The 144179-nt window shown below is 36.8% G+C and overlaps 10 protein-coding genes, 2 long non-coding RNA genes and 4 other non-coding genes across 18 annotated transcripts; 12 read left to right on the top strand and 4 right to left on the bottom strand.

The window, feature by feature from the left end:
- Positions 1-2632: 2632 nt before the first annotated feature.
- LOC112017831 (uncharacterized) lies at positions 2633-4536 on the top strand. Its single transcript, XR_010628189.1, has 5 exons — positions 2633-2708; positions 2818-2960; positions 3840-3936; positions 4143-4180; positions 4375-4536. It is a non-coding gene; the product is annotated as an uncharacterized LOC112017831 (long non-coding RNA).
- A 694-nt stretch (positions 4537-5230) lies between these two features.
- On the top strand, positions 5231-5899 carry LOC136066693 (uncharacterized). The gene is made up of 3 exons (XR_010628188.1): positions 5231-5298; positions 5506-5543; positions 5738-5899. It is a non-coding gene; the product is annotated as an uncharacterized LOC136066693 (long non-coding RNA).
- A 10038-nt stretch (positions 5900-15937) lies between these two features.
- LOC136065460 (uncharacterized) lies at positions 15938-17821 on the top strand. The gene has a single exon (XM_065768671.1). It carries the CDS (start codon positions 15938-15940, stop codon positions 17819-17821), a length of 1884 nt encoding a protein of 627 aa, XP_065624743.1.
- Positions 17822-27873: 10052 nt separating this feature from the next.
- Positions 27874-34030, top strand: LOC112017867 (imidazoleglycerol-phosphate dehydratase 1, chloroplastic). The gene is made up of 6 exons (XM_065770498.1): positions 27874-28241; positions 28349-28473; positions 32794-32898; positions 33286-33378; positions 33647-33721; positions 33899-34030. The coding sequence occupies exons 1-6, from the start codon at positions 27998-28000 to the stop codon at positions 33983-33985; spliced, it is 729 nt and encodes a 242-aa protein (XP_065626570.1). The 5' UTR covers positions 27874-27997; the 3' UTR covers positions 33986-34030.
- On the bottom strand, positions 29017-30783 carry LOC112017872 (uncharacterized). The gene is made up of 3 exons (XR_010627800.1): positions 30499-30783; positions 29606-29772; positions 29017-29050 (listed from the first exon to the last, which is right to left on the bottom strand). It is a non-coding gene; the product is annotated as an uncharacterized LOC112017872 (transcript).
- Positions 34031-34240: 210 nt separating the features above from the next.
- Positions 34241-36557, top strand: LOC112017835 (small ribosomal subunit protein uS13z/uS13y/uS13x). Its single transcript, XM_024050293.2, has 4 exons — positions 34241-34360; positions 34494-34654; positions 35469-35657; positions 36219-36557. Exons 1-4 carry the CDS (start codon positions 34358-34360, stop codon positions 36322-36324), a joined length of 459 nt encoding a protein of 152 aa, XP_023906061.1. The 5' UTR covers positions 34241-34357; the 3' UTR covers positions 36325-36557.
- A 16950-nt stretch (positions 36558-53507) lies between these two features.
- Positions 53508-69029, top strand: LOC112017829 (uncharacterized). Its single transcript, XM_024050283.2, has 3 exons — positions 53508-54671; positions 61852-62159; positions 68525-69029. Exons 1-3 carry the CDS (start codon positions 53680-53682, stop codon positions 68875-68877), a joined length of 1653 nt encoding a protein of 550 aa, XP_023906051.1. The 5' UTR covers positions 53508-53679; the 3' UTR covers positions 68878-69029.
- A 7803-nt stretch (positions 69030-76832) lies between these two features.
- On the top strand, positions 76833-81191 carry LOC112017830 (FRIGIDA-like protein 4a). Its single transcript, XM_024050285.2, has 3 exons — positions 76833-77866; positions 79461-79636; positions 80384-81191. Exons 1-3 carry the CDS (start codon positions 76960-76962, stop codon positions 80894-80896), a joined length of 1596 nt encoding a protein of 531 aa, XP_023906053.1. The 5' UTR covers positions 76833-76959; the 3' UTR covers positions 80897-81191.
- Positions 81192-86457: 5266 nt separating this feature from the next.
- LOC112017880 (uncharacterized) lies at positions 86458-88210 on the top strand. The gene has a single exon (XM_024050341.2). The coding sequence runs from the start codon at positions 86804-86806 to the stop codon at positions 87836-87838; it is 1035 nt and encodes a 344-aa protein (XP_023906109.1). The 5' UTR covers positions 86458-86803; the 3' UTR covers positions 87839-88210.
- A 644-nt stretch (positions 88211-88854) lies between these two features.
- On the bottom strand, positions 88855-89560 carry LOC112017876 (ferredoxin C 1, chloroplastic). Its single transcript, XM_024050336.2, has one exon. It carries the CDS (start codon positions 89497-89499, stop codon positions 89059-89061), a length of 441 nt encoding a protein of 146 aa, XP_023906104.1. The 5' UTR covers positions 89500-89560; the 3' UTR covers positions 88855-89058.
- Positions 89561-95658: 6098 nt separating this feature from the next.
- On the top strand, positions 95659-95854 carry LOC112017887 (U2 spliceosomal RNA). Its single transcript, XR_002883535.1, has one exon. It is a non-coding gene; the product is annotated as a U2 spliceosomal RNA (small nuclear RNA).
- Positions 95855-97123: 1269 nt separating this feature from the next.
- LOC112017851 (uncharacterized) lies at positions 97124-98695 on the bottom strand. The gene has a single exon (XM_024050305.1). It carries the CDS (start codon positions 98693-98695, stop codon positions 97124-97126), a length of 1572 nt encoding a protein of 523 aa, XP_023906073.1.
- Positions 98696-103175: 4480 nt separating this feature from the next.
- On the top strand, positions 103176-103371 carry LOC112017884 (U2 spliceosomal RNA). The gene has a single exon (XR_002883533.1). It is a non-coding gene; the product is annotated as a U2 spliceosomal RNA (small nuclear RNA).
- A 1920-nt stretch (positions 103372-105291) lies between these two features.
- LOC112017882 (uncharacterized) lies at positions 105292-106065 on the bottom strand. Its single transcript, XM_024050343.2, is given in 3 exon segments — positions 105292-105952; positions 105954-106052; positions 106054-106065. Coding segments are annotated over 3 exon segments (537 nt in total). The 3' UTR covers positions 105292-105526.
- A 3048-nt stretch (positions 106066-109113) lies between these two features.
- LOC112017885 (U2 spliceosomal RNA) lies at positions 109114-109309 on the top strand. Its single transcript, XR_002883534.1, has one exon. It is a non-coding gene; the product is annotated as a U2 spliceosomal RNA (small nuclear RNA).
- Positions 109310-129925: 20616 nt separating this feature from the next.
- Positions 129926-138386, top strand: LOC112017827 (cysteine synthase). Of its 3 annotated transcripts, none has more exons than XM_024050281.2 (11): positions 129926-130000; positions 130709-130762; positions 130879-130988; positions 131186-131243; positions 131557-131820; positions 131897-132034; positions 132359-132410; positions 133913-133992; positions 135124-135183; positions 135677-135757; positions 137995-138386. In XM_024050281.2, the coding sequence occupies exons 2-11, from the start codon at positions 130721-130723 to the stop codon at positions 138085-138087; spliced, it is 978 nt and encodes a 325-aa protein (XP_023906049.1). In that variant the 5' UTR covers positions 129926-130000; positions 130709-130720; the 3' UTR covers positions 138088-138386. The 3 variants fall into 3 exon arrangements, with proteins under 3 accessions (XP_023906049.1, XP_023906050.1, XP_023906047.1); XM_024050282.2 differs by lacking the exon at positions 129926-130000 and adding an exon at positions 130037-130096; XM_024050279.2 differs by lacking the exon at positions 129926-130000 and adding an exon at positions 130427-130507.
- The last annotated feature ends 5793 nt before the right edge of the window (positions 138387-144179 follow it).

The following is a 144179-nucleotide window of genomic DNA, read 5'->3' as shown; positions in this document are numbered from 1 at the left end:
AAAAGCAGCTGTTGATTCTCAAGAGATTAAAAAAATATATATAACATAGAAAAGAAAACTTGGTCATGGGATCCACTACCAAGCTCAAGAGACGTGCAAGCATGTTTTGTCCAATAGCCTTATATTTCTATATTTTATGCTTGATGAAAATGGGTTGAGTCAATCCTTGCAGCTTCTGGAACGAAGATAAAAGCAGGTCTATGTTATGGTCTTATGGATGCAACTTGGTCACTTCTCTGAGATGCAGAGAGAGGCAATGGGGATGTACACAGGTGTTATCCCTTACCTTTGGGGCGTGGTACATCACGTAAAGCGTAGGTGGGGATTTCAAAGGCTTCAGGTGGTGGGAAACCCAGATGTTCCTACAGGTTGTGAATTGGGGACATTGCTGTGACTACTTCTAGGAGGTGGAGGAATGTCTTGCTCCGGCGTAGAGAGATTAAGATGTAACGTAAATTATTTGCGACTTTGGTGTATACTTGTGTGTTTGTCAAATTCCCAGTTGTTGTTTTTATAGATGTAGCCCTTGATAGAAATTCATTTGGCTGTGTTCTTTCCTACAAGAATTCTTCTTATTTCTTCTCTCTCTTTTCCCTATAGCTAAAATAATGAGTGATCATTTTTCATCACAGCTCAATTATCATCTATATCCTAAGTTTTGCATGCAAGTGAATAAAATCTTTAGGAGGTTGTTTTTTCAATCATCCTGAAAATAACCCAAAAGGCATATTTTTCAATCATCCTGAATTGATTGATGCTATATGATCTATATTCTATAGCACATTGAGATAAAGAGAGGAAACTGAACACGCCTTCCACCCAAATATCTTTGGTAAATTAAGCAAAAAAGCAAGTAGCACATAGTTGACCACGAGCCTCTTGGCCTAAGTGTATTCCCAACTCTTCAAATATGGGGGAAGAGCTCGGGTTCCAACTCTTCAAATATCCCTTACACTTCACTGTAGCATAATAAAACACTATGAAAATAAATATTATTTGTACCTACAATCAGTTGGTTACTATCTTCTTCCCATATTATATGAGAGTTTATAAATCATAATGGGTTTGAGGTCACAAAGGAGTAATGGCAATGCAAATATCCAATTTAACTCATTCACAACCACAAAATTCCCAACCCAACCGAAGGACTCAGATTTATTCATTCATGAATTGAAATAACAAGTGTTATTTGGTAGTTTATGTATCTGCTACATGCATTATCTCTCTCATATTATGTGTATATTGTAAGTGAATGGAATCCATACAATGTGAAAAAGACTCTACATGTAACAAATACATAAGATACTTTTTCCACCCATCTTAATTTGAACTCGCCCGCACATAACTACGAGATATCATGCAAGTTGGTATTTACATATATCGAATACTTGATAAGGCAAAAAAATCACACCATAAAGATCATTAGCTTCAGGTGTGTTAAATGCTAAACACCAAAATTCTTGCCCCACAAGATCTGCCAAATCTTTAATTTTTTTACAAGGTGCTACAGATATATATATATACATATATATTTTTTTTTTACTCCACCAGTTCCATCCCATTTTTCCCTCACACTCACTATCTTCCCTCTCCTCTCTACTGCTTTGCCTCTTTCTCTTCCCTATCCTCTCGCCTCTCTCTACTGCTCCGCCACACCGCCGATCTCAGCCACTGTTTGAGCCGGTCTGAAGCCACACCGCCAATCTGAAGCTACACTGCCGATCTGAAGCACTACTGTTGAAAAAACGCCTCCACCACCGATTTCTGCCTCTCTTACCAGCCTGTTTTGATTTTAATCCAGTTGTAGCTTGTTCTTTTTCGGATTTTTTTTTTTGGGGGGTTTGGGTTGATCTTATACTAGTGGGTTGCGGTGGTTGTGGGCTGCAGAGGGCTGAGTTTGGTGGTTGTGGTTGTGGTGCTCGGTGGTGGTTATTTTGAGGTTGTTTTTTTTTTTTACGAAAAGGGTAGGGAGTGACCAACGAGTAATCCTGACTGGTGTGCCCATAGGAACACCCCTACCGCTTTGATGCAAGGGGACCACGGTGAGATATACCCCATGGAATACTAGTAAATCTTGAGCTGAGGTTTACTAAAAGCTGTTTGACTAGAGATTTATAGTTGTTTAAATATTATGAAAATAGGTGTAGATTAAAAAGTATTGTAGGAATACGTGTTACACCAAAACGGTTAGTTTAACACTGATACCAAACATTCCTTAGTATCTCATCAACGGCAGACCATTTATACTCAATCCTTAAAAAAAAAAACAAAAAACAAGAAAAGGCACACGACATTTGAGTCCACCTTGTGCGACATCTATATATATATATATATATATATAATAGATGAAGTATAGAGAAACTTAAATTGAATTCTTAATATATATAATAATAATAGGTGAAGCAGAGAGAAACTCAAACTGAATTCCTAATTAGAGTTCTAATTTTGTGCCATGTGTCTAGATTTATCTTTCTAATTGTTTAATTCAAATATAAAATTGGAGTCCAATTTCACCTCTCCTTCTAGAAATTTGCATTTTACATTTAAATATTGTGCTTTTTTTTTTTTTGGCTAAATAAAACCTTTTTCTCTTCTTTAAATATCAGACACGCTTGTTTACAGGTTCACCTCCCCTTCTGCCAAAGCCAACAACGACAACAACACCGATCTCTTCACCTCCTTGATCTCAGACATCAAATCCTACTCTGGTAACGACCCTCTTCTCCCATGCTTCCGGTATGCCTCTCTCTCTCTTTGTGGGTAGCACTTTTAATGGTTTTAAAAAGTAAGATTGTTTGGCATTTTGTCTATATAAAGGGATCAGAAAGATGAAGGATTTGCTGCCTTCACAAGTTCTGAATGAGAAGCTACCACGATTTTTGTAGAAGTGCGCGCAGACCTTCGATTCCAATCGCCGTTACAAAAACGACTTACTGTACCTCCGCGTTTGGTTACAGTTGGTATTTTACTAATCCATCGCTTTTTTTTTTTCTTTTTTTTTTTTCTTCTTGATGATTTCGATTCTGGGTGGTTGGGTTTCTTAGAAGTTGTCTGGTTCCTGTGGAAATGAAGGGGAAAGATATGAAAATCAAATTTGGATGCGCTTTAGATTTTTTTGGTTATCTAAATGTTGAGAATTTATTTATTTATTTTAGTGTGTAGATGGGTTTTTGTGGATGGTTTGAGAGCTCTTTTTTTTTTTTTTTTTTACATTTTCTTATTGTTGATTTTGATGCTGGGTTATTCGGTTTTTGTTCAATTTCATAGCCTTTGTTTGGTTCCTGAGAGAAAATGAAGGAAAAGTTATGACCATCAAATTTGGAGTTTTAGTAAATAGAAGGGTTGTTTTGGGCTAAGTTCACTAGCTTTTTATTGTTATTATGATTCTCTTTTGATTTATGACATATCATCTTCATAGAAGCGAGGGAGTTGATAGGATTTAATCATTATTTTGAAAAATGCCAATTTCATTGTCTGCATCATAATTCATAAGTAATTATTTATTTATTTATTTTGTGAGTAGATGGAGTTTGCGGATGATCCAAGAGTGATTTTCATTATCTTATGGATGATTTTGATAATGGATCATTCATTTTTTTTTTCAATTTCATAGCCCATTCCCTCTTTTTTAATGAATGCTATGAAATTTGAAAGGCATCTCTCAAGATCAATGATGAATACTTTTCAGCTATGACTGTTCTTATTTAATATTTTCTAGTTATTCGTATTTTTTGATTTCAAGTATTTTGGATTTGCATCTGTCAATTCCTTTCTCTACAGAGATGAGGTGGGTTCTTTCTAAAATCCTTGACAGCTCTTTCTCTCTCTGTCAATGGCAGACAAGAAATTAGGGTTCTTCACTATAAAAGAAGAGGATTATGGACGCATAAAGAGAGGGGAGGCACGTACTACTACAGAAAGAAGGAGCACCAAAGGGTAAGACCTTTCTTTTATTCTGCACTTTTATTTAGTTGCTTTTCTGAAATTTAATAATTTGTTAAGATAGAGAGAGGTTGGAACACTACTGGTGAGTTTTTATCTTCGATTTAAGTTTGTTTATTAATTGTGATTAGGTTTTGATATTTTGTTTGGATTGGTTTCGATTTTGGTATTCAAATTAAGTTTTTCTCTTCGCTTTTCAGTTTGACATTTTGATCAACACGCCCTCAAGTTCAGCCAGGTACCAATTTCGAATCGATTAGATTCCAAATCGCTTAGATCTACTTTGATTCTTTTGTTTTTGTTTTTGTCAGATTGAGGGTTTATCATCTGCTTTTTGGATGAATATATTGCTTTTATTTATTCGTGGTGTTAGTACTCTACTTGGAATGTTTCAATTTCAATGTATTTCTCCCTCAATTGTTCACATTCTAGATTTCGGAATCAGAATGATTGTATTACTCGCTAATGGTGAAATAAGCCACATCACTTCCCAATGAAAACTTCAAAGTCACTGTAACTGAGATCTGCTCTTCCGCCCTATTCTGTTTCTTCTCTGCAACTCCATACACACAAGGTCAGAATAGCGTAGTTAATTTTCCTCTTTTGGATACTCTCTTTGATGATTTGGCCCACTTTTTTACTATTTGCATGTTCCGTTCCAAATCACAGAGGAAAAAAGAAATCCAAAAGGAAGCTCAAAAAAAAAAAAAAAAAAAAAAACCGCGAAAACTGAAAAATTTGTTCATTCTCTACCCTGTCAACAAACTATTCAGAAGTTATCCCATTCCTTCGCTGCAACAACAGACAATTTCTATTTTCCTTTTTTTTTTTTTTTTTCTTTNAGCGAGGGAGTTGATAGGATTTAATCATTATTTTGAAAAATGCCAATTTCATTGTCTGCATCATAATTCATAAGTATTATTTATTTATTTATTTTGTGAGTAGATGGAGTTTGCGGATGATCCAAGAGTGATTTTCATTATCTTATGGATGATTTTGATAATGGATCATTCATTTTTTTTTTCATCATAGCCCATTCCCTCTTTTTTAATGAATGCTATGAAATTTGAAAGGCATCTCTCAAGATCAATGATGAATACTTTTCAGCTATGACTGTTCTTATTTAATATTTTCTAGTTATTCGTATTTTTTGATTTCAAGTATTTTGGATTTGCATCTGTCAATTCCTTTCTCTACAGAGATGAGGTGGGTTCTTTCTAAAATCCTTGACAGCTCTTTCTCTCTCTGTCAATGGCAGACAAGAAATTAGGGTTCTTCACTATAAAAGAAGAGGATTATGGACGCATAAAGAGAGGGGGAGGCACGTACTACTACAGAAAGAAGGAGCACCAAAGGGTAAGACCTTTCTTTTATTCTGCACTTTTATTTAGTTGCTTTTCTGAAATTTAATAATTTGTTAAGATAGAGAGAGGTTGGAACCACTACTGGTGAGTTTTTATCTTCGATTTAAGTTTGTTTATTAATTGTGATTAGGTTTTGATATTTTGTTTGGATTGGTTTCGATTTTGGTATTCAAATTAAGTTTTTCTCTTCGCTTTTCAGTTTGACATTTTGATCAACACGCCCTCAAGTTCAGCCAGGTACCAATTTCGAATCGATTAGATTCCAAATCGCTTAGATCTACTTTGATTCTTTTGTTTTTGTTTTTGTCAGATCGAGGGTTTATCATCTGCTTTTTGGATGAATATATTGCTTTTATTTATTCGTGGTGTTAGTACTCTACTTGGAATGTTTCAATTTCAATGTATTTCTCCCTCAATTGTTCACATTCTAGATTTCGGAATCAGAATGATTGTATTACTCGCTAATGGTGAAATAAGCCACATCACTTCCCAATGAAAACTTCAAAGTCACTGTAACTGAGATCTGCTCTTCCGCCCTATTCTGTTTCTTCTCTGCAACTCCATACACACAAGGTCAGAATAGCGTAGTTAATTTTCCTCTTTTGGATACTCTCTTTGATGATTTGGCCCACTTTTTTACTATTTGCATGTTCCGTTCCAAATCACAGAGGAAAAAAGAAATCCAAAAGGAAGCTCAAAAAAAAAAAAAAAAAAAAAAAAACCGCGAAAACTGAAAAATTTGTTCATTCTCTACCCTGTCAACAAACTATTCAGAAGTTATCCATTCCTTCGCTGCAACAACAGACAATTCAAAAGGTAAGCATGCTCTTTTTTTTTTTTTTTTTCTATTCAACTACCGTTTCAAATTGTATAATCTACCCACACATCCTTTTTCCTCTAATGAATGTAATTTTATAGGGTTCTTTTTTTTTATTTTGGCTACCGGTTACCTTAATTTCCCATTTATTTTATTTTTTTCAATTTATTGAGTGAATTTTTCTTCAATTGTTGTATTGGTTAGATTTTAATTTTGTTTGGCAGATTTTTGTTAGGTTTGCACTTTTTTTTTTTTGCCTTTATGTTTTGTCGATTATTGTTGAGTGTCGATTTATTAATGATTTCTCTCAAAGTGAAATTATGGTTTTACTGCAATTATTTACTGCATTTTTTTTAAGGCGAAAAACCCATTTTAGTCCCTACATTCTCACGAGATTCCCACTTTGGTCCCTAACTTTTTTTTTTCACCGATTTTAGTCCTTATCTTGGAAAACGCATCTCGTTTTAGTCCCAGACGTTACATCAGAGATGGAAATTGTACAACTGGCAAACAGAAAAAATTAAAAATATTAAAATAACACCCACTGTGTCCACGTGGCTTTCCAAATCAGCCTCTAAATTAAAAAAAATTAATTTATTAATTTTAACAAAATTAAAAACAAAAATAAAAACCAAATCCAACAAGAAACCAAGCAAATTTAAAACCCAGCAAGAACAAGATGAACAAAACACAAACCCAACAAATTTAAAACCCAAAAAATTAAATTCAAACCCATATTTCAAACCCCCACACCACCAAAAAAAAATCTGTGCTCGTTCATCATGTGCTCGTGGTCATTGTCGGGGGGCTGGTACTTGAACAACACTTCACAATCAGCTCCACCGGTGTAGAGAACGGAGAGCTTGGAAATGAAGGAGTTGAACTTGACGGTATGATCGACTGCTAGAATCTTAGTCTCATCGCCGATGTAAGACAGCTGATTGTCGTAAGGATGAGGGTGGATCTTGCCGCCATAGCTACACATGAACTTTGCTTTGTAGTTCTGGTGAGGCTGATCGTCCCACGGCGGCGGATTCTCAAAATTGATTTCGTGTGAGCGCGACGAGGATTCGCCAGAGTCAGGGTATGAAGTGAAGAAGTAGTTTTCCATGGGTTGATTGTAGAGAGAGAGGGAGAGAAACAAAAAAGAGTGGAAGATTTTTTAAAATTGTGGGAATCGGGTAAAAATGTAGGGACTAAAATAGGTTTTTCACCTTTTTTTAACAGAAACAAACAGATACATAACAAAGATTTTGTTAAATACTGTTTTGCCGCATGGTTTAAGGTTTGGCTACCTTTTTCCCTAATCTCCCATTTATTTTTCAATTTCTTGAGTTATGTTTTGTTCGATTGTTGTATTGATTAAATTTTTGTTTTTGTTTGGCAGATTTTTGTTAGGTTGCTTTTTTTGGTCAACCCCTAAAATTTGAATTGATTTATGCTTTTGTGCAGATCTATGTTTTGTTGAATCATTCTCAAAAGAGAGAGAAAAAAAAGTTGATTACTGAGAGTATAGTTATTTATAATTTTTTTAAGTAAAATTATTGGATTTTTTATGTTAATTACCGAGTTTTTGCAGATTGAACCGCATTTTCTTTGATCGCCTTTGTTGTTTTCCTTCTTGATATTTAATTTTATTATTATTTCTCTATTGATATATGTCTCTATTGATATATATATATATATATATTTTATATATAAAAGTAGCATTTGCACCTTTTGGCTTAATTTATGTGGTATCATTCTATTTTTATAGATTAGTCCTTAAAATTGTTGGAAATTTGGAATTGCCTTAATTTTTTTTTTTACCCTTTTTCCAGCAGCCTTATATGGATGTTGGAATTCTCCTCAAATTTTTGTTCACTATGCTTTGTAATCAATTTGACTTATTTGTGTTTGTGAGGTTTTACTCAATTTCAAGCCAGTTTTGTATATTTAGTTTGTGGTCTCTAGCATAGTGTTTCATGTACTGTAACTGTTGATTTTTATAATTCACATAATTTTTCATATGTGCGAGCACCCACCCTTTGGTGTTAGTTCTTGAGTTTTTATTGAGAATTTTGCTTCGCAACCCAATGAAGAGATAAAAAGAATGCAATGGGTTGATTTTCTATAGATGAGTAATGGAATTCTCAGGGATGTGCTTTAGCAATACAACATTTTGAATCGAAAGAAGGGGTCACATATTAGGTTTTACTTGCTCATTTATTATATTTATCATTTGCTCTGTTAAGTCTGACTAATTAATTCTTGCAATATTTAAAATACCTTGAACTACTTAAATGTATTTTTTGATTGAGATCCATGGAGGAGTGTACCAACTGTAGGTTTCACAATAGTAACTTTTTGTGATACAATTTCTAGAATTTTGAAGGCCACTATTTTATGAGCTTATGATTTACAAATACTATAATGAAATGCAAGAATAACCTACCAGGGAAAGCTTACAACAAACCAATACATTATCGACATAAACTTGCTAGAATTATAATCTTAACTTCAATGTTTGTGACTAGACTAGCACATGAGATACCTAATACATCAATTAAATAATTCTGTGCATTGAGCAGGTTAAAGACTATTAGTATAATAGCAGTATTGTTAATAGAATCAAATTTTGTTGCTCCAAATTGATTTTCTTGCCAATTATAGTTTGCACAGTCCACCAATATTACGGAAGAAAGTGGCCTCCGTGATGCCTAGAAGGTAGAAACACTGTATTATTGTTCTAAATTCCTAATATAGACATTGGTTAAATCCAATATTCAGTAATTACCCAAGTTCCATTTGACTTGGTTTCTGTTAATTTTTGTATTGCTTAGGCTTTTAGGCTTAGTTTATTGGCAGTTTTTTTTTTTTTTTTAATGTTGTTGTTGTTGTTAGCTTTGCTTATTTTGCTTATTCATTTATTTTTATTGTGTATGTCTTAGTGTCTTGGATTTGAGTACTTATAGATGATTTACTTTTATTTATTTATATTATGAATAGATGATTACATAATAATGGGTGGAAAGTTTCATGAATTCCATAACTTGGGTGTGCGTATAATCTAATATATCTCTTTCTGTAGTTTTGAAGTAAAGCCTAATAAATTTGAGGAACCTTTGTGTAATTAATCTTGATTCTTGCTGTCGAAATTAGAAACTATTATAAACTTCCTTTTAATGACTATTTTTGACTTTTTCCTGTAGTCTCTCTTTACACTATTCCCCTATTTTTACTATCCCTTATTGAGTACTTATATACGAAATAGGACATAGAATTATTTTAGTGTTATTAAACTTCAATTTGGTTTTATTAGACATTTAGATTTCTTGCTGTTTACTTCAAATAAACCTGCCATGTTTTGTGTTTTCAATGATATTTTTATTCTCATGTGCTATTGTAGATTTATCACTGCTTTGTTTAGGATATTTGTGTCACATTTGGTTTGCTTTTGTTTAGAGTATTTGGGTTAATTGGTTTTGGGTATTTGCCAATGATGTTTTTAAAATAGAGAAAAAGAAACACAATCATGCCTTTCTTTTCCTTTTTCTTAAGAGATGAATGGTGACAGTCTTAAGTTTGGAAGACACTATATATTTTTTTCCACAGTGTTACCAATTGAGATAACCTTAATAGAAGCTTAAATTAGAGATATGCACATGTTTTGATCCTAGCCACTTTGAGATGTAAATATATATATATATATATATTCTTGTTTACCTTCTTGATTCGTAGCTGATATTTCTGCTATAACTGTTAAAATTAAGCTTTAATCTTGATTCGGTGTACTTTACTTTCTATTGCATTCATCTCCACAGTGTTACCAATTGAGATAACCTTAATAGAAGCTTAAATTAGAGATATGCACATGTTTTGATCCTAGCCACTTTGAGATGTACATTTATATATTCTTGATTAGCTTCTTGATTAGTAGCTGATATTTATGCTATAACTGTTAAAATTAAGCTTTAATCTTGATTTGGTGTACTTTACTTTTTATGCTAAGTTTGTTAATGAAATTTTCTAGTTAATAATATGAATTTAGACTTAATTGAGCCTTTTAAACATGAATAAACTTATGATTAATAATATATCCGTTCCTGTGCGGTAGCACAGGCTACATACTAAAATATATAAGGGATAATTATAGTAAACCCACCTGAGGTTTGGCCCATTTGCGCTTTGCCTACCTGTGGTTTAAAACTTTACACTTTGTCCACCTAAACTTCAATCCGTTACCCACCTCACCTTCAGACGTTAGAAAAACACCCTTTTATTAAAAATAGAACATAACACGGATCAAACACGAACCATTAAATCTTTTCCTCACAAACACAAGAACACAACATTTGTAAATATAGTTCAAAATTTTCAATTACACACATCCAAAACCAATTAAATCCTCTAAATCCATAACAAAATCCCTCTCATTTTTCAAACCCAAACTGTAATAAAAAAAGTTTTAGAACCCAATCATAGATTAAACAGAAAATAGAAACAAACCAAAGAGAGAATAACAACACCATTGTTCATCCTGCCAATGGTGGTGGTCAAGTGCTTCAACCTAAAGTTTAATGGTGGCTTGGCTGTCGTGGCGATGGCTCATAGTGGTGCTATCGGCGACCATGGAGGTCAACCACCATTAGCAAGCCAAAATAAAATAAAACCCACAACCAAAAAGCCAAAAAAAAAAAAAAAAAAATTGAAACCCACGAACCGTTGCCACCCACTCCACCACCACCACTATTAGAACCCACAACGCATCACCACCACCACGCCCACAATCCACAACCCATAACCCCACCATAATCAAATCATTATCAAACCCACAACCCAAAAGCAAAAAAAGAAAAGAAAAAATGAAAACCACCGCTAGCCGAGACGGAGGCCGAGATCGAGCTCCATTCTCTCTAAACCACCACTGGCTCTCTTCCTGGATCTGCTCTAAACTGTCGAGATGGAGGCTGAGACCGAGACGGATGCAAGAACGAAGGAAATCAGATGAATCCACAACCAAAACCACAAAAAAATGAAACCCATGAAGCAAGAATGAAGGAAAATGAAACCCATCGCTGTGCTTTGGTCAAGGAAGCTTTTCTGGGAATGAAGGGCTATGTGGGTCGAGTCCTTTGCCTGCTTGTTCATTCACCAATACATCTCCAGCGATTACATTGGATCAGACGGTGCCATCGAACCCGAGCTCATTACCAGAAACGCCTGTGATGAGTCAAGTAAAAGGAAAATTGCCTTCGAAGAAAGGGTTAAGTATTGGTGTGATTGTGACTGTTGTGATAGTTGGCCTGTTGTGAAATTGTTGACATTGTTATAGATTAAAAATAATTTCATTGAGTCATTTGATTGGTGTGATGTTCCTCCACTTTGTTCTCGTTGAAGTTCATGAGCATGAAAAACCCTAACTTTTGATTCTTGCTATATTTGCTTTAGCCTAAAAATGTGTTTTTCTAACGGCAAATAGAGAGGCGGGTTACGGAAGGCTAACAGAACTAATCTCAGGTGGGCAAAGTGTAAAGTTTTAAACTACGGGTAAGCAAAATGCAAACAGGCCAAATCTCAGGTGGGTTTACTATAATCATCCCTATATATAATTTAATTGGTACAACAGAACGAGGATTTGAACCTTAATATATATAATTTAATTGGTCTCTTATGTCTAATTTGATTTTATTACCAAACCTAGATTAAGAAAAAAATCGTTTTTCCTAATCTAAAAGAAAGATAAAAAAAATTATTGATTCATGGATTTGAAAGTTTGTTTATGCTTGAGGAAGGTGTTAGACACCCCATGACATTTGTCACTAGACAGTCATTTGTTTTGATAAATTCTTAAGTTTTTGCTTATTGGCAAATAAAATCAAGCTACTGGTTGTAGCTTTTGAGGCTTAAATATTTTTGGCTTTGAAGATTGGTTTGAAAAGGCGTTTGACCTTCATTAATGTTTTGCTAGCACATTTAGAATTCATACTAGATTTCCATGATGAAAATTCAGCAACATTTTGCCTTATTTGCATGACAGAAATTCGATAGCATTTCAGACTAGGTGCGTCGTGGCACACAAAATGATCCTCACCAAGCTTTTGCAGCAAAAATATAGCAAATTATTGCCTTATTTTCATAGTGAAAATTTGGCAGAGTTTTGCATTAGGTGCATCATGGCGCCAGCAGGGTTTCACGTCAGTGTGTACCCGCATGCACCATTATGTGTGGTCTGTGGCACATTGAAATGCACCAAAATACCATACATGTGAGTGCGTATCGTACATATAGTAATACCACATGTCACTAGCTGACACAGATGGGGGCAATCACACACATTGGTTCACCATGCACCAACATCGATATGTGCCTACAACATAAGTCTTGAAAACATACGCACATTCCAAGGTCAAGAGCATATATGGTTAAGGAGGGGTTACAAATTAACCACAAATGTCCATCATTCTAAGTGCATGATTTACCTTAGCGTTACAAATATATACTCCCTCTATACTAATTTGTTTGTCCTTTATTCCATTTTGGGATATCCTAAAATATTCTCTTGTTTCTAAAATTAAAAACCATTAATTTACTAATGCTTAAGAGATAAATCCTTTGTAGTCTTTTCTCATTCCCTCTTCTATTATCATACATTGAGAGGGGATTTTACTCAAACACACCCCACACACTTCTACGTGTTTAGGGTGTTTTGGAGCTTAGCCAAATTTAGTCGGTAATGCTTGGTGGTGTAATCGGGTGGTATTGTGGGATCAAAAAAGCTATTAAAGACAAGACTCTGAGATAGCTGGAGCTTAAAGGGTACTTTAGGTAAATTAGGCTTGGAGGTCTCTTGGATTGTCTTTGTACTTCAACTTATTTACTAGTGGATCATTTCGTCTTGGAGGGTCGTGGAGATGTTTTTACACTAAGTTCTTCAGTTTTTCTCTTAGATAATGCATTATGTGTTATCTTTGGTTTGATATTCTTTTCCCTACTACCCTTTACATTATAGAATTGCACATCTATGTTCATCCATGCAATTGTTGAATGCTTCGGTTAATTAATTGGTTAATTATGTATATTCCGCTTTAATTGTGTATAGCCTAAAATTAATCTAGCCGTAATTAAAATTTGGGGGTTTTAATTAGCTTTAGTAATTATACTAGTGAGCTTTCAATAACAATGAAAAAAAAAAAAAAACATTTGATTGAAGGTGGACTTGCTAAAGAAGGAGAATGTCAACTTAGTCATGATCTAATTTGGTTCAAATGTAAACTTCTATTAAGCAAAGAAATTTTGATGATACCATATTTCTTATGAAATATATGTAAAGAGAAAACACTATAATTGTCTAAAGACTAATATTTACACATTTACAAATATTAATAAAAAAATCAGTGTAGAGCATGGTTCAACCACCGTTTATAACTTAATATCATGAGTCATATAATTATGTGACATAAGCTATATCTTTTATTATGAAAACTGGGATTCAAATCCTTCGCCAAAAGGAGAATTTTTTTTTTTACAACTTTACATCTTCATAGCTTATTATGATCAAATTTGTGGGGCAAAATGGGTAAATACCCTTAATTTTAAAACTATGTAGCAAAATACCAATTTTTCCAAACTATTTAGCAAAATGTCCATGTTTTTGGAACTTGATTTTAACAAAATCGAGTTACATGTGGAACTCGACATTAGCTATGTGTATTTTGTCATTTAAATTTTTTTGAAAATTTAAGTGGAACTCGACATTGTTAATATCGAGTTCTACTTAAAAATATACATAGAACTCGATTTTGAGGATATCAAGTTCTGTAAAACTCGATATTCTTAAAATCGAGTTAAAAAACAGAGACATTTTGCTAAATAGTTTGGAAAGAGGGGTATTTTGGTACGTAATTTTAAAATCAAGGTAGTTACTCATTTTGCTCCAAATTTGTGTTCTCAAAGGGTTCAGGGTCAATTTACTTAAGAATTTACACTGTGTTTGGAAAGGAGATAAGAGAAAGGAGGAGCCCACATTTTGCAATCCACCCAATTTTGGTGGATTTGGAGAGAAACAAAGGAATAAAGTCTCTGATAGTTGTATAAGAAATACAGTGTTCAATTCTCGTCTACACAAAAAATTGATTGGTATTTTGATTTGATGACAGAGAGTTATTATCAGGAGCGGACGTCATAGGTTGAAACTCTCTTAAAAAAAAAAAAAAAAAGAATAAACCCCCCATAGTTCATTTCTTTTGAACCAATTTTACATTTTTGCCCACAATTTTCATCCATCTTTTATATTCATGTGGGCATAAAAGTAAAATTTCATATTTCTTTTCTCTTTCCCTCTTTATTTCCAAACACATGGAAAAGAATTGTTTTCTTTCCTATTCTCTCTCATTTCATTTCCTTTACGTATTTATTTTCTCTTCTCTTCTCTTCTCTCGTTTGCAACTAAGGCTGTGTTTGTTTCGTGTAAAACGTTTTCCGGAAAATACATATTTTCCGGAAATGCTATTTTCCGGAAAAGGAAAATATTTTTAAGTGTTTGGTTGAATTATGAAAATTGTTGTGGAAAATATTTTCATGTGTTTGGTTCTATTAGGAAAATGCTATTTTCCTAAATTTTTTCACAATTTCCGGCAACAAATTCTGGCAACAACAACAACAACAAAAAAAAATTCCGGCAACAACAACAATAAATTCCGGCAACAACAACAACAACAAATTCCGGCAAATTCCGGTAACAACAACAACAAATTCCGGCAACAACAACAATAAATTCCGGCAACAACAACAACAACAAAAAATTCCGGCAAAAACAACAACAACAACACTGAGTCGTCGACGAGATCGAGGAAGAGAGAGAGATGGGTCGTCGTTTGGGTCTGGGTCGAAGGTCTGGGTCGAAGTCGAAGGTCGAACGCGATGGGTCGTCGGTCGAAGGTCTGGGTCGACGGTCTCGGTCTGGGTCTGGGTCGATGGTCAAAGGTCTGGGTCTGGGTCGAAGATCGGTGGGTCGTGGGTCGACGTCGAGTGGCGGTGGGTCGTGGGTCTTCGTGGGTCGACGGCGAGTGGCGGTGGGTCGCCGGAGTTGGGCTCTGGGTTCGTGGCTTTCTCTGCTTCCTCGCTCTCTCTCTCTCTCTCTCTCATTTTCCGGAAGTAAATTGAAGGTAAAATGAGAACGGAAATGATTTTCCGTAAACAGAGGGTATTTTTGAAGGTCAACGGAAATGATTTTTCGTTTGACCGAATTTTCCTTTACACCCAAACAGCCTATTTTACAAAAAATCCTTTCCTGAAATTGTTTTCACCCAAAACAAACGGACCCTAAACAAAGGGTTAAAGCTGTACAAAACTTAGAAAGGAAGCGAAGTAACAGCAATCAATCATCAAAAAAGGCATGGTACTGAAAAACGTTCTTTACCACTTTAAAAAGATGGAATCTCAATTTTAGTGACTTTGTTTGGACAAACTTAGTGCTAGAATCTAAAATGTATACCCACGATCCAAAGCACAGTAGCCTAATATAAAAAAATGTACAATTTTTTTAACGTTTTGCTCTTTATCTTTTGTTCATGACCTTTGCTTTTCTATTTGTAGTACTTTTTGTGATGTTAAAATTTATTTAAAAAACGCTTTGATTTCTCTGATTTTGAGTGACGTGACTTCAAAATTTATTTGAAGTCGTACTAGTAATTAATAAGAATTACCGTTTATTATTAACGTGATAATCAGTAATGTCCCGTGTGGCACATCACTCAAACAAGAAAAATTATTACATATTTTTGGAGTATCATAAATATATAGAATTTAGAGGACCTACCATTGTAACATTGAAATGGAGAGAGAAACTCTGAAGCGCTCAGATGAGGAAGAGGACACCTTAGCACGCAGCACCAAGAAATTCAAAGATGGCCATCGTGTACATGAGACCAAGGAGAGTGGAATGGGAGTCAAAATGGGGAGTTATAAGGATAAGTTGGTGGGTGCAATACCTGGAGCTTTTGCACAAGCGTTTGGTTTTGATGTTTCTATGCAAGAGGATGTTGAATCAGACTGTGAAGAAGAGAACGAGCAAGATGGCAGTAGCAGTATTAGAATTGGTTTCACCAAAGAAGAAAAGATCCATATGAGATCTCCTTGGCAAAAAGCGCTCATCATCAAAACATTTGGAAGGAGAATGGCTTTCTCTTTTCTTGTTGAGAGGGTGCGAAAAATGTGGAATCCGTGTGGTGGAATGGATTGCATAGATTTGGGCTATGATTACTTCCTTGTGAAATTTGAGCTTGCTGAAGACATGGACTCTATCCTTATGGGTGGTCCTTGGTTCATTGGTCAGCATTTCCTTGCTATCAGACAGTGGGAACCAGGATTTAAAGCTTCCACAGCAACCCTCTCTTCAGTTGCTGTTTGGATAAGGCTCCCTGAGCTGCCCCTAGAATTCTATGAACCGAGCGCAATATTGAAGATTGGGAGAGCTATTGGCCCGGTTCTCAGGATAGACTCCCACACAGCTAATGGGGAAAGGGGCAGATTTGCCAGATTATGTGTGCAAGTTAATTTGGACAAACCTTTGGTAAGGAAACTTTTCCTGGGAAAGATTGAACAATGCGTGCTCTATGAAGGCATTAATTCTCTATGCTTTTCATGTGGAAGGATTGGCCACAAAGTTGATTCGTGTCCTTACACCAACAGAGAACAACCCAAGGAGCAGAGAACGAATGGTAGTGATGAGCAATCCGAGATGCAAAATACCAAAAGGGCAGAGGAGAAGAATGATAAGGAAAAAGCTCAGCATGAATACGGTGAGTGGATGGTGGTTAATAAGAGGAAAAATTCTAGTAGAACACGGCCAATGCAGAGTGCGCAGGGGAGGAGTTACTCGGCGGAGGCTCAGTTGACGCAAACGTCACTTGCTGCCAATACGGAGCCTAGTGCAGAGGGTCAGAGCAGGAGAGAAGGCAAGCGAAAAGTTCTGCACACGCAACCCATCGTGTCGCAGAAGGAAAACAGTGTGATAGCAACGTCAAATCTCAACCAATCTAAAGGTGGTAAGGGTGTGAAAAATAAGGGAATTCGTGCCAAAACTCATCAGAAAGCAATGGGTTTAGTTGGAGTACAACCCTTTGGGGTGGGCCCGAGCAATAAGAGTGGGTGTTTTGTGTTTGGGTCCGAAGTTGTGAGAGGCCCACTTGGTCTTTCTGGTACATCCAGCCCAATAGGTAACACCAAGGAAGCTCTTATTACACCGGGTAAGGAGTCCAATGCCTCTGTGCACTCCATTAGCTGTGATGGAAGGCAAGGAGAAACGGGGGAGTTCATACAAGGGAACAATGATTCCGGTGAGCAACAAGCAAGATTCAACAGAGGGGTGGGGCTGGTTCGAAACCGAGCTGATGGTGGCGTTGAAGGACGAGGCGTGGATAACAAGGCCGAACCCATGGTGGAAATCCTTGAAGGATCGTCCTCCAGTTCTGGTGCTTCCGAGGATAAACTCCGGAACATCAGCAACAGAATCCGACATGCTGAGCTCGGAAAAATATCTGTCAGAAGCGGAAGGGAAGATGACAGGGATCGTGATCTCATTGAGGAAGTTTCTGAGCAACACTCTGGTGGAATGTTCTTGGAAGGGCAATGTCCAAGGGTTGAAAATGATCCTAGTCCAGGGGATTTGGGAGTCGAAGAAAGGGATGATGGATGTATGGAGGTTGAGAGACAATGAAGAGGCTTCCTCAGAGTCCTTGGTAGTTACGGTCTTTACAATTTTTATAATGATGAATATTGTGGTTTGGAACTGCAGGGGAGCTATGAAACCCCAATTCAAAAAGACAGTAAGAGACTTGGTGGATTGGCATTCACCAATTCTCATGGTGATCACAGAAACCAGGATGAGTGGTGCAAGGGCTGAAGAGATTATTGAGGCACTTCCCTTCGATGGGCATGCAATGTCTGATACGATTGGATTTACAGGAGGTATCTAGATGCTTTGGAGATCAGATTTAGTTCATGTGGAGGTTCTTGCAGCGACAGAACAGGAAATCCATGCTTTGATTCGGGTAAGAGCTCATACCCTTAGCTGGTTAATTAGTGCTATTTATGCCAGTCCTCGTTTTGAGGAAAGGTGCATTTTGTGGAATAATCTTAGGATGTTAGCTAATATGCATGATCTACCCTGGGCTCTAATGGGGGATTTTAATGAAGTTTTGTCTGATGATGAGAAGCTTGGGGGGAATCCAGTATGTCAAAGAAGAGTTAGAGCTATTAAAGAGTGTATGGATGATTGCTGTATGATGGATCTTGGGTTTTCAGGGCCTAGATATACTTGGACAAATAAGAGAGAATTGGGTAACTTAATCCAATGCAGGCTTGATAGGTGTTGGGTTAACCCGAGCTGGAAAGAGGTTTACCCGGAAGCTAATGTCACTCACCTAGCCAGGGTAAACTCTGACCATTGCCCTCTTTTACTTAACTTAAAGCCTGATTTGGGATCCAATACGGACAGGCCTTTTAGATTTCAGCCCATGTGGCTGAACCATAATGACTTCCCAGCAGTTGTGAGGGATGCGTGGGCTAACAGGGAGGGGAACCTTGCTGAGGCAATTACAAATTTCACAACCAGTGCTCAAAGATGGAACAGAGATGTTTTTGGGAATATTTTCGTTAGGAAAAAGAAGATTTTGGCTAGGCTTGTAGGTGTTCAAAGAGCCTTAGCTATATGCCCTAATAGATTTCTGATTAATCTTCAAGAGCAGTTGACTGAAGAGTACAATTCAATTCTCCAAGCAGAAGAGGATCTGTGGGCTATGAAGTCCAGAACAAATTGGATTATTTTGGGGGAGAGGAACACTTCCTATTTTCACATTTCTGCCCTCAAAAGAAGAAGTAAGAACAAAATTACATGTATCCAAAATAATGAGGGTGAGTGGTGCCACAATATTGAGGAAGTTAAGGAAGTTTTCAATACAAGCTTCAAGAAATTGTATGAATCAGAGCAAATTTTTTGTCCTATTGCTCCTCAATGGGAATCAGATTGGTGTGCCAAGGTTAGTCAGGAGGAAGCGAATAACATGACTAGCATACCTTCGGATGGGGAAATTTGGAATGCTCTCAAGTCAATGAAACCTTATAAGGCTCCAGGTGTTAATGGGCTCCATGCTGGTTTTTTCCAGAGATTTTGGCTTGTGGTTGGTGATTCAGTCAAAAGGGAGGTCAAGGAGGCTTTTAGGAAGCAGAAAGTTCCTGAATTTCTCAATTAAACTTTAATTACTCTAATCCCTAAGCTTCCTGGACCTGAAACTGTTAATTAGTATAGACCCATAAGCCTATGCAACACGATTTACAAGGTAATTTCGAAGATTATTGTTCTGAGACTTAGACCTCTCCTGCCTTCGTTAATTTCTCCAATGCAGACAGCTTTTATTGAAGGAAGAAGGGGAACGGATAACGTTATTATTGCTCAGGAATTAATTTATTCACTCAAGAAGAGGAAAGGACGGACAGGATTTATGGTTGTTAAAATAGACCTTGAAAAGGCTTATGATCGGCTTGAGTGGTCTTTTATCAAAATGGTGCTTGAGCATTTTGGATTTCCGGAGAACATGGTTAGATTGATTATGAGCTGTGTGACTTCCTCTACCACTGCTCTGTTATTCAATGGAAGTAAACTTGATCCTTTTCATCCTTCAAGAGGAATTAGGCAGGGTGATCCGATTTCCCCTTATCTATTCCTGTTGTGTATGGAATTTCTTGGAGCCCAAATTAATAGCATGTGTGAGGATAGAAGGTGGGATAAGGTGAGGGCTTCGAGGAATGGTCCAAGTTTCTCTCATGTATTTTTTGCCGACGACTTGATGCTGTTTGCTAAGGCTGACTATAGAAATTGTGATGCTATCATTGAAGTTCTTGATAATTTCTGCAATCTTGCTGGGCAGAAAGTAAGCACTAGTAAGTCTAAGATCTTTTTCTCTCCTAATGTTAATAGAAGTAGGATGAGAGGCATTTGCAGAAAGATGGGTATTGAAGCTACCAATAACTTAGGCAAGTACCTTGGTTTCCCTATCCTTCACCAAGGAAGAGGGGGGAATGCTTTTAATTTTGTGGTGAAAAAAATGCAAAGAAAGCTGGCGGGTTGGAGATCTAAGTTGTTATCGAAAGCGGGTAAGTTAGTTCTTGTTAAATCTTCTGCGACTCCTGTGGCAGATTACTATATGCAGTGTCAATTATTGCCTATTAATGTTTGTGATCAAATTGATAAATTAATTAGAGACTTTTTATGGGGTTCGACTGAAGAAAAAAGAAGGATGCACCTGGTGAGGTGGGAGACTGTGACGCTGCCCAGAGAACTTGGGGGTTTGGGGCTGCATAGTATGAGGGATAGGAATCTAGCCTTGCTTGCTAAGCTTTGCTGGAGGTTGGCGTGTGAGCAAGAGGCGCCTTGGGTTAAAATGTTAGTGGCTAAATATTTTACTCACAGCAGATTGTCAGGTGAAGGAAAGAGTCTCCCTTGCTCTAATATTTGGGCGGCTTGTAAAAAGGGGGGTCCGGTGTATGTCAAAGGCCTCAAGTGGACAGTGAGAAATGGAGAGAAAGTGAAGATATGGAATGACTTTTGGCTTCCTATGGGTAATTTGAGAAGTCTCATTGAAGGGCCATTGAACCGTGAGGAAGAGTTCATCACTGTGAAACAATGCTTCAATCAAAACCATGAATGGAACACTCAGTGTCTTTCGTTTGAACTTCCTGATCATATTCTAAGTGCCATTAAAACAACTCCTTTGTCTTATAGGCAAGATGCAGAGGATTCACTCCTTTGGGCTTTCTCCAAGAATGGCTACTTCTCTTTAAAATCTGCTTACTTGCTGGCAAGAGGTTTAAATCCTTTGAACCTGGAAACTGTCTCGACGGATTGGGTTTGGAAAGCTGAAACTTACCCCAAGATACAATTCTTTCTATGGCTTTGCCTGCACAACAGTGTGCCAACCGGAGCAGTATTGGGTTCAAGGGGTTTAAATATCAACCCCATATGCAATCTATGTCAACACAGCATGGAAACAATTGATCATCTTCTTAGGGGCTGTGAGTTTGCTCGAGAATTTTGGTATCAAATGCAGTTCCCGATGTGTTTGAGGGATACTTTTAATTTGCCAATTGGAAAGTGGCTGGAAGTCAATTGCAAGGCTGATTCCAAGATTAATAGAAGGGGCATTCCTTGGAAGATCTTGTTTCCCATGGGAGTGTGGCACTTATGGCTACATAGAAACAACTTTATTTTCAAAACTGGTAAGGTGAATAGGCTATGTTTTAAGAGATGTTTTAAGGAAAGTGTTGAGTTCTTTTCTGTGGGGCTGAATGCAAAACTAATTAGAGCAAAATCTGTGGTGGCCGTGGGATGGGAGAAACCTCCTGCAGGCTGGGCGAAACTCAACACAGATGGGTCTGCTATGAGTAGTACTGGGCGTGCAGGTGGAGGAGGAGTGATAAGAGACCAGGATGGGAATTGGCTGAAAGGTTTTGCCCGGCCTCTTGGGAGCACCAGCAGCTGTATGGCTGAAATGTGGGCTCTAAGAGATGGTCTATTACTAGCAAAGGAAATGGGGATTAGTAATCTCATCATTGAGCTAGATGCTTTGAGTGTTGTTCTACTCATGGAAAATAATTCTACCAACTTAATGTTAGAACCTTTGCTTAATGACTGCAGGAACCTTGTGAAGGAGATTCCAAATATGCAGATAAAGCACATATTTAGGGAAGCCAATAGATGTGCCGATGCTTTGGCCAAGCTAGGTGCTAGTAATGTAATGTCTTTTGTTATATTTTTGCATCCTCCGAATGTGGTGGAAAGAATTCTAGCTGATGATAAAGCTAGTCTGCGATGTAATAGACTTATAAATTCTTAATCTTATGCTATTCCGTTGATGACCAAAAAAAAATATATATATAGAATTTCATTTCACATGAATTATAGGTCTCGTTATAAATTTAATTAGTAAGATCTATCATTCATGTGAAAGGAGAGAGTATACATTTATAATACTTTAAGAGTACACAATAATTTTCTTTCAAACACATGTTTTCAGTTTTTAAACAACATTACATGTATTTTTACACACTTTTTTACTTACACGTATTTTTACATATATTTTCAGTCTTTAACTACATATATTAAACATCTCCTAAGTGTTTGTGAAGTATAAAAAGTAATAGTTAAAATTCAAATTTCAAGGAAGGAGGTTTACACGTTTATAGTAGAATTTAGACAGAAATACCATTTTCGTCCCTACATTTTCACGCGATTCCCACTTTGATCCCTAACTTTTTTTTTTCACTGATTTTAGTCCCTATTCTGAAAAACGCGTCTCGTTTTTGTCCCTACCGTCAGTGCCCTAACGGTAAAGTCCTAGGTGGCAGACGAAAGCTGACATGACGCTGATAGGGGTGGCAAAATCAACCAAAACCCATTTGCCTACCCAAACCCACCCACTTAAAATAAACCCAAACCCACCCAATTATTAGTTGGGTTAAATGGGTATTAACCCAATTAACACTAATGTTTATTGGGTTTTAATTGGGTACCCAATTACCCAACCCCAAAACTACTAAAATTACCAAAATACCCCCTCAACCTAAAAAATGACCAAAATAACACCTAAACCCAAAAAATGACCAAAATACCCCGAAAACCAAAAAAAGACCAAAATACCCCCAAACTCAAAAAAAGACCAAAATACCCCCGAAACCTAAAAATGACCAAAATACTCCTAAAAACCCAAAAAATGACCAAAATACCCCTAAAACCCAAAAAATGACCAAAATACCCCCGAACCCTAAAAATGACCAAAATACCCCTAAAACCCAAAAAATTACCAAAATACTGTCGAAACCTAAAAATGACCAAAATACCCCTTAAATCCAAAAAATGACCAAAATACCCTAGAAACCTAAAAATTACCAAAATACCTCCGAAACCTAAAAAATGGCCAAAATAACCCTGAAGTCTAGGTTTTGGGTATTTTGGTCATTTTCTAGGTTTCAGGGGTATTTTGGTCATTTTTTAGGTTTTGGAGGGTATTTTGGTAATTTTAAGGTTTTGGGGATATTTTGGTCATTTTTTAGGTTCTAGGAGGTATTTTGGTAATTTTTGGCTTTTAGGGTTATTTTGGTTATTTTTTGGGTATTTTGGTCATTTTCTGGATTTTGGAGGTATTTTGGTCTTTTTTTTGGGTTTTGGGGGTGTTTTGGGGGTATTTTGGTAATTTTTAGGTTTTGGGGGCATTTTGGTCATTTTTAAAGATTTTAGAGTACTTTGGTCATTTTCACTTTAATGGCATTTTGGTAATTTTGATAATTGGGTAATTGGGTGGGTTGGGGTTTACCCATAATAATTGGGTTGGGTTGGATTTGGGTTATAAGGAATTAGTTAAATGAGTTTTAAATGGGTAAATGAGTTTTATATACCCAACCCAATTATGCCCACCCCAAACCCACCCATTTGCCACCCCTAGGCGCTGATGTGGCAATTAAAATATTATTAAAAAATAATATTTGGCTTTTTTTAATGCCACGTCAGTATTTTAATTTTTTTTAAAAGCCATGTCAAAAAAATTTAAAAAAATAAATTAAATTTAAAAAAAAACCTTAAATTTAATTTAATTAAAAATTTTAATTAAAAAAAATTTCTTAATGTTTTTAGTGTTCAAAAAAAAACCTTAAATTTAATTTAATTAAAAATTTTAATTAAAAAAAATTTCTTAATGTTTTTAGTGTTCTTCATTTTACAACTTGTTATTCATATTCTTCCCAAATCAAACCCAGCAGCCCAAGAACTCAAACCCAAATCACTAGGACATAAATAAAAACAAGAAGAAAAAATTAAATCAAATGCTAACAGGAAGAATGAAGAAACCAAGAACTCAAATCTCCAGCAAATCAAGAACTCAAACCCAGCAAATCAAGAACTCCCAAATCAAACCCAACAACCCAAGAACTCAAACCTAAATCTTCTGCAAATCAAACCCAGTAAACAAACCAATCTCCAACAAACCCATAAACCTATAATCAAACCCAGATCCCAAAACCACTGCCACCACCACTGACCAACAGATCCATTTTCAAAACCCCAGAAAATTCAAAACCCTAAAAAATTCAAAGCCCAGAAGGAGAAGGAGAACAAGAACAAATCTAGAAAATTCATACCACTATCACTACCAAACCTCCATACCCAAACCACTAAGATCCATACCCTTCAATTTTGAGAAACCCACGCAAGACCCAAGATCCATACCCTTTAGTTCTGCCGAGCCATAAGCCCACCAGCTAAACCAACCCAACAACCACCAAAGCCAACCCAGCCACCATCGAATCCAACCCAGCCAACCCATCAAATCCAACCAACCCACAGCGAGCCAAGACCACCCATGGCGAGCCACGACAACCTCACTCACGGCGAGCCACGACTACCCATGAGCAGACACCGGACCACGGCGATCTGAATCCCACCCACCAAAGCCTCCATGTTGATCTGTGCCATGTTGATCTAAGGCCTAAAAGCCAATATTGAAAGAGAGAAGCTTTCAAGGTGAGAGGAAGAGAGGAGAGAGCGTGGGAGAAAGAGAGAAACTTTGAAAGTGAGAGGAAGAGAGAGAGAGAGTGAGATTAAAAAATAATTTTCTGGGTTTGTTATTGTTTTGTTAAGGTTTTGAATTTTTTGGGTTTTTGAATTTTCTTAGTTTTTATTTTTATTTCAGTTTTTTCTTTTTTCTTTTTTCATTTAGTTAAAATTTACAAATTAATTTTTTTTTTTAAAAATGACGTGGCATTTATGGGTATTATTTTAATATTTTTAATTTATTCTGTTTGCCAGCTGTGCAATTTTCGTCTCTGATGTAATGTCAGCGACAAAAACAAGACACGTTTTCCAGAATAGGGACTAAAATTGGTGAAAAAAAAGTTAATGACTAAAGTGAGAATCACGTGAAAATGTAGAGACGAAAATAGTATTTTTGCCTAGAATTTATATATTGTATATATATATATATATATATAAAATATGATTGGGTGTGGACAGCGTGAGACCAAAGCAAAGTGAAAAAGTCCAGTACATCACCCCCAAACCACGACAAGTATGTCACTCCGATAATAATTATCGACAGACGACTGTCTCTCTCTCTCTCAAGTATATGTCTCTTCAACTCCGTTGATTAAAAAACAGAACACAGTAACCATCTACACTCGCCCTCACCGTACTATAAAAAATTGAAATCGTAGTCGCGCGAACTCTCTAGCAGTAGCGCTTTGAAGTTTGAAAGTGATGGCGGAAGGTTGGGTGCTGCCGCAGGCGGTGGAGCAACTGATACAGCAAATATGCAGGGAGCAGAACCAGACGCCGCCGGGGACGGAGGTGAGACAAGAGCTGGCGTTGCTTGGTGAGGAAGAGGCTGTAAATTTGCTCCGTAAAATAGCGGTCTCGACCATAAAGAAAACCTTGAGTGCCTTTATTATGTACATGATCCGAAAAGCCAAACAACCTCACACACACACACACACTCACTCTGATAATAATGATACTCCCTCGCCTCAGAAAGTACCACGCGTCTCTCCGCTTCACAGTCCCTCCTCTCCCTCTCCCTCTGCCCCTGCTTCAAAATCACAATCACAATCACAATCCCAATCCCGCCTCGTCTACTCTCCAACACAAGGTATCGACTTCACATTACACACACTCTCTCTCTCTCTCTCTCTCTCTCTCTCTCTGCGCTGTTCATGATTTGATTGTTACCTATTTCAAATTTGGTTTCTGTTTTCTCTAATAAGTAAAAGAGCCAGCCAAGTTTTCAGCTTATTGCGGAATTTTATATTATGAGGTAGAGGAAATACTTAGATTTTTTCTTTTCCAGGAAATGAAAATGTTTCTTGATCAAAGCTTATCAACGGTTTTTGTTTTTTTTTTTTTTTCAAATAATATTTATTATATTGTATATTTTCGGAATTTGTATTTTTAGATTAGCTTTTTTTTTTTTTTTTGGTTGTATTTTCTAGATTGTATTTTTCCATTTCCACATGTGATTTTGTAATAAGTTAGAATTAGTTAGTTTGTTAGGCAAGGTTTTGAAACCCGGATTGTTCATTGAACCGTAAAATGGAGAGGTTGAAAGTTTTTAAGGTCGAACTGAGGTTGAATTGAGGTCGAACCGCGATGATGTCATAATTAATTTAATAATTATTTTAAATATATATAAAAATATTAAATTAATAAAAAATATTAAATTAACTAAAATAGTCTAATTCACCAAGGATTTAACTAACAAGCTCCAAGATGAGTGTTTTATCAAGCAAATCCTTTAATATCATCTGGCTCTCGATCTATTCCAAGATTTGAAAGTAATCCACCATTAGTAAGTTTCGCAGTAACAATGGCTTTCACAGAACTGATCACTTCACAGTAACAATGTGTAATCCATTACACATTGTTTCTTACAAAAATACATAAAACCAAAGTTATGAATACCGTTTTGGTTTGTTTATTAGAATGAAATGTTTCGGTATTGGTTCAATACCGGCTCATTTCAGTGTACCATTTTGGAATTACTGCAAATATATATATATATATAATTTCATATCTTATTACTTACAAAAAAAATTTATAAAAGTATATATTTTTAATACATTTATAAAACTTGTTATCTTAGAACTAATATGATCATTTACTTAAACTACTATTATTTTATTAAAGTATACTAATTAATTCTTTTAATGCCAAAAAAAAAAAAAAAAGAACGAAATGAAAGTATGAAACTAGCTCGCACTCTGCCCAACCAATTATATTTTCAATATTTTATATTACTCTTTTTTCCCTCACCAGTTGGTCACTCCCTTTTCATTTTTTAGTCACACACGTCTAGTCACATTCTTCTCAGTTTTAAATTTCCTCTCATCTTTGTCATTACATGTTGTCTTCCTCTTTCTTCTACTTTTTTTCCTTGTGTACATCTTCTTCAACTTACCAATGCTTCATCTCATCCGACTTTTCTTCACTTCTCACTCAAGTTTCTCACCGTGGCTTTTTTGTTTTGCTTTATTTTTTTTGTAAGGTACATTTGTTTATTTCATTTCTTTCTTCTTCTAATTTTTTTTTTTTTTGGTTGAGATTTTAGTTTTACAGTCCAAACTCCATGCCGGCCGAATCTTGAATTTCGGCCGATATTTATCGAGGGTTTCTTGATTGAAAGAGTGAGGTGAGGGTTTTTTGCTTTAGAGAATGATCAAATTCTAAAGTCCAAACGACGCGGTATAGGAAAAAAAAAAGAGGGAAGAGAGTCCAAAACGGTGCCGTTTAAGGCTTGAAACAAAGGACCTGTGTGAATCGCCTGAACTAGGCGGTCTGATCGCGGTCCGTACGATTCATTGCTTTTTTTGCATGGAACGGTTCTTTATGTTTAACAGACCGTAAAAATGGCCGGTTCGAGGTTTTTCCGATCGGATAGTACAGTCCGAGTTTCAAAACCTTCTTATTAGGTATATTTTCTTAGGCTATCTCTTGTATTGGTTAGTGTATAGTGATCTAATTCGCATACAATCAATAATACAAGAAATTTATTTATCACTCTCTCCCTATATTTTGACATGTATCAGCAATGGTAAAATAAAAAAAAAAGTTGTAAAAATTTTGATGTGACAAAAGTTGTAAAAAAGTTGTATATTTTTGTGGGCGCAGGTCGTCGAGTTACTCAATCCACAATTCCGGAGAGATGGTCCCAGGCCTCTTTGACCTCACGGAATGGTATTTCATTGAGCCTCCACATGTCTATTTCTTGGACGTTCTAATTTTTGTTTTTATTTGTTGGGGGTGAACTAGTTTTATTTAATTGACAAAAACACAGAATACCAAGTGGCCACTCTGAACATGGAGCTGGCCGCAACTCATCGTCTTATTCTTCAAAACCCACTGCTCAAACCTAGGGTTAGGGTTTCTCCCAGACCTCTCTCTCTCACTCTCACTCCAAACTCAATCTCACCAGTTCATCACCGCCAGCAACTGAGAATGAACATGTCGAAACCCATTTCATGCGCTGCTTCAGCTGAAGACAACGGCTCCACCACGACCACAACCACAACCACAACCGCAACCGCTTCTCCAATCGGCGCTGGTAAGGGAAAAAAAAATCTGATCAGATTATATATATATTTGTATTGGTTTTTGATTCCGAGGCTTAAATTGAGAAATTCATATTTAGTGATGGTTTTTCTCTCTCAGTGGCTCGGATTGGAGAGGTGAAGAGGGTGACGAAAGAGACGAATGTGTCAGTGAAAATAAACTTGGATGGTACAGGTGTTGCTGAAAATAATACTGGGATTCCCTTCCTTGATCACATGTTGGATGTTAGTCTTTTCAGCTCTTGTTATTCATTTCTTGATTTTTAGCTTTGTTTCTCAACTTGGGGTTTTAGCTGTTTTTTTTTATTTATTTATTAGGGTTGTATATTCCAAGTTCAGATTTTTGAAAACCTTAGTGATAACATAATTCCCTCAATTTTTTTTTAGCTTGATGTGAGACATGGGTCATTTATTTGATTATTTGTGGTTTACATTGGTTTTTTTAAGACCGTCGATTTTTTAAATGCCGCCAAACATGTCTTCCATACAGGATTTGAATGGGAGGAGATCATTTCCGATGTTAGGTATAGTTCCTTATGTGTTACTGTTGTAACTTAGCTTCCTAATTAAATTCAACAATGCGGTTGCATTGGCCAGTAAGTCACGAGCTTGAATTTAATTGTTGTTGGGAAAGATGACACTATATTGCATTGCTAAGTTACAGTTCCTAAGTTTTGCCCATATGGAAATGAAGCAGATAACTTTATGATTTTGTAGCTGGACTTCGTTTGTGGCAATTAATGGATTCTTTTTTTTTTTGGGGGGGGGGGGGGGGCAACATGACACCTTGGTTGCAGTTTATCTGTTTTGTTTCAGAAAACAGCAAAGACAGAAAAGCAACATAATGAGGAACAAACGACTAAATTAGGACAGAATCTTATGAAATTCTTGTTCTAAATATGACATGTAGTATAATAGGTTGGGACCATGCCTATTGAAGCAAAGGCCACTAGTTTGAATCTTCCCTTCCCAATTGGGGGCAACACTCACTTATCCAAAAAAATTGACAGAGTGGCGAATATGTAATGCAGGAATATATGGTTTGTAAGTGAAGAAAAGGTGCAAACGACAATGTAAGAGATGGAATCTGAAACGCTTTCTTCTACAACATTCATACTCATACCTTTAACAAAGAAGGAGCTGATATGGGTTTTTCTGTCACAAAAACGTTGGGAAGAATAAAATCTAAAGTTGGAAAATGCAGGATCCAATAACAATTACAAATTTTCTTCTCAAACTTTCACCTTAAATACTTTCAACTTAGGACAAATGCCTGAGCCCACTTCATCCCGGACCCTATCCATGCTACTAACCAAAGGAAATTAAAGAGAAAAGACATAGATATCATGTCACTTACACTCATTGTCAGGTTCCAATATGTTCTTAATTCTTTTGGACAGTACAGAGGGGCAAGTCTTTGGTGCAAGAAAAACTTCCATCCTTGTTTAATAATAAAAACTCGCATTCTACAGAACAGCAGCAATGGCTTGAATCATGCTCTACCCCATGTTTACACCAATTCACCTTCACAACATCTAAGTAAGTCACAAACAATGTTTCTCATAAACTAAAATTTCAAAAAACAATAACCAACCCTTTCTTTCTTAGTGCCCTGCAGCTTACTTTTCAGCTAATTGAACATGTTTTCACTTGAAAAAGTTGTACCTAAGAAAAAAAGGAGGACTAAATATTCATTTGAATGATTTTATTTTCATCCGCTTTTTTTTTTTTTGTTTGTGTAAAAATACAATTGTACAGAGGGGGAAAAAATGAGGCTTTAAAAAGTTGGGCGAGGCTTGCATCCAATGTATTGGAGCATTGGCCGCAACATGGATGCGACACATATCAAAATTGGCATATGTTGGTCCCATATCCCATTCAGTACTCTCTGGATAGACCAGAGCAGTAGAGGGAAGCCTAACCTTAAAAAGCTGTACCTAGGAAATAAACAAATAAGCAGATGGATATATAAAGTCATCTAAACGAGCTCAAAGCAAAATTTTGAAAAGGTGCAGTTTCAAGTACACTTATATGTGTGCATATATCAAAGAGAGAAAAATGCTGAGTGCTGTTTATATTGATGCTTTTACAGAGTTAAAACTCATCCAAATAACAACTAACTTTTTAAGTTCCTTAACAACATAGTCCCCAAAACCAAAAGATTTCAACAATGGCCCTCTGCATATATCTAAATAGAAATATTAAGAGGTAAAATTAAGTGGGTATTTGAGAAAATACACTATTGCTCACCTGGTGTGTGCTGCTTACCACACGAAGGCTTTATCTTTGCAATCTCTGCCTTTTGGCTTTCTTTCTGAGTTTCTGGCGCTGAAAAGCTTTTATCCAGAGGGATACAGGAAGTACTTTTGGAAAAAGATTAAGAGCCCAATAGTCATTCTCTGCCACACTAAATTACAGGAATACCTCTCAAAATTTTGTATACATGGACCGGGTTGCATTGGATTTGAGTTCAACCCAACCCAACCTCTTTACTCTTTAGATGAAATTTCTAACCCAATCCAGTTTATTGGGTATAGATCATTTTGTCAAGTCTACCAAATAATTTGGGCTTTTTTTTTTTTAGCCAATAAATTGGTGTTTTCAATCAATTATTTACGTTCATTTTACAATTGTGTATTGTGTTTAATATTTTAAATTTTACCAAAACTAATAAATCTTAAAATACAAAAGAGGGAGAGCAAGAGAGGTTTGGGTTGGTGGGTGAGGGAGAGTGATTTGCAAAGGAATGAACTAGAGAAAGGAAGAGAAAGAAAAAACAAGGAGAGAAAGATGACTGTACACTGTAGCTGAGAAGCTATAATTTTTTACTTTGACTCCACCAATGGAGGCTCAATTTTGTAGTTGGTGGTGCTAGAAATAGTAATATAGGTTTTTAGTACCACCAATAATAATGTTCTAAGATTAAGAAATCTCCCTAGTCCAATCTAGGTTAGTGGGTAGAGATGTATTGTCATATCTACTAAATAAATTGGGTTTTTTTTTTTAATTAAAAAAACTAATAAACCAATTTTCAATCAATTATTTAAGTCATTTTACAATTTAATAATTTATACAGTTGTGTTTAATATTTTAATCTTACCAAAACTAAGTCTCAAAATACAAAATAAATCAAATTAACAAATTCTCATAATCCAAGACAAATAAACCTAAAATTATAAAATAGATATATTTTTAATATTGTTTTTTAGAAACATAAATTTTTAATATTTAATATAGTGACTTTAGTCAGGATTTTTTTATTAAAATTTTTCCCAATTAGAATATGACCTAAATTGCCAAGAGTTTGGTATTTATATTAGTACTTCTAAATTTTTCTATTAGAAAGTTCAATGTTTAAATTTCTTTTTGTATTTGTAAAATTATCACACACACAAAAAAAAAAAAAAAAAAAAAAAAAAAAACAAAACAAAACAAAAAAAAAGTTTAACATAACTTAAATTTCAAAATAAATTACAATCCAACCCAATTTATTAGGTTGAGTTCATCAGATTGGTGGATAGAATACACACCATATTTTATCTCTGTAAAGAAAAAAAAAAGTATTGTGGGCCCGTGGGCCTGATAGCCTCGGCCCATCATGTAGCAGGACCAAGGCCCATGCCGAGGAGCACAAGCTATTTTGAACCAAAGTGGGGGAAAGCCTATTTCCCAATCCACGCCGAGGACCACCTTATCTTCGGCATGACAAATGTGATTTTGGGGAGAGGCTAACCCCAAAGTAAACTGTCACTCTCGCATTTAATGCACTCAACTAACCCCCCTGACCGCATTAATGGGGAGGTAACCCCTTGGCAGGATAACGTTGATCAAAGTGAACCACTTGAGTATCGATAAGGCCTCTGATGGACGGCCGGCCAGAAGAAAGCAAATAGATGATCAACAGATGGAAGAAGGAGATAGGAAGATGAAAACTATAAAAGAAAAGCTAGTAAAGTAAACGAGGGGGGGGGGAGAAAAAAAGAGAAAGAACAATAAGGCCTCCTCGGCCACAGGCCGAGGAGCATCCCCCTATTTGTAAAGAAACTCTTAGCATTTTTTATAAGAAAAGTTCATACATGGTGATCGACGGCCAGCACCTAAACCTTTCAACCCACTCTCTATAAATTTATTGTTTGGCTTATTGGGCTGAAAACCCATCACTCAGGGTCAATTCAAATTGAGTCCTACAAGTATGTTTTGAACCATATAATTAAAAAAAATTATAAATAAATAAATAAACCTTATATATTTTAAAAAACAACAAATCAAATCATATAATTTCAAAAATAATAGATCAAACCCTCATACTTACAAAGTAACAAAATAAACCGGAGCTTATTGAGAATTTTAGATTCATTAATATATATGTTGAAGTTTCAATTTTTTTTTTTTTAATTCGAGGTTTTAATGGGTTTAAAATGGAGTTTAAAAAAAAAAANGTTGTTTTTAAAGATTTATTCGTTTGGTGTTGTGGTTTTATTGTGTGAAGATTTTGAGTCTGATGTGCTACTGATTGTTAATTGTATTTATTTGTTTCTATGTTAGCAACTTGCTTCGCATGGGCTGTTTGATGTGCATGTTAAGGCCACTGGTGATATTCACATTGATGATCATCACACAAATGAAGATGTTGCTCTTGCCATTGGAACGGTACTTGAAAAACATTACTTCCTATGTTTTTGTTATTCCTATGGCTTTTCTAGTGTGATGCTGAAATCCTAGCAGTCCTTCCCCTTTGTATTTTTTTTTTTGGTGGCATTTAAACAAAACTATTTATGTATTTGGTGGGATTCAAATGAGTTTACTTGTTTCACTAATTTGAGTCATTTAGCCAGTTTTACATCTAGCCTGATATCTCTTTGAGTTAGTTTTGATTATATATTCTTATGCTTACTTGAGAATGTAACATATAACATGGTGGCTTAATTTAATTTAGGATACGTCCAAAGGCTATTGCTTCAACTGCTTCATATTTGGATCCACCTGTTGATATCTCTGTGTATGTGTTATAATAAGTTAGTTTTGCTTGGCCTGCAGGCTTGTTTGCAGGCACTTGGTGATAGGAAAGGAATAAATCGGTTTGGTGACTTCTCAGCTCCTCTTGATGAAGCACTAATACATGTTGCACTGGTATGTTCAACTTTTGATTGTTTCATATGAAGTAAACATGTAATATGTTTTAGGGGTCAAAAAATTGACTGACGTTATGATTGATCTTTATGCTTGTCCTTGGGGGTTGAGCTTATAGTGCTGATTTCCATGTAATGATTAAATTTTACACCAGATTATAGTATCAACTCTATCTCTAGTTTCCAGTGTCCTCTCTAACCATGCTTATTTATTTATATTCTCTGGGAATCTAAAATAATGGCATATTTTGAGGACATTGTTTTTTCAGGATTTATCTGGCCGACCGTATTTAGGTTATGATTTGCAAATACCTACTCAGAGAGTTGGAACATATGACACTCAGGTAGGACTCCTATTTGTTTACTCCTACAATTAAGAAATTTGATGTCACCAATTGTTATTCATCTCTGGCACAGTGGTGGAACTTCCTACTGAGATATTGACATAATGTGACATGTTTGCACCTTTGGAAATTCTGCAATCTTACATAGTTTAGCTATTGCATGAATTTTATTTGTAGTTGGTGGAGCACTTTTTCCAATCGCTGGTGAATAATTCTGGCATGACACTTCACATCCGGCAGGTAAAAATATTGGGAGCTTCTTAACCTTGTCACGGTTGATATAAATCTACTGGTTTATTTTTTCCAACATAGTTTACCGAAATAATGCCATCTTCGTGCTCTTTGTATTGGGGTCAACTGTGTATACTTCCAATTATTTTTTATGCAATTGAATATGAAAATAGTTTTTTTTTTTTTTTATTTAAAATGGAGTTTAAAAAAAAAAAATATATATATATATATATATATAGAAAAAGAACACTTATAATAGCCCTCTCTCATCTAGGGTTTTGTCTCCGAAGACCTTTAAATACCATCTTTACAAACCCTTCTCTTCTCTCTTGCTCCTCCGCTCTCTCATTTTCCAAACCCTCTGAAACAGAGAGAGCTCAGAGAACAAAAACCCTAACCCTAACCATGGTAAGTCAAACTCAAATCAACTCGCTCCGATTCACAAGCCTCTCTTCTTCTTCTTCTTCTTCTTCTTCAATTTCCATTACCTGTTATGCTATTTTTTGTTCTTAATTTTATTTTATTTTTTTGAAATGCGCAGTCTCTTGTAGCGAACGAGGATTTCCAACACATATTGCGTGTTCTGAACACCAACGTTGATGGAAAACAAAAGATCATGTTCGCTCTCACTTCCATCAAAGGTATTGGTCGCCGTTTCGCCAATCTCGTTTGCAAGAAAGCTGACGTCGACATGAACAAACGGTACCGTTTCTTTCTTCTTCTTCTTCTTCTTCTTCTTTTTTATACTATTTATTTCCTTCTTGTTGATGTGTATGAATATTATTTAAGTTTTGAATGATTAGGAATTTGATTTTTTATTTATTTATTAAATTTAGGGTATTTGGTTGTTGGGTTATGTATTAAAGGAGTGTGTTTCTGTGAAATTTAGCATGGAAAAGTCATTGTAGAATTTGAACTATTGGGATGAGGGATTTTGGGTTTTTATTAGATCTTAGAGAGAGCTAAGGATTTGTCAATTAAATAGAAGAAATGAGAAATTGCATAACATTATTCACTTCCCATAAAGCCTATTTCCGACAGCAATGCAAAACGGGCACTTGCTTGAATGAATTTTTTATTATCATACACCATACTCCAAATCCTAGTTCCCCCTCGTGCATTATTTTGTAAGTGAGACAATTGTATTTTGGAACTCGCTCTAGTCAATGAATAGGCTGGGCCTTGTTGTGATGGCAATTCCCTTCCAATGAAAGAGATGTGTCGCAGGAAATCATGTATAGAACCAATGGGTAAGGATGCCTATGAATCACCTCTGTGCACTCTGTGCGCTGGGTACGGCCTTTTTTAGCCAATGAGCTTTGGGTTGAATTGCACTTGACCCCCATTAGAGAATGAGTGGGGGTGAGATTGTGGGTTTAAGAAATGTAGCCATTTAAAAAGGGTATTTTGGAACTTAACTGTTATGTAGTTTATGTGCTTGTTGGTTGTGGAGTGTTGTATTTTGTGTTTGGAACCCTCGTTTGCTTGTTAAATTTGGTTTTATGGTTTGCAACAGAGCTGGTGAGTTGACAGCTGCTGAGCTGGATAACCTGATGGTGATTGTGGCAAACCCTCGCCAGTTCAAGATACCCGATTGGTTTCTGAACAGGAAGAAGGATTACAAGGATGGTAAATATTCTCAGGTTGTCTCCAATGCTTTGGACATGAAACTCAGGGATGATCTTGAGCGTTTGAAGAAGATCAGGTATGCTCTTATTTCTTTTCTTTCTTTTCCAACTTTACGTTATCTGTTACCCATCATGTTGTTGTGAGCTTTGTCTTCCTTAAGATTGAAACTTTGTCTCAATTTTTTTATGTTGAATTAGCCAATGAGTTCTAGATCATCTGGTATCCCATCCCCTTATAAATTCTATGTGGATGGTGAGGTCATTGGTTCAAGACCCACAGCATTTGTAATGTTCCAACAGAGATATATATATATATATATATAATGTTCTCTGCACGAGTCAAATCTCCCTGGCCAGTTATTATTGAATACCAGTACTCAAATTAGTTAATGATGACTCTGCCTGTTCAGCTACCCTTCTCCTTGTTTTCTCTCTTCTTCTTCTTTTGGCATTAGCTTTAGTAATCAGTTCCCATAACAACTGCAAATTAATTTTTACACTAGAAACTGCTGCAGTAATTGATGAAATTTACCATCAGATTTGTGTTTTGGCACGCCTTGTACATTGTACGGCCATGTATTTTCATCTCTTCACAAATATTTCTTTTCTGACTGGTAAACAATAACTTTTGTTCTTAGGAACCACCGTGGTCTGCGACACTACTGGGGTCTCCGAGTGCGTGGACAGCACACTAAGACAACTGGTCGCCGTGGAAAGACTGTTGGTGTCTCAAAGAAGCGCTAAGTTTGTTTCTCCCTTTTTGGGATGTTTGCGAATTTTGTTTGGCCTTTTAGAATATCTTGGGTTTAGTATTGTACTTCTCTTTTTGGCGGACTCATGCAGTGTCATTTAGCTGTCTTTATGTGTTCTCTAGACTGATTGATCTTGTTTGAGAGATTTTGGCATGTGTGATGGTATTAATTATTCATAATTTCATATAATAGTTAAAGTTGACAATGCATTTTGCATTTTACTTATTCATTTTTCTTGATTAATGGTTTGGTGACTAGTGTACAAGCCCCAATGCTGGTACTTTTGCCTTTAGGCACTGTGGCCAGTAGTTTGAATGTGCATATTTACAGCAGCAGATGAGGTGTGGCTTGTGTATACTGATGCCTGGGATTTATTCATCCTTGGTGATAAAAATGGCAGCTATTTTTTATTGGGGAGGGAGGAATAAAGAACATAGTGTGAAGGTGGTCACTGATATCCCCCAAGAATAAATTGACTACTCATTTTTAGTAGACTTTTCTGTTCTCTCTCCCATATGTTTGGAACTAATCTTGTACTAAGGGTGTGTTTGGATATCGTTTATTTTTTGAAACTGAAAATTTTTTGCTGAAAATACTGTAGAGAAGTAGATAAATGAAAAAGTTAGTTGAAATAGTACAATAGGTTTATGAATAATGCTAAAAAGTGCAGTGGGCTTATAAATAGTAGCAAAAATAAGCTGAATAGTAAAATAATTTTAATTTTTAATTCTAATCCAAACGCACACTAAGGATTCATTTGGATAGAATTATTTTGTTAAAATTGAAAATTGAAAATACTGTAGCAAAATAATTTTTAAATGTGTGAATAGTGTCGTTGGACTAATTTTTAATGAAAAAGTTGTTGTTTTTAGGACTTGTGAACGGTGCACAGGTGCATTATTCACGAAAAATAGTCAGCTTGAAAAAAAAAAAAAAAAAAAAAAACAAGTGGAAGCAAAACTCAGGCGGGAATCCAAACAGATACTAACTTATAAATCTCGGATGAAGAACCAAAATAACAATTATGAATGGTAAAAAATATTGGAAATGCAACAATCTATCCTCAAAAACTTTTATGTGAACTGGTTAGCTGATGAATCGTAGTGATTAGTGACCCGAGTCTGATGACAATTTGAAATTTCAGCATATCCTCAAATTCAGGATAAGTTTCTAAGAGCATTAGCATCAAAGAATTCCAATTCTACTTTATTTTATCATTTCAAAAAGTCATTTTATCATTATACTATCTTATTTTACAATATTTTCAACATCTCAAACTTTTATTTTCAATTCTATTCATTAAAATAATATATCTACGTAATAAAATAATATATCCCAATTACATCATTTATTCTTTCTTTCTTGTTCTTTCTGTTCAATAACTGCAAATTTTACAGAAAACATCACCACCATCAGCCACCCATAATCTACCATCAACACAAAAAAAAAAAAAAAAAACTGATCACCCAAACACCGATCCCTCACCTGCAAAAATCCACAGCCAACACCAATCACCCACGCCGATCCGAACCCCCGCAACCCACAGCAAACCCACAACCCAACGCTGATCTCCACACCACACCCAAACCTATCACCACACACACAGAGACACAAATACAAACCACCAAACCATTAACAGAGCCATACACACACAAACACAAACGATCAAACCATCAACTGAGCCACACACACACCCACCATCAAACCAATCGGAGCCAGCAACAGCCACCACACCCATCAAACCACAGCACCACCCCGATCCATCACCAACCACGGCACCACCCAATCTTCATATCAAACCATGATCTCCACCAAACCATGAGACCCACGGAGGCTTGATTCAAGGGAAGAGAAAGAAAAAAAGAAGGGAAAAGAGATCAAAGAGAGACAAAGAAGGAAGAGAGCCATGTCGTCGCGACCATCTGCCACGTCGCGGCACCACGCCTTATGATCTAGAGATGGGCACGGATCCACACAGAGAGGGATGAGAGAGAAGGAGGGATTGAATGAGAGAAAGAATCAAAGAAAATGGTACCGATGAGAAAGAGAGATGAGTTGAAAGAGAAAAGTCAGAGGGAATAAAATATAATTATTTTGGTTTACAATACTGTTATAGTACTGTTCTACCTTTAGAATAGTACTGTAGCAGTATTGCAAAAAAATTTGCAATACTAGGGTATAGCATTCCCTGATGCAAAGCATTTTGAGGCTCAAAATGCTAAATTCTCCCTAAATATGGCATTAGCATTCTCCAATGCTAATGCTCTAAGAGATTAGCTTGTGCTGCTTAAATTATCCTCCAAGCTGTGCCATTATTATTCTCACGTTTTGATTTAGCATTGTTTAAATTAACCCAAATTAAGCCAAATTAGCTGATAATCAATAATTGGTTTCTTGGTAATTAACCAACTAACTCAATAGATTCCGGTTAATGACGTCATTTAAAGTCATCAAATAAATAAATAAAAAAGGAGAAATAATAGAGATTTAGGAGTGAAAATGGGTTAATTAAAATAATACTCGTAGGTCTTTACTTAGAATTATGTTATCATTCACTGTACATTGGCAAACATTTTCCATATGATTTAGACCATTTAAGTTTGATATTATCTACCGAGGTAATCCAAGTAGTGAATGTTGCTACTTTGTCTTCACATTCCCTCCCAGAGGTTCAGCCAAGTCATTCCACAGATCTCTAAAATCCCTGAGATCCAAATAAATATGTTACATGGAAAAAAGAGGAAAATGGGTGAGAATATATAAGCACTATTTACACAATATAAGCTCAATCCCTCATGTTGGCAAATTGCTACATTAATTGTGTCTCTTTAAGAATCAAACAAAATCTCATGGGTTATAATACTAAACCATTTTTTTTCTTAAATCAAATCTACTCAAATTGGAAAGGTGGAATCGTACTCATATGATGCCCATTAGAACACAAGATCTGTTTAAAGTTTAAACCAAACATTACTTCCAAGCCCAGCCAAAAATCAAAGCAAAACAAAGTATCAATTTCTTTTTTTGATAAGTAATTTTGTTTGATTCTTAAATACATGCTTTGGGTTAAATCTACTCATCTTTTTATCAGAATATCACTTTTGCTTTTTTATATAACACAGAAATTTGAAATATTAAGAGAAAAATATTCCATTTGCTTTGTCTTAGGTTCAAATCATCACGTTAGATTCAAATANAAGAATCAAAGAAAATGGTACCGATGATAAAGAGAGATGAGTTGAAAGAGAAAAGTCAGAGGGAATAAAATATAATTATTTTGGTTTACAATACTGTTATAGTACTGTTCTACCTTTAGAATAGTACTGTAGCAGTATTGCAAAAAAATTTGCAATACTAGGGTATAGCATTCCCTGATGCAAAGCATTTTGAGGCTCAAAATGCTAAATTCTCCCTAAATATGGCATTAGCATTCTCCAATGCTAATGCTCTAAGAGATTAGCTTGTGCTGCTTAAATTATCCTCCAAGCTGTGCCATTATTATTCTCACGTTTTGATTTAGCATTGTTTAAATTAACCCAAATTAAGCCAAATTAGCTGATAATCAATAATTGGTTTCTTGGTAATTAACCAACTAACTCAATAGATTCCGGTTAATGACGTCATTTAAAGTCATCAAATAAATAAATAAAAAAGGAGAAATAATAGAGATTTAGGAGTGAAAATGGGTTAATTAAAATAATACTCGTAGGTCTTTACTTAGAATTATGTTATCATTCACTGTACATTGGCAAACATTTTCCATATGATTTAGACCATTTAAGTTTGATATTATCTACCGAGGTAATCCAAGTAGTGAATGTTGCTACTTTGTCTTCACATTCCCTCCCAGAGGTTCAGCCAAGTCATTCCACAGATCTCTAAAATCCCTGAGATCCAAATAAATATGTTACATGGAAAAAAGAGGAAAATGGGTGAGAATATATAAGCACTATTTACACAATATAAGCTCAATCCCTCATGTTGGCAAATTGCTACATTAATTGTGTCTCTTTAAGAATCAAACAAAATCTCATGGGTTATAATACTAAACCATTTTTTTTCTTAAATCAAATCTACTCAAATTGGAAAGGTGGAATCGTACTCATATGATGCCCATTAGAACACAAGATCTGTTTAAAGTTTAAACCAAACATTACTTCCAAGCCCAGCCAAAAATCAAAGCAAAACAAAGTATCAATTTCTTTTTTTGATAAGTAATTTTGTTTGATTCTTAAATACATGCTTTGGGTTAAATCTACTCATCTTTTTATCAGAATATCACTTTTGCTTTTTTATATAACACAGAAATTTGAAATATTAAGAGAAAAATATTCCATTTGCTTTGTCTTAGGTTCAAATCATCACGTTAGATTTACTAAAATGATGTAATTGAGTTTTGAAAACAAAGTATCAATTTCTGCAAGAATTTTTTCCCACAGCAGAGAGGATATAGTGTAGCAACTTTTATCAAGGACAGAGAAGCATATGAGTGGTCTACTATGAGAATTTTTAAAAATAAATACATAAACTACAACAAAAGAAGACATACCTAAATTCCTTAGCCATCTCCCCAATTGTCATAGAATTAGATGAGTCTGCTCTAATGCGAATTATGTGTTCAATTCTACGTAGCCTGTTCCAAAAATGTTGACATTAGCATGTAATAATAAGGACATTTTATTGATTTTTCACATTTACCAAGGTAACAGAAATTAGCACCATGTGGAAGCAAAGTTTTGATAATAACAGTTAGAAACATGAAGATCAATGACCTAAGAAACAAAAGCATATAAATTCCTTAGCCATCTCCCCAATTGTCATAGAATTAGATGAGTCTGCTCTAATGCGAATTATGTGTTCAATTCTACGTAGCCTGTTCCAAAAATGTTGACATTAGCATGTAATAATAAGGACCTTTTATTGATTTTTCACATTTACCAAGGTAACAGAAATTAGCACCATGTGGAAGCAAAGTTTGATAATAACAGTTAGAAACATGAAGATCAATGACCTAAGAAACAAAAGCATATGCTAATTCCATATATGATGCTAGGAATGGCAACAGACCATGTTCGGGGCGGGTTTCTTTATGGCGAACCTGCCTTACAAGCCCGTACCGTTACCCAAACTTAGCCCATTTAATAAATAGGTTTTTTATGCCCGCCCAAACCCACCCTGTTGGATTTGGGCCCAATCTGTGGCCCAAATCATGGCCCAATAAAAAAAATTGAATTGAAGCCTATACCGTGGCCCAAACAGGAAAAAAAATCATTTTTGCCCAAATTCAAGCCTTATAACATCCAGATTCAAGCTCATATAAAGTGCCCAAATGCCAAATCAATCCAAATCATAGGACCATTACAAACCTATTAATCATAAACCACTAAATCACTTGTTAATTATAAATCTATAAATCAATAAATCATAGCTAAGATCACCTACTAAACATAAAAATAAAATAAATCTAACAAGTCTAAGAAGTTAATCCAACAAGTCCAAGAAATTAAAAAGTTACAAAATAAATCCAACAAGTTTAGGATAATTACAAACCAACAAGTTAATCCAACAAGTTCAAGAAATTAAAAAGCTACTAAATTAATACAACCAGTCTAATTCTCCACAACTGTGACACAATTCTCATCCTCTTCATTAGGCTCATCATCATCAAGAATTGATTGAAGTGTACAATATCCTGGCATAGTTGAAGAACCTACAACAACAATGAATTAAAAAATGGAATAAACTTCATCAAATTATAACTAGCAAATATAAAAATACAATTTTGATCTCATTTTATAAATACAAATTATACAATTGCTAACCTTTGATTTGACTCCATAACTAATTTTGAGCACACATCATTACCTCTATAGTATTGGGATGAAGCCGACTACGGTGTGGACTTAATAGTCTCCCACTGGTGCTAAAGGCAGATTTTGAAGTAACAGTTGTGACAGAAATGACTAAAATATCCCTTGCAATCCTTTGTAAAGTAGGACACTTAAGATCATTACTTTTCCACCATGCCAAAATATCAAAGTCCTCATTCCTTTTCAACACTCCCTTATCAATTAAATGATCAAATTCCATTCTAACACTCCCATGTTTCTTTGAAGTATTTAAACTATTGTTGACAAACAAATCAAAAGATAACATTGTCCCACTCAACCTACGTTTAATTTGTGCCACATCATTTGAAGTACTTGTAGGCATATGAGAACTTCCTTCATTATTTACAGGGGACTCATCTAACATTTTCTCTTTTTAAAGACCAAAAAAAAAAAAATCTACAAATTCAAATTAAAAATATATATATACAAGCCCAAAAAGGTTAGCCCAACAACAAAAATTACCAACAATGAAGTTTAAAAAAAAATAAGTCTAATTAACCAATTTTACCCAAAATAAACAACTTGAACTTTTAAAAAATTTCGAACAAAATAATTGTCCTTACCTAACAACATGCATCAAAGTCACCAAAAAAAAAAAAACACCGTAGTATAGCTAAACAGTCGCACACAACCAGTAGCAAAATCACCCCCCTAACTACAAGTCTTGGCTCCGTTCCTGAAGAGAGTAGAGTTAAGGCTGTAAATGAGAAGAGCCAAGTCAAGTTATATAAAGTTCAGACTTGTTCATTTAATTTTATTTTGAACACGATGTGTTTGAGTGCATCACAAACAAGATTAAATTTTCAAGCATTTGTTCATTTTCTTCATCACTCAAGTTTGAGCTTATTTGTGAGGTACTTGATTAATTAATTAATTTATTTTTTCCTACATATAATAAAACCACGATTACAATATTTTATCCATTTACAAATTGTTAAAACGAATGGAATATAATTAATAAACTACAAATAATAATTAAATATTATATGAACCTTGATGATGGTGAAGAATCAGTAGGCTAAAATTTCCGGACGTAATGATCCACAAGCCAAATCCTGAAGAAAAGAAACAAGACAGAGGGGACCGGTGGAGGCCGGCCAAAAATCCTCCGATAGTAAAGTTAGTGAATTCTCAATTCTCAGGAAGGGAAAGAATTTTCTGAGTGTCCAATTTTTCTGAGTTACCCCTTGCGTTTGAGAAGAAGAGCCCTTATATAGTGTCTTTTGAGGCAGTTATCTCTTCAAGCGTTGCATAGTTCGGAAGATTCTGAGGTAACTCCCACAACTGCTTTGGAGGTTACTTCCCGTTTTCAAAGGAGAAACAGTTGCATTCTAGTAAACAAGTGAAGTGCAGAGAAGATTTTCAGGACCCTCGTCCATCTTGCTGGTTTGATGGACGAGCCAATCCTAAGACGAGCTCGTCCATCTGGACAGACGGATGGACGAGCTTACAACAAACGGGCTGTTTTCCTGTGGACGAGCTATATGGACGAGTTTAGCAGTTGGCTTTTTTGGTGACACCATCAGTTGCCCCCAGTCCATAGGTCGTCTAAGGAAACATTGGTTTATAACTCATCGTCTAAGGAAACATTGATTTATAACTCATTTTCTCGTTCCCTCTCTTTTTTTTCTTTTTTCTTTTTTCTTTTTTTGAGATGGAATGTGCCACGTGTTGCAGTTCTATTGGTTCTTAGCTGCATCGTTTTATTCTTTTGAGGCACAAGCCACGTGGTCTCTTTTGATTGGCCCGTGTCGCTTCAAGTACCCCATTTGGTTATCTATAAATAGTGGAACCTCTTCTGTGCCCTTCACATTCACAGAGATTTTCCTCTCGAAATTCCTCGTCTAGAACCTCGTCTAGAAGTCTCTCCGCGTTTAGAGCCAGGTACTCTCTTCCTTCCTTCCTTTAGGCTTTCCTTTTTCCTCAAAATGTCTACCATTATTTCCTCGTCTAGCAATAGTACAAATAGGGCTATAGACGAGTATCAAGATTCCTCTAGTTGTAGTGATTCTAGCAGTAGTGACAGTAGCAAATGAGGTTCTACGGACGAAGAGTACATCTCTGGCGTCCCTGGGTTTCCTGTAGAAGCTCTTCAGGAGCAACTTAGGAAAGCTTCAGGTTCCCAAGCTGGTACCTCGTCTAATGTTCCTTCGTCCAACTCTACAGGCGAAGAGGAAATCGTCTATAGTTGTGCAGTAGGTGTCCATTCTAAAACATCTGAGCAAAGGTTCTCAAACCTTAAGGCGTGGTATCAGATTCCGGACGAATTTAACCCAAGGTTAGCCGTCTGTGGAGAATGGTGCTGCAACCCCCGTTTTGGAATAGGCGTCTATGAAGCCTACTTCTTGGGAGGCCTTAGATTTCCTTTAAATTCCTTTGCTAGAGAATTACTAGTTAGGTTGGGTTTAGGTGTTTGCCAGTTTAATCCAAATGCATGGAGATTGATTATCTCAATGCAAATTTTGTGGAATGAAGTGTTTGGGAAGGACCGTCCTCTTACTGTGGATGAATTTCTTTTTTGCTATAAACCTTCTGAGATAAGCCAATCTCTTGGCTTTCATCAATTTACAGCAAGGGGCAGGGACTGTAGATTAATCAAGTCCCTAGCCTCGCTTGACAGGAATTGGAAGACGGAATTTATTTTCGTCTCTGGTTTTTGGTCTGGCAATCCTGTAGAGGTTGGAAGGGACTCCTTTGCTCCTTACTCTGGAGATTTAGGGAACTTGCGTCCTGAAAGTATGTCCTTCCCCTTTTACTTTTCTTTCCCTCTTTTTTATACAACTTTATCCAAACATCTAATTCGTGATTTGTTTCACAGGTGTTAAACGTCCGTCCTTGAGCAAGTTTCATCATGATCGCGTCCATAGGGCTCGCCTTCATGCCAACAGAAATTTTCATTCTTTAGTTAATCTACGCAATCTTTTTAAGTGGGGGTTTGGTCCTAATCCCTCGGACGAGGCAATTGCCCACGAAGTTACAGTGCGAAAAAGTAAACATTTTTCATGATATTTGTCTAACTTTTATTCAGCTTCCTATAATTTGTCACTTATTATTTTTTTAATTTGCTTCAGGAATGGCAACATTAAAGGAAAACAGGGGAAAAGATACTCTGGTGGAAGAGGGCCGTCTTGAAACTCAGGCTCAAACTCGTCCATCAGCTGGGGAGAAGAGGAAAACTATATCCAAGAATTTGGATTTAGGAAGCCTCCCCAGCTGTTGAGGCAAAAAGGGAAAGCATGATCCGTCTCAAGTTGTTAAGCCTAAGCCCCCTTCGTCCCAGCAACCCACTCAAGTATTTGACGTGGACTCGTCCACCCCATTTGATGTGACTCCGTCCAAGACTCCTCTGCCCAAGACGATCGTATCTACCTCGTCCCAACCTTCCTAAAGGGCATCTTCAAACATCATTGAGAATGAAGATCTTGCCTGGGAGCGCTTCCAGAATGCTGTTACGGACGAGGACATAAACACTTGCTATGGCATGTCTTTGAAGGATTTTGAACACTCTGGTGTTCATGATCTTTTTAAGGTATGTAAATATATCTTTACCTCATCTTTGTTATTTCAAGATTCTTCGTCTTTCTATTTGTTAATTATTGTAATCGTTTTTGCAGGCCATGTCCAAATTCATAGCGGCGTCTAGGCAAGCTACTGGGTTGGATAGGACGAGAATCATGCTGGAGATGAGAATCAAAGAAGTGAAGGACGAGTCGAAAAAATGGGCTGAAGTAGCTACTAAAGCTAAGGAAGAGATGAAGGAGGCACAGAACCTGGTTAAGGAGCTGAGAGCTGATGCGGTGGAGAAAGATACTTGTCTTGATCATATGCAGAAGAAGAATGACGAGCTGAGTATCCTTCTCACCAAGGCGAAAGAAGATGCAGTGACCGAGTTTAAGGCGTCCAAGTAATACACTGATCTTCTAGACACCAATTATGCAGCTAGCTTTGAAGACTTTAGGATGGATGATATGGAAAACTTCCCTGAAATGGACTTCAGCTCCATTAAACTTAACCTCAATCCTGCTACCAGCTCTCTCCTTCAAACAGGTTCTGAAGACGCCAATATTGAAGACGATGCTACAACCCTTCCTCCTCAAGACGCCTCGAATGACAATGCTCCCCAGACTTAAGAAGAAATGTTTCAATGTTTTGTACTTCTCTTTTTTTTTTTTTTTTTTTTCTTTTTTTTCTTTTTTTTATTTAATTTTGGTCCATTGTTTTAGGAATGAATGATGTTACCTTTCTTTAATATATGCATGGACGAGTCTTTATTTTCACATGCTAGACCTGATGCTTAGCTCGTCCATTTTACATATATTTTTACCATTTTTGTTGGAATTTCACTAAGTGTGATTTATCCATATGAAGTAGTAATTCGACATTATTCATCTTTTGATTTTGCCAATCTTTGTCCTGAGACTCTGCATTTTTACTCGTCCATGGACCGAAATGTTTTTGGTTCCAAAGATACTCGTCTATGCATTTCCTCGTTCATACTTGGGACATGCACAATATTTCACTTCGTCCATTGTATGGACGAGTAAATGTTAATCTCTTGACGGCGTAAGTTTTACCTCGTCCTTTTACCTGGATGGGTTCGCCTGGATATCAAGTTTACCTTGTCCTTTAATTTGGACGAGTTTACTTGGATGGCATAAATTTCACTTTGTCTTTTTATTTGGACGAATTTGCCTTAGAAAAATTTGGCGATACATCTCCGCGTCCAAAGAATTTTCTCGTCTTGAGCTTTTCAGCTCTTAGCTATATGAAAATCAATACTTCACACAACATTATATACATAACATAAAGTATTGTTTTAAGACGAGGCATACACTTCAGAGTTTTTATGTCTTCTAGAAATATAAGTACAAACCAAACCACAACTTTGTATGACTTAAATATAATAACAAAGCAAATATTAAATAAATAAGTCTTTATGTAGTCCCCAGCTCAAGCTCGTCCAGAATTACTCGTCCGGATTGGCCTTTCATTGGTAGTATCTCCTCAGATGCTCAACATTCCAAGGATGCTCCAACTTCCTCCCATCCAGGGCTTCCAAGTAATAGGATCCTTGTCTTTTACAGTTGATAACTCTGTAAGGGCCTTCCCAATTAGGTCCCAACTTCCCATGGGCTGGGTTCTTTGTTGCTAAGGAAACCCTTTTCAGGACGAGGTCGCCTATGTCAAACCGCCTTGGCTTCACCATTGCATCATACTGCCTAGCCATAAGGTTTTTATACCTTGCCATCCTTTGTTCAGCGTCCATCCTTACCTCGTCTATTAGATCAAGGTTCAAACGGAGTTGCTCCTCATTATCTTTGTCTTGATACGCTGCCACTCTATGATTGACCATATGCACTTCTGCAAGTATGACTGCTTCTGTTCCATAGGCTAGCTTGAAAGGAGTTTCTCCTGTAGGAGTTCTCGCTATTGTCCTATATGCCCACAGAACACCTGGTACTTCATCTGGCCATACTCCCTTTGCTCCCTCAAGGCGAGTCTTGATTATTTTTAACAAGGATCGGTTTGCAACTTCAACCTAACCATTTGCTTGTGGATGGGTGGGTAAGGCGTAGTGATTTTGAATCTCGAAGTGCATGCAAAAATTTTTAAAGAGTGCGTTGTCAAATTGTCATCCGTTATTAGATACCAACACCCTGGGCACGCCAAACCTACACACAATGTTCTTCCATACAAAGTTCTTGACATTTTATTGTGTGATATTAGCTAAAGGTTTTGCTTCTACCCACTTGGTGAAATAATTGATAGCAACTACAAGAAATTTCATTTGTCTTACGCCTATTGGGAAAGGACCCAAGATGTCTAGTCCCCATTGTGCAAAGGGCCATGGGGCCTTCATTGGGGTTAGGTACTCTGATGGTTGTCTGGGGAGGTTACTGAACCGTTGACATTGATCGCAGACCTTGACATAGGCCTTAGCATCAGCTTGCATATTTGGCCAGTAATATCTTGCATGGACGACTTTGTGGACGAGTGATCTGGCTCCTGAATGGTTACCACACGCTCCCTAATGAATTTCTCTGAGTACATAGTTTGCTTCGTCCAGAGTCAGACACCAAAGATAAGGCTGGGAAAAGCCTCTTTTGTACAGAATCTCATCCATAAGAACGTACCTGGCTGACCTTATCCTCAGCTTTCTTGCTTCACCTTTCTCTTCTGTAAGTCATCCATCTTTTGAGTATGCTACAATTGGAGCCATCCAATTTTCCCTGCTTTGCACCTGTTGCACTTCTGGGATATCTATACTCGACATATACTGAATCTCATCAAATTCGTTGACGACTTCATTCGCCGAAGCTTCTTTCGCTAAAGTATCTGCTTCCACATTCTCCTCCCTTGGGATTTGAACAAAGTTAATTTCCTCGATTTTTTTCATAAGTCGCATTACCCTGTTAAGATATTTTCTCATTCGTTCTTCTTTAGCCTCGTACATCCCATTCACCTGGCCCATGACTAGCTGAGAATCTCCCAAGACGAGTATCGATTTTGCTTCCACGGACTTGGCCAATTTCAGCCCTTTGAGAAGAGCTTCATACTTAACTTCATTATTGGTTGCTTGGTACTGCAAGCGAACTTTGTGTTGCAGTTTATCCCCTTCCGGAGATTGTAAGAGCACACCTATTCCTCCGGCATGCTGTGTAAACGATCCATCGACATGGATGATCCATTTCTGATTGCCTTCCGTCTTACTTACATCGTAATAACTTGGGGTGAACTTTGCAATGAAATCTGCCAGAACCTGAGCTTTTATGGCATGTCTAGGTTGGTACTTTATGTCGAATTCACTGAGCTCGACAGCCCATTGAATCAAATGTCCTGCGGCCTCCAATTTGTTCATTGCTTTCTTGAGTGGGTGATCCGTCATGACGTTGATGACATGAGCCTGGAAGTAATGCCTCAATTTTTTGGAGGCTATTACTAGTGCGAAAGCCAACTTCTCCATTAAGGGATATCGTCCTTCCGCTCCCCTAAGTGCCCTACTTGTATAGTATACTGGCTTTTGTATTTTCCTCTCCTCTCTTATCAATGCTGAGCTCACGGAATGTGGGGTTACCGCCAGGTATAAAAACAGCTTCTCTCCTGCCACGGACGGACTCAGCAAAGGGGCAGTAATGAGGTACGTTTTCAAGTCTTGGAAGGCTCTTTGGCACTCGTCCGTCCACTCAAATGCTTTCTTTAGAACCTTGAAAAATAGTAAACACTTATCAGTAGCTTTAGAAACAAACCTGTTAAGGGCAGCAACTTGTCCAGTAAGAGATTGGACTTCTTTGATACTCCGTGGAGGCTTCATGTCTAGAATTACTCTAATCTTTTCCGGGTTTGCCTCAATCCCTCTGTGTGAAACCATAAAACCAAGGAATTTTCCTGAAAATACTCTAAAAGCACATTTGCCAGGGTTCAACTTTATATGATACTATCTTAGTATGTTAAATGTCTCCTGCAGGTTGTCTAGATGCCTTCCCTCGTCCTGAGTTTTCACCAGCATGTCATCCACGTAGACTTCTACATTTCGCCCAATCTGTGGACGGAACATATGGTTAACCAGCCTTTGATATGTTGCTCCAGCTTTTTTCAAACCGAAGGGTATTACTTCATAACAGAATAATCCCTAGCTAGTGACGAAGGATGTCTTCTCTTGATCGACCTTGTTCATCCTTATTTGGTTGTATCCTGAAAAAGCATTCATGAAGCTGAGTAATTTGTGGCCTGCAGTAGAATCCACCAATTGGTCAATGCGCGGCAATGGGTAACTATCCTTGGGGCAGGCCTTGTTGAGATCGGTAAAATCTACGCACATCCTCCATTTGTCATTTGCCTTTTTGACCATCACTACATTGGCCAACCAATCTAGATAATATACTTCTCGTATGAATTTTGCCGCCATCAGCTTCTAAACCTCGTCTCTGATAGCCTCATCTCTCTCGGGGGCGAACACCCTTCTCTTTTGTCGAATTGGTTTTGAAGTAGGACATACATTTAGACGATGTGTAATGACATTGGGGTCTATACCTGACATGTCCTCATGAGTCCAAGCGAATACATCAGTGTTTTTTCTCAAAAACCGAACAAGGTCCTCCTTGATTTTTCCTTCTAGATCTGCCCCGATCCTGGTACATCTCTCAAGATTTGTCTTGTCTAAAGAAACATCTTCTAACACTTCAGCAGGTTCTGCCACGACTCTCTTTTCTTCAATGTTTATGGCTTGGATTTGTTCGTCCATAGCCAACATCGCCAAGTAACACTCTCTTGCTGCTAGTTGATCTCCATGCACTTGTCCTACTCCTTTCTCTGTTGGAAACTTAACCGACAGGTGATAAGTGGATGTTACAGCCTTCCAACTGTTTAAAGTCGGCCTTTCGATTATCGCATTGTAGGAGGATGAACAATCTACCACAAGGAAGTTCACCTCCTTGGTAACTTACTGCGGGTATATCCCCACTGTCACTAGTAATGAAATACTGCCCACAGGTTGCACCTTCATTCTACTAAAACCTACTAGGGGGGAGCTCGCTGGCCGAAGCAAGTCTCGTCCTAACCTCATCTGCTGAAAGGCTAGATAATATAAAATATTAGCAGAACTCCCATTATCTATCAACACCCTTCTAGTTTTGTAGTCAGCAATAAGGAAGGTGATGACAATAGCATCATCATAAGGGTGATGGATTCTCTCTGCATCCTCGTCCGTGGAGGTGATCATTTGCTCGTCCGTAGTCCTTGCACTCGGTGATCGTTCAGAGAGCTGAACGTTCTGCACTGCTTTCAAGTATACTTTCTTTGACTTGGATGACTGTCCTGCAGAACTTCCCCCTAGAATGATTCTTATTTCTCCGAGCGGTGGTCGTGATGATTCTTCTACCTTCCCTTTCAATTTCTCGTCCTTGTGGTCTCGTCCAAGGAAATTTCTCAGCTTCCTTTGTCTGATGAGATTCTCAATCTGCTGCTTCAAATCGAAGCATTCGTCTATGTCGTGCTCATGATCTCTATAGAAGCGACAATACTTATTCCTATTGCGCTTGTTGGGATCTCCCTTCATCTTCTCTGGCCACTTTAAGGAAGGGTCGTCTTTGATTTGCATAAGAACTTGCTCGAGCGGCACGTTTAAAGGAGTGTATTGTTGGTTCCTCGCTGATAGACCTGCCTTCTTCTCTCGGTCTTTCTTATCCTCTGTTCGTCCCTACTTCGGACGAGGACCCTGTTCAGAATGACGAACAGGGTTTATTTCCATTCTCTCAGCCCTCTTCTTCTTCTTAGCTATAATCGCATCCTCTGCATTCATGAAATTTTGGGCAGAATGGACGAGTTCGGCCATGGACTGAGGTTCCTTCTCATAAAGTTTATGTATAAACAAGTCAAAATTGACCCCATTATGGAAAGCTACCAGCAATAACTTGTCATCCACCTCATCCACGGTCAAAGCCTCCCTGTTAAAGCGCGTGATAAAGGATCGTAGGCTTTCATTCTCCCCTTGCTCTATAGTCAATAAACTAGACGAGGAACGCTTGTGTCTTTGTCCTCCAATGAAGTTATTAACAAACAATTTGCTTAACTCCTCAAAAGAACTTATTGAGTTTGGGGGTAGTTTGCTGAATCAGACTCGCGTAGGTCCCTTAAGGGTGGTAGGGAAAGCTCTACACATTATCTCATCTGGAACCCCTTGAAGGTGCATGGTAGTTTTGAAAGTAGCGATATGGTCAAATGGGTCATGCGTCCCATCATATGAATCCAAGGAAGGCATCTTGAATTTCGGAGGTAAAGGATGACCATTGACAGGGGCTGTGAAGGGGGAGTCTGTTCGGTGAACTAGATTCTCTACAGGATTTGCTCTTCTCATGTTTTCCCTCATCTCAGCCATAACTTTCCTCATTTGATCCATCTCCCTTTCTAATTGTGGCACTCTTCTTGGTGCATTACCCCTCGATTGGCTTTCTTACTCCACATTTCTTCCATCTGCTTGGTTCTGACCATGCTCTTCTCCATAGACCTCCTGACGTTACCCTCTAAGGTTAATTTCCCTTCTCAATTCTTGGTTCTGGCGGGTTAATTCCGCCATGGCTGCAGCCATAGACTGCATGTGTTGGACTGATGAAGGTTGCATTGCAGGTGCCGATTGACGGTCATGATGAGGGTTGCTGGAGGCATCTCTACTTTGTTGAGGGCCTGGACTGGTAGCCCTCGATCTTGTTCGGACCATTTCAGCCCTTTGTCAGAGAAAGAGATTATAGAATTCAACGATGAAACTCAACGTAAAAAATTCTATCTCCTTTCCCATAGACGGCGCCAACTGATGATGGTGAAGAATCAGTAGGCTACAATTTTCGGACGTAATGATCCACAAGCCAAATCCTAAAGAAAAGAAACAAGTCAGAGGGAACCGGTGGAGGCCGGCCAAAAATCCTCCGATGCTAAAGTTAGTGAATTCTCAATTCTCAGGAAGGGAAAGAATTTTCTGATTGTCTAATTTTTCTGAGTTACCCCTTGCGTTTGAGAAGAAGAGCCCTTATATAGTGTCTTTTGAGGTAGTTATCTCTTCAAGCGTTGCATAGTTCAGAAGATTCTGAGGTAACTCCCATAACTGCTTTGGATGTTACTTCCTGTTTTCAAATGAGAAACAGTTGCATTCTAGTAAACAAGTGGAGTGCAGAGAAGATTTTCAGGACCCTCGTCCATCTTGCTGGTTTGATGGACGAGCCAATCCTAAGACGAGCTCGTCCATCCGGACAAACGGATGGACGAGGTTATAGCAAACGGGCTGCTTTCCTGTGGACGAGCTATATGGACGAGTTTAGAAGTTGGCTTTTTTGGTGACACCATCAAACCTATTTATAATTGAATCTAGTTTTCATGTTCATAAATACATATGGTCATGTTTGAGTTTAAAGAAGTGTTACGTCTATAACATTTTTACAACAAATCATAGGTATAAAGTTGTTATTGGTTCTAATTTGAATTCAAAACTTAAATTAATTTTTTAATTATCCGTAACAACTAATAACAACCAACTATTTAAAATTTGTTGTGAAAATATTGTGAATATAGTATTTCTCTTGAGTTTAACTAGTCTAATAATCGTGCATAAATGTAAGTTTGATCTCGAGTTGTTTGGTAATGAATGAACGGTTGAGATGAACTTCAATCCGCACTCCAAGATCTAATCTACACCTTCGTTTGTTCCAAACTAGCTATAAAAAAATAGATTTGGCCCCACAATTCAAAACTCACCCGCACTCCCTATAGGCTATAGCATCTACAAAGTACAAACTACACGACAAAAGCATCTCATTCTCTCCACTTCAAACAACAGAGAAAGACGACCTTGTTGTTTCTCAACAAAAGAAAGACGACCTTGTTATTCTTCTTCTCTCTCTCTCTCTCTCTTCACTCGGAAACCCATCACAATTCTCCCGACCCGACCTGACCCGACCTGGTCCGTGTAAATGGCCGGAGTTAACCTTAACAAAAACGCTCCGCATAAGCCCTCTTCGTCGTCCTCCGCCGCTGCAGCTGCCGCCGTCTCCTCCTCTTCCTCTCACCGCAAATCCCGCTGGGAAAACAACCCCTCCACCACCACCGCCACCACTACACCCTCAAAACCAAACCCTTCACCAAAACTCGGAGACTCAAAACCTAACCCGTCTCCCAAACCCGCCCCGACTCCAAGCCCGGCGAATCAGCGCCACCACCAATACCACCACCAAGCTCACCCTACTCCTCCCCACTCCGGCCCAGGCCCAATCCAATTCCCGGACCTCTCCGCCTTAGGCCCACCGCCTCCGCCGGCTTATGGGTTCCACATGCTTGAGCGGCGAACCTTCGTTCTAGCCGACGGTACTGTCCGATCCTACTTCGCTCTACCTCCCGATTACCAAGACTTCAATCCGATGCCCCCGCCGATGCCGATGCCGATGCCGATGCTGCCACCGCATCGGCTTCCGGGGAGTCCCGGAGGAGGGTTTAATAGGCACCAGCAGGATTACTGGAACTCGCTAGGGCTCGATGGACGTGGGCCTGGGCCTGGTGGGCCCAGCATGGAAGGCCCATCATCAATGAAGAGGAAGTATATGAGCGAAGAAGAAGAGAAACACAGGCAACAGTTTGGCATTGGTAATGGGTTTCCAATTGGGAATGAGTTTTTGGCGGGAAACAGTGGTCCATTTGGGCGTAGTGGTGGTGGCGGCGGCGGCGGCAGTGGTGGTGATGAATATAGTAACAATAGAGCTTCAAAGTATATTAGACTTGGCGGTGGTGGTGGTGGTGTTGGTGTTGGTAATGAAAATAGTGTGCTTCATAAGCATCTACAAGTTGATCAGAGCGCCTTGAACAAGGCGTTTCTTCAATTTGCTAAGTTGCTTAATGAGCTTTCCAATCAGAAAAAGACTTACTTGGAGGATGGCAAACTTGGACGCCTTCCATGTCTTGCTTGCGGCAGGTTGATGATCATGCTTCTTTGCTTTCTTTGTTTTATTTTTTGGGTGCTTGTCTTGATAATCCATGTTGCTATTGTTTTCTTAGGTTATTTGGGCACATATCTATTTTAACATAGCTCGTCATGCTCATTGTTGGAAGGTTAGGATTCAAAATAGTGTGTGTTTTAGCATATCTCGGCATATTGTTTTAACAATTTTTGATAATGTGTTTCTACACATTGTTGGAAAGTTGGGATTCCTCCCTTTAATTACCTAGTAGATGAGGGCTGGGGGAATAGATCATTAGGTACACACATGGGGGAATAGTCAGATTTTCGAAGAGCCCTGGACTCTCAGTTGGCAAAAAAGAAAGAAAAAAGAGAGTTTAAATTCATTCAGCATAGGTCTATGTATTGGGGATTGCAGAGAGATATATAGAGCTAATGAGGTGTTCATTATGTCTGATATAGGCTTGATTTGATTGTTGTTGTATTTGTTGGCACTAGTTATTTTACTTCTAGTATTTCTTACTATGGAGGTGAATTGTCAAGACAAGGTTTTTATTTTTTGGATATGAGATTATCAAAGGGAGGTGATTTGGGACTTACGTGGGAGATGTGGTATAGTGATAATTTTGTGTTTTAGTTATCTGCGACTATTTAGAAACGTTGAGTGTTTAGTTTATTTTAGGGATTAGTACCTGTTACTGAGCTGTTTGATCATAGTCAGTCCAGTTACAATGTGAATTTTTGCCAATGAGGGCACAAGAGAATGGGGTTTGGGGTGAGGTGGTGTAGGTGGATCCGCACATGCATATCTACAATCCAATTCTCTGTCTTGTTTAATGCGTCTCCTGCTGATTTTTTTGGGAGTTTGAGGGGGTTGAGACAAGGGGACCTGCTATCTCCCATGTTGTTTTTGGTTATGATGGAGGTCTTCAGTAAGATGATGAAAAGAGCTGAAGGGGCTGGTTTACTTTGAGGGTTTAGGGCTGCTGGTAGACAAGGTGGAGGAGTAGGGGTCTCGCATCTTTTGTTTGCGGATGATACGATTTTGTTTTGCGACACAGATGAAGAGCAGATTCTATATGTTCGGATGCTTCTTCTTTGTTTCTAGGCAGTGACAGGTTTAAAGGTTAATGCGTTGAAGAGTTAGATGGTTCCCATCGGAGAGGTCCCTAATGTCTATGTCTTGGTAGAGATTTTGGGATGCCGGATTGGGTCTTTGCCTATGACCTATCTTGGTATGCCATTGGGGGCGTCTCATAAGTCCCCCACTGTTTGGAATCCTATCTTGGAGAAATTTGAGTGTAAGTTGGCCAGTTGGAAGAAGATGTATTTGTCTAAAGGTGGAAGACTAATGTTGCTTAAAAGCACATTATCTAGTTTTCCCACTTATTATTTATCTCTTTTTACCATCCCTACGCATGTGGCCAATAAAATTGAGAGGTTGCAAAGGGATTTCTTGTGGGGGGACTCCAAGACTCATTTGGTGGGTTGGGACAAGGTGTGTGCACCTGTGAAAAATGGTGGGTTAGGAGTAAGGAAATTAATTACTTTTAATAAAGCCTTACTAGGGAAGTGGCTGTGGTGGTTTGGGATTGAGGAGACAAGGCTTTGGAGAAGGGTTGTAGCTCTAAAGTTTGGGGAAGAATGGGGGGGATGGTCATTCAAGCTAGGTAAAGGGTTACATAGGTGTGGCTTGTGGAGAAGTATCCGCATGGGTTGGGAGGAATTTAGCAAAAAATTTCGCTTTGAGGTCGGGGTGGGAGATAGAGTTAAGCTTTGGACAGATCATTGGTGTGGGGATTCTCCACTTCAATTGACTTTTCTGAGTGTGTATGGGATTGCATCCAATAAAGAGGCATCGGTGGCCTCTTCTCTTGAACGGTTGGGGATAGAGGAACGGAGAAGCTGGTTTGTTCATTTTATTCAGAGACCTAATGATTGGGAAATGGGTGGGGTGGATGAATTTCTCCGTACCTTGGACTCAAATCTACCTCCCTCTGAGAATGGAGATTGTATGCGATGAAAGTTGACAAAGAATGGGGATTTTGATATCCGATCATTTTAGAATAAGTTGAGAAGTCCATTGCCCATTATTTTTCCTTGGAAAGGCGTTTGGAAGGTCCTCAGCGTGTTTCCTTCTTTGTGTGGACTGTTGTATGGGATAGGATCCTTATAGGTGACAATTTGAGGGGTAGAAGGATGGATTTTGTTGACTGGTGTATCATGTGCCGATGTAATGGGGAGATGGTGGATCATTTGTTACTTCACTGTGGTAAGGCTAATCGGTTGTGGAGCTTGGTGTTTAGATCTTTTGGGATCTCTTGGGTCTTGCCAAGATCGGTTGCGGGTACTCTTTGGTTGGTGGAATTGGCCTGGAAAGCATTCGTCTAGCAGTTGGAATTTAGCTCCATTGTACTTAATGTGGTGTCTTTGGAGAGAGTGAAACAGGAGGACATTTGAGGACTGGGATAGTTCGGATGACCAGCTATTGGCTTCCTTTAGTGGCTCTCTGTTTGACTGGTCTAGGGCTTGGGAACTCACATTTAGTGATTCTCTCCCTAGTTTTCTTAGCTCTCTCTTGTGTCATTAGTATCTTTTCTTTTCATCCTTTTTTCTTCGCTTTCTTTTCCCTTTGTATTTTTCTTTCTGCCTTATGTTTTTTTTACATAAGGTAGTGTTCTTGAATACATATCATTATTACTTATCAAAAAAAAAAAAAAAGTTCAAGACAGATGGCGGAAAAAAAAAAAAAAAAAGTTCAAGACAGATGGCGGGTATTGGTTTCAAGATCCATTGAGTGTGTATATTACTTACCAATCTAGTCACAACGTGAAATTGTGTAGTGGCAAGCTTGTTAATTATTAGTACCCTTGTAATGTTATGTCAAAGAGAGGGCTTTGGAGGAACTGCTCCTGACATTACTAGGATTTTGTAAAGTACTTTGACAACCAAACTTTACGTTAGATGGTTAAAATTGATCATTGCCTACAGCCTAATATGGATGTGTGTCCATGGCATGCCTTGTGCACTTGGAATTTAATGGTATATCTTACCTTAATGCTTTGTCGTGATGGAAGGATACAGAGGTACTTTTCATCCAATGCTTAACATGGATATGCATGCATGTGTGTGGTGCACTTAGAATTCAATGGTGTATTTCATTTTTTTTTCCTTTTGTCTTGAAGACCAGTCTTGCTTAGTTGCTCTGTAATGAAGGAATGATCTATTATTGCTAAGAGGTGCTTTTCATGCAATTATTAAGTGCTGTATGTGTTTGCGTGCACTTATAATTCAATAGTTTATATCACTTTTTTGCTTTTCATGTAGATTGGTCTTGTTTAGTAGCTTTGTTCATGAAGGAACTATCTCTCTCTAATTGCTGAGATGCATTTCATCCAATGTTTAAGATGTTTTTGTGTGTGTGTGTGTACTTGCCCACTTAGAATTCAATGTTGTATCTCACTCTTTTGCTTTGATATGAAGACTGGTGTTGCTTTGTCGTGAAGGAATTATCTCTAATTACTGAGAGATGCTTTTCATCCAATGCTTAAAATGTGTGTGGGCACTTAGAATTCAATGGTTTATCTCACTTGTTGCCTTTTCATGAAGACCATTCTCTCTTTCTCTTGGTTGTTTTGTCATAAAGGAAGGGATTTATTTGTATTTCTCAAAGATTAGCTTGTTAAGGTAGCCTTTATTTTCTTATCTCATATTTATCCAAGATCAACTTTGTTGAGGAATTCTTTTATTTCTTATTGGTTGCATCCTGGATATAACTATTAGGTACATTTGAAACTATTGTTTGGCCAGTATGAGAGTTGAATATTATTTATCAAAAAAAAAAAGAAAATGTGAGAGTTGAATATAGGTGTTACCTATCTTCAACAAGCAGAGCACCATACACCTATATGAGAGTTGAATATAGGTGTATGGTGTTCTGCTTGTTGCTTCAGTGTGTGGACAGCATTTTGATTTTGTGTGTCAGCTAGTTATAGTGCTTCTGCAAGAAAGTTTCTCATCTCTTGTATCTTGACATGGCCTATGTATATGCTATTGAAATATCTGGTTATAGTACCTATTTAATATGTATTATTTCTTTTTTGCGTTGAATTTTTATATTGCTAGTGGTCACCTTCAGTTGTTTGACTAAAAGTTAGGTATTTATTTTTAGGTTTTAATGTAGTTATGGACTAAGTTATCTGGGAGGCTTGGGGAAATCTGCTTCAATTATGTTATCTTTACTTATTTTAGATACCTCACATTCAATGTCAAATAGTTCAGGATGTAATATAAACAGAGAGGAAAACAATAAATTTTGGATTTTATCTAATTTTAAGAAAGTATTGTTGGATTGAAGGAGCAAGAAGCATTATCATATTTCTGTAATGCTAAGATTGATGTAAATATGCTATTGCTTCTTTCATGCGTTCCTATAGTTGTAGGCTGCAAAAGTTTGATATAACTTGTTCAATTTATGTTGTATGTGCTTTTTGCCAGTTGCTGCACCTTGGAGCGCAGATCTTGCTATTCTAATCTACTTATAGATGGTTAAAATTGTGATGCAGCTGTAACTACTTACTTGTCCAGACATATAGCACTGGCTTAGAGAGTTAGAGTCTAGTTTGGATGATGTATTGGCTAGTTACTTCATTGCATGTGCATTACAGTTTCCATGTGTATATGGTATGCACTTTTGTTTTCTTTAGTAATTATTAATTAAGTCATGTCTTTACTCTCTCTATGGGATTTGTTAGGTGTGGTTTTTCTATGCCTTGCCAGAATAGTTCTCTAATGACTAGGACTTAGTTTTTAGGGCCTAGATTTGATAGAATGAATGAATGTGTATATATTAGTGAATGAGGTTTTGTGTTATATTTCAAGTTTGTAATCAGTATAGTGCTAGCCAACTCTTTTTTTTTTTCAACAAAAGTGATGGTCTCTGTTTTTATGCTGCTGTTGTCTTTGGCATCATTTCTTTCACTGCATTTTACTTTTTGAAATGTAAGCTTGCCTTTCATTTTTTTGTGAACCTGTGATGTGGGTTAGCATTAAAAGAACCTTGAGTGCCAAAGTTTGTTGCTTTAGTAAAAGGCAGATTGGGAGAGCTAATATCTTGAAAGTCACTTAAGTCACTCTAGAAGGTTAGTTTATTATATTTTATGCTTGGCTGTGCAGGATGAGTCTGTATGCAAATATTATAAATCTACAGGTTTTAATCACTGATTGTATCCAATCATCCTTTTTTTTTTTCTTTTTCTGATGCATTGTAGTCATGCTGTCTGGATGGCATTATCTTTTACTTCCATTTTAAGATTCTTTGCCGTACTGCATAACTTAGTACATGGGATGGAACTGTGGCTTATCAGTCTTTAATTGCATACATTTATGTCCTTTCTGATTATTAATTAGTTCCCAAACTACATAGTTGCTACTTTTCTTCTTTGATTTGTAATTATAACTTTGCATTTATTTGTGGTCTATCTTTTTCCTAACTTTAACAAATTAGATGCATATTTAAGGGCTACCAACTTTATATTCTATTACTAAACATCTCCAATTCATAGCCAGTTGTCTTATTGGTGGAGATTTGTGAAGCAATCCATTTGAATGGTTGGTCTTCATGCTTTTTTTGGTAGTAGCATTATGTGTGTGTGAGTGGATGGCTGCCTTAAGTGGCCACTCTTTCCTCCTTGGAGTAATTTCTTATGTACTTCTCATTAAATTTGTGGACCCCTGGTACACCACCTGTGTACAAGGGGATCCTGTTTCATTTGATTACTCAATAAAACATTTTATTTACCGATCAATATATGTGTGTGTGTCTTATATTATGCATTGCTGTTAATGCAGTGTAATTTGGGTGCATGCTGGACGGGCGTAATCAATAAGTTAACTCTTATTGCAATTAGCTTTGGCTCCATATGTTATGCACTACTCAGTTTCATGTTTCTGGAGTTAAATCATAAATGTGCAAGGTTTCTGTTTCTGTGTGTGTGTTTCTGTGCTTGGATTTTTATTTCCTGGCATTGAAATTGCTTTATGTTAGTCATTTTATGGCATGCTTGTGCTTAAAAGATGAGTGTAATGAGGATGTTAAGATGAACAGGTGGCAACCAAAGTGTATAGAATGAGAAAGAAACATTTAGGGGAAGCTAGAGGTTGTAATAGTAGATCATAAGATGTGGAATATCATATAAAGATGGTATCAATCCATTAAATGGTCAAATCTGTTTTAATTAAGAAAAAAAGACGGCTTTCAAAATTTTCTTCTTTTAAAGTTTGACTCGTGGGGCTTCTGATTGCTGTCTTGGCTAACATAGTTTCAATCACCCTGGTTGTCTTATTCTTCTTTTAATTTGCCTGCCATTATGCACTGCTGTTTTAAAGCTGATTGCACTTGTTTTTAAATTGACAGAAAGAAAGGCCTATTTCAGATGAAAAACAGGCCTTAAATTGATTCAATTTTTGAAAAATTATCAACTGTTCCGAATCATTTTCAATTTATTCCTATGATCCGGAACATTTCCATAGAGAACCATGATGCTAATTTCATACATGGTGCTGAGGTACTGATACTCTGTTTTAGTATCAAGGCTAATGTTGCCATGCTTTTAGGTTGAGAGGTCAGTGAAACTTGATTGTTCGTTTTAATTGGAGTGCATTTGGAGGACTCTAGTTTGTAAAAAATTTCATCTTTTTTTTTTTTTTTTTTTTTTTTAATAATTGAAAAAAAATTCATCTTATATTATTATTATTATTATAATTATAATTTGGAGGTACAATCCCATCATATCAGGTGAGATTCATTCCAGAAAATTTTGTATTGATATCAAAATGATGCTGTTTTATGAAACTTTGGAAATGGATCTTTCCATGTGAGAGAACTAAACTCATTTGAAATGTTCTAGTGGTTAAATAATCTTGTACACAATGGAACCACTTCATTGTTTATATGGTGTTGTAACTTGTAACTGTTGTTCCTGTGATGCAACTGATATATTTCATTCTTGTTACTCAGCTCTATTATATGATATTGTTTAGTCTTAGTATCTTATTATAATGCCTTGAATTTACCCTTAAACTTGCGAATGCATTGCCTTCATTCCCCTTTTAGTTCAAACTTGTAGGCACATACTGATAACTGGAAGGAAAACCTGAATTATATTCTTCAATGCCCTTGATATCCAAATTTCAGGTCTACTAAAGAGTTTCCGGATGTGCATAGTCTCATAATGCACACTTACCACTCAGATCATGGTGACTTGCATGTGGATCACTTGGGCTTACACAAAGCTCTTTGCATTTTAATGGGGTGGAACTACTCGAAGCCTCCTGATAACTCAAAGACGTATCAGTTTCTATCGGCTGATGAAGCGGCAATGAACCAGTACGATCTGATTATGTGGCCACCTATGGTGATCATTCATAATACAATTACAGGAAAGGGTAAAGAGGGGCGCATGGAGGGTTTGGGAAACAAAGCAATGGATAGTAAGATTAGAGGTATAATGCGCCCTTTCATTTATTTGTCTTCTTTGTGATATTTGTATGGAAATTCTCTTAGAAAAGGTTGGCCACTGATCATCTAGATCAGATCATGCAGAATGCATATGAGATTTTCGTTGATGAGTTTTATTAGATTATTAGGTATGTCAAATTCTATTACACCGAACCATCCCTTTTGGGTATGTTCTATCCTTTTTTGACGTATACCTTGCTATATTGTCTCAATTAAGGAGCATCATGTTGAAAAATTCATTATAAACCCTTCAGACTGTGCCACCCTTCATAGCCCCTATCCTAATGGTACCAATCCTACCCATCTCCTCTAAGAAAGGTTTCCATCCTTTCTAAGGATAATTGGAATGTAAAAGGGAGAGTTCTAGGGCACAGTTGCATGCATACCCCCTTCAGTTTAGTTTTCACACCACCCTTCTAATGATACATTGATTTGATTTGAGGGTTTCTTTCATTTTAGAATGACCTTATGTAGAGCTGAATGACAAAATAGAATGTGTATTTGACTGTAGGTAGTTAGGATCAAGGCCTTGCCTAATGCCGAGTGTATATATACTTATTTTCCCTTTCAAATTCACTTCTTATTTCCTTGTGCTACGACCACCTCCATCTTAACTTGTTTGTTAGTCTATGATACTTTTTTTTGCCATCTAATCGATACTCAGTTCTTTCACGTTTATAGTCTATTTGTTTCTCTAAAAGTTTCTTGCCTTATAGTTGTTATTTCCTTTAGACTTATTTACTTGCAATAGAGTCCATTTTCTGGCTGAATGGTTTGACTTCTTGCAATAGAGTCCATTTTCTGGCTAAATGGTTTGACTTCTATTGTTTTTTTTTTTGGTGGGGTGGGGGAGGAGTGGGGTAGCATTCTTCCATTTATGATTCTGTTTGTGACATAAAAATGTTTCTTTTATTGGTACTTATTCCTCTCAGTCTTTGATTTTATAATAGGGTAATTATAAAAGCTCAGTTGAGTTGGTAAATTGCAACATTGTTTATTTTGAGCTAAGAGTAAACACCTAGCTTTATTGCAGATTTGCTTGTTTGTGGAACCATTAACCAGGTTTCCTCTCAGATATAATTGTGAATTTAAGTCTTCAGGCAATATTTACAAGGCAGGGTTGAAAAAGAGGGTGATTTGGGGGTTGAGGGGATGTAGTATAAAGTACTTGAAACTTATATTCAAATTTTCTGCTAAAGGACATTGTTAAGATGCAGAAACTCTGCACTAAATCATGGTTTGCTGTTGCATCACATTTTGGTTGAGTTCAATTTAACTCTGATAGTAATTTTTTTTTTTTTTTTTAATGGGTGTTTACATTCTTGTTCTATGGTTTTACAAATTAAATGACTCATTATTTTAGTCATCTGCTTTTGTCTTTTAGTTTTTCTTCCGCTGCTCTAATTTGGACTGTCATTGAAGGTCTTGGCTGGTATTTAGGCTTGATTTTTTTGTTAAAAATATGGTTCTCATGATGAATAGCCGTGTGGTGTTTTTTTTGGCTAGGGGAAGTGAAGCTCACTCCCATAGGGGGAGCCAGTATGTTGAACTGGAGCTCACCCCTTTTTGGGTGAGTAGAAGGCACCACTAGGTCAAGAGGCCTTTGGCCCCTCTTGGTGGTGGTGCATTTTGTGATTGTCATGATCCATTAACATCATTGTAGTCTTTGTTTATTGAAATTTAACCTTCTCATCCAACCATCTCAATTTCTTTTCTTTTGGTATGCAACTTTTATTACTTTCACATCCTGGTTTACATGTTGGTTGTGGCCTCCTTTTGGCTTTGGCCTTGATAAGGATTTACATACCCTTTCAGAATCTGAATCTTTATTATGCTCACATTATAAACTATACTTGTTTCACACGACTGAGATATTTTTTAAGTGAGGGCTTCTACTTATTTAGGTTGGTTAGTTGGAGGCAATCTGAAGTTTAATTTTAGGGGTTTATTATTCCCACGGTACGAAGTACACTTATTTTACATGACTATGATCTCTTTTAAGCGAGGGCTTCAACTTGTTCAGGTTGGTTGGTTAAAAGCAATCCTGTAACCACTACCAACCATATTTTGGCTTTGAGTTATTACAAAAGTTGGTAATGCAATATTAAGCAATGTCTGACTCTCCATTTAAAGTTTCAGTGTTTGGGAACAAGAATCTCTCTCTCTTTTCTTTTCTTTTTCTTTTTTTTTTTTTTTTTTTTTTTTTTTTTTTTTTTTTTGGTTAAGAATCTCATTTTTAAAATTAGCAAAGATGTCACAAGGATTCCTTTCTTTGGAAAAGCATCCTGAGGAGCATGCCCAATCTTTATTGGGTGCTTTGGAAACCATATTAATCTTTTGGAAGGTTCATAGGTTGAGATCCAAGCTAAAAGAAGAGTGATATCAGGATTTCATTCCAATAGATGATTTCACTTGGTGCCACAGTCCAAACACTTTCACTGGTGGAGGGTGGTGTTGGGTGTACAATTCTTTGTAGGAATGTCTAGCAGTGTGATTTAGAAGAAGTGGGTTGGGGCATCATGGTTGGTCACTGAACTAAACAGTTGTTAAGCTAAGGTTGGAGGTGATTATGGGTTAGATTTTGTTAACTTCACGTTATGTGAGGCCCCATATTAAAACAGATGGCATAGGCGGACAAGGATTTACTGTTGTACAAGAAAGGCCCATTCTTTATTAATGATTTAAGCCTAATAATTGTCAGGGTTAAGATTGTTATTGATAATGTACTTGCGAGTGTTTCCTCTCTATCGTTTCTCTTTCTTATGTGTTCTTGAAGCACTTGGTTACCACCCTACCTATAGTTGGACTATTGTTTTATTTCCATATTTTCCTGACCCACTTATATCTAAATATGGATGAAAGAGTTAACTGAGTTTTGCATCTATCCTAGAAAGTTGCCAGTTTTAACTGCTTGTTGGAATCTAGTGTTCTTAGTCTTTCCCACAGCCCATGTAACTGCTCCTATGCAATATTTTTTATTGGTGAGTTTAAATGCACCCAGCGTGTTTTGAAACCATGGTGCTATTTTCCACTCTTTCTTATGGGGTAGAGGAGGTGTTGGTTTAGTTAGTGCTCATCAGCTTCTCTTGCTTTGCAATTGAGAGTCTCAAACTAAAAACTGGGATCTAAGCATCTAGATCATGATTCATGAGTTCATCTCATATAATAGAGGATATTAGAGCAAACAATTGCAGCTCCTTTTATGGTTGCTAGTATGTTGATTCCTAGTAAGATCAGATGATCTTCCTTACAGGTTCCCCTTGCACCCCTTTACCTCATTTTCTTTTTATTCCTCAAATTGTATGTAGGAAAATTTAAGCCCAAAAGAAAAGAAAAAAAAGGGGGGGGGGGGTTTCTGTTAGTCCATTGTCTTTTATTTTTATATGTCATGTTTTATCTATTATTATGTCTTGAGTATTTTAACAGGCTGTGTGACTAACATGTGATTTTTGGATGGCTATAATTTAATTACGAGGATTCTAGGTTTACTAAAGGCTATTATAGTTTGCCCCTTTTCAGTCTTTGCAGGTAGTCTTCAATTTTATGAAATATCATATTTGAATTTTTTTAAGATCTTTGTGCCTAGAAATTGATATTTGATTGTTCTAGCTTCAATCCTATTATCTTTTTCTTTACTTCAATCTTGTTTGTTATTATTTTTTTATATTTTATTTTTAGCTGAACTCTTCTTTGCTGCTATAATTTCTTCTTAAATCCTTCTTCTACATTAGACCTGAGTTCTCCTTACTGCATCATAACAATTGTTGCTATATTTTCTTCTTAATTTTTTTTCTACGATATACCTGAGTTCCCTTACTGCATCATAATGATTGTTTATGAATCTTTGTAAAATATTATAGATTATTAAGAGCAAACAATTACAGGCCTCTTTCAAACATGTTTTATATGAATGCACCATTCAAACATGTTCTTATCCTCTTGTTCAGTAAATGTAGTGGATTCACTTTGCAAACCCCCTAACATGGGGACCAAAATCACTTGTCTTAAGTGGGTTTGGACCAGCATACCTATATTTTTTTAGCATGTATATCCCATGTGATCTGTCATCAGGGATGGAACACTTACTTAGACCAAGGCCCTGAATTATTTATTTCTCTATATATATTTGAGAGTCTGTATCTAAAAATTTATATTTGGCCTCCAAAATTCAAAACTAGTCCTCTTAAAATGAATGTTGGTCCAAATAAAATGTTCACATGACTCGTGTTTGGCATGACAATTTACTTGATTGATGCTAGGGACACAAAATTACAAGTTTGAATCTTTTGGTTTTGAGTAATGTTGTGTTGTCTAGCTCCACCTGAAGGATTGTTTGAGTGCTTTTTATTTATTTATCTATTTTCTTAATTTAATTTTTTACTTGGCTAACACTAATTGGTTTTTTTAGTAAGAATAAATTGCAAATATAATGATATTAAGTATGACTTTCCAGTTTTGTGGTTCACACTATTTCCTTTGTAGAATGTTAGTGCTTGTGCAGTTGTGCTTACTCTTCCAATTTTACTGCAATTAGAAAGCAAACATTTTTAGTCATGAATTTCATAGCAAAATCACACTATTTCCTTTGTAGAATGGCAGTGCTTGTACTTACTCTTCCAATTTTTACTGCAATTAGAAAGCAAATATTTTTAGTCATGAATTTCATAGCAAAATTAAAGATGATTTTCTAATGAATTCTTGGTTTTATACATTTTAAGGGAAATTGTTTCTTAATGTAGTACATAATCAATTACAGACAATTTTTCTGATTTAAAAGACACCAATTTCCATTTTGATGGATAAAAATTGTTTGAGTAGAATTGTATTAAGAAACAATCTTTATATGTATATATATATATATATATATAATTTTAGTTTTGAACTTATAGTATATTTTTTATTCTTTGATGGTCAAAAAAATATTTATTCTTCAAAGGCCCCTCAACTAAAAAATCCCGGTTCCGTTTCAGTCCATCAGTTGTACTTCTATTCTTTAATAGGAATGGTATTAAAATCAGGCTTTGACGAAGCCATTTGTCTGCCAAGTTGCATAGTTGCTGAATATGGTGGGTCCACCAACTCCAGTCTCTCCAGATGTTGCTTAGCATCTACTTGACTTCGTGCTTGGTTTTGATCATTAAATTTTTAGAATGATGCATATTTTAAAATTAGCATTTTGCGGCAGATAAGTTGGTTTCACATATACCTTCTTTTTTATTTTTTGGGTGTGGAGATTAAACCCCCAAGTGAAAGGGATTAGTATGATTTCACTAGAATTAAAAAATCCATCACTTGTTCCAATGTTTAGAATTAGTATTCATTTTCGAAATATTTAATTTCTTTCTGAGTAAAAAAAAAAGTTGAGAGGTGCGTTTCTTTCAGTGTGTATTTCAAAATTTCAAATTCTTTTTTTTAGAATGAATTTCCTCTGTATCAGTTTAATCACATTTTTAAATGAGTACAGCTTAAGCTTTATTTAGTATTGAAAGGAATTTAAATATGGTGTATAGGTTATTGGGTGTAAGTTTTAGGTGGTGAATAAATGGTGTTAAGGGAATGATGCATTCTATTAGGGCAGGACATTCACATTGGAAGAGTTATTGTGCTAGGCCACATATCTAGAGGAGTTACATGGGATTTTAGGTATCTACATTTGCATGTGTTTGTATTTGTGATTGTGATTGCATGAGGATGTGTAGAGTCGTTGGGGTTTTATAGGTAATTAATGTCATTCTATAAGTGCTGCTTATGCTTTTTGACAACTGTGATTCCATGTGTTGATATAGGCAGGGATGTATCGGATCACGTACTGGTTCTTATATATTGTTGATATTTATGTGAAATATGACTTTTTTTTTTCTTCTCCTTGAAGAAATATGATTTGGATAGAATAGAATGATGCAAAAAAATACATGTGGTCAACATTGACGACTATGGTGGGGATTCATAGACGACCCCCAAAAACGTTGGGACCAAGGTTTAGTGGTGGTTGTTGGAGATAGGATTTGAAGAAGACAGGTGCTTTTAAGGTTTTTCGCTTGTAAATGTTGTGTTTTTGTTACTCATCTTGAAATATCATCTGGTGGTAGCAATGTTTGAACCTGTATTTTTGTTTGTTTTTTTTGTTTTCTTGTTTTTTTTTTGTTTGCCATTTACCATTTACCATCAATTATGGATTTTAATTATTTTGGACCCATTATCATTAAATTTAAAGTTGGAAAATTGAAGTTAATTTAACTCTTTCTGCAAATTATCCGTGAGGCATTGTTGCACACTCAACTTATGAGACTGTAAAGTCCTTTTGACAAGTTATTTTATTTATCTTTTCTCCTTGATGTTCATGTTTCAGAACTTGGATTTGGAGGTGGCAAGTCACGGTCTTTGTATGGGAGAGAGGGTCATTTGGGTACGACACTGGTTAAGTTTTCTGGTGATCAATCAGGCCTTAAGGAAGCCCTGCAGATGGCCGAATTCTTTGAGAAAGAAAATCATGGACGCAAGGCTTGGGCGCGAGTACAGCCCTCACATTTTGGCAGGGATGACGAGAAGAACCCAAACCTTGTAAAGGTGGATGAAAATACAGGAGAGAAAAAGAGGATCTTTTATGGTTATCTTGGAACTGCTTCTGATATGGAGAAATTTGATTTTGACACAAAGAAGAAGGTTACGATTGAGAGCCTAAGAGAATACCTTTCCAAGTAGATTCTTGGTGTCCATGCATGGTATTGTTGTGTATTCTTATTTATGCTCGGTTATTACTGTAAGAATATCTGAGCCTTAGGTCTCATTTGATGACCTAGGTCTCATTTGATGATGAAAGATTTAATGTGATATGCCAACAATTTCTGATGTTATATTTCGTGCAGCCTCTTTGAATATACAGGTGCTTATTCTAGTTGATGATATGATATTTATTGGGTATTAGAGAACTCCTATTAATGCTTGTATAATAGAAAAATGATCACATTTTAGTCAACCAAACCCAAAATTTACCCACATCAATCTACATAAAGTTGTGTAAAAATACATAGTTACTACAGGAAATAAGATAATATTATTGCTGGTTATGAGTGTTCAGAATTCAGCTATTAACTTGCTTTAAGCCTTTCCACCTGTGAGGGCCGTTTTGTACCGAAAATGAGAAGTTAGCTCGAAAAGGTGAGGACAGATATTGATTAGTATGAAGTATTAGTTCAGAAAAGGTTTCAAACTCGTTAATGGCAATATGTTGGCTGAGAGGCTGAGAGGTTCTCAACTATGAGGATTTTGTTAGTTTGGGAATTAGCTTATTTAGCTTTTTGCTGTAAACTAATGGCTTGTTTGGAAGTTTAGAGAGGGAGGAGAGTAGAGGGGAGTAGAGGGAAGGGGAGTAGTGGGGAGGAGAGTAGAGGAGAATGATTCACCTCCACCTTATTTGGATGTTTTTAAAATTAGTAAGGGGGAAGGGAGTAATTAGCCCTTCCCCTTGTGTAATTTTGTTAATATAATAAGGGTAAATTAGGTAATTTACTTGTCAATAGTTTATGTACTCTACTCCCCCTCTAAATCTCTCCAATTTTGGGGAATTAAAATTGGGGGCTAGAGGGAGTCCAAACCCCTCCAAACTCCTCCAAACCCCTCCCCCTCATTCTTTAAAAAACTTCCAAACAAGGTAATTGCATTACTCTCCCTCCCTCTACTCTATTCTCCCTCCTTTTTTAAACATCCAAACATGCCATAAAGTACAATATACTTGTACTTTTTAAGAATTTGAAAAAATGAAAAAAAAAATGAAGTTTTAAAAAGCTGTACATGAAAATTAAAAGCTAAAAGCTGAAACTCCCTGTTTGGAATGTGATGTAAGTTTCAGTTTATTTGAGTTTTTGGTTTCTTTTTGGTACTATTCATAGGTCTCATTGTACTGTTTAGCTAGCTTTAAGGGTTTTTTTTTTTTTTTTAATAATTTTTTATAGTATTTTCAGTAACAAATTTTCAATTTCAGCTAATTAAGTTGTTCCTAAACGGTAGTGTTTGTTTGGTATCAGCTTATAAGCTCAGCTTTTAGTTTTAAATTTTTTTTTGTAGCTTTTTAAAATTTCACTTTTTCCCATTTTTTTTCTTACTTTTTTCAAGGTACAAGTATATTTTAGTATACTTTTACTAAAAAGTTTTTTTTTTTAGAGAGTTTTAATCTATAGCATTCGCTCCTGATGATAACTGTAGGGCTAAGAGCCCAAGTTATATGTTGAGCCTTGGGCCTTGGCCAAGAACATGAGTAGTCTAAGGACGAACGAATGGTAGTGAGTGACTCAGACTCAGGATTTAATGAGCAAGATGCCAGTTGGAAGGTGGTTTGAGGAGGAATATCTCCTCGGATAAGCTGTACACAAATCAGATATAGATCCTATAGTTCGAAGTGACGTCCCAAGAAGCCCTAGTGATGGGGAACCCAAAAATATCTAAGAAAAAACTGCTACCACCCCATTGAATGCACTGTAACTACTTTTTTTACCGCATTTATGTGGAGAAGATCTCTGAATAGTACTGCCTTAACTACCACAACTCACAAAAGGCTAGAGAGGGTGTCTAATGGGACAGACACTCAAATAGAGGCTCAAATGATCAACAAGTGTAGGATCAAGATAGTTCAAGGGGGACTATATAACGAAAGAGACTCTCCATGGACTAGGGAATTGGAAAAATAGAGAAAGAATACTGTAGCAATTAAAATTGGACTTATACCGAACTGTTATTGATTTATATAACAAAAAATACCTCCTCGGACAGTGAATTCATTCAGCTCTATTTTCCTTGTTCTTTCTTGATCATTTTTTAAATCCATACTAACCGTTATCAAATTTATTAGGGCTTAATTCTCCAACCTACTTTCTACAAATTTATTGTACTGGGCTCACTGAGCCAAGATCTCATACACCTTGGGCTTGGGTTGCAAAATGTGTCTCTACAATAGCTCTTTATCATCAGACCAAGACACCAATCAGTTTTTGGTGTATGTAGAGATTGAATCCCAGATCTCTTATAGTGTCCACTTGGGAAAAATTATTTTTGCTAACTTATTTTACTATTCATCTGATTTTTGCTACTATTTATAAGTCTTACTACATTTTTTGGTATTATTCATGAGTTCTACTGTACTATTTCAGCTAACTTTTACTTTTATTTACAGTACTTTCAGAAAAAAATTTCAGTTTTAACAAAATAAACGGATATCAAACAAACTCTTAACCTTAATAACTAAGATTAAAGAAAGGACTAGGAATTCATGTAGGCCTCTGAAATATTATAGAATTGAGTCCATGCAGCTCATGTTTCCACTATTTGTATTGGGGGATGTAAGTTAGTATAACCCACACAGCCGAAAGAGCCTGTTTCTAACTTTCTACTAATTTCTTTTGTAGAGCTTATTGATGAATCGATTATATTACTTCAAACTTCAAAAAAGTGGTGCTTATTATTTTCTAGATGTCTTTTTTTTTGCTGAAATTTTCTAGATGTCTTGACTTGACAGTAAGAACTCAAATCTCATGGTTCGAAAAAACTAATAGTAAGATCAATGTCAATCCTATTCAGCAAAAAAAAGATCAGTGTCAATCCTTTTTTTCCGCCCCAAAGTTGATGCATATAGTACTTTGCCTTTTGTCAGATATTTATTACATTCACTTCCCACTTAAATATAGCCAGAGACGTGGACCAAATTATCACCTATAGTTGGAGTTAGTACTAATTAATAAACAAATCTTGGACTTTGCTCATTTTTCCTTCATATTAAAATATTAATCTAGTATATTTTTTTAAAAGCAGACATTGAAACATGCATGAAATCATTGTCATTATATCTCTTTAATTGGGGTCCGAGCTTCCGATGTCTTATGTTTTAAATTTCAAGTGGGGTAAGTTTAAAATTTAGCCTCCCCATGTTTCACGGATTATTTTGTTTGGTAGGCCGGCTTTCTTTAACTAATAAACTTTTTTTTTTTTTTTATAGAATTTTAATCTATAGTTTCCGCTCCTGATCTTTAACTAATAAACTTTTTTTTTTTTTTTATAGAATTTTAACCTATAGTTTCCGCTCCTGATTATAAGGAGTTATCATCAAACTAAGACATCAATTAGTTTTTAGTATAAGCGATGATTAAATCAAAGATCTCTTATACAACTATCAGAGACTTTACCAGTTGAACTAACTAATAAACATCTTGATTCAAAAGAGAATTATCTACCAAGAGCATGTAACTATCTTCTTGCACTTACTATAGTAATTGATTTATTAAGAAAAGAGTATATTATATAATATATATTTTACTCGTTAACAAAAGATATTATTTTATTTAATATGTGTGGTGGTGTCTTACCAACAACCCCTTGGGCTTGTTGGGCCTGAACTTCCAATAAATTTGTATTATGTTTTGGGTTTAGCACACAATGAGTGATCCCAAAAGAAGTTTAGTTGAAGATTGATGGTTTAAAACGGTTGTGCGCTGATTATTTACTAGAAATGCGATTGTTCGAGGAGAATATTAGACGTCAAGGTGCTCTTTGGGTGTCCCGAATTGGATCACCTTTCCTAAGTATTGGTTTCTTATTTTTCTCTTGTGTTTCTCTCCCCAAAACAATGTTCCATCTCCTTGGACTGTCCCCCTTCTACTCTTTTTATACCCTTTTGATAGTGGATTTGCTAAGACGAGAGAAGATTTTGCATGTGTGTGGATTCCTCCACTAGTATTGCCTGGGTGGCCTTCTGGGTCTAGGTCATTGTTCTAGCATGTCCAATCATGTATCAAAATTAAGGGGCACGGCTCTGTTGTTGAAATGATTTTATGGTAACTTGTGCCTAACGCTGAATCTTGTGCTCAATCAACGGGTTTCCCCAAGGCACTACCTTCCCTCCTCAGGGATAATGGAGTTTGTTCAAATATAGTCGTCAATGGTACATAGGTTTGTGTATTTAGTTCGGTGTTTATTACGTCTGGGTTGGACCTTAAGCTAACAATTCTCGGCTTGGGCCTAGAATGAGTAGAACTTTCACCTTCTTACAATATACATTTATATTTTCAACTTATCGAATAAAAAAAACATTTTTGTCAAATAATTACAAACATACCAAGAATCTTGTATGTCAATTGATTGACATTTTTTTGTTTTTAACATAAACATTTATAGCTTCACTCTCTCTCTCTCTCTCTCTTCGAATTATAAAAAAATATAAATAAAATATTACAAACAATCACATACACAGATCTCTTTCCCTAATGTGGCTTGTACCCGACAATCCATGGGCCACGTGTTCACGTGGCAAGCAAGATAGATAACCCAAATAACCGGTCTGGTATAAGTATAACTGTATAGTGTGTATAATTGGGAATGTTCCTTTCTACCAAATATATATATAATAATAATATATATGTGTGTGGGAATGTAAGCAGTAAAAGATTCTTTTGGGGTAGACAACAAAGACAAAAAAAACCAGAAGAGGTAAAGATGATTGATAATTGTACAAATTATATCCCAAACGTTGTGTCATGGATTAGTGATGCCGATGCATGCGCATGCCTCGTTGTTCTTCTTCTAACACACACACATACTGCTCTTATTAACACAACGCAGGAGGAGCAGTGTCTACTGTCTACTCTTTACTTTATCTGACTACACCCATGTGGTGGTCAGTGCGTCTGGCCCACCTCACTACCACCCTCCCCCAACTTTCCCAGCTTTTCCTCTCTCACACTATTTGCTTTTTTTTTTTTTTTTTTTTTTCTCCCTTGATCTGGCTTCGGTTTCCGCAAAAGTACTCTTCCCTCCCCTCTTCTCCTTCACACCACCCAAACACCCCCTTATCCTACCTCATTTTTCTTACTTTACCAATCTTGTCCTCCTTGCACAGTTGCTCCCACACACCTCAAAAGCCAAACTGCTCGGACTTGGTTTAATTGACTTGAAGAAGGAAGATACAATCATACAAATACAATATTTTATTTATGAGAAATGTTAACCGGCATCAAGAATGATTTATTGTGGAGTTTACTTAATAAAAAATTTGTATAAATTGATAAGATAATTAAAAATAGTACTAAATTGATAATTGAAACCCAAAAAGTCAATTTTATTAGCTCTACGTCCTATAAAGTTGGTAAAAAAAATATGATATAAGACAAAATAAACTAATATAAAAGTTTTTCTTAACAGAGTTTTTATTGTGCCTATTAACCCTACCCTTTATCTATTTAGCAAACCATTCCTTCAACTCTAAGTTTTTAGGCTAACGTATATATAGATAGAAAGAGAGGGAAGTGTTATGTCACAACATTTTTATGACACTTTCACAAAAAATCTTAGATAACACGTTGTTACTGGTTTTAAATATTTACATACTAGTAACAACAAGTAACAATTTACCACATAAAATTTATTGTAAAAATGTTATGGAGATAGCATTTCTCATATAAATATATGCGTGTGCGGTTGTGTGCACATGCGTGTATTTATATATTTATATAGATATTGAATTTTCTATATAAAAAGATATTAAATTGTGCAAATTTATATATAAAAAAAGTTAGTAAGATACAAATTACTATTTGTAATTTATCAATAATATAAATAGTCTAAAAACCTTGCAAGATTGGCCATTCAAAATTTTCTTTTAAGTTTATTAAATGAACCATTTTATATAATTAGATTGAAAAATATAATTTCAACGATAATTTATTTTTTAGTTCTTAGCATAAATTTGTGAAAGTAGTAATTTTTTTTATCTTAATTGTGGGGGGCAGAAACTCAACTTATATATTGAGCCCAAAGCCCTGTGTGAAGGTTACTGTATGTCCGAAGAAACTAAAATTGTTGAGGAGTACTCCGCATGAAAGAAAGATACTTGGGAGTGAAGAAGATCCATCCGAAGAGAGCACTAGCGTTCCGAAGAGATCATTCTCCTCGGATGTAAAGATTCTTAGTCAAATAAATATCTGGGGAGTTCGAATGAGCTTACTAATGACTTTAGCAATCTGGATAAGCTGTGGACATGCCGGGAGATAAGAAGAATGGAGAAATATCTATAAAAAAAAAACTGCCACCACCACATTAAATACACTGCATCTGTTTTTCTAGCCACATTAATGTGGAGAAGACCCCTGAACAATGCCAATCCAGCTACCACCACTTACGGAAAGTTAAAGAAGAAATCTGATGTGACACATACTCAAGTGGACACTTAGATGAAGAACAGGTGGACGATAAAGATGATGAGGGAGGATGTTATATAAAGAAAGAGCTTCTAGAGAAAAGGGAGGGACTTTTGGAGAGTTGTAGAGTTGTATGAATTTTTCATTGAATGATATTCCTCTTCGGACATCAAATTGAAAGACTGTGAAGTGTGTTTTTCATCAGTTCCTTCCTAATACCATAGTTAACTATTGCTTAGTCCACAATCGATCTAGTTATTTCTCTCATTCTCTACAAATTCATTGTTCTGGATTCATTGGGCTCATAATCCAAACATTTTGGGCTTAGGCCACAAAAAATATACCCTACATTAATTGTGTTTACTATATATATATATATATATATATGAAAAGAATAAGTTAATTAAGTACTTGTGAACAAGCTCAAGTTCATTCAATAGGAAAATTAATTAAATTTAAATATATAATTAAATTTATTTATGAACTCAAGTGTTGTAATTTAAAATAAAAATGAAGGTTCTTGAAATCATTCCACTTAGCTTTGGTTTTAAATTTCAATAACTCTAGGAACACAAAAATTTTTACAAATTATTTCACAATTGTTGAGGTAACAAGTTGTTAATAGTTGATAATAAAGTGATCTTATTAGTGAGAATAATCATTAATAAAAATTTTTTAATTCAATTATTGTGAAAGGAAAAAGTTAAGTGGGTTTTAGTTAACTCAATTGGTAAAGTCTCTAATAGTTGAATAAAATATTTATGGTTCAATTCCTACCTCCACTATAAATCGATTGGTGTATTGGTTCTGATGATATAAAATTATCATCAGAAGTAGACGCTATAGGTTGAAACATTTTTAAAAAAGAAAAGAAAAAAAAAAGCTAACAAGTGCTCTAAAAATATTTGTTAATAGACAATTTATAAAAAAAGAAAAAAAAAACTAAAATAGTTTTATTTATTTATTTATTATAAAAGTAAATTAAAACTTTTTTAAAATAATTTATTAATAAATATCTTAAAACACTTAATTGGATCTATTGTGAAAAATGTTTAAAAAGTTATTGAGTTGGTAGCGTGGCATTAATTTTAAGAGTTGGTAGGGTAAGGATGATAAATGACGAGTTTGAAAAAAAAAAAAAATAAATAGTGGATTGGCATCTTCACCCTCCACACTTGCGCATAGTTGAGGCAAAAATGGCATAAAACGTTTTACTTGGTGTAACTGTAACTTTACTCATCCTACGTCATAATCCTCACTTTACCAATCCCCATATCCTGCGCACCCCAACACTTACCCCGCTCACTTTAGCACCTTTCTCGCGCCACCATGTGCGTTCCCCTAAAATCCTACGCACCCCAAGCGCATTCTAGCACCGCCCCTCGGCCCAACTTTTTCAGACGCCAAAACACGTGTCTCTCCATAAACCGTCCACGTCAGCTCACCGTTTGCTCACTCTACACTTAACTTTATCTTCTACCTTCTCTCTCTCCCTCTCTGATTCTTCGTTTTTTCATTATCTAGGGTTTCGATTTTCTTCTTCTTCTTCTTCTAGTGAATTCTGAGTTGTATTACTGAGTTGAAGTGAAAGAGAACAAAGCAAACCATGGGGTCGATCCCCGATCCAGGCGAGTTGACCGAGTTGACTCCGCCGAGTTTCGACGAGTTCCAGAGGCAAACCTCACTGATGACGAGCTGCACACTTCTCTGGAAGGAGCTCTCCGACCACTTCACTTCCTTGGAGCAGAACCTCCTGAAGAAATCTGAAGCTCTCAGGAACAAAATCCAGAGCCTGGACCAAGAAACCAAGGTTTCGCTCAGCGAGCTCGAGCAGCGCGAGGTCTCTATCGAAAGCAGCGTCGAGATCGCCCTCGGAAAGCTCGGGGAGAACAAGGACGCCGCTCTCATCGCTCTCCGGAAAGTCTCCGGCGAGGACGAGAACGAGAACGGCGAGGTCGACGATGGCGAGGGGCTGTTGCTTGTGCTGAAGTCTTTTTGCGTGAAAATGGACGCGCTAGGGTTTTGGAGGTTTGTGACTAGGAAGAAGAAGGAGTTGGAGTCGTTGAGAGCTCAGATGCCTTTGGCTTTAGCTGAGTGCCTCGATCCGGCGAGGTTCGTGCTCGAATCGATATCGGAGGTGTTTCCGGTGGACAAGAGGGTGGAGAAGAGTGAGAGAGGGAACGATTTGGGCTGGGCCTGTGTTCTGGTGCTGGAATCGCTGATACCTGTGGTGGTAGACCCGGTGATCGGAAAGTCGAGGCTGCTGGTGACGCCGACCGTGAAGGCGCGCGCGAAGAGGATCGCGGAGACGTGGAAGGCGAGCTTGGAGGAGCGCGGTGGAATTGAGAACGTGAAGACTCCGGACGTGCACACCTTCTTGCAGCACTTGGTGACCTTCGGGATTGTGAAGAAGGAGGATGTGAATTTGTATCGGAAGCTCGTCGTCGGTTCGGCCTGGCGGAAGCAGATGCCTAAGCTCGCCGTCTCGCTCGGCCTCGGCGATAAAATGCCCGGTAAATATGTTTCTTTTGTTATGTGTGTTTTGAATTTTCTATTTTTAGAATGAATTAATGAATTTTTCTCTGTATCAGATTAATTACATTTTTGGAAGCGTGTAGGTTTAGCTTTATTTAGTATTGAAAGAAATTTTGGGGATGATGCATGAATTTCACTTTGGAAGAGTTATGGGGTTAGGCACATATCTAGATTCTAGAGGAGTCACATGGGCTTTTTGGGTATCTAGATCTGTGTGTTTGTACTTGTGATTGCATTAGTATGAGGATGTGCCTATAGAGTATAAGCATGGACTTTTTTTTCTTATATTTGGTTGGTATTTATATGAATTATGATTTTTTTTTGGGGGGAGCTTTAAGAAATATGATTTTGAATAGAATAGAATGCATGTGGCCGACTCTGACTTGTTTTTTGTTCAGGATTTGTAGCTGACCCCAAAATGTTAGGAATAAGGGCTGGTTGTTGTTGTTGTATATATGATTTCATTGTAAGACATCATTTCGAATGAATGTATTCTTAGAGTTCTAAGTCCATTATGGAATCAGTCAATTTGATTACTTGGCTTTGGAATCACCACCAAACACAAGCTCAACTTTCACCAATGAAAGATTATTAATCAAAATAGTTTGAATACAAATAAACTATCTAGAGCTTTTATAAAGCCTCCATGAGATAAGGAGATGTAGATCAACTAATCCTAGTTGAATTCAAAATACTAATCCCTATCTAAATAAATAAAAACTTAAAATATGAAATAATCCATTGAAAATCCAGATAATTTCTGGTTGTGCTCCCACATCAATGTTCCTTGTCCTCTGTTAGCTTTTGTCTATAGGTTTTTTGTTTGTTTTCCTTGCATCTAAAGGTCTCTCGGCATATGATATGCACATTAGCATATGGCCTGTATCTGTTAAATTATATATTACTACATGAATGTAATATTGCTTTTAAACACGTGGTAAAGATACTTAGGTTAATTTCATTAGTTTGAATGAGTTATATGTTGTTGGTGTCATGGTGCTTTATTGTTTAGAATAAGTATTTGGAGGAGTTAATGGCTGGTCTTTATTTTAATCTCAGCAGTATCGCCATTGATATGTTCAGATTTTTATAAATATTTAAATGTTTGAAACATTAACAAGTATTTGTGAGAAACATAATTTTTTTTGTGAAGATACATTTTGCAATCCTGCTAGTTGTCTCAAGTTGTGGCTCTTTCTACCGAGTAGATTCAGTTATCATTTTTTTCCCCGATTAAACAGTTATCAGTAATTGTTACTTTTGTGGAATTGAAATATTTCAAATTAGTGAAGATTAGCAATGATGTAAGCTACTTGTTAATTATATACTACTAGTCTATAAAAGTCTATAACATTTTCTGTATGTAATTTGAATTATAATATGTGGGTGGTAGAACCTGGTTGAGGTATGCTTCATGCATGTAGAACATGGAATATTTAGAGGTTCAACACAAGTTTACTTTAGTCCCATAGTTTTATGATATTTTGTCAACATCTCATGCTTGTTCTAGTGCCTGTCACGAATGTCTCGACTAGTTGAGTTGTTAATAGTTTACTGTATTGTTATGTGCAGATATGATTGAGGAATTAATCAGCAGGGGACAGCAGCTTGATGCTGTGCATTTTACTTATGAAGTTGGTCTTGTGAACAAGTTCCCCCCTGTTCCTCTTCTGAAAGCTTTTTTGAAGGATGCAAGGAAGGCTGCAGCTTCTATTATGGATGATCCCAATAATCCCGGCCGAGCTGCGGTATTTCTTTTGTTATTACATCCTAAATCTTATATCCTAATAATTCGTATGGGCTGTTGTAGTCTAGAAAAATCAAATTATCTCTCTTCCCTTCTTGGTGATTAATCTGATGTCTTTTTACAGTCCTGGGTTTTCTCATTCCTAGCACTCTTTTCTGGCCTTTGACATTATCCTATGTTTGGAAGCAAGCTTTTGTGCCAAAAAAGGTTCTGGGTACTAAAGCCTCCTTTTATTGGGGGAAATACAATTTCTACTATGCATATGCATTTAGCTAGGATTTCAGGGAATAACATGTGAAATAGGTTCAGGATATTAAAGGCCATCTATGTTGGGTGAAGCATGATTTCACTCTATGCAAGCATAACCTTTTTGAGTTTTTGTTTCCTTTTTTTTTTTTTTTTTTTTTTTTTATGTTTGGTTGGGGGGGGGGGGGGAGGTTGGGAGAAAGTTGTTATGTTTTCTACAAACACAGTAGATAATGCAGTAAAGGATAGGCATCCAAGCTTTTTGAATTGCATGTGTAGTTGGTGTGTGTGTGTTTAGCTTGAAACGGTACAATATCTACAAATATGTTACGATGAGATTAACATGATTGCAGTCCCCTAATTTAATGGCTCTCTTTGATAATTGGAAGATGATGGCCGTAGAAAGTGGGTAATATATATTTTCCCCATATTAGAGGCAACTTAGGGTGGGAGATCTACACCTTACTTCTATTTAACGAGTAATTCTTTGTTGCCTTTGCAGCAACTAGCTGGACGTAAGGAGCAGTCAGCACTTCGGGGTGTCATCAAGTGTATTGAAGAGTACAAACTAGAGGATCAGTTCCCTCCAGAAAATCTTAAGAAGCGCCTTGAACAGCTAGAGAAGGCCAAGACAGAGAAGAGAAAACCAGCAGCAGTCCCTGCCAACAAAAGAACAGCAGCAGTCCCTGCCAACAAAAGAACAAGAGCTAACAGCGGTGGCCCCATGCCTCCGGCCAAGGCTGGACGTTTGACAAATGCTTATGTATCTTCCTTCCCTGCACCACCTACAATTGTTAGGTCTCCCTCTCATGCTCAGTACCCTGCTGGCATCCCCGCATACCATTCCCCACCCCCCATGTATGGCAGCAGAAGCCCACCAACAAATCCTTATGCTTACTCACCAGAAGCAGCCCCACCTCTTGGATCATACCCAGTAGCTCCCATGAACTATCCTGCATATGGAGGCTATGGCAATGGAATTGCACCAGCTTATCAGCAGGCTTACTACCGATAGACATGACTACTCTTTGAAGATGGTAACCACTGATATGATGACCCCAAAATCTCATTTGCTTTCTAAATGGTTTGTCTGTAATCACTAACCGTTTAATGGTAGCGATGTATGTGTGTTAATCGTAACATTTGTCCTACTTCTTGCTCTGCCATGGTGAGAAGTTGTATTTCTAATGTTGATCAAACTTTAGATCTAGGTGACTGTGGAAAGTAATTAGGATGGCAAGAAACAGCATCAAGGACTTGAGGAACTACCAATGCCGTTTGTTTAGTTATAGAAACTGCTCTTACTATTTTGTCTTGGTCTTCTTCCCATTCTTGAAAATGTGGCTTCAAATTTAAACAAATGCCATCTGTGTTTTTAATTTGTTAAGTTGATTTTTCTTTTAAAAAATGGATGGTATTTGATTCCATCTGGGCCTCTACTCTTTTCTTCCTTGATTCGGAGAATGATGGGTGCGAGAAAATTTGCTTCATCACAGAGCATGTGCTTCGCCACTTGTTTCTGTGGTGGTGATGATGCCCCATCCCTTGTGTTAGATGGGACAGTGATAGCAAGTTTGGTGGTTCAGATGCGACAAAGTAAAAAAGTAAAACAAATCATCTTTTTATCCCATCCGGAGCTATGTCTTAGCTTTAATTAGACAAGAGGAATCACTGAACCAGTGAGTTGATCTTGAGCTTTTGTCCTGGAAGTTGCCGAGAAATTGCCCCCTTTTTTCCATAATGGATCAATGCATGCTTATTAACTATGTACTGTATGCCCATTATGAATTTGTGCCCTCTGTATGCGTATGTTGTGTAAATCTGAATAGGTGCCCATTTTGGCAAGGACTTAGGAAAGGCTTGAGGAAATTTGCTATTTAACATTATTTTTGTAACAATTTTGTTAGTTGTCAAGTTTCCAATTCGAAGCTTAACAATGGTGTTTCCAATTTGAAGCTTAACAATGGTGTTTCCAATTCAAAACTTAACTTAACAATGGTGTTTCCAATTCAAAACTCAACAACGGTGTTCTTTGTCTTCGACCTGCCGCATGGGTGTGGTGGCTTCTTCTTCAGATCTGCCATGTGGGTTTCTTTTTGTGTGTTCTTCTTCTGATCTCGTGGGTTTTTCTTTTTCTGATCTGCTAGGTTGTTCTTCTTCTTGCCGTGTTCTCTCATAGAACTCGGACTATAAGACTTGAGTTCTTTCACTGAACTCAATTCTCTCGGGCTCGAGATGTTTGTTAATATGTTTCAAAAACATGTCAACTAACAGGATAGTTGCTAAAACCATGTTAAATGACAAATTTCTTTGGAAAAACTTATTTATAAGTTTCCCCAACTGTTGAGTTTGAATATTTGGATTAGTGAATGATAAAATTTATGTCAATGGAATTGTGTGAAATTGATATTATAGTAATCACAGATATTTATTTTAATAAGTTGTGAAAGAGAGTTTGAGGATTTTTTTTTTCTTTTTAAAAGGAAAAAAAGTTGTGAACGTTTTTGTCTCCAACCTTAGCTGCCTCACTAGATAATGGTACAAAGAAGAAAAAGCTTTTTGCTGAATCAATCTTCAAACAATGGGATGTAATGCTTCCCTTCCGTAACTTCTGTCATCATTTTGCAACAAAGTTACAACTATGAGATGAAAAGAAGGGGAAAAAAAAGTTGGTAGAGAGTTATGACTTATGAGTGTAACTCTTTTTTTTACTCTTTCTTGGAGTCATTCATATTCCTCTAACTATTGTTGTGATGTATTATATTTTCTTGATTTTTTTGAGCATAACTAAAGTTTTTAATCTTCAAATTTCTTATTCTCTTAAGTGGATTATCATGACAATAAAAGCTTATCACATAATTATAATTGATACTAGCATCTGATCACGCGTTCATGATGCGCGTGCTTAAAAGGTTCTTTTATTATTTTTTTTTTTTCAACTAAAGTAATCACATATATACAAAGTAAATACACAAATGATTGCGTGGGAAGTTGTGAGTTATTGTATCTATTGAAGTAAGTGATTAGGATATATATATATATATATCTCTCTCTCTCTCTCTCTTTTAAGAAACTGGTGAGATATATCTAATTTAGAGATAATATATGTTAATTTTTAAGGAAAGAAAACCTGTTATCAAGTAAAGAAAAATGATCTCATTAAAATTTTTTGATAAGTAATAAAAATTGAATGCCAAGGTGATGAAATAGATAACCATTTAGGGGGAAAAAAAAACTTGCTGCCAATTTTTAAAAAAAAAATGTAAAAATTTCTTTATACTTTCTTGTTTAAAAAAACAATTTTAAACAATATGAGTATAAAGAAATAAAGTTCTTGTTTAATACTCACTTACTCAGTTTGAAAACCAACAAACAATGTTTTAGAAATTTTTTTTACCATGTTATTCTTAAGTTTTGTTTCTACTTAAACTTAGGGTGTAGAGATATATTTGCCACAAGATCAGTCCAAATAAGAGAATCCTGTTATAAATAATATAGATTTCTCAAATAATTGATAAATACGTTCAAATATATAACTATGTAGATTGTGTTTTGACATGAGCTCAAATTCTCACTTTCAAATTAAGGATTAACTCAAATAAAAACCAAAGGTTATAACTTGTAAGTGGCAGAGAAAGAGAATTTGTGATGAGATGGGGAACTTTAAAAACATAACACCAAACACAACCCAAAGTAAAGATATTAAAAAAAAAAAAAAATCATCAACCTAAAGCGGAGAGAGAGAGAGAGAGAGAGAGAGAGAGAGAATCATGGACTGAATAGACCAGAGTGAACTGAAATGGAGCAAACTGAACCGAATAGACCAAGGTAGACTGAAATGGACTAAAATAAACCGAAATGTTACGCTGATATGGCTCAATAGAATTGTAGTAACAATAAATAATATACTTCAACTTTTAGATTTTATATAGAATATAGATGGTTTGTATAAATGAAACTTTGCTTTCAAGATTTTTATAAATGCAATAGATAAGCTAAAGTCACTAACGTAATAGATAAGTTTATAATATTGCCAGATATGCTAAAGGTATCTATATGATTAGTGTGGATGGAAAGGGTTCCATAGCAATTCTAAGATATACTACTACGAACTGATTTGGCCTTTTCATCCTAATAAAATTTATTGAGTTTTCTTTTAAATAAAAAAAAAAAAATCAAAGTTGAAAATAGATTTCTATGTCACACTCTGAATAGGAGTATCATTTATAAATTATACAAATGCTTGGAGAAAAATGTTATTTCGATATGCACCTACTAACCTGTCTCTCAAGAGCTTCAAAATCGACATATCATTGGCAGAGTTACTTTTTATCATCAATATCATTCTTAAGTATGTCTAGCTCACATTCCAAACTTTACTATTTAACTTGTAACTAACCATGCTCAGCTTTCCAAAATCCAAAAATACAACTCCCCCACAGATAAAATGTATATGTAAACAAGGTACTTACAAAAATGGCATTTCATCAGTAACTCTAAAATATAAAAAAATCAATACTTTACAGCCCAAAAGATTATAAAGGAGGGTTTTTTTTTTTTTTTTCCACATATATAGGCGCAGATGAAAATGAGGGTTACCGTGAGAGAGAGGCAGAGAGTGAAACCCAAGTGAAGTAGGTTGCCTAGCTAGAAAGAGTTTGGAGTCACAAATGTACACAGGCCACTTGATTTCTTGTATAGAAGAAATCACGGCAAAACAAATAGGCAGAGTGTGAGAGAGAGAGAAACGGTGGTGAAATACTCACCTTCCTTGCCGTACAAGAATGTTGCTCGTGAAAGAGAGAGACGGTGAGGACTGAGGACTGTGACGAGAGTAAATATAAATAGAGTTATGCTAGGACCACCAAAAATTGCATAATTTTGTGCCATAAATTGTCACGTGGCTAGTTGTGACTAGTGAAGGAGTGTTTGTGGGCCATGTGGGAACACGTTTTCACTAATCATAGCTCATCACGTGGTGAGTTGTGACACAAAATTGTGTCATTTTATGTGATCCCAACATTACCCATATAAATAAGAAATAGCTAGCTCACAAGAATATTATGTCAGCTTGGGCGGGGCTACTAATTTCAAAAGATTTACAACAATATAAGAAGAGCATTCAAAATTTTCTTTAAAAAAAAAATTGGTAATCAGCATTCAAAACTTTTTCTGTATTTTAGGTGCTCATTTTTCAAATCAGCAGACCATCTATTTTTCAATTTTTTTATTAAATTTTATTTATTGTTTTTCTTTTTTAGACACAATAACAACTATTTATTACTTTCAAGATTAGCAAAGAAAGAATAAAAATTAAAGTGTTCGTTACACTTTTAGCAACAATAAATATTTACACAATTTTAACAGTGTATGTGGGTAATTTTTTTAATAAAATATGTAAATGTGACACATTTTTTCTAATATACACCTTGATACTATATATACTATATTATTAGGATAAAGTTTGGCTACAAACTTAATTGTAGCGTATTCCCTAAAAAAAAAATTACTTGGACTATTATTATCACTAAAAAAATTAACATGATTGTAGAGATTGGATCTGAGCGCTTCTCCTGCTGGACGAGCGGACTCAAATCCAATTAGCCCAATAAAATGAATTTGTTGAGAATGAGTTTAAAAACTAGACCTTAGTGAGGATTACAACAGTTAATATGATGGTCTTAACAATCATACATAGATGAACTGGGGTTATCTAAGAAAGTCTGTTCTCGGCACAGTTCGAGGAGCCTTGTGGCCCTTCTTGAATGAGCATCCCCCTCTCCTCCCTTTGATCTGTTTCTCCCTCTTATATATAGTCCTCTCCCCACGATCTCTTTCTTCCACTTGTTGATCATCCATACCTCTCTCTGATTACCCGTCCCATCAGCCACCTTACCAAACCTCTTGTGAGTTGCAGCAACTAAGGCAGCACTGTTTAGAGATCATTTCTCCATTAATGCGGCCAGAGCGTTAGTTGTGGGTATTTAATGTGGAGGTGACAGTTTACTCTGGAATTGTTTCTGTGGTAGACACTTTGTACTTGGGCTTGGTATAAAGTGGGTCGGGGTTGCCAGATTCTTTAGGCCCCACAATGATTATATATATATATATATATTTTAAATTTAAGCATTGAATTGTATGTTATTTATATTTCTTAACACATATATCAAATTTCATATCAATTAGATGTAATTTATTATTCGATCTATAAAATAACTTTTTATGCATAATTTTAAATCACAAAAATTTGTAATTTAAATATTTAATTGATGATATAGTTATTAATTTTTGTTTTTCAGAAAATTTTGCAAGCATGAAAGATAAAAGAAAAAAATGTAATCAAATGACGGATGTGTCAAAATTCACATGTAATAAAAAGGTATTTAGTGGATTTGTAGCCTTACACTACAGCAAAGTTTGTTCCTAAACATTTTCATTATTATTATTATTATCCTAGAAAACTATTTTTAGAGTTCTTTATTGATACCTAAATACACGTTTTAAATACTGTAAATTAAAAAAAAAAACATTTCATTATATAATAAAAAAAAATTTCGTCCTTTTTTAAGTTCATCCAAATATCCAATTAATAAAGGGGCCGCCACTTCCCTTCTATTCATTTTCACTCTTAGCACTAAAAAATAAAATTATTTAATTATTTCATCACCATCATCACCACCATGCTCGTTGCTGTTATTGTCCAGAAATGAACCTTTTTTATTTTTTATCATGGGGTTTATTAATTAATGCGCTCCCTCTAGTTCGAAGCTTTCAGTTTTCACACGGGGCAACTAGAAGGGTAAAATCAGTTCTCGCCCACCACCTGTTTGGTGATTTGCTTCTCTGAACTCACACACCTTTTTTGTTTTTGTTTTTGTAAACTTGGTACGCATCCTTAGTCCACTATATCGTAGCTGTAATCATGACATTTAACTTTTTGAGGAGAAGTATCACCTTCTCATCAGTTGTGAATTCTCATTTTTCTTTGAGGGTGTGTCGTTTTTGCTCCGTGGCCTCCACAACAATTCTTGGTAAAGAGACAGAGATAACAACACGTTCAGCACCTTCTTTTAGTTATTCTAGTAGTCTTCATCTCTCTCCATTGTTTACTGATGATAAAGCTCATTCGGGTAGTTATGATATTGAGCTTATGGATCATGATACGTGGAGAGTTTCATCGGGTTTAGCACAAGCTTGGCAAGGAGTAGATGGTAGTTCTTCATTGGGAACAAATTCTCTTATGGTTGATGAACCAGTTGATTCTTGTTCTCAAGTTGTTGAGAGTGATCAGGACTTCGATGACATTGATAATATGAGAATTCGTGGCAATCTGTTCTATAAACTTGACAGGGATTCCAAGGAATTTGAAGAGTACAATCTTGATTTCCACCGGAGGAAGTCTTCAAATCGAGAGAATGATCGAAAGGAAAGCAAAAAGGCAGAGAAAAAGGATGTCCCAATTGGTATCGTGGCCCCAAGAGTTGAAAAACTTCCTAAGGTAGTAAGCAATAAAATTGTTAAGTCTCCACTTGATGAAATGGATAATGCTTGTGTTGGTAAGAAGAAGCTAAGGACTCTGACTTATAATCAACTTACTGGTCCTTACCACGAACCTTTTTGCTTGGACATTTACATATCCAAGGCTTCTGTTCGTGCCTGTGTCGTTCACAGGGTGACAAGTAAGGTTGTTGCTGTGGCACATTCCATTTCTAAAGATATGAAGTTTGACCTGGCTTCGACTAGGAATGCAACTGCTTGTGGTGCTGTGGGGGCGGTTCTGGCTCAGAGGGCATTGGCTGATGATATTCATGATGTGGTTTACACTCCAAGGAAGGGGGACAGATTGGAAGGGAAGCTTCAGATTGTGCTTCAATCTATCATTGATAATGGTGTTAATGTGAAGGTGAAGCTTAAGCAAAAGAGACCCATAGGAGGTGGTCTGTCATCTACACCTTAGAACTTAGAAGCATGGTTGTTCAATTTGTTCTTTATAGCTAGTCTAGCCAGTTGTCAACTGAGTCTCTACTCTTTAATTTTACTTCTTTATTTGAAACTGGCTCTGATTGCTTTCTGATGTGAACTGTTATAGTTTGATCTGACCATCATGAGACAGTTCACAAAAGTGTAGTTTTGTTAACCTCTCTCTGCTCTACAACTAAACACAAGACGAGAGGAATTTAACGGACTGTGCTTGCATGATTCTGTTGTAGGCTCAGTTATTTTAATTATTAGGGTGTTCTGTATTGTTTTGCATCACATATTCTACAATCATTTGGTGTTCTTGGATTTGTTCTTTGTAAAGTATGAATAACAATCAAATCTTTCTCAATTGCGGCCCATACATCATTACATGGCTTTGAACTTTGATTTCTAATATAATTGCTTTATATGGGTCCGTTTGGATAGCACTTATTGTTGCTGAAAGTTGATAAAAACTGATTGTTGCTGAAAACACTATAGCAAAATAATTTTTAAATGTGTAAATAGTATTGTGGGACCCACTTTTAATATTAAATATTACGTGAACAGTGCATGAACAGTACATGCACAGTGCACGCACAGTAACTTTTGTCTCCCCAAAGTCAACAACTGCGGCAAGGAAAAAAAAAAAAAAAAAAAAAAGAGAAAACGCAAGTCTGAAACGTGCCGTGACTTGCCTCCCTATCCAAACGCACACATATATTTTTGTTATCCTATCTGGATAGATCACTAACCATACCATTATCCACATTTCCACCACAATATCAAATACCATAACTTAGTGATATAGACACTTGTTTTAGCCCATAACATAGAGTAACAGCCGGCCTGATTGATCCAGCTGCGTTTTGAATTTAACAAGAGCAATACAATTTTTTTTTTCAGAACTTTTTAAAGTGGTAAGTTGTAATTGGAGTAACTACACTTTCAGTCTCATATTATTGACACAACTTTATTATAAGCCAATCAAAATAGATGATATCATCAGTGTAGAAAAAAAAATTATGTCCCTAGATTTATTGTTGGAATCAATGCCATATTCGAACAGGATTGAAAACCAAGATGATTGCACACATATTAACTGAAATGCGGCACATAACATGATTATTATTAGCTAGAAGCACAAACTAACTCAATTGAACAATAAAGAACCAACATCCTCAAACTATATTAAAAAACCAACAAAAATCAAAATTATTAGTCATTAGCTGTTGCTAATTGCAAAGAAAGCAGCTCATCCTCAGGAATAGTTCTAATGTGACAATCCGAGCGTGGATAAGCTGCACATAAAAGCGCATAACCTCGCTCCACCACATCATCACTAAGCATACCATCACTCTGATCGACTGAGCCACTCAAAAGCCGAGCTGGGCAAGTCATGCATACCCCAAGCTTGCAGTCATGTGGGACAGACAGGCCAGAGTCAAGTGCCTTGGCTAGAATGGTCTCGTCTGGTTCCACTTCTAGCTGGGTAGTTTGACCCTCGTGCTCAATGACCACTTTGTATGATCGAACAATATGTGAAGAGAGCCGGGATGGTTTGATTTTGAGATGAAATGCAGTAGCAGAAAGCTTGGTGGGGTGGTTGTGTCTTGGTAGAAAGAGTGTAGGAGATGGAGTGAAGTGAAGGGTTGCCATGTTTTTGTTTGAGGAGGAAGTGGAAGGGGTTTGTGTGTTTTTGGAGTGCTAAGGAGGCGTGTGGTGTCTGAGAGGATAAGGTTTTGTCATTTTTTTTGTTTTGTTTTTTAAGCTTGCAAATAAATTTTTTACTTTTGCTTCATTTTTCTAGAGTAACAATAAAAAAAGGGCCTTTCAAAACAAAAACTGAAAAGGCTTGCTTCATATTTTCATCTACATTAGTATAATCTGGTGATTAGCTTATTACATTTTTGTCTGCACTAAAATTTAATTGGTGTCTTGTCTAGTGATAAAGAATAATTATCATGAAGTTAACATCATATATATATATATATATATAACCTTTGTCACCTTCTTTGGTAGGGATTGGACTGAAAATCAAATTCTATTATACCAAATTAAATTTGGAGAAACTATATTATTGGTGTCTAAAATTTAAGTCACGTTTTATTTTAATTCTTCAAAATTTAAGAAATTTAAAATATATTATGAAATTAGTTTTATGTAGCATTATTGCTATAAAACATCATCATCATGTGAGTTTATTGAATTTTTCCACATAAGCAAGAATTATAATGTTAAGATTATCAAATGATTAATTTGGTAAGTTAACAACTTTTTGAAGACTAAATAAGAGTTTTTCGAATTTCATTAACTAAAATATAATCTTACTTAATTTTTAGGAATGAAATGTATATTTTTGCCATAAAATATTATTGAATGAACAAAGAAGAAGTTGGCAACGGAACACAAGTTGTGTAGTAAATCAGATGAACTTCAAAAGATGGAGGACATCCTTAATCAAGAATCATAGTCAGCAAATAAATTAAAACAAAAATCAAAGATCATTTATTTGATAAATTTGAATTCAAATAATAGTTTTTCTTTTTCATGTTACAACTATCATTAGTGGGAGTAATGCTATACTTCTTTCTGAAAAACGAGAAAGGGTGGCTCACAAATATTAGAGGTGAAATTGGTTTAAAAATTGTTTGCCTCCTCATACTTTTTAATTCCCCCAAGGCTTAAATGGATTAATACCAAATTGTGCTTTAGTTGAGGATAATGAATTGCTGAGGAGACGAAGAAAAAATATTCATCAATGGTTTATCCTCTATATTCTGTGAGCATTATGAGGATATAATTGAAGGATTCATGCCGAAACAATAAAGTTATACCTTGATTACTTTGATTTCTAAGGAGGACAAAGCTGCAAAGATGAAACAGTTTAGACAAATTAGGGGTTGTTTGGTAGTGTATTTTAAACAACAGTTTTCAGTATTTAAACAATATTACACGTATTTTCACATACTTTTTTACCCACATGTATTTTCAAAAAATACAAATAACGTTACTATAACAATATTACTAAATAGGCCCTTAGTCTTTGCAATTACTCCACTCTACAAGGCTATATCCAAATTCTTGGCAATTGATTATAGTCCCTTCTATAGTTCTACCCAAGTTGATATCTCAATGGTAAGCACTGTTTATTCCTAGAAGAAAAATATAGGAATAGCATAATTGACCAAGAGATCAGCCATTCCGTGGAAAGGAAAGAATAAAGAAAACATAGTGGTAAATAGGTTTGAAGCTTGAGGTGGAAAAAAGCTTATGATAAGCTTGAGTAGCCTTTTCTCTTCTAAGAGATCAAATAATTTGGATATTCAAAGTAATGAAGTATATGGGTGGACTATAGCGTACATAACAATGCTATTTTTTTCTGTAGGGTCAGTTTTTGTTGCCCAAGCCCAAAGGATATGGGTTAAAGGCCCAACGAACTCAGAACAATGAATTTGTAGAGAGTGGATCGAAGGTTTAGGCGCCCGCCGGCGTGCATGAGGCATGAACTACTTTTCTTTTATTGAAAGATGTTAAGAACAATTTACAATTGGGGGACGCTCATCCGCCATGGGCCGAGGAGGTTTTTTCTTCCCCCACCATTTTTCTCCTCCCTTTACATTTTGCTCACATTTCTTATATATCCCTCTCTTCCTCCTCCTATTGATCATCTATTGGCCTCCATCCTGACCGTCTGTCCCATCAGAGGCCATATCCATGCTCCAGTGGTTCACCCTGATCGATGTTGCTCTGTCGAGGGGTTACATCCTCATTAATGCAGCCAGAAGGGTTAGGTGAGCGTATTCAATGCCGAGGTGACAGTTCGCCCAGGGCTTGCCCCTTCTTCGTACTTCTGTTGCCAACGCGTGGCACTAGGTCCTCTCCTCCTCGGATATTCCAGGAGTCCTTTGGTAGGGTGGTCCTCGTGTTTTTCCAAAGTCTCGGACGCCCGAGGACAGGGTCATCCTCGGCGTGGGCCATTTGGGCCTGGCTTGGAGTGGGCCAAGGCTACCCGATTTTCTGGCCCCACATTTTCCATCCTACTAAATGAGAGACGAGAGTCTTTTTTATTTCTTAAAACCTATTATAATAAGGAGATCCATATCTCCATTTTTGCTTATTTTATACTTTTAATGTTTATTTGTTTATATTTTTGAAAACATCGTTTTAAAAAGCTATATATTGAAAAGGTTGATATTTAAAAAAAAAAAAAGGTTGTATTTTCCTGAAAGGTTGGAATTTTTAGTTAATACAAAGTAGAAATCATCAAAAATATCATACACATTCTCACATAAATATTCTACTCACTTCACACAGCCCCATCATGTAAGATATTCCTTAGAGCATCCACAGCAGTGAAGTTAAAAATTTAGCTTTTTAACTTCACCAAAAGTTACTTTATCTATTTTATCTACACACTTGCTGCAGCAGTGAATCTATTTTAGCTCTCAACACAATAAAATAATATATCCACTACAATAAACAACAATCATAAGCACTCGCAACCGCTGCCGCTACTGCCAACTCTTCCGCTACCACTGCAATCGCTACCCAAAAAATTTACTAACGGTGAACAGTGAGTCTAAGGATATAGAACAAAAAACTAATATTTTATTCTCTCTCTCTCTCTCTCTCTCTTAATATATATATATATATAAACCTATTTCCTCAGTTCTATCATCTCTCTCTCTCTCTCTCTTCAGTCACCGGTCTTAACTCTCTCTCTTTCTCCCTCTCTTAGATCAGCTCTCTCTTTCTCCTCTCTCATATCTGCTCTCTCAAACCTTGCTCTGTGTAGATCGGCCGTGGCTAAGCATGGTGGGTCCGTGGAGGTGTTCTTGCTCCATGTAGATCAGCGGTGGCTGAGCATGGTGGTCCGTAGAGGTGCTGTGGTTTGGGTTCGTGCGTTTGGGTCTGTGGATTTGGTCCATGGAATGGGTTTAGGTCCGTGTAGATCGGTGGTGGTGGTGGGTTTGCTCATTGGTGGGTTTTTTTTTTTTTTTTTGGAGATGGGTTTGGTGATTGGTGGTAGTGGGTTGATGGTGTTGGTTTTGATTTTGGTTGTGTTGATGGTGGTGTGGGTTTAATGGGTTGGGGTTGCTTTGGTTGCTGTTGGTGGTGGTTCATGGTGGATTCATGGGTTTAGTGGTGGTATATTTGTGGGTTTTTGGGTGTTGGAGGTGATGGTGGTGTGTGTATGGTGTTGGAGAGGTTGCTGATTTTTTTTTTTTTTTTTTTTTTTTTTTTTTTTGTGATTGTTGGGGTGTGTGTGGTGGTGAGGTGGTGGTTGGCTGAGCTCCTCTTTCTCATGTTGTGGTTTTTGGAGAGATAGAGGCAAAGAAGAGAGGAAAGAGAGAGATGGGAGAAGATGTGGTGGTGGGGGTTGCCGTGGTCGGAGTTGGGTTTGTGGCGGCGTGGGTTAGGGGGGTGGTGGCTTGAGAGGTCTGAAAGTTGAGAGAGAGAGTTGAGAGATTGTGAGAATTCTGAGAAGAAAAGAAAAGAAAAAAAGAAGAAGGAAAAAGTAATATTTTAATCGGGCTGGGAATAAAATAAGGGTTTGGTTTATATCCAGTGGCCACTAGACAGAAGCTGAGTCCATAAAATAATATTTTTTTTGTTTAGCTCTTATGAACAGTGCACATCGATCTATAGATGTGCATTGTAGCAATGAAGCTAAAATTTATAGATTTAGCTCCACTGCTGGAGCATAATTTTAGTGTCAATGTAGCTGAAATATAACAATATAGCATTATAACTACACTGCTGCAAATGCTCTTAGTGTATGATATTTGGGTTTTTTTTTTAAAGTGTCTAGATACTTTTCCTTATAATTAAAGGCATCAAAGTTCATAGCAAGAGCCCCCCAATTTGAAGATGATTTATTGATTTTTGTTGAGCAAATTAGAATGAGGCTGAAGCAATGAACTTGTTGTCCATGTCATTTATATGAGCTTTGTCAAGTCAAGCCATCAAATTCAAGTGTACTTCAAGGCAAGCCATTCAAAGATATATGACTAAGAGCATCGATATCCACATATATTAGCTAAAATTTGGAGAATATGTGTTGTGTTAGTGCTCCAGCAGCTTCGGTAAAGTCAGTTTTTTTTTTTTTTTTTGGCTCATGAACAGTAGCCTGATGGGCTACTGTTCATTCTTCAAATTCTTATTTTCTATTATTATAATTAGGTGTTGAATAAAAAACTGTTGGAAGATGTGTAGTTGTTAAAAAAAGAATAAATAATGAATGAAAAAAATAATATTTAAATGAGATAAATAATCTATTGGAAGGTGTATTTAAAAAAGTAGGTAGATAAAGGTAAAAGTCACTGTTCACTCTCCAAACAGTATAAAAATTTGATGAACCTGCTAGAGATGCTCTAAAAACATTCACATCAACTCATGTAAAATTTGTGTCTATTTTACACATAAAAACCTACTTTTTCTATTTTATACATTCACTTTTACAATACACCCACATCAGTTCATCTATTCTATCACCTCTTTTATTTAAATAATCAATTTTTTCAATTATTTTATTATTTCTCAACTAACATTTTTATACGCGCTCTATCTCTCTCTCTTTCTCTCTTTCCATTTTTTCTGATTCTATTTCTCTATACCCATCTCTCTCCCTCTCGGTCTATCTCTCTATACGCATTTCTCTCCCTCTCGATCTATCTCTCTATACCCATCTCTCTCCCTCTCGGTCTAATCCACACTAGCTCCGATCACAAGCTTCGATCCACAGCTGCATCGATCCACAGCTCCGATCTCTCTAACTCCAATCCACAAGCATCGATCTCCCTAGCTCTGATCAGGCTCTGATCCACAGCTCCGATCACAAGCACCGATCCACAGCTCCGATCTTCCTAGCTCCGATCCACAAGCATCGATCTCCCTAGCTCCGATCAAGCAAGACCCATACCCACGAGCTCCGATCAAGCAAGACCCACGAGCACCGGCGATCCAGATCCTTTCTTCACCGGCCGATCCACGCTCCACGCTTCACTGGCTGACCCACGAGCTCCGGCGACCCAGATCGTTCCGATAAGCACCGATATCTCTGTCCGTTTGGGTTTGTGGTTTGTTTGTGTGTGGGTGTGTTTGTGTGTGGGTTTGTTTGGGTTAATTTTCAGTTGATTTTGGCCGTTTGGGTTTGTTTGTGTGTGGGTTTGTTTGGGTTAATTTTCAGTTGATTTTGGCACGTTGGATATTGGGGAAGAGAGGTAGGAGATAAGAGTCAGTTAAAGAGGAGGGAGAAAAAATTATTAAAAAATCAAATACACGAGCTACAGTGCCCATGTAAATTTACACGGGTACTGTAGCTCGTTGATAAATTTCCGTAAGTTTACATGATTTTGAAAAGACTGATGTAAAATATTTTTTAGTTCAAAATATGTAAAAGTGGTCAAAATATGTATTTTACGATACGAATCCTCTAAGCTACATAAAGTTACACTGTTACAGTAAAGAGTCCTGGGTGTGTAGGATGGGGCAAGAGTCTAGAGCAATTTATGTGCTATAGGCTAGGTCTTGACTCTTGAGGATTCTCTAGTTGTCTTCCCTTTTACTTCAAGCCACACTGAGAATGGCCTTTGATGTTGACATGAAAAAAGGTGCCGGTTGGTAGATTTATTTAGAATAAAACAAAGAATCTTGTTGCCGATCGAAGAAGGCAATCAACTGCAATATTTGCATTTAACAAATGTAAAAGTGCCACGCATAGTTGGTCAAAAGTCAGAAGTCCCACATCGTGTAAAGGGAGAAGGGAGACACCAGGATGATATATAAAAAGCGAAGCCAGACTCATTTCCAGTCATACCTTTCTCGGCCTTTTGGCTAAGATCAAGTGTAGTATCTGTTCTTATCAGTTTAATATCTGATATGTGGGTCATCGGCCCACGCGATATTAAATTTATTTCTTGAGGGGGAGGGCCCACCGCGGTAGCTTGCTACCGGGGCTCTTACGCGTCGCCCAAGCGTTGCACTGATGCTCGGGCCTGGCGCACCCCACCCAAATCTAATTCAAAATTTAATCAACCTACTCTTCTTAGAGAGCCCAACGATTTCACCGTTGGTTACTTGTGCGCGGGTCTCATAACCATTCTTTTTCATGCTAAGATAGACGGTTAACTATTGTTTCTAACGATATGGCGGACAGTAACTCTAAACGTGTGAACCACCTTAACTTAGTGACACTTAAAATATTCTATAATAAAGAGAAATACTAATTTTTCATAGTACCAAATAGCAGTTTGTGTGCAAATGGAATGTAGATGCCACTTAGAGGAAAGAGGGAGATGAAAGAGTGGGAAAAAGTGTTCTTCGTATCTTGCTGTGTCCCATTTTAGTTCATGCTTGCTCACGTTAAAAACGAACTTTGATTTAGAACCCTGTAGTTTAGCGCCGTACTTTGCTACCCTTTGTTAGGAGAATTATAGTTTATATTCTTTCTCATTTAATGTGATAAGTGATAACTATCAAATTAAAAAAAGGAAAAAGAAAAATGGCCTTTAGCTTTGATGTGAAAGTACTTGCTGAAAAAACAAAACAAAGAATCTGGAGGCCAAGGGACTAGGCTATTATTATTATTATTTTGGAGAGAAAGGGACTAAGATATTATACTTATTGCAATAGCATTAAACGAATATACATGTCCATCTCATCCCACACTGACATTGTGAAAGAAGATGGGAGCAAATGAAGTTTAGGTATTCATGAAAAATTAGACAGAAATTCAAATTATTTTTTGGGGGGTAGAGTCCTCCGCAGTAGCTTATTGCTGGGGCTCCTAAATGTTGTCCTATGGGCCTGGCGCTCCCCACCAAATCAAGTCTAATTGTCCAAGTTTATCTAATGATGTAGTTGAAGACTTCAATAAGCTCATAGTCTAATTATAATTATGAAAAAATTTAAATATTTGCCTCTTGAGCAAAATAGTAAGTTGAAGTGGTTGTATGGAATCTGTGCGGGCCCGAAATCGAAGCCTATTGGGCTTGGCCTCTCTTGGACTCACAATTTACTTGTACGATAGGCTTGGATTTCCTACACTGAGTTGTTCTTTACGCTGAGACTCAATGAGATCACTTTTCTCTTCTCAAGAGCCCAAATCGCCTTGTTCTCAACCTTTTCCTCTCTGTTTCCCCTCTATTTGTCTCATTTTTTCCCGGTCCTCCATGCTTTCCCCTATTTGGAAGTACCTATCTACATCCGGCAACACCTTTACCTTGAGCATATTCTCGGCGCGCGCGGCCCCCTTCTCCTCTGGCGGGCTCTGTAATTGCTATAAAGGCGCCCCCGACGACGAACAATTGGGGTCAGCCTGATCCTTCTGGTCGGTTTGCTCCTTCCAATTAATCATGGCGACCAAACACTGCCTGGCCGCCCTCTGACTTCCTTGTATCACCGTGACACCATAATCGGTATGAAACTTGACCTTCATGTGCAAAGTTGACGGCACAGCCCCCATTGCATGTATCCATGGTCTTCCTAGAATTACCGTGTAGGGGGAGTATGAGGCGACTATGATAAAGCTTACCCTTACCTCCTTGCCCCCCATGTTTACGGCCAGAGAGATTTGCCCCTCGGGAACCACCATCTTCCCGTTGAACCCAACCAGGGGAGTGCGGTACTTCGACAGATCCTCGTTCCTCAACTCGAGCCCCCTAAATAGGTCCGGGTACATAACCTCCGCCCCGCTTCCCTGGTCTATCAATATTCTCTTCACAACGAAGCCGCCTATCCTCGCCGTGACTACCAATGCGTCGTCGTGCGGCTGAATGGTTCCTTCCAAATCACTGTCGTCGAAAGCAATCGGCTCCCGGGTGGGTCTGATCTTCTTCGCGGGAGGTAGCTCTCCCGTACTTCCCTCTAATGATATTACTGTCGACACCACGTTCCTTTTTACCGTTGAAATGCCCCTGGGGGCGACGTGAATAACATCAATTATCCCAAGTGGGGGCGGAAGGGGATTCCCTCTTTGTGGAGCGCCATGCCCGGTTCCTCGATCCCCGGCGTCCGCCATGAATTCTTTGAGGTGCCCGGCCTTAGCCAGCTGCCCGAGGTGGTCCTTCAATACTCGGCATTGCTCGGTAGTATGTCCCTGGTCTTTATGGTAGGTGCAGTATAAGTTCTGATTCCTCCTAGAGGGGTCGCCAGCCATCCGGTTCGGCCATCTGAAATACAGCTCATGCTTTATCATATCCACAATTTTATGCACGGGCTCTTTGAACGTCATGTTCACCTCCCCTGCCGGTGCCACTGGTTCTTGAATCCTCAAATTTCCCCGTGCCCTCTGTTGAAAACCGCTCTGCCGAGGACGATCTGTCACCTGTGCCTTGCCTTTGCTTTGTATTCTTTCATCTTCCAGCCGCTTGTACTCCTCAATCCGCCTGATTAGCTGCCTCATATCCTCGGGAGGTTTCTTAGTCAGTGATTCCCTCAACCCCGACTCCTCAGGCAATCCCATTCTAAAAGTGCTTGCTGCAATCTTCTCATTCCCTCCGCCGATCTTGTTGTAGAGCTCCCAGTATCGGCTAGCATAATCACGGAGGGTTTCCCCTGCTCTCATCTTCATAGACAGCAGCGCGTCCACCGGTTGTTGTTCCCGGCTGCACGTCACGAATCGGGACCCGAACTCCTGTATCAGCTCAGCAAAACTGTGGATGGAGCCCTTGTGCAACCCGTTGAACCACCTCAAAGCTGTGGGACCGAGGCTGGAGGGAAATACCTTGCACATCAGAGCGTCGTTGCGGGTATGCAGAGACATCATTTGGATATAGTGGCTGACGTGTTCCACCGGGTCCATTCTCCCGCCGTATGAATTGAACGGTGGGCGCGTAAATCTGTCCGGCATTGGCGTGCGTTCAATGTCCACTGAGAACGGTGACCGAGCCGCCCTTCGCAATGGCGGCTCATCTCATCCATGGCCGCATTCTTTGTCCGTTTTTCATCTGGGGACCCCGAGCCCCGATTTCCATACTCTCGCGAATGGGAGCGACTTCGTCGTCGGCGAGATTCCCCCGAATGCGAACGGTTTTGGTGCCGACGAGACTCCCTCGAGCGTGAACAATCCCGGTATTGGTGGGATCCTGATCCATACGACCCCACTCCGCCCCGTTCTTCCCCGGCGTCAGATCCTCTCCCTCGGTTGCCTTGATCCATTCTGCGGCACTCGTTTCTTGCTTCTAACTCCAGGTCTTATACTAACCTGTGCAGCCGTTCAAGCTCTTCGTCCCTCTCGTCGAGTTGCCTGTGCCTGGAAGCATAGGATACTGTTCTCCCCGTCTGATATGACCTTTCTCCAAGGCCGGACCGCTCCTCCTGTTGCTCGTAAGCCCGATCCTCGCGTCTCTTCTGCCTCCGCTCCCGCCAGGTGGATCCCTAGGAAGACCCCGCCGAGCCACTCTCGGCGTTACTTCCAGACATCTTCCTGCACCCGAGTCTCGGTGGAACCACTGCTTAGTAGGAGTTTCCCACAGACAGCGCCAATTGTGCGGGCCCGAAATCGAAGCCTATTGGGCTTGGCCTCTCTTGGACTCACAATTTACTTGTACGATGGGCTTGGATTTCCTACACTGAGTTGTTCTTTACGCTGAGACTCAATGAGATCACTTTTCTCTTCTCAAGAGCCTAAATCGCCTTGTTCTCAACCTTTTCCTCTCTGTTTCCCCTCTATTTGTCTCATTTTTTCCAACCCTTGTCTTCCCAAAACTTCTCATATTTATAGTCCATAGTTAGTGGAGAGGTTATGATTATTTGCCAGTAAGTGCAACCGGCGGTCCAGTATTATCGATCGTAAGTGGGTGACTAGGTGGGAGTGGGAAGCGGTGAGGATGGCGTTGGAACTTGGTTCCCACCTTCACGATAGTTCTCGGCAGCGATGCCTCCCCGAGGCACGGCCGGGAAGGTATAGAACGGGGTGTTCTGAAAGTCGAATATTTATCACTGCTCGGGAAAGTATTGCTGAGAAATGATGATGATGCAAAGCCTGGGCCCGCAGCATGTGTGGCTCTGGGGTGGGCCGCTAGGTAGAGGGAGACTGGCCTTACAGGCCATGCACTCAGGCCAGGGTCCGAGGCCCAAAATGGTCCCCGGTTTGGGGGCCGTACAGAATCAGTTAACTAATTTACATTGTTAACCGGAAGAGATCCTTAATCAAGAGTTATAGTCAATAAATAAAAAAAACAAAAAACAAAGATAATGTATTTGATAAATTCGAATTCAAATATTTGTTTTTCTTTTTCACGTAACAACTATCATTAGTGGGAGTAATGCTATAGACTTTGTTGAGGGTCATTTTTTGAAATAGGCAGAAGGCGGCCCAACCCAGAAATACGGGTAGCAGAGAAGTGGCAGACTAAGTAAAACCATTAGGCTCAAGCGGCAGGAATAATGGACCACAGACCCTTAATATAAATAAATGGGTCTTGAAGAAGTAAGTGGGCCTAAAAGGCCCGGAAAGAGAGAAAATAGCACCCATGGGCAGTATGTGGTATGGAAAAGCAAGAATGGGGAAGTAATGTAAACAAAGAAAGTAAGGGATAATGGTAAGCCCATAAACCCCAAGGATGAGAATGAGGAAATTGGGCTAGGGAAACCCAATTGAGTTAGTAAATACCCATGGGATGTGGAGTTAGTACATGGACCGAGGAAGTCCAAAGGAAGTGAATGGGCTGGATAGGCCCAAGTGAAAAGAAAGGGACATTGGAGCCCATAAGTGAGAACACCAGTGGCCATATTAAGCCATTAGGGGAAAAAAAGGAACGGCAGGCCTGAAAAGAGGCCCAGTAGGAACAAATCGCCGCGGCGGGAAAGGCCAAGTAACGCAGTAGGAAGCCAAGACAATTAAAGAATTGGGTTGAAGAGAACGCAAAGCCCAGTACTCGGTAAAGCCCAGACCCTATGGGAGCGGGAAATCAGAGTAGCAGCTCGTGAAAAGCCAGAAACGGATCGCAGGCAATACAAGCAAAGTCTCCAGTCCATGGCAGATGCATGAACAGCAGACAGATTTCAGACATATGCACGCGCAAGGCCCAAGCACCACCAGCCTATACTCAGCTAATACGGGACGTGGTGGAGTCGTGGGTCAGATGTAAGAGGGCATGGTTTGGAGGTGGGGAGAGGGGAAGACCTGTTTTGAGGTTCCTGCTCAAGCTCTTCTGGGGGATACGTCCTGCTAGGATAACATACCACCCAAAAGAGGCAAGGCTGAGTTGGAACCAATAGGTGCATGCCATGAGGGATAGAGAGAGAGAAACATCATCGCGACAAGAAGAGGTGCCGCGGCAGACTAACAGACAAAAAAGTTGTCTTTGTCTGTAACAGGGGAACTCGCAGACGGAACAGTGATGGTCAGCAAGTACGCCCAAACCAGACAAAGGTGGTTTAGGGGTAGAATAGTAAAATTCGGTCGCGACAGGCATTATAAGAAGGAAGCCTCTGCCGTGTACAGGAACAACAATAAGAAGGAAAAGAGCAATACAACACAACGTAAAGAAAAAGACTCTGAAACATACTTAGAAAAACAGGGGAGCACAATTCTAAAAACTACAATTGTGGAAATCACTGAAGAAAGACTAGAAAAGAGAGAAAGACAGAGAGAAAAGAGCAAGTGTTAGTGGCATGCACCGATAGGTCCCTTCCCTTCTCTCCCTCTCAAATCCCTGTTCTCTTATATAATCGTCCTGGGCATTGTCCATTCAGTTCCGCCTCCTTCAAACCCATTAATTTCCACGGCAGGAATTCTTTTCCTCGGAGGTTAATCGTGTTGAGAAGAGGCGTTCTTCCTCCCTGACCTTGCCCCTGCGGACCAAACTCGGCTTATTTCCTTTATTCATTGATTAATCTTTATTACCATTTGCCCTTACTGTTTTCTTTGTTAAAATTGTTCATATTATTGTGATTATGGATCATTTGGTCATTCACTATTAAAAGAACTATTTGGTAATTCCAGAATACATTGCTCTATTTTTTTTTTTATCAATTATGTCTGCCTGCCGCAAGCTTCTCTGAAACAGCTCTGCCTGCTGCAAGTACTCTCCTGGTAGACAAAGCCTAGTTTGTGCACAACCCGGCCAAGTTGAGTTCCAGTTGGATTGGTCTCGACTCCCGCAACCCAAAACACTTGAGCCTACAACCACAAAGGGGCAGCCTAGCCCCACACGGTAAAAAAAGGCCCCTACAGACTTCTTTCTGAAAAACGAGAAAGGGTGGCTCACAAATAGAGATGAAATTGGTTTAAAAACTGTTTAAAACTTGTATTTTTAATTCCCCCAAGGCTTAAATGGGTTAATTCCCTGTGTTTTAGTTGAGGATAATGACTTGCTGAAATTGCAATCAACTGTTGAGGAGACTAGGAAAAAAAAAAAAATTTCAGCAATGGTTTATCCCCATTATTCTTTAAGCATTATTAGGATATAATTTGGAGGATGCTTTCCCAGGCATGAAACAAACATTTCATGAAACATGTAAAAGGCCATTAAGCTATTACAATTTAAGCTAAACCTCTACACAACTTAGCCTAATACAATTGATTACCGTTAGTTAAACCCAACTAACAACTTAGAAACACTGATTGAAATATACAATTTACTTTTAACAATTCCTCACGTAAACTGCCTTAGAATTCAAACAGAAAATAATATCCTACCATTTACAGAAAGCAAAACTAACATAATGCTATGCAAATTCAATCTTAAGGGTACAAAAGCAAGTTTGAAATCAAAATAAGCCCCAAAAAAAATTTCAATATCAAACTAACAGTTGTGCCTTCATACGTTATGTCTTTCAATTAATGCCTAAGCAAATCCCCTCAAAACTCGATTCATTTTTTGGACTTATGAGGCTGGAGAAATTTCATCATATTATTATTACTTCCCAGGGTTTATTTTGTTTTCATGAAATTTGAGCTTTACTAATTAAAATTCAATTGTACTTCAAGGCCATCCATTACTAAGCTAAAAGAAGTTACAGTGAAGAGTCCTGGGTGTGTAGGGTCTAGAGCAATTTATGTGCTACATAGCTAGTTGTAGTCTCTTGAGGGTTCTAGTTGTCTTCCCTTTTAGTTCAAGCCACACTCTGAATGGCCTTTGCTGCTGATATGAAAAAGTACCAGTTGGAGGAAATAGGATAAAACAAACAATCTAGTTGGCGATTGAAGAAGGCAATCACTTGCAATAGCATTAAACAAGTGTGACTGCCACGCATAAAGATATATATAGGATATAGCGCGTTCGCTGTGTTGGTCTTAAAGTCAGAATTCCCGCATCGTGTAGGACAGAAAAGAGAGACACAAAGCTGAGATATAAAGAGCGAAGCCAGACTCAACACAAAGCATACCTTTCTCGGCCTTTTGGCTAAGATCAAGTGTAGTATCTGTTCTTATCAGTTTAATATCTGATATGTGGGTCATCGGCCCACACGATATTAAATTTATTTCTTGAGGGGAAGAGCCCACCACAGTAGCTTGCTACTGGGGCTCTTAAGCGTCGCCCATGCGTTGCACTATTGCTCGGGCCTGGCGCACCCCACCCAATTCTATAACAAGTTTTAATTCTTCTCCCAAATGGTAATATCTTTTAAAAAATGGATTTATGCAAGCAATAGAAGGCTAGTTTTCGTTGGTATTGATTAAAAATCATGTTTTAAGTGCTAGATTATTTTTATTAAAAATCACCTTCCTCAAGAAGTTGATTACTTTATTCCATAACTTTCTCCAAAAAAATCATTTTAGCTTTTTAAAACTCACTATGTAATTTTGCAAAAATCACTCAAAACTGCTAACTTATTAAGTACTACAAGACTGCTACAAAGCTATAAAACTTACAGGATTGAAAATGATTTTTGAAGTACTACAAACTTATTTAAACATAGTTATAGGATTGAAAATGATTTTTGAAATACTACAAACTTACAAACTCTTTTTGAAGTAAAGTTACTGCTCTTAAATAACCAACTTAAAATTTAAAGGAGACTAAACTGATTTTGGGCAAATTGTAAATTGCAAATTTTGCCTAGAAATTCCTTTTCCTATTAAAATGTTCATTGTATTCATATGCATTGATCCAGGGACTGGCAATTAGAAGTGTAGGGGCAAATCAGCTATGCTCTAGGATCAAAGTATTGGGGCAAAACCGCAAAGGTATAAAACCACATTGGCAGTGAAAAATGGTTTCCAGTATGTTTGAAGAGATCCAGATATGGAGAGATTGAAAGGCATTGCTAATGTGGACATTAAGGCCTCACAAAGGGATATAGAAAAGGCTGCGCTTCAAAAGGAAGGTTTCTATATGTAATATGAGGGAGGACTATTGATGTTACAATGTATAACTTCTTAAAAACTGACAAAATAATCATTTAAGTGTTCTGTTTTGTTGAAAGGTTGATCTATCAGTTTCTGTCAATGTGAAAATTTTTGGGATTCACATACTCTAAGAGAGGGGATGTATATATCCAATGTATGTGATTATTATTGTACATTAGTTGTAGTCCCGTATGATGCATGAAAATATGCGATTATTTTGTAACAAAATATAAAATATAATTTATTTTTAAAATATTCATAAAATCATATATTAGGATTAGTCATCTATAACAAATTATTTTTCTCATAAGATAATTTCATTTTAGATGTATTAAAATATTATATATATATATATATATATACACATAAAGCTCTTTACCAAACCAACTAGGGATGGAGCTAGAACTTGGAGTTAGGTGGCAGAAGTATAAAAAAAATATTATAAAATTCGAAATAAGCATTAATTTAGTATTGACAAACCGTCAACAAAGACAAAGATATAAAATCATTGATTGTAAAAAAAAAAAAAAAGATATACAATCATTGTTTTTTAATACATTACAATGTAATCATTTATGAAAGGGGAACTTGACATTTTTTTTTAATAAAATCTTTGAAATCATTTATGATTGAATTTGTACTAATTATTGCAATGAGGTTCTTTTCTCTCCATAGATTCTCACTTTCTCTTCTCTCGATTAGGTTGCTTAGCCGCTTAGGATTTTATTTTATTTTATTTTTGTTTTGTGTCTTTGATGTGTGCATTTGTTGTTGGGTAAGGGAAAAATTATTTTGTTTAAATTTTTTTTAAGAGTTGGGTTGTTTGTTTTGGGAAAAATTGGTTGATTGGGTTTTTTTATTATTATTATTTTTTAATTATTTTTTTAATTACCTTTGCTAAAATATATGTATTTATCAAGTTCTTGATATTGTGTTGATATATAGTGGAGATCTAAATCCTTTGTAGTTGCTTGCATATGATATGTGTATTAATATGGTCTATTGCAAGGGAATTACATTTTCTATATAGAATTGTTGTGGATATAAAATTTGTAATCCCAAGATTATTCTACATTACAAGAGGAAACAACATTCAAATTTCACACGATGCATTTAATTAAAATTTTTAACAATGTCTTCTGGTTGTGGGTGCATTATGATTTATAAATCACATAACAAATTAAAACAACAATAACTGTGAACAAATACTCGAAAAAGTCTAGGAACACAAAATTCTTCATAACTTCTTGTCACAATTATGATGTGGCAAAGTGTAAGTGATGAAGAAAAAAATTGTAAATTTATGTGAAAGTGACAAACAACCGATCATAATTGTGGTAAAAATTGTAACTTTTTATTTGGTACTAAAATTACTCCATGTACTTAGCTTCGGGGATCAGTAGAAAGAAGACTATACATCACCAGGTCTCTAGTTTTCCCTTTCGAAACCATATACTTCCTTAGAATACCTTACTTTTGGAACCCAGCCTTTTCCAACACCCTCTGGGACCCCACATTTTCAACAGCAGCTAGAGCTTCAAGTCTCTCCAGGTGTGGCCACTCACTAAATATAGTATTAGCCACCAGCTTAACTGCTTTAGTTGCAATTCCTTTGCCCCAGTACTTATGTCCCAAAGCATAGCCAAGTTCACCTCTGCACTCATCATAGCCTGAAAATCTGGTCACTGAAATGGCACCAATGGGTTTGCCATTAAGGCAAATTGCCCTGAACCACGGGTGAGGAATAATCTTATTCTTGATAAAGTTTAGTGCATCTTCTTTGCTAGTGCAAGCGTCCCATTTGCAAAAAAAGAGCCACTTCATCATCTGTAGCCCACACCATGAAATCATCTATGTCAGAAAGATACAATGGCCGAAGAGTGATCTCACCAGTGAATTCATTAATTTCCACCTCCTTCCATTGTTACTTCTTGATATTCATTGTGTTGTAGCAATGGTTTGTAAGAATTTGAGCCTTGCTGAAAGAAAGGAGGTACGTGTTGGCCTTTTATGCACTTAGAGAATGAGTGAATGACCACAAGAAAATTGCTTGCAAATAGATGTGTTATGTCGCAAGACCACGTGGAACAATGCGATACAGTAGCAGCAAGAAGTGGCTAGAAGATAAGGATACAGTTGCAGCCAGGAATGGCTAGAAGATAAGGAATGACGAATACAGTTGCAGCAAGAAATGGCCATTTGTATTTGAATTATGGATTAGGATTGGGAACCCATCTCGTGATAGCTAGCTAGGACTCTTATTTGATAGGATTCGTTATCTAGTTAATCACAAGAAGCAAGAAAAGAAGTTTATGAGCTGAGATAGTGAATTATGATGCTTATTATTCAAAACTGTAATTCCTCCGTGAAAACAAAGGTTTTTCCAGTTTATCACCATGTTCAATTTGATGGCAACCATCGTTTCTCCCACATAAGCTGCCTGGCAATCAGTTTTTTAACCTATGCAATGAATTGACAGAGCCATACGTGTTAGTGCACATGGTCGACATCATCATCTCTGATGAAAGGACTATATTTTCTCTAAATTTTATGCATTTGTTGTGAAAAATATTCATTGATATTTTTTAAAATAGTATAAAGTTTGAAATACATAATTTGACGTGTTTGTTTTGAAAAATGGTTAAATAAATTTTTTTTTAAAACAGTAAATTCTTATGCTAAGAAAATAAGCACAAATAGATTAAAAAATAAATAAATGTATACAATGTTGTTTCAACAAAATACAAGCCATTGGTGTCCCAATAAGCGATGCCTGTTTCACACAGGAAATTGAGCAAAATTTTGCAAACTTGTACAACCTATACCGTTGATCAAGCTTTAATCGTTAATCCTCTCTCTCTCACACACTGGTAGTGGTAATCTCTCTCACTTTCACTTTTAATTTTTAGTTTTTTCTTTCTTTCTTTCTTGCCACCCATTACCAATTTTAGTCCAACAACAAGTCCTTTTTGCAATAAATACTTAAATGCAAATGTAATGTAATTAATAGTTTTAGTTATATGGGCATTATTGTACTTTTTGCAATATATTAGTATTATTTTATATTAATTTCATTTATCTTTCGAAGATTTTGTTGGGTGTTAGTTCTAAAACCTAAAATAAACGGCTACGAAAAGTTGAAAGCATTATAATTTTATTATCTACAGTAATAGCTGGTAACCATACCAACATTTTTTGTGAGAATAAGATTAAGATGTTGAGTTCATGAGCATTATAATTCTAGAATGCCACAGTGGTCCATGAGTCCACGATGCAAATTTCAACATCAATGTAATCCCACATGCTAGAAAGGAAACAAGAAAATCAACCATGTTTTTCAAAATAGTTGCCCCACATCCACATGGTTGATTATCTTGTTTCCTTTCTAGGTTGATTATCTTGTTTCCTTTCTAGAATGTGAAATATCAAGCACAAGTCTATGGTGTGTGTGTTTTTTTTTTAAGTAAACATATGCTTACACGAAAATAATAATATTAGTATTTTAAACTGGGTTTATAATATATTACTAATCAGAGTACAACTACAAAAGGGCCTAACCTTTGTAGTTGTAGACTGGGTTATAAATAGCGGACACTAGACACACACAACTAATGTGGGATAAATATTCCTACTTTTTTTTTAGTAAACAGTAATACTTATTAGAACACACAAGAAAATAATAATACTAGTATTTTAAACTAAGTTTATAATACATTACTAATCAGAGTACAATTACAAAAGGGTTTAACCTTTGTAGTTGTAGATTTGAGTTAAGTTGATTGTCTCTTTTAGGGTTGGTGTGAAAGTGAATAAGCTAATGAATTTTTTCCTTGTTTTTAAGTACGGTTGACTAACGTGTTAATGAATCAAACACAATAAATTAATAAATAATCCCACCTCCTATTAATCACTGATCTATTGGAAGTCCCAAAATGCCTAACAATTGCATATATATTTTTAGGACAATAATTGTTTTTAACCCAACAAAATTAGAGTCACACTATATTTTGAGAACCCTTTTTATTACCCTTTTTTTTTATTATTTAATTTCTTCCAAACCACTTCCATTGGCATGGCACACGGTTAATTTAACCATTGTTATTCATACAAAGATGAAGGCATGTTACTCCCATTGGCAACATCCAATTTAGGTTTAGAGTGTTACAGTTCATTAGCAAAAGCATTTAATGTCATAAAAAATTTAACCCAACTGAATAAAAAATTCAGCCCCATCTACTTCTCTCTCATAGTCTCGCTTAAACATGTCTCCTCACTAACCACTTTCTCCTCAGTGCAAATCCAATCAAAACACTAAACACACAATCAAGATGCAAAATAGAATTCCCTACTAATTACTTAAAATTGATAAGAATAAAAGGGGGAAAAATATATTTGAGATGTCAATCTATAGGCCTCGGGATCAATGAGTCGGTGGTGGAGGGAATGGGTGGGGTGCTTCATGGTGGTGGAGTGTTCAATGTGTTCCATTCTAGTTCATTATTTGCTCATGTTAAACGACCTTTGATCTAGAGTTTTGTAGTTTAGTGCCATACTTTGCTATCCTTTATTAGGAGATTTAATTTTGTATCCGCTCTCATTAAGTGTGATAAAAATCGAATTAAGAAAAGGAAAAAAGAAAAATAATGCCACCATGATGAAAATTTTAACAAAAAATTAGCTGGAATCGTTAGAAAGAGGAAACGAGCGAAGAAAAAGTTGCAGTTGCTATATGTTTCATCTAACTTATGTAACCGTAAGCAAGCAAGCCATTAATATGTTACAGGATCCTGCCCTTGCCACCAAATGCAATGCTTCTTTGCTTGCAAATAATAGCATCCGCTAACATCTTCCTGGTTCAATGCGTTAGAGAACTCTTGCTGGTTTCAAATGCCGATTCCCACATCGTGTAAGAGAGGAGAGGGATAAACAAAGCTGAGGTATAAAATGGGAAATCAGGAGCTGAACAAGGCATACCTTTCTCGGCCTTTTGGCTAAGATCAAGTGTAGTATCTGTTCTTATCAGTTTAATATCTGATATGTGGGTCATTGGCCCACACGATATTAAATTTATTTCTTGAGGGGGAGAGCCCACCACAGTGGCTTGCTACTGGGTCTCTTACGCGTCGCCCAAGTGTTGCACTGTTGCTCGGCCCTGGCGCACCCCACCCAAATCTAAAGCAAAATTTTCAGATTGGGCTACGCTTCATTATGAAGAGTCCGTATTAAGTAGATTTTCGAAAGGAATGTGATATTAATGGACTTAGGCCCTGCAAACACATGTTTGTATTTCTAAAAAACAAGTTTGTATTTCTAAAAAACAACTGAAAACTGTACCAAGATGGCTCGTTAGATTCGTAAGTGCGACATGTCATAGTCATTGTATTACGTTGAATAGAATATTCTCAAGAATTGTAATTATTAAAGGAATTATTTCAGTAGCCATTAACAAATCAATAATAACACTAATATTCTCTTAACAGAATGGATGACAGCTTTTGTTCCACTTGATTATAATAGGCTAGGGCCTATGCCTTTATGTTCCACTTAGGCTTTGGCCACTTAGGTTTTGGCAGCTTTCAATTCATGGTTGCTTTATTGTTATCAGTTTATCTAGGAAAATGACGGGGGGCAAAATGAAAAATCACATTTTACCGTATGACGAGTTATGAGTAATATTACTCTATAAGAAATTGTGACAGAAATTGTAATTTTTTTTTTCTCTAGCATTGCTCATTAGTTTATCACTAATATTCATCACTCATTAGATATATTCAATCAGATATAGCCTATTGAATCTATTAGACGCGTGAAGTTAAATGGATTGACATGAGTCACACGACTTTAGTCGATAATTTTAAACGGAAAATGGATTCATTGACATGACTTACCACTTTATCAATGATCGCCTTTGCTCCTTTTATCCTTTATTTAGTTAAAAAAAAAAAAAAAAAATTTTATGTCAATATTTAACTGTACGTTTATTATGTTACCTGAATAACACGGCAACTGAACTTTTAAATTCAAGAACACGCGTTTTTTGCTGTAACTTTGGAAAGCAAACATTAAATGTGAGTCATTTTCATTGATACGAATGTACATGAATATTTCATGTATGTTACGCATATAAACAAACTAGGCTCACAAGGCTAAGGTTATTGGCAACTATCGATTCAAACTATGTTGTCAATTTTGTATGCACAATGATATTCTTCATTTTAGATTAAAATGGTTTCTTATAGCACTCACAGCAGTAGTGCTATATAGGTATAATGCTAAAATTTAGCTCCACAAATACAAAAAAGTGGCTGCAGCAGTGGAGCTAAATCTAAAAATTTTAGCTCCACTGCTACAGTGCACATCTATAAATAGATGTGCACTGTTTATGTGAGCAAAAAAAAAAAAAAAAAAAAAAAGCTTTTTGAAAATGCACTTTTTCATTATGCACTTTTTAAAAACTCCACTTTTTCATTATGCACTTTTACAAAAAGCTGAACCAAACTCACCCTAAGATGTCCAGCATCGAAGTATCAATGGAACTTGTATCATACCCCACAATCAATCCCAAAAGGCCTAGGATCAAAGCAGTAACAACATCGACCCTATCATATTTCCCCATCATTAATAAAACAATCAAAATGACAATATGATTCGCATGCACATTTATTGAAAATGTTGTTTTCAAACAAACTAAGAAACGAGAGTCTAAAAAAAATAAAAAATAAAACTGGTTTTTAAAAAATCATTTAAGTCCATTCATTTTCAAAACAAAAAAATGTTATTATTATTATTATTATTAGAAGGTTTTTTGTTTGTTTGTTTTCTGTTTTGAATGGGTATAATAGAATTACCTGTTAGAGCACTCACAGCAGTGGTGCTATATAGGTATAATACTAAAATTTAGCTCCACAAATACAAAAAGGTTGCTGCAGTAGTGGAGCTAAATCTAAAAATTTTAGCTCCACTGCTACAGTGCACATCTATTTTATAGATGTGCATTGTTCATGAGAGCAAAAAAAATAATATTATTATTTTATTCTTCTCACCCATTAAAAAATTCTTTCTTTCTCTCTCTCACTCCGTGCCTCTCTCTCTCTCCCAAATCACTCAGCCTCCTCTCCCAAATCACAATCACTCAGCTCTCACTCTATGCCTATCTTTCTCTCCCAAATCACTCAGCCTCCTCTCCCAAATCACTCAAGCTCTCATCGTCTCTCAATCACTCCCGACCCAGCCGTCCCTCTCACTCTCCCAAAACTCTCTCAGGCTCTCGTCCTCTCTCAGTCACTCCTGACCCAGCCGTCCCAAGGCCCCAAATCACTCACCGTCACTCCTCTGTCACCGTCACACTCTCAATCTCCCTCATTCATTGCTGCCGGCCTGACCCAACCGTCCTAAGCCGCCGATAAACTCACCGTCACTCTCCTCTCTCACCGTCACTTACGATGTAGCGTAAACGGAAACCAAAGCATTGACGAGGATGTTGACAGCGTAGGCAGCATTGACACATGGGTTTGTCTCCGATTTGTGCTAGGTTTGTCTCCGGTTGGTGATTTTGTTTGGTCTAGATTAAGGATTTGGGTTTTTTTTTTTTTATTTTTTTTTTTTTTTTTTTTTTTTTTTTTTTTTTTTTTTTCTCTGCTGTGGGCTGCTAGTGGTGGTGGTGGTGGTGGATGTTTGTGCTATGTTGGGTGTGGATTTTTTTTTTCTGCTGTGGACTGGTGGTGGTGGTGGTGGATGTTTGTGCTGTGCAGCTGTGGCTGATGGTAAAGGTGGTTGTGGTTGGTGCTGTGTATTTTTTTTTTTTGGAGTGTGATATATTATTTTATTGTAGTGATTATATTATTTTATTGTGATGTTTATATTATTTTATTGTGGTAAAAGCTAAAATAGATCTACTGCTGCAGCATGTATGTAGGTAAAATAGATAAAGTGATTTTTTGTGTAGCTAAATAGCTAAAATTTTGCCTTCACTGCTGTGAATGCTCTTATTATCCTCTTGTCTAAAAAAAAAGAGATTAATATAATAAAAACCTATACTTTTGAAAATCATCCATTAATTAACGTGCATATTAATTGACTGATAAGTAAATCCTAATCACTAAAGCACTCTACTTATAGTTTAGTTTTGTAACCAAGAGTTTGTTGACATGAAAGGATTTGAAACTTCTCAAAAATAGTCAATGATGACAAATGAGGCCCCGCTTTCTTCCTCGGAATTACTGAGCTATGAATTCTAATGTTTTTAGCCTTGTCTTTCCCGGGTCTTTTTCTCGTCACTAATGTTCGGTTAAAGGAAGGACTCTTGTCTTGCTTTGTAGTCTTTCTTTACAAAGAAAAAAAAATTCATAATCCAAATTACACCCAATTAAATTTGGGTAAATTGCCATTTTCATCTTATATATATATATATATACACATATATAAAATTTATTTTTCATTTTACTTAAACTTTAGGTTTGACAAAAATTATTTATCCTAGGTCCACCCTATCTATGTGAGTTTTCTCAGTCCCAAATAGGTGACAGGTCGAGAACAAGTGTTCAACCTACTCAATCCAAATTTATATACATATATAATATTATATTGGCAAAAATCCAAAATTGACTCTCTGATTTTCAACATTTTTTATTTTAGTCCTTTAACTTTCAGTTTTGTCATTTCATTCTAACTTTCAATTTTTGTTAATGTGGTATTCTGTTAGAGCTCAGTTAGCTACTGCCGTTAAGGGTGCTGAAACAATGCCGTTTTGGTTATTTATTTATTTATTTATTTTTAAATATTTAAATTTCAGAATTAAAGAAAAAAAAAACTCTGTATAAAAAAAAAACATTTAAGGGTAACGACGGACTAGGAATCGGTGATTTCAACACCTCCACGGTGGCACTCTCGTGACTTGCGCTAATCCCGAAGCTCGACTCGGCCAGGTACCACCAACTCAACTCGGAGACATTGTTTAAGGCCCAACTCAGCACCCTCGGTGTCCCTTACCTCGCCAAGCACCTCCCTTTCTGTATTATGTTTAACCAGAAATACTTGTTTTTGCCATCCCTTTACGGCGTTTCGGTGGCCGCAATTTTGAGCCCAGGCCCACTTAGTGGGGCCAAGTGCAAGCTATGCACGCCAGCATGTCAAGACACGTGCGTGGCCAACGTGATGTTATCAACAAATGGTGGAGTTGGACCAATTGGAGGAACGGGATGCTTCAGATCTGTGACGCTTCTGGGGACTAGGAAAAAGGGTGGGAGAAAATTTTTGACTGAGTTGCCAAAAAAAAAAACTTGCTGAGTCGAGGAAGCGAGTTAAGAAGATGAAGTTGAAGCAATGTGTGGATGATTTTGAGGTGATGAAGAAAAAGAGGAGTGGGAGTTGGGAGAGTCCAAAGGTGGAGATGATGAAGTTAAATGTTTTTTATTTTATTTTTTTATACAAAATTTTTTTCTTTTAATTCCAAAATTAAAAAAAAAAAAAGGAGCTAAAATGGCGTCATTTCAGCACTCTTAACAACAGCAGCTAATTGAGCTCTAACGAAATACCACATTGACAAAAATTGAAAGTTAGAGGATTGAAATGACAAAACTGAAAGTTAGACTACTAAAATGAAAAAGGCTGAAAGTTAGAGGGTTAGTTTTGGATTTTTGCCTGTTATATTTGTGCGTACTCAACTTCTACGTAATGGACCAGGCTTAGAATTGGGCTCAAAATTTACTTGTATAGTGGGCTTAGTGTTTCTTACTAAGGGTAGTTCCTTACCAAGCGGCCCAATGACACCCCTTAGCTCCCACAAACTCCCTTTCTTTCCTATCTGAGTTGCTCTCCCTCTTCGTGGTACTAGCTCTCTCTCTCTCTCTCTCTCTCCTTAGAATTGCCAACCCCCACTCTTTACTCAATTCTGCTATTTATAGCTTAAGGTTGGTGGAGGTTTCATGATTACATTTTGGTCTCGCTCGTGTGTGTGGGGTTCAATTTTGATTATTCCTAGCAAGGAATATGCACTATTGGAAATAGTGGTAATGACATTGGAACTGATTTTTTCCTCCAAAAGATTGCTCAACAGCAATACTCCCCAAGGCAATACCGAGCTATCGGGGACATGGGCTGTTCCGAGCAAACACATTGACCGGACATGGGCTCGACTATCATGCATCCAAAAAGAAATGGACTTACTATGAGGTTTGGGCTCAGTTTTGGTCCTTGAGAATGTTCGGGCCAAGGCCTATGGCCTAATGGGCCTGGGATCATACCCCGTACAATAGCCCCGATTTGATTCATGCCCAGCTACTGGGAGCGAATCAAGGATAATCCAATAGGTACTAGAGGCTCCTCGAGAAGTCCAATTGTCAGCCATTAAATGAACAAGATAGTTATTAATGCCCTCTCAAAAGAGACGTTATGTCAGGCTGTCAAGTCTAATTGTAATCATGACCTGACGGTTTGTGAACCAAGGCTATGCGTGTGGGAATTACGAAAAAGAACTTAAGAAGATTTCCCGCTTCCTTTTTCATTAAATGCTTCTACCCTATAAATAGTTCCTTCTAACTCTTCATACTACTTTTCACTTCCTTACTCCTTCAACTTTCTCTCTGCCGAGCGTACTCCTCCCATGCATAGATTCTCCAACCAAGATCACCAATTCCTAGAGCCCACAATAAGTTTCTTTACTCTTTCCTTCTCTTTTTCAATTTTTCCTTCGCTCTAGAGTTAAGAATAGGCTATTCACAGCTTCTTTCTACTGAAGTGTCCTTGGCTAATTTTAGAGCAGTCTATGATATTCCTAGAGATGTAGATATTGCTTATTGTCACGAGGGTGACATCGCTCTCCAGCGACGCTTCGGTTCTAACTTAGTGTTTTTTCCTTTGATGGCCATTTTAGAGGGAGGGGTTAGATTTCCCATGGACCCTCTCATACTTAGTACCCTTAGGTTTTATGGTTTATGCCCCGACCAACTTCCCGCTAATTTTTACCAAGTCGTAAGTTGCATCAGTAGATTAAACCAGATATACGGGCTATAGCTAAACTATCATGACATAAACTTTATGTATAGTTTATGTGGTAACATTAGATCTGACTACTACTTGAAGGTTAGGGATGTACGGGAACAACTCATATCATACCTTCCTTATTCTAACAGAAATTCAGCGGGAGAATATGTTCGGGTGAGTGGCAATTGGCTTGCCAACAAGCTCACCTGCCCAACCTTTTCACGTGATGTTGGTTGGTATTGAGCACTTTTAATTGTTTTCAATTTAGTGTTTTACCCGTGCTTATTTTGTTCGAATAGGTACTAACCAGTTTTCATATTATTTTGGTGCAGAAAGCTAAAGGTTTAAGTCGGACATTAGAGTAGTGCATGTGAGAGATCTAAATTTCATGCTCCAATCAGAGATATTTGTGCATTCTGACAGGCAGCACCAGGCATCCCATCTCATACTTGGTTGAAATCTGGTTTACTCCATTTGGTAGCCCTTCGGACAAGCCTTACTGGTGGACAACCCTTTGTTGTCGTACATTGATGTGCGACATCCTAATCTTCTTTCCCCTAATCTGACTGTTGGTGAAGCTCGGGACTTCGGCCCCTAGATAGCTAGGGCAGAGTCATTAATACCTGTAAGGGATGCTTCAACAGAAATTGTCTCCCAAAGTCGCGCTATCCACAAACCCATTAAGGAGCCTCAAGCCTAAGTCTAGTCAGCCAAGTTGATGTGCATGAAATATATACAATAAAATACTCACATATCTACATATTTAGCTTTACTTTTATGTTATTTTGTGACCGATTATATAATATCTTTGTGTTGCAGGTAACAAGGGCTTTACATGTAAAGTGGGGCTAGGCCAATTGAATCAAACCAACTTACATCCAGCTAGGCATGAATTCAAGAGAAGAAGAACCCAATTAAATTGAAGTCCAATTGGAGTAAGGAATCAAAGGAAATTTGCACCAAATTCAAGTCCAATTCGGATTAGGATTCCAGCCTACACATCAGTTAGTATTTTTGGCATAACTTTTGGCTCAGAAGTCCAATTGAGATGATTAAAGTTGGGCTGGAAAGTTAACTTAAAGGGCTACAACTTTTTAGTTATCAGGAGCCCGAATTCTGACATTAAATGGGCCAAAATAGTCGGTTAAATGAAGCCTAAAAATCTGCAATTTTCTCCAAACGGGAATTCAATTTGTAATAGGATTCCTTGACCTATTTAAAGGCTTTTTAGGGCAAAATTCAAGAGGGGGGGGGGGGGCTAAGGCTAGTGCTAGGGCTGAGATGCAAAAAAGGAAATTGGAGCAAGAGACAGTGCTGCATGTGGCTTCTCTGTAGCTTTTCTCCATGATAGTATTGTGACTATTTCTTTCTCTATTTTATTTGTCTAGTTTAATGTTTAGTATTTTATTTTATTTTTTTTTTTCAATTACCATGAGTAGCTAAATTTATAATTAGGGTTGAGGATGAAATCTTATTAAGGATTATCAGTAATATTTATGTGATTTGATTTTTCTCACAATAGTTGTTCTTTAATGATTTAAATTGTTCTTGCTTCATATCAATTGACTAAGATGGGATTCTAGATATGAGTTCAATCATGTTTTTCTCATGATTTAGGATTTGTCTTAGTTAATTGAATGCTTGGTTTATTAATTCTTGATTATAAAATTGGATATCGTTCGTGATTTGTCTGTTAATAGATACAAGTTATGATTTGATTTTTAGAATTGGATATATCCTGTGATTTTTTTGGCTACAGATACAATCAATGATTTGGTTTTATACTTAAGAAGCGAAGAAGAACATGCTTTTGATTTTTAAAATAAGGATTTTAATGAGAATATTTTCCATGATAGCAAGATTGATTTCTAGATTATCATTTAGTGAGTTAGGACAAATTAATGATCATAAATATATGCTGATATGACTTATAAGGTGGATTCCAAAACCTTAATTCCTTTCCCTTGATTGTTTACATCTTTTTATTACTTTATATCTTTTGCTTAGTTTAAATATTTGCTTAATTTTATTATTTGCTTAGTTTATTTAATTTCAAAACAACTAATTTTTATTAAACTAGATTATGATTAATTTGGTTAAGATTTGATTAATTTTCCTATGTTCATTCAAGTCCTTGTGGGTTCGATCTCGTTCTTATCAAACTATACTTCGGTACGGTTCGTATACTTGCGAGTATTTTAAAATTTCACAACAAAAGCAAGCAGCAGTCGAGTTAGTAAACTCCTCAGAAGCAGAAGCTGACCAAGGTGAAGGCGAAATGGTGGTCAAGCGAACAGTGACCCTTGATCGTTTTTTGCCCGACGCCCGTCCAGTATCACAACAGCAATAGCCCTAAGGTAGGAGTTAGACTCCCCTTCCTCCTCCTCTTCCTCTTGCCCGCTACTGGAAAAGGTAGCACACAACTGACTAACCGCCTAGGGGCTTGGGGGACGCGCCTTCAAAAACTCCACCTTTTCGGGTGTTAAGTGGAATAGTCATCTGGGAGCCTGCTGGTGACGCCCAGCCAACCGCTCAAGTTGGGTCTAATGTGGTGCCCTCTTTCTGTGACAGCTAGTGTCAGGACTTGGGCATAAGGTGAGGGTGGGCAGATTGCTCGGAGTTTGGCGTAGGGCCTTCTATTGCCTGAGGATGTGCACTTCTTCTTGGGCGGCACTGATGGGTCCTAAGCTGCCCGGTTGTAGTGGCATACTGTAGTGGTAATACACTTTACTTTTTCTTCCTTGCATAAATGTACTTGCATTTTTCCTCTTTTCATGTTTATCATTATTGTGTTGTCAGGTCGCACAGCTGGCTTATGTTATAGATGACCGATTGAAGGAGGCTGCTGAAGATGCTGACCGGGAGAACGCCTTGAAGGATGTTGTTGTGGCCATTGCGGAAGACAAAGGCAAGGCTGTTGAAGCTTCCAAGAAGAGGGCTTAAGCTTCTGAGAAGGCTCAGATACTGGTAGAGCAAAGTCTGACAGAAATGGATGTGAAGCTGGGCGGAACAAAGCTTAAATTGGCAGAAACGAAAAGCCTGAACCTGGCATAGGTTGATGAAATAGCAGATTTGAAAGTGGCCTTTGAAGCTTGCGAAGATAAATGGTACAACACGGGCTTCGTGGATACCGAGAATTCCGTGGAACCAATTATCTATCAAGCACGGAGACATGGGTTCGAGGAAGGTGGATGGCTGGCCTTCAAGCTATGAGGGTGCCGGTTGATTCTCCACTAAGGAATCCTAAGCAGATACCTTTCCCAGAGACTCCTGCTCCCATTCAAAATCTTTCTAGTGCCGATGACGAGGAGGACACTCCTAGCACGAAGGAGTTGGTGCAAGAAATTGACTCCCATATAGGGTCAATTGATCTTGAAGTTACCAGCAACTTTGATGCTGCTCTGTACACAGCCCCACTGCCACCCTCAGATTCTGGTGCTCAACATGCAGGGGACGCCTAAACTTTGCCATATTCAGCCGCTTAGCTCGTCAGGGAAGCATCAAATCAGCTTGCCGTGGAGACCGACCCCACCACTCAAGCATGAAATTTTTTTTTTAACCTACCTTAGTCCTTTACTTTATCTCATCTTAGTTTTTTTCTTTACTAGATTTTTCCATTGTCACCGAGATGTGGTGACAAAACACTAGTTTCTAATTTGTGTTTATTTTGGTTTATTTAGTCACTATAATGTGGTGACAGGACATCTGTGTTGGTTGTTTTTATGAATAAGTTTTGTATTGTTATTAAATTATTTCTGATATATTTTATTCTTTCATTTATAATGATCATGAAATCAAACTAAGATTTACTCTTGGTCGGTGATTTGGCTTAACCGAGTGTAGTTACCTTGAGTATAGCATGGATAAGGACTTCACCTCTTTGGTTGACTTGTTCTGTTCTTAGAAAAATAGGGATCAGGTTACCATCTGTTTGGTGAAAATAAACATTAGGTTTCTACCTATTCGAGGATTAGGATTGAACTGAGCACAGACTTCTGTCCTTAGAGAAAATAGATGTAAGGTTTCCACATGTTCGGTGATTAGGTTCAAACTGAGATCAAGCTTTTGTCCTTAGAGAAAATAGATATAGAGTTTCCATTTGTTCGGTGATTAGGTTCGAACTGAGCATAGGCTTCTGTCTTTAGAGAAAATAGATATAAGGTTTCCACCCGTTTGGTGATTAGGCTCGAATTGAGCACATGCTTCTGTCTATAGAGAAAATAGATATAAGGTTTCCACCTGTTCAGTGATTAGGTTCGAACCGTGCACAAGGTTCTGTCCTTAGAGAAAATAGATATAAGGTTTCCACCTGTTCGGTGATTAGGTTTGAACCGTGCACAGGCTTCTGTGCTTAGATAGAATAGACATTATAAAGACAAGAAAGATAATGTAACTTCTGCATATTACATGGGCAGGCATTGTTCTTTACACAACAGTTGTATATGACTATAGTTGTATATAACTTGTAATTCCCCCCTAAAAAGTTAGTGAAAGAACCTTCGTAAATTTTGAACATTCCATGGCCGGGGGAGTGGCCTCTCCCCTATATCCTCCAAGTAATATGCTCCAGCTCCAACAATAATAGTAATTCTATATGGACCTTCCCAATTCGGTGCTAACTTTCCCGCATTGATATCTCGAGCACTCCCTACTATTTTTCTCAACACTAAGTTTTTGGCGCTGAACTCCCTACTCTTGACATCATGGTTGTACTGGCGAGCTAGCTTCTGCTGATACTCAGCCAGCTTTAAAGTTGCTGATTCCCGGTGCTCTTCTAACGAGTCCAATTGCTTTATCATAAGTTCTTCATTTTCAATAGGGACAAATCTTGAGACTCATGCACTGCATAAACTTATTTCAGTTGGTATCACTGCTTCCCCTTTGTATGTCAGTGAAAATAGGGTTTCTCCCGTGGATCTTCTGGGGTTATTCGATATGCCCACAGGACATTTGGTAACTCCTTGGCTTACATTCCCTTCGTGCCTTTCAATCTCTTCCTTAATCTATTTACAATTGCCTTGTTGGTAGCCTCGGCCTGGACATTACTTTGCGGATACGTCGGGGTGGAATACTTGTTTTTAATACCGAGATCACTACAGAACTTTTGGAAAGCATTGCTGTCAAATTGCCATCTTATGTCAGACACTAAGGATTTTGGCACTGCAAATCTTGTTACTATATCCTTCCAAACAAACTTTTTAAAGTCTACATCATGGATATTGGCTAGTGCCTCGGCCTTGGCCCACTTTGTGAAGTAATCCATGGCTACCAAAACAAATCTTCGATTTCCTATAGCTTCGAGAAATGGACCAATGATATCTAGGCTCCACTGTGCGAAGGGCCAAGGGCTACTGATGGGGTTCAAACTCCCTACTGGCTGATGGATCAAAGGGGCATGTTTTTGACATTGCTAGCATTTTCAGACATACTCGGTAGCATCCTTGTGCATTTGTGGCCCCTAGAATCCCTGGGTCATTACTTGGTGGGCCAATGTACATCCTCCAACATGACTACCATATACCCCCTCATGGAGCTTAGTCAAAAGCTCCTCAACCTTGCTCGGGTGCAAACATCGTAGATATGGCCCCCCAAAAGACCTTCGGTACAACTTATGGTCTGCCAATAGCCAGTATCGTGCAGCCATCCGACGCACTCTATCTGCCTCTTTCCCATCTGTTGGTAATTGATCTTCAGCCAAAAAGTCTACGATTGGATTCATCCAACATGGCTTAGACACCGTTACCACTGAAACATTTATCTTCACATCAATACTTGGCTCTGCCACCACCTCCACTTTGATTAGCCGAGGTACCTCCTCGGTCAGCGGTAATGCCAATGTAGCCAAAGAGTTAGCATGCTGATTCTGCCCCTTGTTATTTGAACCATCTTTACATTCTAAAACTGGTTCGTAATCTGCTTTACTAATTGTAAGTACTCTATCATCCGAGGATCCTTAGCCTCAAAGTTGCCTTGCACCTAATTAACTACCAGCCGAGAGTCCGAGTAAACCTCCACTTCTCGGGCACCCAAATTTAAAACAGATCTCAATCCGACAAGTAGGGTTTCATACTCAATCTCGTTATTGGAAGCCATAAAACCCAACCTAAAAGAATGTTCCACCATGATCCCTTTTGGTGTGATGATAACAATTCCAGTACCAGCCCCAGCCCTCAGTGCACTAGACGCACCGTCCATAAATACCTTCCATGGGTGAACCTCCATATGACGAACTATTTCCATCTCCTTTCTTAGGGAAAACTCTGCAACGAAATCAGTGGGAACCTAACCCTTCACTGAACTCCTAGGTCTGTACCTAATGTCAAAAGAGCCCAATCGAGTCCTCCACTTAGCTATCCTGCCAATGAAATTAGATCTCTTCAACAATGACTGCAAGGGATACTTGGTTAATACATAGACTGTATGAGCTTGAAAATAATGAGGCAACTTCCTTGTAGTGTGTACTAGTGCTAACACCAACTTCTCTAGGGGCAAATATCTTGTCTTGGCATCGACCGAAGTCTTGCTGACATAATATATTGGTTGTTGTACACCTTGATCCCTTAGCAGCATGACATTTATGGCATGCTCAGACACTGAAAGATACATGAATAAATCTTCATCGGGCTCTGGAGCTGACAATATAGGTGCTCGCACCAAATATTCTTTTAAATCTTGAAAAGCCTTTTCACATTCTTCATTTCACTGGAATCCCTTCCATTTTTTAGAAGCTGATAAAATGGATGGCATCAATATACAAACTTAGAAATGAACCGGTTTAGGGTAGCTAGCATGCTAGTCAGCACCTGGACTTCCTTTGGATTACTCAGTGACTTGAGGCACTCTACAGCTTTAATGTGATCGGGATTAACTTCTATTCCTTAGTGAGTGATCATATATCCAAAGAACTTACCAGCCCCCACTCCAAATGCACACTTGTTAGCATTGAGACATAGCTTATGTTGCTGGAGTACTTCAAACACGTCCTCTAAATCATCAATATGCTCCTGCTCCTCTTTACTTTTGACCATCATATCGTCAATATACACCTCCACTGTACGCCCAATCTTATCCCTAATCATCCTTGTCATCATTCGTTGATAAGTGGCTCCTGCATTCTTTAGACTAAATGGCATCACGGTATAGTGGTAATTAGCATCAGGAGAAATGAACGCGGTCTTTTCCTGATCCTCGATAGTTAGAGCAATTTGATGATAACCCTAAAAAGCATTTAGGAAACTCATTCTCGGGTGCCTCGTACATTGCATCTACCAATTGATCAATTTTAGGCACGGGAAAAGGGTTTTTCAGACATGCTTGGTTCAGATCAGTAAAATCTACACAAACCCTCAATTTCCCATTCTTCTTTTTCACCACCACGGTATTCGCTAGCCATTCTAGGAAGAAAACCTCCCTTGTTGCCCCTGCTTCTTTCAACCTCTTAACTTCTTGCTTGACTACCTCGACATGCCATTTAACCGACCTTCTTGGCTTTTGCTTCTTGGGAGGAAATAATGGGTCCACATTAAGCTTGTGAACCACAAATTCGGGGTTTACTCTGGGCACCTCATACGGGCTTCAAGCAAATACATCTACATTCTACACAAGCAATAACAGCATCTCCACCCCATCTTTGTCTATCATACCCACCCTTATCTGAAAACTCATATCCTTATCCGGCAATATCTTCACTCTTATTAACTCCTTGACACAGCTAGCCCCCACTTCCTCAGGGTTCCTGCAATTGCTATAAGAGGACCTCATTGGTTGGTTCCTTCTGCTTAATCTCCCGATTAATAGCGGCCACCAAGCATTGTCTGGCCATTTGCTGGTTTCCCCTTACTATAGCAATATTGTGCTCGGTACGGAATTTGACCTTAACATGCAATGTAGACAGAACTGCTCCCATCGCATGAATATATGGCCTTCCAAGAATTGCCATATACGAGGAAAATGAATTGACCACTATAAAGGTCACCATTACTTCCTTGCCTTCTATGTTCACGGGGAGCGAAATTTGCCATTTCGAGATCACCATTCGACCATCAAACCCAACTAGGGGTGTATCATACTTAGACAAATCTTCATTCTTCAAACCAAGCCCCCTGAACAGGTCGAGATACATCACTTCAACACCACTTCCTTAGTCTATCAACACCCTCTTCACTATAAACCATTTATTCGGGCTGTAACCACCAAAGCATCGTTGTGTGGTTGGATCGTTCCTTCTAGATCACCATCATTAAAGGCAATGGGCTTCCGAGTAAACTTCAACTTCTTCTTGGAAGGTTGATCATCCTGTCAACTCTCTACCAAAATCACTGCCAATACCCCTTTCTTTCGGGTCACTAAGGTATCCCCTTGAAGCAGCATGGATGACCTCTATCACTCCTAAAGGGGTTGGAAAAGGATTTCCCTGAGGTCGGGTACCTTGTTCGTTCTCTTGATTTCTTAGGCCCTCAACAAACTCTTTTAAGTACCTTGCCCTTACTAACTGCTCCAAATGGTCTTTCAACACCCTACATTGTTCGATGGTATGCCCTTTATCCCTATGATAAATGCAGTATAAATTCTGATTTCTTCTCGATTGGTCACCCCCCATCCTGTTCGGCCACCGAAAGTATGGTTCTTTTTTAATTCATTCCACAATTTTGTGCACTGGCTCCTTGAACGTCATGTTTACTTCCCCCGCTCGAGCGCCCGATTCCTAAATTCTCAAATCATTCAAGGCATTGAATAAAAACCACCTTGTCGTGGTTGACTCGTGATCGGAGCCTTGCCTTTGTTTTACTGCTGATCGTCCTTTGACCTTTTATACTCTTCAATACACCTCATCAAATGCCTCGTATCCTCGAAAGGCCTCATTGTCAACGAATCTTGTAATTCATAATCCTCGTGCAATCCCAATCGGAAAGTGCTTGCCACGATTTTTTCATTACCCCTACCGATCTCGTTGTACAGTTCCCAATTTCAGCTAGTGTAACTGCAAAGAGTTTCTCCAGCTCCTATCTTCATAGACAACAACGCATCCACTGGTTGCAGTACCTAGCTACAGGTCATAAACCGGACCCCGAACTCTTGAATCAACTCAGCAAAACTATGAATTAAGCCCTTCCTCAACCCATTGAACCACCTCAAAGCAGTGGGCCCGGGACTTGAAGGAAACACCTTACACATCAACGCGTCGTTATGACTGTGCAAAGACATCATCTGGATATAATGGTTTACATGCTCTACTAGATCCGTCTTCCTGTCATAAGAGTTAAATGGAGGTCTAATAAATTTGCTCGGCATCGGTGCCCGTTCGATATCTCCGGAGAACAGTGATCGAGCAGCTCTATTGTAACGCCCCAAAATCATAAATAATAAATGTCTATTCAATCTAAATAATCCATAAAAATATTAAATAAATGTAACCAACTACCTAAAATCTCATCACAATTGTCAGAGCTCTAATTCCACCAAAGATAAAATATCCTCAAAATAATTCTCCAATACAATATTCAATACCATAAAAATAATAGTAAAATCCTTAGTTTCACAATATAATTTGCAACTGTTGTCTTCTAAGAATCTCTACTCCAATGATCCCTCTAATGTATTTGTAAGGGGGAATAAAGGGAGGGGGAAGAGGGGTGAGATAACTCAATAGGTGGAATTCACTAACATTGGGGTGTGGGAACAAACCTTTTTAAATAAATAATTCATACAACAAAGTTATAACTTTTTTTTCATCAATATTTTAACGTCAAATATTTCATATAAAAATATCATTATATTACCAACACCATCATATAAACAATTTCCTAGACTTTTCTTGTGGTCAACATTTAAGCCCCATTGATAAGGTTGTGCTATCCCTTTATAAGACTGAAACCCCCTTTTCTTCCCTTCTCTTAAGGGTAGTTCCTTTAGAGCCTGAAGGTGCACTCCCTTGCTAAGGAGCTCCCTTTTTGGATCCTTAATGGTATACTCCCTTGCTAAGGAGCTACCAATTGTGCATTATCCCCCTTTTTTGGGACCGTCCCTTGATAAGGACTAGCTACAGTATGATTGTCTCTTGCTAAGGATTAATACAACACTGAACTTTTAATAATGACTTGCTATGGGATTCAAAATAAATTCAAGATGCCCACAACAAATAATCACGTCATAATACTCAACATACAAATATTTCTCTACACATACAAATTTAAATAAGTTTAGGTTGTCCCACAAGTTTTTCATATAACAAATAGTCAACGTTTCCATACAATGTGCACATCAAACATTTTTAGGATATCAATATATTTATATAATATCAACATATTTCTTTGATATAAGGATAGTTTGATAATCAAAACTGTTTTGGGAAAATCCCCCCAAAATTAGTAAACAGCACTTACCTCTTAGTTGCAAAAATGAAATCAACCACCCTTGAGTCACAATAAATCAGTAGAATTAGAACTTAGCAACACCAAACATAGGTCCATCAATACACAAATTTCCCACTTATAATTCTGTTCACACACTTAAATAGTTTTATCTATCTATATTAAAGCCTACGGAGATGTTAGATTCTTTGAGATACACTTCAGCTTTGTCAGATTTTTGGGCTTACAAATATTGTTGCATAATCAAAATTTTCCCATTAATTTAATCATAGATATTTGATCAATCTAATATATAGTTGAAGCTAATATTATATCTTAATTTATCAATCCCATAGCTAGCTCTTTATTCCCTTGTTGCCGCAAAGTTTAAAGATATTGCTGGTCAAATTTCTGTACAATGGCAGTGCGTGGATGAAAAATTGGTTAACTTAGATAATATATAATTTCTTATTCCTACGTTACAGGGACAAAAATATATTTTAGGCTTGAAAAGTATTGCTGCCTTCTAGAATAAGTTAAAGATGAATACACATCATTAGAAGGATGATAAAGAAACTAAATATCAACCATAAAGCAATCTTTTCCCTTTCACCAAACTTAAATTGATAAAGTCCAAGCCTATTACTCTATCAGCTACAACTCTCAAAGCCTGTGGAGACCCCTTTCTTGACATACAACCATTGCATCATTCCTAATCTAATATAATAACAATTATAGTAGCCTTTTTCCATTAATATAATGATAGATTAGGTTCATGTGCAAACCCAAGTCTTTCTTGTAAGTGTGGGACAATTGCTAGCCATTGAATATTCAAACTTCCTAAATTTAGAGCAAGGGAAACCTTACCTGCAGTTTCCACACACAGCCACAAAGAAGAAAAGAAAAGTCCAATAGTGTGTTGCAGTTAAAACAAAAGGAAACCTTATATGTATACACGTGTAGCTTAAGAGGTAAAAGGCTGGGTTTTTTATTTATTTTTTTTTTTTTTAAGCTTATCAAGGCCCATATATATATATATATATACCTATGCCATCTCACTTGAGCCTCTTATACCATACTAATTATTAGATTTAAATATTTTAGGCCAAAACCAATTAAATCCATTTAATTGAGGACCTCCTTTTTAATTTACATATAAGAATTAAATTAGTATCAAAATTATGGGGTGTTACATCTACACAATGCTTGGCTCATAGCATCCATGGTAACATTCCAGGGTCTCTAGGGAAATCGAGTCTCTGTCTGCATACTCTCGAGACCAATCCCGGTGTTGATGGGAACCAAATTGATGGGATGCCTCTCCATAGCTACCCCCCACACTTGCCGACCCTTCTTCACGATCTTCGTGGTCTCTTCTCCAACGCCTACCTTTTGCCTCCAACTCCAAATCCCTTACCAATCTACGTAAGCGTTCGAGTTCTTCATCCCTCCTGTCAAAATATTCATGCCCGGAGGTGCCTAACATTGATCAGTACGTCTAAAGTGACCCCTTCCCTGGGCCAGAATAATCTTCTTCTTGCTCATATCTGCGGTCTTCATCTCTCTTGTGCCTCCTTTCTTGCCAACTAAAGCCTCGTGAAGATCCTCTAGAGCCACTTTTAGCGTAACTTTCCGAGTGCCTCCCAAACATCTTTCTCACGCAAACCCCAGCAGAACTACAGCTACATAGGAGATTCCTATAGATGGCGCCAATTGTGCGTACCCAACTTCTACTTAATGGATCGGGCTTAGAATTGGGCTCACAATTTACTTGTATAGTGGGCTTAGTGTTTCCTACTAAGGATAGTTCCTCTGAGTTGCTCTCCCTCTTGGTGGTACTAGCGCTCTCTCTCTCTTTTACCCTCTATTTTCTCCTCAAAATTGCCAACCCCCCACTCTTCACTCAATTCTGCTATTTATAGCTTGAGGTTGGTGGAGGTTTCATGATTACATTTTGGTCTCGCTCATGTGTGTGGGATCCAATTTTGATTATTCCTAGCAAGCAATATGCTCTATTGGAAACAGTGGTAATGACATTAGAACTAGTTCCTACCTCCAAAAGATTGCTCGGCAGCGATACTCTCTAAGGCAATACCGAGCTACCGAGGACATGGGCTGTTCCAAGCAAACACATTGACTGGACATGGGCTTATCTATCATGCATCCAAAACAAAATGGACTTACTATGAGGTTTGGGCTTAGTTTTGGTCCTTGAGAATGTTCGGGCCAAGGCCCATGGCCCAATGGGCCTTGGATCATACCCCGTACAATATTTTTTAACGGACAACAATGGGTAGGAGAGAGTGACCAAATGATATACTTTTCTTACATGAGCGTGACCACAGTAGCATTCTATTGTTGAATCAAGCCTGCGAAAAATTGGTTGAGCCATAGTTTGACTCAACCCTATCGAAGACACTAGTGGACATTGGACAAATGACATGGAATTAATCCCAAGGGCTTCCCATTTCGGGTTCGGCCTCAAGACTTACCAGCCACCAAAACCTCATCATAGTGTAATAAACAATAATAGATGAAGGGAAAAACTTGAGATAAATATTAAAGTTTATTAGGGATGGCAATTGGATGGGGAAAAGTTGGATTAAGGGCTCTTCATTCATTTTTCCAAGCTGGAAAAACCTCTGCAGGCGAGTCGAAGGCATGGTAAATTAGAGGTCGTTTGTCATTCATAATAAGATGGTTCAATATTAATGACTTAAAGATGGATGAGAGAGAGAGAGAGTATGTCACCAAAATAAAAATGTAAATATGATAGGTATAAAAATATTTAATATATATATATAATTAGATTTATATTAAATAAATACTCACACATACCCTACTTGGGTGGTGGCCTAGTGTTATTGAGCTTACTCCCGTGGTAGCCTAGAGTAAATTTCATCATAAAATATTAACATTTGTGAAATACTTGAACATTACAAATATTTGGCCGACACTTATCCTTTTATGTCTACATAAATTATGAATCTTCCATATTTTTATGGATTTATTTTATTTTATTTTTACTTTCATTAAGTATCTTCAATAAATTTTATGGAAATTAGTAAGTTACCTTAAAACTCTGGATAATCAAGACCTATTAGGCTAAACCAACTCTGTTGTCATTTTTTTTCTTTCTCATTTGCCTTGGAAACAGGCTAGGTTTTTTTTTTTTTTTTTTATGAAATAGAAAAGGGTGCTTCCGTTGCAGTTACTTGTTGCTGTTTTTGTTGGATTGTGTGAGCACTTTGTTTCAAGTAAAGAACTTGGAAAGGCAAGAAAGAAATGTCTATCTATCAAGCCTTGGATGGTCACTAACCAATGATAAGGAGATTGTTTCAATTTGTTTGTGATGACTGATGAGTCTTGAAGGGAAGAATATCTACAGTTGTAGGCAAATAAGCATTGCCACACGGCCCACCCATTTTTGCACTTTGTGATTCTGTGAAGACAGGTAAAATTATTTTGATATATTACATATTTTTGATTAGTTAGCTATCATGTGGCTATAGAAGTTGTTAAATTGTTTGGTTTATGTTGTGTACAAATCCTTGTGTGTTTAATTTTTGTTTTTGTTTAAGCCTTTATGGGGTTATTATTAATTAAAGTTGTATTAAAAAAAATTAAAATACAGGAAAATTTTAATAATAGGAATGATGATGATTGATGGGTTTGATTGTTTAAATTATAGTGAAAATTTTGTTTTTTCTTAAGTATGAATAACATCCATATAACTAAGGAAAAATTTTCTAATTAAAATTTTATTTTTTAAAATTCTTTTCAGGTTAATTTTTGAGTCATATTGTAGCCGCACATTGTAATTTTCTTTGATGATAGTGAAATCTCTGCAACTCCGTGGACGTAGGCATATTACCGAACCACGTAAATACTGTCTTGTGCGTGTGATTGTTTTTCTTTTGGCATTTTGTTTTCTCTATTTTTTTTTTGTTTCTCACAGGTTTGGAATTTCGGTTGAATTCCCAACATGTTCAAGTATATGATGATATATGAAAGTTGATAATTTTGTATTCAATAGACTTAAGAATTATATTTAGTATGTATCTGTTACAACCCGGCCCCCCCAAGTATTTATTCCTGGCTACGCCCCTGGTCAAGGTGATTTTGTCTTTTATTCAAGCTGTTCATTCATTTACAAATTACAGTACTATATTTTCTTTTCATTTCTCTCTTCAAATCATAACTAGATTAGAATAAAAGTAAGATCATAACCCATAATTCTTCTATATAGTTTTACGTTTGTTTCTATCCTTTTTTTTTCTTCTCTGTGATTACCCATCACTCAAAATCCATTTGTAAGTGTGTTAATTTAGAGAATGGCGAAAACAAAGAATAGTATTTGCACTTTGAGTGGTTTAGAATCAGAGGGGATTGTAAAGTTTAGAGCTTTTTGGATTTTTAAAGTCAAGGTGATTTTGTCTTTTATTCAAGCTGTTCATTCATTTACAAATTACAGTACTATATTTTCTTTTCATTTCTCTCTTCAAATCATAACTAGATTAGAATAAAAGTAAGATCATAACCCATAATTCTTCTATATAGTTTTACGTTTGTTTCTATCCTTTTTTTTTCTTCTCTGTGATTACCCATCACTCAAAATCCATTTGTAAGTGTGTTAATTTAGAGAATGGCGAAAACAAAGAATAGTATTTGCACTTTGAGTGGTTTAGAATCAGAGGGGATTGTAAAGTTTAGAGCTTTTTGGATTTTTAATTAGCTGTTTGGCTATGGAGAAAGTTCTGGAAAAGGGGAAAAAAATGGAAAATTGAAAATTACAGTTTTGCATTTTTTTTTATTGGCTTAAGGAAATGTAGATAAGTGGCAAATGTAAACAGATTCTCTTATAGTAATAGTAATAGTTAAAAAAGTTTTTACGAGGAAAGAAAAAAAATTATTAATGTTTTGATAATTTTTCATTTCTCATATAAAAGTGGTCTAAAAACGAAGTGTCAACCATTATATTAAAGGCAACTTATGTCAAAATAAGCTAAAAGAGATGAATTGGGTTTTGCTAAGTGTAGGTCCTTTCTGCTTTCTTGGGTCCCAATTGATAAAATATCTAGGCTTTGGAAATGATGATAGTGTTCCTACGTTGTTTCTAAAATCATATGTTTCTGATTCCATTTTACTGGTTTTGGAGTACAAAGAAGTGAAAGTTTTTATAATTTAGGAGATATATTTCATTACCAAATATTTAAATTCTGCTTTCTGGTTGCAGTACTCTGAAAATATGGCAGTTGAAAGGTCTGGCATCGCCAAAGATGTTACTGAAGTAAGTTGCCCCTCTATTGGTGTCTGTGAATGAAAAAGATGTATATTTCTTTGTGTGTTTTCTAGTGCTTAGAATGGTTTGCTAACTATGATACGCGCTTTTAATTTTGTGTATAGTTAATTGGTCAGACTCCACTGGTTTATCTCAATAATGTTGTGGATGGTTGTGTGGCCCGTATAGCCGCCAAGCTAGAAATGATGGAGCCGTGCTCAAGTGTGAAAGACAGGTATTATGGTCAACTATTACTTTTGTTACTTCTTTGTTCTTTGATGTTCATTCTTACCCTCGTCAGAGTTGTGAACTTGTGATAGCCCTGTTTGTTTGTTTTAAAGTATGCTGATCAAGGGGGAAAAGGGAATGCTTGTTTTAAAGGTTGAAATCTAATTTTTTTCTAGCTCCTGACTACTGTGTTCTAATGTGCAGGATTGGTTATAGTATGATTGCGGATGCAGAGGCAAAGGGCGATATCACACCTGGGCAGGTTAGTTTTTTTTCTTCTTTTCATGAAGAGGCCTTTAGGGTAGGATATGCACATGACAAAATGGTGGTCACCCTCTTGGCAATAGTCTCTTAAAGAAATACACCGTACTTAAGATTACCTATAGCATGCTCGTGATTTGTATTGCTCTGTTGTTGAAAGAAAGATATGACTGAATTAGAACTAAAGAAAAGATGATTAAAATATCCAATACTAGCATGATGAAAGAATGTTTATCATGTATTTTTGTTTGGTTGAATTTTGAGCTGATAAATCTCACATGCTTTTTTCTATGATTAATTAATGTTTGCTGCAGAGTGTTCTCATTGAACCAACAAGTGGCAATACTGGCATTGGGTTAGCCTTCATGGCGGCAGCTAAGGGTTACAAGCTTATCATTACAATGCCTGCTTCAATGAGTCTTGAAAGAAGAATCATTCTTCGAGCTTTTGGAGCTGATTTAATTCTCACAGATCCTGCAAAAGGCATGAAAGGGGCTGTTCAGAAGGCTGAAGAGATACTGGCAAAGACACCCAATGCCTACATCCTTCAGCAGTTTGAAAACCCTGCCAACCCAAAGGTATAGTTACTCAATAATACATTTTAAATTAGGCTGGTTTGCCAAAGTTGAGTGATCTGTATTATTGTTATCGTAGATACATTACGAAACCACTGGACCAGAGATATGGAAAGGTTCTGGAGGAAAAGTTGATGCACTTGTTTCTGGGATAGGCACAGGCGGTACCATAACAGGTGCTGGGAAATTTCTTAAAGAGCAGAACCCTGATATAAAGGTTAGCTTTAGCTTTTAATATGAACATCAATTCTATGTAATTTTTGTTTATGATCTCGTTTTAAGAGGTCAGACCTTGGTGTGATGGCAAGTGCCCTCTGCCCAAGCAATGTGTTATGGGTTCGAGACTAGGAATTAGCCTCTACAAAATGGGGGGTAAGTCTGTCTATTTGACAATCTTTCTTAGACCCTGCAGAAGCAGAAGCCTTGTGCATTGGGTATAACTTTTTATAATGGTAAACTTGTATCTTCTGTAGCAGTTTGCTTCTTTGTTAAAAAATTCATTTTTCTTTTTTCTTTTTTCTTTTTTTCCCATTTATGTTAGTTGTATGGTGTGGAACCAGTTGAAAGTCCTGTTCTATCTGGAGGGAAGCCTGGTGAGTTAAATTGAATTTATTGCTGCTCTGAGATAATTTATATTCATTACTCATTGCATTTATGGAACCTGTGATATTCTCATTCCTGTTTTACTCTAATTGTGGGAAAACCCTAAAAAGAATAAGTTAAACCCTGTAACATGTGTTTTTCTCCTGTGGAATCAAAACATCATACAAGTTGATAGAGGAAAAATATATATAGTGGTTTGCATTGAAAAATCTATACTAGCTGGAAACAAATGGATCTTAATAAAGATGTCCATGTTTTAATGTCTAAATCTTGTGTTTAGCAATTTCACTTGAACAAATGTAGCCACTTCCTTGTCAAGAAGATAAAAGAAAATGTAGCTAGCTGCAATAGACCAGACTCACCAGAGGCGTGGTCAATCTTTTACCCTCTGCCACAGCTGTTGTGGACTTTCTTTTAGAATAAAATTACTGTGTTGTTCAGTTTTGGCTGTTGTGCTTCGTCAAAGAGGGGTTTCTCTCCTCGGTAAGTAAACAAAGAGAATTTCTTGATGATGAAGAATTGTTCTTGACCATTTTAAAGTCCTTGCTAATCTGGACTTGTTTGATTGGTCTTGGGTTTGGAGTTTTACACATTGCAATCCCATTTCTGATTTCCAACACTGTTAGATTTTCTATTTGATTTATTTTTTATTGTCTTAAGTACTATGTATTGACCATCGTGAACATAGAGTACTTTTTCTTTTTTAATAAAATTTTTATTACTTAAAAAAAATGTTATTCTATCTATGCTTTTTAAAAAATTTCCCACTACCAATGTAGAGTTATTCTTCATGACATAATTAACCCTACTTGCATAATTTTTTTGTCTGCATAATATTTGCAAGTGGTAACTGTTCTAAGCTTTAATCTTGGGGACCTATTGCCTTGATATATTATAGTTGTTTTGTTGATAAATAATGGAATTTTATTGATACCAAAAAATAGTCACCCAAGTATACAGGATGTATACAATTGGGGACAGTACAATCAATCATGCAAAGGACAATGATCAATCAAATCACAAAATGATCATAAAGAAGAACAACCCATAACTGACATCCAATCTCATAAAGTTCAAAGGAAGATTTAAGTCTGGCAAATTTTGTTCCATATACTCAAAACTTCGGGAATTCCACTCCTTCCAAATACACAACATCAAACAGTGAGGAGCAGCTTTCCAAAAAATTCCATTTCTATGACATATTATAGTTGTTACAGGTATAGTATCCACTTAAGCCTGAAATCAAGGAAGATTACAAACACCTATTGGCTTATATCAAATATTCGACCCCATACAAATGATTTTTTGTTCCCCTTGAGCTCATATATTAAATAACCTCACATTTTACTTGATGAGTCTGTTTTATTTAGTGTTGATTCTATTTTATATTAGCTTTTTCCTCAAATGTAAGAACTTAAATGCTGCTTTTCTAAAGTATCTTGGATTTCTAGATATTGCTAACTAAAGATATTATGCATGTGTCAACGTCAAGGTCCACACAAGATCCAAGGAATAGGTGCTGGTTTTGTTCCTGGCGTTTTGGAAGTCAGCATTGTTGATGAAGTAGTCCAAGTAAGGGCTGAATGTCTTTGACTGATTTTACAGTTTATAGAAGTGCATAAAATCATAAAATTTTCAGGACTCTCCTGTGTATTATTATTAATTTTGATAAATAAGTAATGGATTTCATTAAAAATCAAATAAACTCTGTGTTCACGATGATGAACTCAAAGTGTCAAAAATTACAAAGTCTCAAAAGGAGAAAATCTAAGAGAGACTCTCCTGTGTACTTTTCAAAGTGCAAAAAGTTAATTTATTTAATTCCCTATATTTCTATTATCGAATAAAAATATTCATAAGTATGATGCACAGTTAGAAAACATATTAATAGGTAATATCATAAAAAGAGTTTGGTTGTTTGTATGTGCAGAAATTGCTTTTCAAAATTAACAATTTAAATTTATAGATTTTCAAGCTGATAGTGGTGATTTTCCTTCATTTTTATCATTTTGATGATATAGATGGGGTTCATCTTCTTTTACTTTACATACAAGATAAAAAGAAAAGAAAAGAAAAGAGCTCTTCGCAGCTATAACAGTTCTTCAGACGTCTTTTTCCTACAATAGTGAGGTTAATCCATCATTATTTTTGCAGTGGCCCTGTTAGAGACTGCAAACATGGTTAGTTCCATGCTGAGGGTGCTATTCAGTTGGCCAAAAATGGACATGTTTCAAATTGCAACAGAATTGTCATCAAATTTTTAGAAAATGCAAGGAAGAGCTTCAAATTAAAATAAATAAAACTTCCCTTATTATGTATATAATTACATGACATATACATTGTTAAAATTGCTATAATAATCACATATATTGATACAATATAGTTTTGAATTTTATTTCTATTGAACCTTTGATAGAAATGACCGGGTGAAGGCTTATATGATAATTTGTATGATTTTGATTATAGTACGTTACTGAAGCTAATTTTTGTAATCTCACATGTCCTCATTTCCTATTTGTTTTTGTATTATAAGATTGTTAACCACTTCTAATGACTCTTTCCAGTTGTTAAATCTGATTGCTGTGTTGTATCTGTAATGCACCACACTTCTCTTCTTATTTGTCTCCCCTGGTTCATTATTAATCACTTTTGATGCCTGAAACTGTTTCCCATTTGCTACATCTGACTTTCGTAATCTTGCAGATATCAAGTGATGAAGCAATTGAAACTGCAAAGCGTCTTGCCCTGAAAGAAGGCTTATTTGTAAGATCTGAACCTTGTTGAGTCATCTCATTGAAACTGTCCCATAAGTGATGCAGAATGGCATGGGTAGGAAAATAAAAATATCAGGGAAGAAAGAGAAACAAGACAAATTTTAGGCTTCACCACCTGAGGGTGCTTAGAATCATCACCAAGCTTAGAGAAACATCTCTAATCAGAAATTTTTTATTCTAATCGCACTATACCAAACCATCCTTGAGCCTTTTTTTAATATGCTTCAGGCATTACATTAAGGCACAATTACGTCCCCAAAACTAAAAACCCAAGTTCAAAATTCACAATGAAATCTAATTCAAAATTTAAAAATGAAATCTAGAAGAAACCTATGATAATAGATTCTGAGATAGTTTTGGTTGTGCTTCCTGCATCACTATCCATATACAAATCACTGTCATTGCACGTCTTTTTTCTTTTTTTTCTTTTCTTTTTTAAATCTTTTTTTGTACCACTTTTGATTCTGGGTCATCTGTTCCAGGTGGGAATATCATCTGGTGCTGCTACTGCTGCTGCAATTAAGATTGCAAAGAGGCCAGAGAATGCTGGAAAGCTAATTGTTGTAAGTTTTGATCATTCCCCTCCAAATTCTGGTAAACCTAGAATTGGCATATTAGAAGTGTCTAGTTGCATAGAAGTTTGATAATGTTCCAGCTCAATTATTTAATTTCCTGTAACTTTTTATCTATCTAAACTTGGACCACATTAATGACATGATTAGTCTATGGCATTTTCTCTTCTTAAACCATCTGAAAAGATTAAACTTCATTGGTGTTCTAGTTGGGTCCTATATACTCTAGCATTAGGCTATAGGCAATGGTCTAAGGATGATGACACGACATCTCCCTTGATCTGAATGGCAAATTCACCTTTGAACTCTTGAATTAAGGATGATGCTATGACATTTCCCTTAATCTGAATAACAAAATTCACCTCTGAACTCTTGGATGTTATGGTAACGTTATTTGTTTCAAGGCACTAAAAACACTTAGTAGCTAACTGTAAGTATGCTCACAACTAAGTGTGAAATAACCAATCCGGATAGCCAGATAGTTCTCCTATAGTTAATAAATTACAATAACCTAATATGGGAGAGTGAAACTATAAAAAAAATTTCACCCTAACAGAGACAGCTATGAACGTCATGTTTATTAGCTATAGGATATTGTAATTTTCAAGGTATTCTAGAGTAAATTTTTTGTTATTTGACACTCTAGAGAATTTATTCTTGACTGATAACATTGTGCACTTACAATTTATTCTTGACTGATAACATAGTGTACTTATGGGTGTCACTTAACAGTCAACACGTATCATATCTTCTGGGAAGATTTTGCATCTTTTTTCCTGATCCATGTCAAGACAAGTCCCATTAGATTATTATTTATTTATTTTTTTTCTAATTCCATTTTTGGGGGTGGTGGGATTTGAACGCTGGATATTTCATTTGGGAACACCAGGAAGAGCCAACCAGTTGAGCTACAAGGCTTTTGGAGACAAGACCCATTAGATTATATGAAAATCAAATGCCTTCCCAGGTGTAAGATGGAAGTCAGCCCTCTACAATCCTGGTCCTAGGTGCATACCACAGTTGCCAATCCCAGTATTTTCTAAGCAAAATCTACCAAATAGGTCCTAACCTCCCTGTTGATATGGTTGTATGTGTTGCTGGCAGCAGATTGGTTTTGGCATAATTTCCCTTATTCATCCCACCTCAAGAAGTTGAATGAAATTTCTGTCTGTCCATCAACATGAAATTCTTTTAAGCAGTTGCTTTCAGTTTTTACAGGACAGTAGTTGCATCAACCTGTAAACATCTAGCCAAGTCAAATAACACGCTAGAAAGCAAGGGTGCGGCTCCAGGGCCACCCGGCACCCGACACTCGGCGACTCACCGATTCGCACTCGACATGCCGACTCGCGGTTTTTTTTTTTTTTTTTTTTTCGTTTCCCGATTCGTGCCTATTCGGGCCAGACTCACCGATTCGCACTCGACATGCCGACTCGCGGTTTTTTTTTTTTTTTTTTTTTCGTTTCCCGATTCGTGCCTATTCGGGCCATCTGAAATTGGCCAAGAAACTGGCCGAAATACATTTAAAAAAATAAAATAAAATAAAAACTTGAGTCGATTTCTTATTTAGTTATTAACTTATTATATATTTGTCAAATTATTTGTAGGTTAAACAATTTAAATTGAAATTACTGAATTATTTGTAGTTATTATTACTTTTAAATTGGTTTATGTTTACCATTATATGAAAATATATTTAATAATTTGTAAATAAAAATATATTTAATAATTTATTAGTAAACGTATCTTGCCGCACCCGCACACTCGAACCCGAATCCGCACCCGTGCTTCATAGATAACACGTAGAATGTGATTAGAATACAATTTTTTTTTTTTTTTTTGGATAAGAATGTGATTAGAGTACAATAAAAGTGCCTATGAGCACATTTATTTTTGACTTGGTAGAATTTTAGCCACTTTTCAAGACTGTCCAAATCATTTTCTAATGTCCTAGGCTGATGGTGTAGCTTGATTATCTCTGCCTCATTCTTACCCATGAATTAATTACTATTAATCAAGTAAAGACACTAGTAACCGATCACCTCAGTCTTGAGTTTCCTCTTTTTAAATTAAGAGCCTTTTAAACAACTAATTCAATGGCAAATGGCATTAACTTCACATGGCATATATATGTCTATTTGGCAAATAGCATTACCATGCTTGGACTCTGACTCTGTCAACTACAATTTGCAGTTCTTCATTTACCTCTCCATTATTTATTTATGCAGGTGATTTTTCCAAGCTTTGGGGAGAGGTATCTGTCCTCTGTGCTATTTGAGTCAGTGAGACGAGAGGCTGAAAGCATGACTTTTGAGCCATAAGCTGTTCCCCAGTTCCAGGTTACTTGCAACCTTCTGACAATTTAATATCAAGAGAGATCATGGTGTTTCGGTAAGAGGTGTATGGGGCCTGGGTCGGTATTTTGGTTTCCTTATGGTTTTGTCAATAAGATTGTCTTGAACTACTTGATCTCTGTATGCAGAAGGGATTCCAGGACCAACCCTGGAACTAAAGTGTATTGAAGTAGTTTCTAATTGTTGTGTGCTCAAACATCATTGTACAATGCTAGGTTTTGAGACTTACCAAAATAGTAATAACGATAATGCCAGGTTATGTTAAATTTATTCTTCTTTAGAGCCCACACTACGTTATTTTAGGTTCTGGTCATGCTGATTATTTCACACATACCAATTGAAACAAAATGAATTGTAGAATGTTGGAAATTATGCTTGACCTATTGCTAGCATTAGTATTGATTTGGAAAATTTATTTTGGTCTCCCCCATCTAGAGTTCTTCAAAAGCTAAGTTCCAGCAGGAATGAAGTAAAACTGTTAGTTTTTGTGTGTCATTTTAGTGAGTATGAATTGAAAATATTCAGGTTAACAATTATTATGTTTCAGATTTTGAGTGCGTTAAAAATTCAGTTAAGCTTCTCACTAAACCCAATTCTCAAGAGGTCTGGTTCCTATTCATGATTCAAAAGGTTAGCAAGGGACTTTCTAATTATTTCACACATACCAAGTGAAACAAACTAACAAAGTAATTGTAGGATATTGGAAATTATGATTGACCTGTTGCTAGCATTAGGCATATGAAACAAGGGATTCAAATGGTAGTCCCTTTAAAATTTCCGTTCTTTTTCTTCCCCTAGTACTAGGAAGTAGGAACATTCTACTTTCACATTTGAATTCCTTAATCAAAACAAAGTGAGCAAAATACCTAAGTTCCTAAGTAATAAAGAATGTTTGAGTTCTTGATTAGTGGTGTTAGAATCCCAATGTCACACTTTTAGTAGACTTATATTCATGATTATAAAAACCTGGCCGATCAAAGAACCGAAAAATGGCCCGGTTAGTAAACTCTATGATTAGCTCTCAATGTGAGCATATCCGATGATTGTTAAAATAATCTCATAGAAATCTAAACTATTACTTGTCTCTACTATATTTTTCATCACTTAAAAGTGTTAGTTTTCTTGTTGATGCATGGTGAGTCCATTCTTGGCAAAACGCAATGTCTTATATGGAGAATCCTTGATTAGGAAAGGCCCCAAGGTCTTGTTCATTTGTGGATGAAAGTCTTCATTAGTGGTCTCCATGTGAACAGAACTCCTTCATTGTTAGGTTCCTATGGTTATGTAAAAACTAGTTGAGTTCCCGCACAATGTGCGGTGCAACAACTTAATATTAGTTTTCTTCAATATTTCGATAAGTTTTACCAAAAATCATGTAATTTAACTAATTGACACCTCAATTTTCAATAGAAAGGATTCAAATCCCCACTCTCAACTATCGATGTATAAAAAAGATACTTCAATAAATTTCATTGTAAAAAATTGTAATCTTTAGTTAATTTATATATAAACAAAATAGAAATACACTAAAAGTAGTATAGTGATTTGATCATACTATATATGTGTGTTTACAAATTGAAAATTGCATGATATAGTAGCTAATATAGATAGACATGCTTCGTGCCTACTAAAAAATGCATATATCTTTCAATTATTATTATTATTTTTATTTTTTTACATTTTTGATTGTGTGTTACTAAAAATTTTTCCCCTTTTTTGTTGGACATGGTTTCAATTGTTGCAAAAACAACTAAATTTGAGTAAAGATGCCATATTTCAAATCAATTGTTTCTCATATAGAAAAACAAATTGTTTCTCATATAAATCTTAGAAAAATGATATTAAAATTTCATTATGCTTAGAATAATTAATATAACAAAATAAACATATTTATTATATTAGTAATCTTTCTAATTATATAGAATACATATTACCGTGTTAGTTTCACATACACACATGTGCGCGTGCGCGCACGCACAAATTTCATGCCTACTAAAAAAATGCATATATCCTTCAATTATTATCATTATTATTATTATTTTTACATTCTTGATTGTGTGTTACTAAAAAATTTTCCCCCTTTTTGTTGGACATGGTTTCAATTGTTTCAAAAACAACTAAATTTGAGTAAAAATGCCATACTTCAAATCAATTGTTTCTCACATAAAATAAAAAAAATAAAAATAAAAACCAATTGTTTCTCATATAAATCTTAGAAAAATGATATTAAAATTTCATTATGCGTAAAATAATTAATATAACAAAATAAACATATTTATTATATTAATAATCTTTCTAATTACATAGAATACATATTACAATGTTAGTTCCACATACACACATATGCGCGCGCACATACACAAAAAGGAGTTAGGAAATTTAAAGGATTAAATTTAATTTTAGTGAATTCACAAATATTAAAAAAAAAAATTATGGCTTTTGTGACAATTGTTGTCAAAGCAACTAAACATGAGTAAGAATGTCATATTTTAAATTTATTTTTATTATTCCAACTAAAAATTATTTTCTATATAGAATTTATAAAAATAATCATATAAATTCATTTAATATAAATAATTAATGCACAACAATAGATAATTAATATATGTATTTACTCTATTTACTCTATATGATATCCGATTGACACAAAAATTGACATGTACACTAAGAGCGTAAAGAACATGTAATTCAACGGTTAGATTTTCAAAATATGCAGTAATATTTATTTTATTGAGTGAGTTTATAGCCTAAAGCTACAACCAATTTTGTAGCTAAACTTTGTCCTACTTTAATATAAATGCAAACTTTGTTGAAGTAGAAAACTAAATAAAAAAAAGTTCAGGGAATGTACCACATGGCCACACAACCTCGTACTTTTCAACATGAGGTTTTTGATATTTTATGCAAGACAGTTTTGGATAATGTTTTACATATATTATAAGAAAAAGTAAACTAAATTAGAGTAAAAAAGCCATATACATTTTGAGATATTAAAAATTAGTTTAGTAATTTCACTGCATATTTGTAGCCTTCTCAAGGTAAAATTAATTTTTTTTTTTTTTTTAAAAATCATGAAACGAAAGATAAATGCAAAAGAGTAACGGGACCATGAAAATCAACAAATTTGTGTTGTGTTCATATATTTCATACCATGAAATGAAAGTATGCCCAACTCTCTCACCGTTTTCTACTCATCGATAGTGTGATATTAAAACATGATAGGGGCAACTGTGTATGCGTATATCTTATAAATAATTTAAAATTAAACCATGGTAGAATATGACTTTATATTACGCACCAAATATTATCTCTACTTATATACCCAAAACAAAAAAAAAAAAAATCCAACCAAATTACCCAAACCTAAATCATATTTAAGCCTCTAATTTTAAAAAGAAAAAAAGGAAAAAAAAAATATCCGTAGAAGTTTTGGTGTCTTGATGGTAGTAGGAGACCTATATAATAAAGGTGGTGACTCCTTAGATTCCTCTTTCTCTCTCTTTCAAATGTTTTGTTAGTTTCATGTCTTTTATTTTGATGATATATGGTGAAACAATGCATTTTATTTAACAATCCATAACATTTTTGTGTCTCTCTATCTTTCTTCAATGTCTTATCTAGTTAGTTATTACTATTAGTCCTTAATTATTATTATTTTTTTTGCTTTTTTTAAAATACTAAAATTGTGGGTATGCTAAAAAACATGAAGAAAGAAGAATAGAGAAATGTGTGGTGTAAGTTTAGTCAATTAATGAGACATTAATGAGATAACAGTAAAATAAGTTAATATGAACTTTTGGGTAATAGTAAAAAAAAACTTAATAAAAGAGGTTAAGAAAAAAGGCTAAATGCAAAATTAGAGTGCCACTTGACAAGACCTTATGTACTCTCGCATGAGTTCTCTGCTTATATATATATATATATTGATATTGATGTGTTAGTTCTAATTGGAGGCAAAGATAAACCTTATCATAGTTTGATGGCCAATCATATAAATACACTTCATAATCTACAATAGCTAATGAGTTAATAGATTGAAGCTTTTTACCAATAAAGACTTTGAAACCTAAAGGCTAGAAAATAAAATGGATCGAAAGGAAGACTTCGTATTATGAAGATAATTGACATTCTATATAGTGATGTGGATGTCATTGCTCCTTATGCTTCTAATGAATATCTTAGTCATTGCTATGCTACCAACGGCTGGTGTTTTTTTTCCTCGATCATTCATAGGTTACCAAATTATGTGAAAATAATATAACTAACCTATTACTAACCAATAAAAAGTTTTTTATATTCAAATTAAAATTCTTCTTTGTCAATTACATTAACACAACCATATTTTTATTAAACAATGTTGGAAAAAAAGTATAAAATATATATATATATATATATAATGTGGGGCCCGTGGGCCTGATAGCCTCAGCCCATCGGGTAGCAGGCCCAAGGCCCATGCCGAGGAACACTGACTATTCAAGGCTAAATTGGGGAAAGCCTCTTTTCCCAATCCACGCCGAGGACCTCCTCATCCTCGGCCTGACAAGGGTGATTTTCGGGAAAGACCAGGCCTAAAGTAAGCTGTCACCCTCGCATTTAATGCATTCACCTAACCCCCCTGGCCGCATTAATGGGGATATAACCCCTTAGCAGGGCAACGTTGATCAGAGTGAACCACTCGAGTACTGATAAGGCCTCTGATGGGACGGACGGCCAGAAGAGAGGCAAATGAATGATCAACAGATGAAATAAGGAGATAGGAAGATGAAAACTATATAAGGAAAGCAAGTAAAGTAAAAAGGGAGGGGGAAAAAAGGAGAAGAAAAAGGCTTCCTCGGCCCATGGCCGAGGAGCATCCTCCCAGTTGTATAGAAACCCTAAGTATCTTTTTATAAATAAAGGTTCATGCTTGATGAACGACGGCCAGTGCCTAAACCTTTAACCCACTTTCTATAAATTTATTGTTTGTGCTTGATTGGGCTGAAAATCCATTCATACTCAGGGTCAATCCAAACTGAGTCCCTACAATTGGCGCCATCTGTGGGAAGGATTAGGGTGCTGGCCGGTGCACCAGGCGATTGTTCTAAGTGGTCGTTTTACAGTAGGTCGCCAAAAAAAAAAAAAAAAAAAAAAAAAAAAAAAAAGAAGATTCGACAGCAAAAAAAAGAAAAAAAGAAAAATCTTGATATTATTATTATTTAAAATAGAAACAGTACAGATTACAATCAGAGGCTCAGGCAGGTGTGTTTCACACACAAATTTACAAGCTAATCCTACCAGCTATCTACAATCAGAGGACCAGGTGGGGCCGCCCTAAGAAAAAACTAGCCGGTGGGAAGTGTCAAGCCGTCCCTTTATTGGTATAAAGAGAATGGGAGAGCTTGACAAGAGGCAGAGAAGGGGGAGGGCCATCATGTTTCCAGGCCACCGACAACTACCTTCTCGGCCAGACAGAGCTGGAACAAAGAGAGCAACAGATGCAGGGGCTCCGGGATACCTTCCCCCATGATGTTCCCTTGATTCTCTCCAATCCTCACGAGTGTTGGCCGTTGGAGACAGCAACACTCGAGCACCGCCCATGAGGTGAATTCGCACGTCTTCTTCGTCGGGGGTGCGCTCCGAGGAGAGACGTTAGGTACTCTAACAACATCCCTCTGGGCCACCTTGTAGGGCGCCATCGGGGTTACGCCTAGATTCTGCCGCACCGAAAGCCCAGTGGGGGCTGCAGCCATACCAGCTTTTCCCAGTTCCAGTCACGATTCCGGCAGGGTTGTTGAAAGGGCTTGGGAAGTTGGAAGAATGTGTTCTGTTTTTCTGTTTGTGTTGAAAGGTCCATGGGTTGTGGAGAAACTATCTCGCCACCTTTTATAGGGGGTGGGGGTTGGTGAGAATTAATTCATGCAGAGTTCGAAAAGAGAATTATCAGCTGGGCTAATAATGAAGCTATCATTTTCCAAGGAGGCCATAAACCGTTAGACTCGTGTTAATTTACGAGGACATTAATGAAGGCGCATTTCGCGCACCGAAGCGTCAAGCGCGGAACACGAACGGACAATGGGCGC

Source organism: Quercus suber, unplaced genomic scaffold (assembly GCF_002906115.3).
Source record: "Quercus suber isolate HL8 unplaced genomic scaffold, Cork oak 2.0 scaffold_4, whole genome shotgun sequence".
Classification (NCBI taxonomy): domain Eukaryota; kingdom Viridiplantae; phylum Streptophyta; class Magnoliopsida; order Fagales; family Fagaceae; genus Quercus; species Quercus suber.
This window is presented reverse-complemented; position numbering and strand designations above follow the sequence as displayed.

Coding starts and splice junctions, on each gene's coding strand:
- LOC112017830 (XM_024050285.2), top strand. CDS start 76,960: ATGGGGTCGATCCCCGATCCAGGCGAGTTGACCGAGTTGACTCCGCCG. Junction 77,867..79,460: donor CCTCGGCGATAAAATGCCCG/GTAAATATGTTT, acceptor TGTTATGTGCAG/ATATGATTGAGGAATTAATC. Junction 79,637..80,383: donor ATAATCCCGGCCGAGCTGCG/GTATTTCTTTTG, acceptor TTGCCTTTGCAG/CAACTAGCTGGACGTAAGGA.
- LOC136065460 (XM_065768671.1), top strand. CDS start 15,938: ATGGAGAGAGAAACTCTGAAGCGCTCAGATGAGGAAGAGGACACCTTA.
- LOC112017835 (XM_024050293.2), top strand. Junction 34,655..35,468: donor GACGTCGACATGAACAAACG/GTACCGTTTCTT, acceptor GGTTTGCAACAG/AGCTGGTGAGTTGACAGCTG. Junction 35,658..36,218: donor GAGCGTTTGAAGAAGATCAG/GTATGCTCTTAT, acceptor TTTTGTTCTTAG/GAACCACCGTGGTCTGCGAC.
- LOC112017867 (XM_065770498.1), top strand. CDS start 27,998: ATGGAGCTGGCCGCAACTCATCGTCTTATTCTTCAAAACCCACTGCTC. Junction 28,242..28,348: donor CGCTTCTCCAATCGGCGCTG/GTAAGGGAAAAA, acceptor TTTCTCTCTCAG/TGGCTCGGATTGGAGAGGTG. Junction 28,474..32,793: donor TCCTTGATCACATGTTGGAT/GTTAGTCTTTTC, acceptor TTTCTATGTTAG/CAACTTGCTTCGCATGGGCT.
- LOC112017851 (XM_024050305.1), bottom strand. CDS start 98,695: ATGCCGGACAGATTTACGCGCCCACCGTTCAATTCATACGGCGGGAGA.
- LOC112017876 (XM_024050336.2), bottom strand. CDS start 89,499: ATGGCAACCCTTCACTTCACTCCATCTCCTACACTCTTTCTACCAAGA.
- LOC112017827 (XM_024050279.2), top strand. CDS start 130,487: ATGAATTGGGTTTTGCTAAGT. Junction 130,508..130,708: donor TGAATTGGGTTTTGCTAAGT/GTAGGTCCTTTC, acceptor TTCTGGTTGCAG/TACTCTGAAAATATGGCAGT. Junction 133,993..135,123: donor TTGTTGATGAAGTAGTCCAA/GTAAGGGCTGAA, acceptor GTAATCTTGCAG/ATATCAAGTGATGAAGCAAT.
- LOC112017829 (XM_024050283.2), top strand. CDS start 53,680: ATGGCCGGAGTTAACCTTAACAAAAACGCTCCGCATAAGCCCTCTTCG. Junction 54,672..61,851: donor CCATGTCTTGCTTGCGGCAG/GTTGATGATCAT, acceptor TCCAAATTTCAG/GTCTACTAAAGAGTTTCCGG. Junction 62,160..68,524: donor AATGGATAGTAAGATTAGAG/GTATAATGCGCC, acceptor TTCATGTTTCAG/AACTTGGATTTGGAGGTGGC.
- LOC112017880 (XM_024050341.2), top strand. CDS start 86,804: ATGACATTTAACTTTTTGAGGAGAAGTATCACCTTCTCATCAGTTGTG.